Source organism: Aplidium turbinatum, chromosome 11, assembly GCF_918807975.1.
Source record: "Aplidium turbinatum chromosome 11, kaAplTurb1.1, whole genome shotgun sequence".
In the NCBI taxonomy this organism is placed as follows: domain Eukaryota; kingdom Metazoa; phylum Chordata; class Ascidiacea; order Aplousobranchia; family Polyclinidae; genus Aplidium; species Aplidium turbinatum.
The window spans coordinates 7,500,597-7,614,382 of NC_137482.1; the positions used below are offsets into that span (position 1 = coordinate 7,500,597).

At 37.7% G+C, this 113,786-nt stretch overlaps 7 protein-coding genes and 1 non-coding gene across 11 annotated transcripts; 4 read left to right on the forward strand and 4 right to left on the reverse strand.

Moving 5' to 3' along the window:
• Positions 1-19,441: 19,441 nt before the first annotated feature.
• On the forward strand, positions 19,442-37,549 carry LOC145779890 (regucalcin-like). 3 transcript variants are annotated; one of them, XR_014290571.1, is made up of 7 exons: positions 19,442-19,532; positions 24,088-24,263; positions 25,070-25,252; positions 25,910-26,079; positions 28,825-29,005; positions 30,040-30,270; positions 33,008-33,138. XR_014290571.1 is itself a non-coding variant. In XM_082591562.1 (7 exons), the coding sequence occupies exons 1-7, from the start codon at positions 19,528-19,530 to the stop codon at positions 37,196-37,198; spliced, it is 924 nt and encodes a 307-aa protein (XP_082447688.1). In that variant the 5' UTR covers positions 19,442-19,527; the 3' UTR covers positions 37,199-37,549. The 3 variants fall into 3 exon arrangements, 2 of the variants coding, with proteins under 2 accessions (XP_082447688.1, XP_082447689.1); XM_082591562.1 differs by lacking the exon at positions 30,040-30,270 and adding an exon at positions 37,148-37,549 and having other exon boundaries at positions 33,008-33,165; XM_082591563.1 differs by lacking the exons at positions 19,442-19,532; positions 30,040-30,270 and adding exons at positions 22,639-22,873; positions 37,148-37,549 and having other exon boundaries at positions 33,008-33,165.
• On the reverse strand, positions 21,736-21,807 carry Trnah-gug (transfer RNA histidin (anticodon GUG)). The gene has a single exon. It is a non-coding gene; the product is annotated as a tRNA-His (tRNA).
• LOC145779584 (uncharacterized) lies at positions 33,711-35,884 on the reverse strand. Its single transcript, XM_082591210.1, has 2 exons — positions 35,811-35,884; positions 33,711-34,645 (listed from the first exon to the last, which is right to left on the reverse strand). The coding sequence occupies exon 2, from the start codon at positions 34,561-34,563 to the stop codon at positions 34,051-34,053; it is 513 nt and encodes a 170-aa protein (XP_082447336.1). The 5' UTR covers positions 34,564-34,645; positions 35,811-35,884; the 3' UTR covers positions 33,711-34,050.
• A 3,736-nt stretch (positions 37,550-41,285) lies between the features above and the next one.
• Positions 41,286-67,643, forward strand: LOC145779798 (sec1 family domain-containing protein 2-like). 2 transcript variants are annotated; one of them, XM_082591443.1, is made up of 10 exons: positions 41,286-41,327; positions 50,659-51,402; positions 52,733-52,940; positions 53,583-53,724; positions 62,862-62,989; positions 63,857-63,948; positions 64,324-64,500; positions 65,080-65,282; positions 65,948-66,079; positions 66,970-67,643. In XM_082591443.1, exons 2-10 carry the CDS (start codon positions 50,847-50,849, stop codon positions 67,063-67,065), a joined length of 1,734 nt encoding a protein of 577 aa, XP_082447569.1. In that variant the 5' UTR covers positions 41,286-41,327; positions 50,659-50,846; the 3' UTR covers positions 67,066-67,643. The 2 variants fall into 2 exon arrangements, with proteins under 2 accessions (XP_082447569.1, XP_082447568.1); XM_082591442.1 differs by lacking the exon at positions 41,286-41,327 and having other exon boundaries at positions 50,397-51,402.
• LOC145780144 (uncharacterized) lies at positions 42,201-45,637 on the forward strand. The gene is made up of 2 exons (XM_082591855.1): positions 42,201-42,913; positions 45,109-45,637. The coding sequence occupies exons 1-2, from the start codon at positions 42,736-42,738 to the stop codon at positions 45,591-45,593; spliced, it is 663 nt and encodes a 220-aa protein (XP_082447981.1). The 5' UTR covers positions 42,201-42,735; the 3' UTR covers positions 45,594-45,637.
• Positions 67,644-78,238: 10,595 nt separating the features above from the next.
• On the forward strand, positions 78,239-83,890 carry LOC145779433 (asparaginyl-tRNA synthetase-like). The gene is made up of 8 exons (XM_082591023.1): positions 78,239-78,362; positions 79,551-79,660; positions 79,941-80,058; positions 80,530-80,670; positions 80,853-81,239; positions 81,837-81,994; positions 82,652-82,853; positions 83,620-83,890. Exons 1-8 carry the CDS (start codon positions 78,252-78,254, stop codon positions 83,887-83,889), a joined length of 1,497 nt encoding a protein of 498 aa, XP_082447149.1. The 5' UTR covers positions 78,239-78,251; the 3' UTR covers position 83,890.
• A 373-nt stretch (positions 83,891-84,263) lies between these two features.
• Positions 84,264-96,681, reverse strand: LOC145779795 (BTB/POZ domain-containing protein KCTD12-like). The gene is made up of 5 exons (XM_082591440.1): positions 96,297-96,681; positions 92,829-92,951; positions 91,880-91,983; positions 91,492-91,663; positions 84,264-85,006 (listed from the first exon to the last, which is right to left on the reverse strand). Exons 1-5 carry the CDS (start codon positions 96,663-96,665, stop codon positions 84,704-84,706), a joined length of 1,071 nt encoding a protein of 356 aa, XP_082447566.1. The 5' UTR covers positions 96,666-96,681; the 3' UTR covers positions 84,264-84,703.
• A 6,614-nt stretch (positions 96,682-103,295) lies between these two features.
• LOC145779796 (sugar phosphate exchanger 3-like) lies at positions 103,296-112,330 on the reverse strand. Its single transcript, XM_082591441.1, has 12 exons — positions 112,274-112,330; positions 111,680-111,772; positions 110,087-110,118; positions 109,568-109,619; positions 109,246-109,488; positions 108,789-108,933; positions 108,431-108,570; positions 107,705-107,846; positions 105,347-105,448; positions 104,524-104,679; positions 103,782-103,891; positions 103,296-103,436 (listed from the first exon to the last, which is right to left on the reverse strand). The coding sequence occupies exons 1-12, from the start codon at positions 112,328-112,330 to the stop codon at positions 103,317-103,319; spliced, it is 1,392 nt and encodes a 463-aa protein (XP_082447567.1). The 3' UTR covers positions 103,296-103,316.
• Between the last annotated feature and the right edge of the window lie 1,456 nt (positions 112,331-113,786).

The window sequence follows — 113,786 nt, forward strand, 5'->3', positions numbered from 1 at the left end:
ACTGTCTGCTTTATCTCTCAAAAGTGGTGAAATGCACGAAAAGCTGACGTCGAATTTGTGATTTTGTATCTGTGAGGCATTGAATGCGGACCACGTTGCTTGCACCTTGTCATCATATTCTTTAGTGAGAAGTACGTGGTCTAGCCAGTTGAACTGTCTGTCAATCAGGAATAAAGATGGGCTAGGTATTTTCTGTATGTCATACGCAGGTGGAAGTGGTTGTTTAGCGTAAAAAAGATTTTTTTTCCCGTTTTTGTGAAGATTTTTAATGAGAGGTACAATCTGAAATCATAAACACAGGCTAAAAATGTCACAAAAAACATTTTCAAGATAGTAAGAGATAAAAAACACGTAAATTGCTTTCATAAAACAACTTTCCTACGTCAGTCCAGGACCGGAATGGCGTCCATTTTGAATTTTGACGTCACGGGCCGCCGCTTTGAATTTTCGTTTGGTTAATTAAACTTTTGAAATCTACATGGTCTAAGGTACATATGTGCCAATTTTCATGCTTGTGTCACCAAATGAAGTATTTTACGAGAAATCTAAAGTTATCTGCTTAACTAAAATGAAATGCTATATTTTGCACGAGGTTTAGGATGCTAGAATATCGACAGAACTTTGCTACAGCAGTGCGAGGTTAACTACTGTTACCACTGTAGCGTGAAATCTATTGCTGCATTATTATGACTAGTATAGGCTATAGCATTACGTAAGCATGGTATCACATATTTTCATACATTTTTTTTGGCAATAAGCTACACACTTTGTACACACGCAGCCAGGTCACAAACGCTGCACCAGGGTATGCGACATATGGCGGTAGACCTCAAGCTGTAGTTGCATCAAATTTTGTCATAACACTATGACCCTCCAGTTGTCCACCTTCTTTTTGAGTGAGCAATCCCCTACTTCTACCGTCTCTAATTTTTACTTTTGGACTTCAGCGAAACGTAGTTTTCCCGCCAATGAGAAGGTGTGATTTTCTGAGAGAAGTTGTGCTAAGAAATGGTTTGAATTTGTTAAAAATAAAAACTTGAAAAAAGGTAAGAATTTTTCACTAAGCCACTAGTAGCCTATCCAATTTCTTGAATTATTATGGATCCATCCCAGATGATTGTTAGGCTATGTCCTAGATCCATAATTTTTCAATTTAATTCAATTAATTTTTCTTTGTCGGAAAAGAACAGCAATGGATAGATGGATATCGTCATTTATTTTATTTTTTGAATGCGAAATGTAGGCTTAGCCTACATAAAACAAAAACGTACAGTGTGCATCCAATCAGAAAGTGCGTAAGACCGAAGCCCAAAAAAGGTCGTCGAGTTTGCACTCTCTCATTCAAACAGTTATAGGCCTACGAAAGAAAGTAGGCTATATTGCGTTTTTAAATTGCAAATCAGTGTTGTACGCGTCATTGAAATAAATTGACGGCGTCAGCGTTTATAGGTCAAAATAAAGTCAAAATTGACAATAAAGTCAAAATTTTCAATAAAGTCAAAATTTGTCAAATTATGGCTTTTGACAAACTTTTTGTGTTTTTTGAAAGTAATTTTTGTCAAAATCCTCGTGGAAGCACTGTAAATCAGGAACTGCGACACAATTAAACCATATTAACCTATAAAAGCAGGAAATATGTCACAATGCTGACGGATCAGCAGTATACCTTTTATCGCAAATTGTCCATTGTTTATTCATTGTTACGTATTTACATATTTTTATAAAAAGCTCCATCTTCACAAACGTAGTCTTTTCGAAAATCAACAGTTTGGATTTTAGGAATAGCCAAGCTAAATCGTCTTCAGCAAAAGTTAGACAGATTTGTGGAGATTTTCCTATCGCCGAAAAACACGACGCACTTTTTAGGCCTATAATCCATAAAAACCTTGACTTTTCGACAAAATATTACGTTTGGGTCTGAAATCGACAAAATATTATGTTTGGGTAACTGATATCAATTCAAGGAAGAAATGTGACCTTTACAAATAAGCAATTTCGTTAGGTCAAAATAAAGTCAAAATTTGATAAAAATAAAGTCAAAAAATTTTTTTTTAGGTCAAAATGAAAATGGCTCTAGACTAGGGTTACCATATTTGAAAAAGCAAAATTCCGGACAGTGCATGACTATTTTCATGAGACCATATATGCGCTACTGAACTATTAGCCATTACAATTAGTCAAGGATTCTATATCAAATATTCTCTAGGCTTCCTCCTCTATGACATTTCAAGTAAATCTCTGATTATATGTCATTTAAAGGTTAGCTAACCTTTAAATCTGTATCGCATGCACGTTTTTAACTTCTGTGGTTTTGCCACCTTTTCGTTCTGTTGGTTTTTGTTTCCGTTCAGTATTTGTAACTTTATCATTGTGTCCTTTGTGTCAATTTGCAATTTAAAAACGCAATATAGCCTACTTGCTTTCGTAGGCCTATAACTGAACGGTAGGCCCTACCGTAGAATCATAGATGAAAGTAAATTAAGCCCTGCCACTAAACCTAACAGTTTAAAATAGATGAATTAAATTAAAGAACCAGCTGACTCCACATACCTAAAGCAACTGGAGGTGTGCCAGTTGATGAAGCAATGTGGAGACGGTTGAACCTCACAAACAATGCAATAAAGAAAAATCAAAAACAAGCATTTAAGAATAAACGTTGGGAAAGGGTGGGACCAATCGGACAAAATTGAGTTTATTTCGTGTTTTGCAAAATCTGTTTGTCCAAATTAAAGACTTTTTGCTGCTTCTTGCACTGACATTGGTCACAAAAATTGGGCTACTAAAAAGAAAGAGCTAGGCTACAGTAGGCTACCTTCCAGAAAATTAACCTGCACTTAAAAAGAAACATTGTGAAAGTGTCCAAAACGGCCCCCATGGGTGTAGGGACCATTCGGACATAGGGCGAGGACCATCCGGACATGATCTTTGTTTGTAGCCTACAAAGTAGGTTAAAAAACTGATGATTATGTTCAAGAAAATGTCAAGATGTCCATTTTGAAAAAAAAATGGATGATGCTCACCATGATGAGTGAGCATCATGTTCGTTGTTCACCCATTTTCAAATGCGCTTTTCAAACTCACCTAAACCTCTATAACATGTGTAAAAAATACGTTTAATTCTTCACTTTTGTTTAACATATTATAGGCTATGCGTCTCTAGACAAATATGTTTCTCTTTTTTAGCATTAGCCTAATACAACTGTAAAAATCGTAACTTATACTCCGCCAAGCGTACACTATCCAGGGTTTCTGAGAGAAATTTTTACTAGGGGTACAAAGAGTCATTCCAGCCCCCCCTCTCACTCCGGGCCCCCTTTGTCTTGGGCAAAACGCGTGATGCTTGCTTGGGCATATTGCACACCATGCAACATTTTACTGCAGAATTGGACATCTGTGCGCAATAATAGTATCAGGCTGAAATAAAACTATTGTTTAGTGTTGTGCATATCATGTGATCTGTCCCTCGCCAATTTGTGTATTCTGCATTGAGTTCGTGTGTCAGTTGTTGATGGTGCTGGAGATGTCGCTTGTAGGCTACAGCTTAAATATAAAATTTTCAAATTCATTTATTTATTTCTGTTAGATGTAGCCTATAATTATTCTTGATGAGGACACTATGCGGTGTTGAAAACATTGGATTTAGTAGTTTTTTGTTTTTTTGTGTGTTTAATAAAAAATGTTAAATCCATTAGCGTTACTGAGTGTTATAGGCTATGTATCTGGAACAACAAATCAAGCTCTCTATCAAGGCTCAAACATAACATCTTGTTAAAACATAATCAAATTAATCATCTTTTTTTTAAAACCCGGGTTTTTCTCAAACTTACTTTTGCTACACTATGCCTCCCCCCCCATAGACAGGAGAATAACCAACTTTAATAAGTTTAATGATTTAATTTCCGATGCTTTTAACAAAAAATTTTTGCACGTAAAGCATTCACTCACCACTTTGGGCCTCTGATTAGCGCGCAATGCATTCAATTACCTTTCCGGGCCCTTTTTCTACATTACGGGCCCTCCCCAGGACTAAAGAATAACAACTTTTATGCTTGAATTTAGTCGTTTAGAATGATTTTAACCAAAGATTTTGTGCATAAACTACAAAATCACAATTTCGGGGCCCCCAAAAATCACAGTCCTGGGCCCTCAAGGGTACGCCGTACCCTCCGTATCCCCCTCTCATAGGCCTTGACACTATCACCATCATCCATGCTATCACAAACGTTATGCCTATTTCTATTCGTCGACACGGCAGGAGATTTGATGTCTAACGTCATTCAATGGCACAGTAATCTGAAGTACGGACAAAAATATAGTGAAGCAATAGGCTACGATAAGCTCAGTTACTCCCAGTGGTGTCGAAGTAGAGGGATGGGGGGTATATCCCCCTCAATATGTTGGCAGCACCCCCCCAATAATTTAGAAAAAATTATTTGCTATGAAGTTTTACTTCGATTTAGTTGTTTGCAGGCATCTCGAATTGCTGTTGTTTTTCTTTTATTGATGTTTGATCACAGTTTTAAATTGTCTTGGATTTGACGCTAGACTATAGTGAAGAACCTTGATTGAAGGTATTAAAGGACGAGTTGGACCAGGCCACTGGCCACAGCACTGCAGTAATGAAGAAACTGCAGAAACATATTAGGAACTTGTGCTTATTTTGAAGCGTTGAGCAATTTAGTATCACGTTGCAAGGAGAAAAGCTTGACATTAACTCTTGTGAAGAGCTATTTCAGACCTCGCAAATCACTCTAGTGAAATATTGTGGTTTGGAGTTTGAGAACAATTACAAAAATGCAGTTTCACTTCCGGAAAAATTTGCTGCTAATTTTATCACGCCTTTGCAAGCACCACGGCAAAGAAGAGTCCCTGAAAGATTGGGTGAAGACTCGATGGCAGCTGCTGTAGGCACTCAACTGCATGGTAAAATACTTTACAATCAGTTCATGGACAGAGTTATCTCTGAACTGACGGAACGGTTTGAAAGTAGCCTGAGTTCCGATTCGGCAAAGTATAAAGAACTTGCACGAATTTTCAAGACCGACTTAGTTCCTGAAATGGTCATAAATTATCTAGAGCTGAATAGACAAGCGATGAGTTATCAAATTGATTCATTCAGAAAGCCAACAAGAGCAAAATCTCTGTACGATGCTAAAAGAGCTTACCAGGTATTGTCCGAGTTGGAAAAACCTCTCTATTCTGATTCTCAAATACTCCAGCTGATTAAGATCCTCTTAGATTGCCCGGTAAGCTCTGCTGTTTGTGAGAGGTCGTTTTCCAATCTTTGTAGATTGAAAACCTGGCTAAAAAATACTTTGGGACAGAAAAGGTTGAATGCTAGCATTATTTGCAACATTCACCAAAATATTCTTAATGATATCAGCATAAATGACATTGCAAATGAGTTTTCAATGCGCACTACTGTAAGACGCAATATGTTCGGTTGTAACAAGTTCTTGTGATGTGTTTGAAAGTTATTATTTTGTCATCAGTTTGCAGATGTTCTTGTGTAGCTTCGGTTGTTTTCAGTCTCCTGACTAGTGACTTTGTCTTATCAGAGCCACTGTGGCTCTGGTCCTATAGTGCACTAAGTGTAGTGATTCTAGTGACTAGAATAAGCACTTACAATATAATTTTTTGTAGATAGCAGAAAAAGAGATGTCATCATTGCGATTCATTGCATGAGGCTTTTGATTGATAAACCAACTTTCAGAAAACATTCACTTTTTATAATCAATTTCCAACTTTTAGAATTTTAAAATTCCAAATGTTCTGATGTTCAGTTCTTTCAGAAAGAAATCAAGAAATTGAAAAACACGTTTTATTTAAATGGATATTCTCATTTTTTCAATAAAGTTTTAGACACCTTCATGGCTGATAAACCAAAGGACACGCCTGAAGAAGTAGATTTTAGTTATTTTATTAGTATAGGCTGAGAGGCGCCGGAACGATTTTTGACTGGGGGGGCAAGATTACGAAAAAAGGGCACTTTTGTTTACTAAAAGGCCAATTTTTTTTCAAGTTTTAAGATAAGACATAGCGATAATGCTAATCTATCAGCTCACTATGAGTAATGATAGCCTACAAGTGTCCGGTATACAAAGAAGGGCATCATGCTATTTTATAATGATGTAACTTACTGTCAAGCCTTAAAGCAGCCTGCGGCCATGTAGGCCAACCTGCGGCTAAGTAGTGCTTGAATGAACCGCCGGTGCTACCTCCTCAATCGGCCAAGTTTGGCTGCCGGTCTCTCCTAGCCAATTATTTAATTTCGCAATACAATGATCGTGGATTAACTGTCGAAAACATGCAGTATCAAAGAGTGACGCAAAGTTAGGTCAGCGCGTCATAATCGCCACTGTTGCATTGTGTGGGGAATATTTGTTATTGATGGAATATCCATCTGCGATCGCCAGCGCTGTAAGTCTTGTTTGTAATTCCCGACGTTTATTTTAACAAAGTCTTAATCCGAAGTGCTAATTTACATCGGCTGGCAATATTGTCGTTTTTATGTCGATTCGATGTTGTCGGACAACCGTTGTTAAAAAGAACCGTTGTTAAAAAGGAGAACAAAGTTAGTTGACATCAATGGGGAAAACATTTTTTGATCATATTTTGCAAAAATTATGCTTCTTTTAGTAATGTACATCATTGAAATAGCTAAAACCTCAATTGCTAAGGCAACAGGATCAGATGTCAGTAGATGTAACAGAAAAAATATTTCGCACTTGCTAGTGCATCGTCAGTTCTGATAAAGGGCAGTTAAAGCCTACAAGTAATGTTTTAATCATTGAAATACTTATTTTATTACCTTGTCGTCATCGTCAACACATGTCGAACGTTGTTTTTCGTTGCTAAAAAGAATTCTAGAGGAGTAGCGAACTTTTATAAAATCAGCCACATTGGAGACACTCGTGCGAGTGTCGTTTGAATAGTACTGGATTACAATCCCGATAAAGCAGTTATTGCGTGGTGCAGCGATTCTATTGTAGGACGTCGCCCAGGCCCAGACTTCAACAACGCTAAGTGATCATTTTAGCATTGTTGCAAGTTTAATTCTATTTACTTGTGCTATCGTTATTTTTACTTTGTATTTTGGCCTCCAAGCACGCAGATTTGGCCGCCGAGAAGGAGCTCCCGGTAGGCCACGATGGCTGTCGAAAAAAAAACGAGTTTTAAGGCCTGTACTGTGTTGCAAAATTTTGTGCCGTAAATATTATTTTGAGGCAAAAATGAAAGATTATAATTAGGCTAAAAGCGAATAGCAGAAATTGTTATATTGCAAAATGTGCAGTAGCTTACATGACTTTAAAAGGGCACCATTGCCCCCCTGCCCCTCCATCTGCAGAAAATTTGAGGGCAGGGGGGGCATTTGCCCCCCTGCCCCCCCCCCGCTTCCGGCGCCCGTGTATAGGCTACCCTTGTCAGGAAAAGATTCAAAAGGTTTTACAAAAAACCTAGCTAAACTTATAAAAAAGAAATTTTCATGTGACATTCATTCTGTAGGCCTATATAAAACATTTAAAGTGCGCCAATATTTTCAACTGAAGTCGTCTACCCCTTTTGCTCTTTCTTCGAATGTTGTGTAGCCTATAATAAATGTAGTTGTTTGCGTGACGCAAACCAGACATGCATTGCCATGGTATGTCAACCAGATTACCAGACAGTTGTTGACAAGGACCGGGAAGCACTTAAACCCAAATTTGTGTTATGCTTATGAATGGATGAAGCATTTGTAAATAAATCACAATACGTTGACAGAGGAATAGGCAAACCAGACATGATTTGTATGAACTTTGTAGGGGAGACTGGGGTTTGTTGGAACATTTTCTAGAAAAGTCCACGTAACAAAAGAACCCTTTGCAATTCAAAGTAAAATTTTCTCAATAACCTTGACTAACCTGTTGTCTAACACTGTAATAAAGAAAAATTCACCACACATTAAAACATTTCTCATAAATTTAATTTTACCAACAGCAGTCAAATGTTCCAACAAACCCCGGTGCTGGGGTTTGTTGGAACATCACACAGGGTTTGTTGGAACATTACTTTTTCTTTACAAATACTTCACAAAAAGCAGTATATTAGTGTATTTTGAATAAAAAATGTGGAAAGGTTTATTATGTTTTCAATTAAGGTAGAAAATTATATGTAAAATGATGGATTACCATGGCTTTTGCAAACAAACAATTTTTTTTAATCCAAACTGTTTGAAATGAAAAAAATAATATTGCTTGTTTATGATGATGGTCTAAGAAAATGATATCACAAGCATTAGTACACAACCACAAACAACACTGAATTTAACAAATTTATTGGAGATTATATCTAGCTAAATCCACAGAAAACACAAATTTTTCTTGGCGACGCTTAGTGCCTTTCAGATTGGAAGGTTTCAGTAACTTAAAGACAATGTCACAAAGGTGATGAGTGAAATCAGAATTGTCACTATTTTTGGAACAAATGTAGGACATTCATCAAGCATTTCGGATTGCCCACAGCATCGTAAGAATCGAATAGTCACATCACTATCATCAAAAACATCAATAATTTTCCCAACAAAGTGCTGTAAACGCTTCGAAGTGTTGAATTTGACAAGAACAAATTCTCCTTCTTGAATGACAGATAGTTTACTCTTGGAAAGATAAACATAAGTGGAATTGAATTTCCAATTGCACTTATTGCACAACACAATGTGACAAGCTTTCCTCGTTCTGCAGAAACAATAGCGCCTACTTGTTTTACACCAGATGGAGCCACAACCTTACAGGGCTTTTGCACAGTAGTGCAACCTGTTTCATCCAGGTTCCATATTTTGTAAGGTGTGAAAGAATCCCTGTCTATTACAGAGGAGAGGTTATTAAAAAATGTTGGCACATTGTGTAGATTAAAGCTGGTTGCACGGCTTAAATGATGTACTATCTGGTGTTCGCAACGATAGATTTGGATGCCTCTTCATAAATCCTTGCAACCAGTCACATCCAGCTGACTTGCCTTGGTCCCAAGAGCCTGGAAACTTCAGGCCAAGCTCCTTGGCATAATCATATGCCAGCTTTTTAACTTCTTTAGTTGACAAGCCATAATATAAAGCTGATGCTTTTAAAAGATAATTCGGTGCTCTTCCACAAGACGCCCTGTTGGTCAACCAGACAAAATGATGACGTCACACATTGGAATGGACTATTATGAAGGAGGAAGTGCGGGGTGGAAATGGAACGAAATACACCAGAAGGAAATTGTCTCCCATTCATTCATTTCTTGTTCAATTTCAACAAATTTGCTATTGTTGGAAAGCACAAGCATAGATCTAACCAACTAAATTAGTACCAAGTCCCAAAATACTACTAGCTCCATCTGGTGGCCACCTAAACTTGACCAAATTCAAACCATCACCAAAACTTCATTTTAAATGATAAACAATCTAAATCAAATCTAATTAAAAGAACATGTTACTGTTTGTTGAAGTGCTAACTTTCATTGTTATATCTTATTCAATATGCGCGCAATCGTGGCCACCTAAACTTGACCAAATTCAAACCATTATCAAAAGTTTATTTGGAATGATCAGAACATTAAACGACAGCCAATTAAAAGAACATGTTACTGTTTATTGAAGTGCTAACTTTCATTGTTATATCTTATTCAATATGCGCGCAATCGTTGTTCGAAGACAGCCCCCCAACGAAGCTTTTGCCCAATGCATTTCAATGGCGAATCGATCGTCTTCCAGTTCACGCCCTGCATGTTCACGATAATTAATTGTCTCCCATTTATTCATTTCTTGCTCAATTTAAACAGATTTGCTATCGTTGAAAAGCACAAGCATAGATCTAACCAACTAAATTAATACCAAGTCCCAAAATACTACTAGCTCCATCTGGTGGCCACCTAAACTTGACCAAATTCAAACCATCACCAAAACTTCATTTTAAATGATAAACAATCTAAATCAAATCCAATTAAAAGAACATGTTACTGTTTATTGAAGTGCTAACTTTCATTGTTCTATCTTATTCAATATGCGCGCAATCGTTGTTCGAAGACAGCCCCCTAACGAAGCTTTTGCCCAATGCATTTCAATGGCGAATCGATCGTCTTCCAGTTCACGCCCTGCGTGATCACGATAATTAATTGTCTCCCATTTATTCATTTCTAGCTCAATTTTAACAGATTTGCTATCGTTAAAAAGCACAAGCATAGATTTAACCAACTAAATTAATACCAAGTCCCAAAATACTACTAGCTCCATCTGGTGGCCACCTAAACTTGACCAAATTCAAACCATTATCAAAAGTTTATTTGGAACGATAAGAACATTAAACGACAGCCAATTAAAAGAACATGTTACTGTTTATTGAAGTGCTAACTTTCATTGTTATATCTTATTCAATATGCGCGCAATCGTTGTTCGAAGACAGCCCCCCAACGAAGCTTTTGCCCAATGCATTTCAATGGCGAATCGATCCTCTTCCAGTTCACGCCCTGCATGTTCACGATAATTAATTGTCTCCCATTTATTCATTTCTTGCTCAATTTAAACAGATTTGCTATCGTTGAAAAGCACAAGCATAGATCTAACCAACTAAATTAATACCAAGTCCCAAAATACTACTAGCTCCATCTGGTGGCCACCTAAACTTGACCAAATTCAAACCATCACCAAAACTTCATTTTAAATGATAAACAATCTAAATCAAATCCAATTAAAAGAACATGTTACTGTTTATTAAAGTGGTAACTTTCATTGTTATATCTCATTCAATATGCGCGCAATCGTTGTTCGAAGACAGCTCCCCAACGAAGCTTTTGCCCAATGCATTTCAATGGCGAATCGATCGTCTTCCAGTTCACGCCCTGCATGTTCACGATAATTAATTGTCTCCCATTTATTCATTTCTTGCTCAATTTCAACAGATTTGCTATCGTTGAAAAGAACAAGCATAGATCTAACCAACTAAATTAATACCAAGTCCCAAAATACTACTAGCTCCATCTGGTGGCTACCTAAACTTGACCAAATTCAAACCATTATCAAAAGTTTATTTGGAAGGATAGGAACATTAAACGACAGCCATTTAAAAGAACATGTTACTGTTTATTGAAGTGCTAACTTTCATTTTTGTATCTTATTCAATATGCGCGCAATCGTTGTTCGAAGACAGCCCCCCAACGAAGCTTTTGCACAATGCATTTCAATTACGAATCGATCGTCTTTCTGGATTCACATTGCGTGATCGCGATAATTAATTGTGTCCCATTTATATTGAAAAAATGCTAAAGTCATAGAAAGTATTAGGATCAGGCACACAAATAGCCTAGTTGGTGGTGTGATGGCTTGTCCGAATCAAGTAATGTAACAAACACTGATCAATAGGAAAGCGATGTGTGCTCTAGAGCGGTGTAGAACTTTGATCCTTTGGGAGGTCGTGGAAGAATTCTTGTCACTCGGCCCTCAGTCGACATCTATTGGAAAAGCTCGGTTGAGGAAGCAAGTGATGTCAGCTCCAAGTGCAGGAGCCAGAAAATTGTTCCTATTTGGATGGAGAAACCTCTGCAAATAATAAAAAGCAACAACAACCAGCGAGACAGTGGGTGCGGATACTTATGTTTTGTTCAATGCTTAGCCAAGAAATTTTTTCGCAACACATAGGCTAAGCCTAATAAACCTAGGCTTAAATATGGATCAAAGGTAAGTAACGAAACCGTAATGAAATGACTTGGGCTTGCATTCTCGTGTTCTTTCATTACCACACGAAGTCTTTTTCCCAAAGGCATCCGTGTGTGTAAACAAAATGATTCATAGGTCCAAACCTTAAACGTTAACACACAAAAATCATGTTACAAACGTAAGTTATAAAAATTATTTTGTTTCATGTGACATTGCACTTTTTTTAGCCTAGTTTGTTTGTTATAGAATAAATATCACAAAGTAGGCTATGTGGGCAGCAACTCTTTTTTATCATTAGGTAGCCCTGAAAAGGGCTGTTTTTTTTTTTTTTGGCAAATGGACGATGTGGCGGCTACAGTAAGGGGTAGGACTCCCTTATGGCGCGGAGAACTTCCGGAAAATGTCGTCCCCGTGGAAACTGATGTCGCCACATAAATTCATCAAGATACCCAGGTATCATGGGCCTTGTGGTGCCACCCATTCTTTTAAATTTCCGTTTACAATTCAGCCACAGGTTTTCAATGTGGTTCGTATGAACCCCTGTGGCCGAAACATAATGATGGTGATGGTTGACCGTTTGGTGGCGATATCCAAGATCTAAAAAATACGAAAGCAACTTTAAATAAATTTCAGCCTAAAATGCTTGCTGCAACGGTTTCCAAATAGAAATAACAAAAACATGTTAAATTGTTAAATTTATTTTTAATGGATGCATAATTGTTTTGGCATGAGCCATCGTGCTTTTTGAAAAGGAGCTGTGCAGTTAAGTGGCGAGGTCAGTTGATTTTTTTTTCTGCTCCCAAAGTAACTTTAAATGGTTAATTGTTGTTAACAGTTTCTACACTATGAATAAGTTGTATCAAGTGGGACCTGGCATGACAGTTTAAGCCAAATGGTTGGGTCTGATGCTATCACAACAGAAAAGTACACATTGTACTGTGATATGTCTTCAGACAAGCTAAACACAAACTGGTGGTTGAATGACCAATGGGACTGTGCAAGCAATCACTTTTGGGACATATTCCTACGTTATTTTAAGGCTGAAAGAAATTTTTTTCACTTAAAAAGTATTTTTCACTAGGGATGTAAATAAGAGCTACTGCTTTATTTTGTACAATCTTGAAAAGCCTTATTACACTACACTTTGCTATAGATCATAGCAAAAGTATATACCTTTTTAGATTTCAATTCATTGAACCTTTAAAGTGTCTTATTTTATCATGTCTGAAAAGAAAAGCGGGTCTATTTATTGATGAAAACCAAGAAAACAAGTTCTGCTTCTTTTCTCTTGAGTCTCTTTCATTCCATCATACCCTTGACAATCAATTGATGTATCTAGAAAAGTGTCTCCTGGGACATAACCCCTTGTCCCATTGATCATGTATGTAAGCAACCTATGGGACAGTTGTCTGACACTTTTTAATGATGAAAAAAAAACAATAAAGAATATTAGCCTACAGTCATCACTGTTTTGATTTCATGTTAAGAAACAATGACTAAACTTTGCAATAAAATTGCTTTAGTTCATGATTTGCTTTAAAATAACGTTTTTTTAGAAATAATGTCATATTCGTCCCATAGGTGCCACATCTCCCCTACACATTTTTACTCTCAGTACACCTAGTCTACACAAATGTTTAATCTACATGCATTTTATGTACTTCATCCAATCCATTTAATGTTTAACATAATCTACGTTAAGTGTTTACATGTTAGTGTAGCCTATGTCATTTTAAAATAGAACTACAAGAAACACTCACTAGACAAGTTAGAGTATGCACCCCATTCATCGGAATGAATCTCTGTTCCTGGTGCGATGTGGCGTAGAATTTCTGCCTCCAGTGTAGCCCTGTCCCGCCGCGGTACCATTACAATGAAGCATTCTCTAATAGCACACTTTTACTAGGGATATCTACAGGCATTGAGGTGCAAAAGAACGTGCCCTAAGGAGGGTAGGTTAAATAAAAGTGTTGTCAAATATTCCTTCAAATCCCAAGCCCAAGTGATATTGCTCACCTGCTCGAACGTAGTTGACTAGGCGTAGGCCTAGTTGTAGGGGGTAAACATGCACATAATATATAACTTACTTTGTTGTGGTGTCAATCCCGCCGAAGATCCACTGCTGTGGCGCTGGGCGCCCTTGTGAATTTCCTGGTTTTCGTCTGGCCACCAAGGACTCATCGATAGCGACGATGTGGCCAGGTCCACCGATTTGATGCTGATTCCTCAACAAATCCTCCGAACAGACCTGTACGTTATCAACAAATGGCAAATATTCGTGTTCATCAATAGTGATGGTGTGGCATGAAGCCACATAGTAGCCTATGCTTTTCGTACAAGCACGAATGTTTGTAGTTCCAAAACCGTTTGTGTTTGAATGTTTTGCTTGGAGACCCAGGGCCTATGAGAGGGGGATACTGAGGGTACGGCGTACCCTTGAGGGCCCAGGCCTGTGATTGTTGGGAGGCCCAAAATTGTGATTTTATACTTTACGCGAAAACATGATGGTTAAAACCACCCTAAACGACTAAATTCAAGCATAAAAGTTGTTATCATTTAGTCCTGGGGGGCCCGTAATGTAGCAAAAAGGCCCGGAGAAGTAATTGAGTGCATTGCGCGCAAATTAGGGGCCCAAAGTGGTGATTTAATGCTTTACGTGCAAAAATGTTCCATTTTAAAGCACCCAAAATTAAATCGTAAAAGTTGGTTTTTCTCCTGTTCGGTTAGGACATAGGGAAGCAAAAGCAGGGTTGAGAAAAACTCGGGCTTTTCTTAAAAAGCTCGGGTGTTTTTGGGCTTTTTTGTGTTTTTTTAAAATTATTTGAAAAAGGTAGTTTCACGCTTATTTCACTTCAAAATGAATTTAGAAGTTGGAGCAAGAGCCGAAGTGAATACTTTCGGAGCAGGAACGGAACCGAGTCAAAAAAAAGTAACTTCGTTCACCTCTGCTAGGCATGTGGTGAATACAAAAGTTAATGAAGAAAGCTTATTGGTCAGACGATTAATTTGATGATGTTTTGACAAGATGTTACGTTTGAGCCTTGGTAGAGAGCTTGACTTGTTGTACCGCAGATACATATAACACTCAGTAACGTTAGTGGATTTAACATTTTTTATTAAACACACAAAAAAACAAGAAAAAACTACTAAATCCAACGTTTTCGACACCAAATCATAGTGTCCTCATCAGGACTAATTATAGGCTACATCTAAGAGAAATAAATGAATGAATTTGAAAATTTTGCATTAAAGCTGTAAGCTACAAGCGACACCTCTCAACAGCACCGGCATCAACAACTGACACACGAATTCAATGCAGGATAGCTTACGCAATTGGCGAGGAATAATTGGCGAGGAACAGATCACATGATAGGCTATGTACAACACAAAACACTAAATAATAGTTTTATTGCAGCCTGATGCTATTATTGCGCACAGATGACCAATTTTGCAGTAAAATGTTGTATGGTGTGTAATACGCCTAAGCAAAATCACGCGCTTTGCCAAAGACAAAGGGGGCCCGGAATGACTCTTCGTACCCCTACAGAAAATTTCCAGGATTCTTTGCGATTTCGAAAATCTTTTATGAATATCTTTGCGAACCCCGTGAAATGACCTTTGCGACCCCCAGGTTGAGAAACGCTGCTTTACACACAGGGGCACCGGAACGATGACATGAAAAGAAAAACTGTTGATATCAACAGAAAGATTAATCAAGCTGTTTACCTTGTTCGATCTTTAACAACGATCATGCTGCTAAAAGCGAAACTCAATCTATTGCAAGTTGCTTTACCATCAAAATGTGTTTTTAAAATTAGATGTTCTCTCAATTTCCCCACACAAAAAAGCAAACCTAGAATTGGTCCTACAACGAGCATTGAAATGCATTGGGCAAAAGCTTCGTTGGGGGGCTGTCTACGAACAACGATTGCGCGCATATTAAATAAGGTATAAAAATGAAAGTTAGCCCTTCAATAAACAGTAACATGTTCTTTTAATTGGCTGTCGTTTAATGTTTCTATCATTGCAAATAAACTTTTGATAATGGTTTGAATTTGGTCAAGTTTAGGTGGCCACCAGATGGAGCTAGTAGTATTTTGGGACTTGGTATTAATTTAGTTGGTTAGATCTATGCTTGTGCTTTTTAACGATAGCAAATCTGTTGAAATTGAGCAAAAAATGAATAAATGGGAGACAATTAATTATCGTGAACATGCAGGGCGTGAACTGGAAGAGGATCGATTCGCTATTGAAATGCATTGGGCAAAAGCTTTGTTGGGGGGCTGTCTTCGAACAACGATTGCGCGCATATTGAATAAGATACAAAAATGAAAGTTATCACTTCAATAAACAGTAACATGTTCTTTTAAATGGCTGTCGTTTAATGTTCCTATCCTTCCAAATAAACTTTTGATAATGGTTTGAATTTGGTCAAGTTTAGGTGGCCACCAGATGGAGCTAGTAGTATTTTGGGACTTGGTATTAATTTAGTTGGTTAGATCTATGCTTGTGCTTTTTAACGATAGCAAATCTGTTGAAATTGAGCAAAAAATGAATAAATGGGAGACAATTAATTATCGTGAACATGCAGGGCGTGAACTGGAAGAGGATCGATTCGCCATTGAAATGCATTGGGCAAAAGCTTCGTTGGGGGGCTGTCTTCGAACAACGATTGCGCGCATATTGAATAAGATACAAAAATGAAAGTTAGCACTTCAATAAACAGTAACATGTTCTTTTAATTGGATTTAATTTAGATTGTTTATCATTTAAAATGAAGTTTTGGTGATGGTTTGCATGTGGTCAAGTTTAGGTGGCCACTAGATGGAGCTAGTAGTATTTTGGGACTTGGTTATAACTTAGTTGGTTAGATCCCTGCTTGTGCTTTTCAACGATAGCAAATCTGTTGAAATTGAGCAAGAAATGAATAAATGGGAGACAATTAATTATCGTGAACATGCAGGGCGTGAACTGGAAGACGATCGATTCACCATTGATCACGCAGGGCGTGAACTGGAAGAGGATCGATTCGCCATTGAAATGCATTGGGCAAAAGCTTCGTTGGGGGGCTGTCTTCGAACAACGATTGCTCATATATTAAATAAGGTATAAAAATGAAAGTTATCACTTCAATAAACAGTAACATGTTCTTTTAATTGTTTGTCGTTTAATGTTTTTATCATTGCAAATAAACTTTTGATAATGGTTTGAATTTGGTCAAGTTTAGGTGGCCACCAGATGGAGCTAGTAGTATTTTGGGACTTAGTATTAATTTAGTTGGTTAGATCTATGCTTGTGCTTTTCAACGATAGCAAATCTGTTGAAATTGAGCAAGAAATGAATAAGTGGGAGACAATTAATTATCGTGAACACGCAGGGCGTGAACTGGAAGAGGATCGATTCGCGATTGAAATGCATTGGGCAAAATCTTCGTTGGGGGGCTGTCTTCGAACAACGATTGCGCGCATATTAAATAAGATATAACAATGAAAGTTAGCACTTCAATCAACAGTAACATGTTCTTTTAATTGGATTTAATTTAGATTGTTTATCATTTAAAATGAAGTTTTGGTGATGGTTTGAATTTGGTCAAGTTTAGGTGGCCACCAGATGGAGCTAGTAGTATTTTGGGACTTGGTATTAATTTAGTTGGTTAGATCTATGCTTGTGCTTTTTAACGATAGCAAATCTGTTGAAATTGAGCAAAAAATGAATAAATGGGAGACAATTAATTATCGTGAACATGCAGGGCGTGAACTGGAAGAGGATCGATTCGCTATTGAAATGCATTGGGCAAAAGCTTCGTTGGGGGGCTGTCTTCGAACAACGATTGCGCGCATATTGAATAAGATACAAAAATGAAAGTTAGCACTTCAATAAACAGTAACATGTTCTTTTAAATGGCTGTCGTTTAATGTTTCTATCCTTCCAAATAAACTTTTGATAATGGTTTGAATTTGGTCAAGTTTAGGTGGCCACCAGATGGAGCTAGTAGTATTTTGGGACTTGGTATTAATTTAGTTGGTTAGATCTATGCTTGTGCTTTTTAACGATAGCAAATCTGTTGAAATTGAGCAAAAAATGAATAAATGGGAGACAATTAATTATCGTGAACATGCAGGGCGTGAACTGGAAGACGATCGATTCGCCATTGAAATGCATTGGGCAAAAGCTTCGTTGGGGGGCTGTCTTCGAACAACGATTGCGCGCATATTGAATAAGATACAAAAATGAAAGTTAGCACTTCAATAAACAGTAACATGTTCTTTTAATTGGATTTAATTTAGATTGTTTATCATTTAAAATGAAGTTTTGGTGATGGTTTGCATGTGGTCAAGTTTAGGTGGCCACTAGATGGAGCTATTAGCATTTTGGGACTTGGTATTAACTTAGTTGGTTAGATCTATGCTTGTGCTTTTCAACGATAGCAAATCTGTTGAAATTGAGCAAGAAATGAATGAATGGGAGACAATTAATTATCGTGAACATGCAGGGCTTGAACTGGAAGACGATCGATTCGCTATTGATCACGCAGGGCGTGAACTGGAAGACGAACGATTCGCCATTGAAATGCATTGGGCAAAAGCTTCGTTGGGGGACTGTCTTCGAACAACGATTGCTCATATATTAATTAAGGTATAAAAATGAAAGTTAGCACTTCAATAAACAGTAACATGTTCTTTTAATTGGTTGTCGTTTAATGTTTTTATCATTGCAAATAAACTTTTGATAATGGTTTGATTTTGGTCAAGTTTAGGTGGCCACCAGATGGAGCTAGTAGTATTTTGGGACTTGGTTATAACTTAGTTGGTTAGATCCCTGCTTGTGCTTTTCAACGATAGCAAATCTGTTGAAATTGAGCAAGAAATGAATAAATGGGAGACAATTAATTATCGTGAACATGCAGGGCGTGAACTGGAAGACGATCGATTCACCATTGATCACGCAGGGCGTGAACTGGAAGAGGATCGATTCGCCATTGAAATGCATTGGGCAAAAGCTTCGTTGGGGGGCTGTCTTCGAACAACGATTGCTCATATATTAAATAAGGTATAAAAATGAAAGTTATCACTTCAATAAACAGTAACAAGTTTTTTTAATTGGTTGTCGTTTAATGTTTTTATCATTGCAAATAAACTTTTGATAATGGTTTGAATTTGGTCAAGTTTAGGTGGCCACCAGATGGAGCTAGTAGTATTTTGGGACTTGGTATTAATTTAGTTGGTTAGATCTATGCTTGTGCTTTTCAACGATAGCAAATCTGTTAAAATTGAGCAAGAAATGAATAAATGGGAGACAATTAATTATCGTGATCATGCAGGGCGTGAATTGGAAGACGATCGATTCGCCATTGAAATGCATTGGGCAAAAGCTTCGTTAGGGGGCTGTCTTCGAACAACGATTGCGCGCATATTGAATAAGATATAACAATGAAAGTTAGCACTTCAATAAACAGTAACATGTTCTTTTAATTAGATTTGATTTAGATTGTTTATCATTTAAAATGAAGTTTTGGTGATGGTTTGAATTTGGTCAAGTTTAGGTGGCCACCAGATGGAGCTAGTAGTATTTTGGGACTTGGTATTAATTTAGTTGGTTAGATCTATGCTTGTGCTTTCCAACAATAGCAAATTTGTTGAAATTGAACCAGAAATGAATGAATGGGAGACAATTTCCTTCTGGTGTATTTCGTTCCATTTCCACCCCGCACTTCCTCCTTCATAATAGTCCATTCCAATGTGTGACGTCATCATTTTGTCTGGTTGACCAACAGGGCGTCTTGTGGAAGAGCACCGATAATTCATTAACTCAGCTTCTTGAACAGCAGTAAAAACATTTCTGTTATTGAAACATCCATAATGAGGTAAATTTACTTCATCCGGATTACTATTTGCAGATGGTAATTTCTGTCGATGCTTTAAGCAATACCTCCTTAATGTCACATGAGGAATATCATATACTGTTTTGCAACAGTTTGACAGTCTTTTTTGGATTAATGCTTTCATCATCGCCCTTTCCATAACATCTGTTGGCATTGTAGCACATTGTGTTTTTCGCTTATAAGTACGCATACTGATTATCAATTTAAGAAAGAAATTTTCTATAATTGTTGACAACTAAAAAGTATAATATTGTAATAAATAAGTTGTTAGATATGTATTATTAAAATCATTGGTAATTGAAAAAGATAAGTTTATGCACAAACACAAATTTCACTTAATTGAGGTTATTAGAACATGTTCTAACTAACCCCATGAGAGATGTTCTAACAAACCCCATAAGCTAAACTGAAATAAATAAGTTAAATTTGCAAATCTGGTCACAATTAAGCAAACTTTTTTTGTACTTTGCAACAGCTCTACCTTTGTAGGTAACACAAACAAAAACTTTTTTTTATTATCTTCCTTTTTCCTTCAGGTAGGCAAACTTTTTGGGCGGTACCCAAATTTACTTTTAGCCATCAAAAACAAACAAACACTTTTCCAGTGAGAACTCCTGGAAGGTTTGGTCAAAGAAAATCACAGCAGCAGCATTTCAGTGTTTCCAGTCGTAAAATAAAAAAAAATTTCTGTAAAATATTTTCGGGGTGCAAAAAAAAGCAATGTTCTAACAAACCCCATGTTCCAACAAACCCCAGTCTCCCCTACATATGTTTTTTTTTTATTTAAATGTTAGGCTATATATATCATATAGGCTAATTGATGCTCGTTTTGAAAAATACAGACTATGTGTGAGCATAATAATTTTATTTTGTAGTTATTCTTATAAGTACCCTGAACCTAGCCAACCATCCTTCCAATGTCCATCCTGCAGTAGAAGCTTCACTGCACAGATAGGCCTCATCAGCCATCTCCTCATTCATGTAGCCTACCCTACACTGACCAAAGCCCACACTAAAAAAAAGCTTGATCCAAGTCTCATTGGCCATCTTCGGAAACGAAGGGCGAACATCATCATATAGATTAGTAGAAAGGACGTTCCCAGATCACACTGGAGAAGAGCATCATCAGTCGTTATCTCCGCCTGCGGCAGATTGCGCATCAACATGGCTTATTTGCTTTCAAGAGTGGCGATTTTGAGCCAACTCGTCCAGTGTCTTCAAGTTGAGTCCGGTCCATGATTGAATGTTGTCTTGCCATCGTTTTGGTTGTCTGCCACGTTTTCTTTTTCCTTCTACTTTGCCTTCTGTGCAAACTTTGCTGATTCCGAATTGTGATCTTTTAGTGTGGCCGAACAGTTTTAAAACTTTTGATTTTATTATTGCTGCAATTGGATATAGTTTTGTCATAGTTAGAAGATCTTCTATTTTCGTGTGATCAAGTAACCTTTTGTTGGTCATGCTTCTCATGATGTGATTTTGGAAGGTAGTGAGTTAGGAGAAGAGCAATTGCCCCACAAAAATTTTATCATGCTCCCATCACCCAAAAAAAAGTATGTTTTTAATATTATGAGGCCTTTGATGACTATAATTGCATGTTAGCCTATTTGATGATCAATGTGCCAAAATTTTAGGACACATAATTTAGGACACACAATTTAGGACACATAGCAAGAAGCAACTCGTTGGAAAATTCAATGTTGACTGGGATGGTGCAAGGCAAACGAACAAAAGGACGACAAAAAATGAAATATTTTGACAATATCAAGCAAATTACAGGAATAAAAAGCATACCGGAAACACTAATAAAAACAAAGGACAGAACAAAATGGAGGCAGTTCATAAGGGAGATCACAGCTGATCAAACATGATCAATCTGTTGAAGAAGAAGTGCCAAAATTGCTTTTGTTGGCTTATGAAATTTGGGTGAAGAAGCCATTCAGGCAGATTTGTCGCGTATGTTGATTTTTCTTCTTTCGAAGGAAAAATTGTTTTTGACCAGACTAGCCTACATTTCATCGGGTTATGCGCACTCGTAACTGAAAAAACAAAGAAAAATACGAAAATTTGATTTTGAAATAAAAAAAAGCGTGCTGTGACCTGGATTCGAACCAGGGTTGTCACGCCACAACGTGAAGTTAAACAAACAAAACTACGAAAATTTGACTTTGAAATAACAAAAAAAGCGTGCTGTGACCTGGATTCGAACCAGGGTTGTCACGGCCACAACGTGAAGTACTAACCACTATACGATCACAGCGTATGTAGCAGAGGATGGTTTCGATCCATCGACCTCTGGGTTATGGGCCCAGCACGCTTCCGCTGCGCCACTCTGCTGAAGCTCGGTTGGTGTCAAAAGTTATATATAAAGTGGGTATGCAGTATGAATTTGTAGAGTGTGTACACAGGATGAATCTATTAATACTATCTATGTTTGTATTAAACAGTATTTTACAAAAGATTATAATATGCGAGCAGTGACAGTCCGATTATACCGTAATTAATAAACTCAATTCTTCCCCAACTAGCAAAAGTGATATTTTTCAATGATTCGCCTACAGATGTTAATTAAACTAATGTAAAATACACTAATTTTGGTAGCTAGTTAGCGCTAAATTAAACACTACACTTTCGCAAGTGCTGTAGCCTATTCTAGCACACAATCACATATTGGTCGTTGGTTTGAGTCTTCTTGGTCGTTAATTCTTGGTCGCTGGTTTGAGTCTTCAGCATTTCTCAGTCTGAGAATGGAGATTCAAACCAACAGCAGTTGTTTTTCAATCTCAGTGGCGAACCCTTTTTATTCATTGAAGTAGTGTGCCTGCCTCTGCAGTCTGCACACTAGTGTGTATGAATGTCTAGTTAGATTTACTGTGATGGGGTGGTGGCTGACTAGATGACTGCTTATGGTCTTTCGCTACCATCCTGATTGCGCCATGCATAATCTAACCAACAGTTGTACAATGCATTGTTTTGACAATTACATTTACTCTGCTTGTTTGTTAATATATGGCGCTGTTAAAACAAAATAAATTGACTTGACTACAGCTTGTCAAGTCATGCATTCAGTTTTGTAACATTGAAAATATAGTTGTAGTAATCATAGTTCTGGTTGCCAACTGCCATAACTATAGGCCTACATAGCCTACTGTTGAAAAATAAGTTTGCAAGTTGAATTGCGGATGTAGCCTACTTGACCAGTAGAGCTCGCAAGTTTCTCAAAATCGAAAAGAAATTGCTTCATCCGAATACTCGCAAAAGTAGGTAAACCACTTGCAGTTGATAGCATCGCAATGGAAGATCACGGCCAATCGGAGGGCAAGCAGGTATATAGACTTCAATAAAGTAGTTTAGCTTAGTCTTAAACTGATGAAAGTCAAAACATTTTAATTTGAAAAATTGCGTTTCTTGTTGATCAACGTTTCCTCAATCAACTTCATTTTGCTTGTCTCAGTTGCATAGGCGTAGCCAGGGGGGGGCGAAAGGGGCCATGGCCCCCCCAAATTTTTAAATTTTGGATTCCGAAGGTGAGCCTTTTGTTGAAAATATAATAAAATTTGTAGAAATTTATAACGTTTTCCAAGACATCTGGCTATTAACACCCCCAAGGACTTGTTTTAGACACACAGAAAGACACCAATAAATTTTGAAAATTGTAAATCGCGCAAAATTTACGCGATTTACGTTTCTTTTATCTAATTTGTGGAGCAATTTCAGAATGGCTTACTCTGTTGGGTTTTTGTGTAGTTATTGAGTTTTTGTTTAGCTGAGTTTTTGGTGTTCTCTAATTTTAGGCGCAGTTTTTGCCCGTTTGTGTGTAAGAGCTACCTTTAATAAGTTAATAGCTGTTTATCTGCTAATAAATTTCATACAAATATTACTCTAAAAGTGTTTCCAGAAAGCGCTATAATCCATTATTTGAGTGTAAATTTGCAAAAATTGTTCGGGGGAGCATGCCCCCGGTCCCCCCTAGAATACGCGTGCCTTCGGCACGTTCTAACCTCCCACTACTGCACATCAGGTGGCGATGGCTTAATCAAACACTTTGTCGTTCCCATCATTTCACCAAATATTTGGCCCCCCCCCCCATTTTTTTTCTGGCTACGCCACTGTCTCAGTGCGTCTTGGGACAGTGCGTCACATGCGAGCGCACACACGCGTACTGCAAACAGACATTGGCGACTGCAGCGACCAATGATTTAATTCTAGTGCTTCTCAACATACTTTCAACTTGAATTCATGCTCAAAACGCAGTCTTTTAGTTTGGTGGTTTGATTAAGCAAACAGTCATTCACGAAATAAAAATCTGTCTTCACTGTTCATTCGTAATAGCCTAGGCTACTGACCTAGCAAATTTATCATGTTAATTTGTTGTTTTTTTAGATCTCTTGCAGCAATTGAAAAGGGCTACATGTAAATTATATTGCACTAGTGCACTTAATCTGGAGTTGTTTGCTAATTTATAGTACAATAGGGTGCAGGCAGTGCTTTGCAGCTCGTAAGCTTAACAAGTCACCAGAAAGAGATGTTTATTTTGTAGGTGTCAACATATGTCTCAAGCAAAAGTTGAGGTGGTTGAAAAGTTTGAATGTTTGTTAGGGGAAGGTCCACACTGGGATGATATCACACAAACACTCCTGTTTGTAGATATTTCTGGTTCTAAGGTCCATCGTTGGAATCCTACAACAAATCAGCTGAAGACGATTGTTGTCAACGGTAAGCTTTGCAAGACCAACTAATTCATCTACTTGTTCGAAATATTAGGTGGCGCCAGGGCCGGATTTAGCTGATGGGGGCCCGGGGCACTTTTAGATCGGGGGGCCCCCGTGCAACATTTTTTTTCGCGCTTTACGCGCGAAAAGCCACCTCTACGTCTACAGTAGCATTAATCCAGCACTGCACAGCATTTTGCAAAAACTTTAAAGGCTGAAAGAAAAAAAAACAACAACACAAAATCACATTTTTTTCCACGTGGGGGGCCCTTTCAAAGTCGGGGGGCCCGGGGCACCTGCACCTTTTGCCCCCCCCCTAAATCCGGGCCTGGGTGGCGCGTGCCTCCTTATATTCATCGATACAAAAGATCTTCATGCGGCTACCATTTGGCTCACTGCTTTGTCATCTTTTCGTTTAATTGGTTTTGTTTTGAATAGACTACCGGTTCCGGTAGCCTACTTTGAAAAAGTTACCAGATAGAAAAATCTGCCATTTTCAATGTAAATGTAAAATCAATCTAAAAATGACTGATTTTGTTTTGATATGAGTCTGGGTTGTACTTAAAAGCTAGTAGGCTATTATCAAATTCCTGGAAACACATCTTCCTGTTTAAGTCTTGTTCATTTTGAAACTGCTCGAAGCAGTAAAAAAAGTTGCTCTGATATCACCCCTTTATCAAGCTTCACCAGTTTCCATCGTAGGCCTAATAGAATGAAAGCTTTGCACTGAATGAAAGCTCCGGCAAGATCAATTTACTTGGAAGTCATTTAATGGACCATGATTGAGATACAGATCAAATATTGTTTCAGAACCTTCAGTTGGATGTGTCGTTCCGAGAAAAAGGGGCGGTCTTTTGGTGGGGGCTGGACATCGATTTTCATTTCTTGACGAAACGTCCGGAGAGCTAGAAGCGATTGCTGAAATAAACCCAGATCGCCCCTTAAGCAGATTCAACGACGGAAAGTGTGATGCTGCAGGCCGATTTTTTGCTGGTGCTACAATTGCATTCAATTGTTTTTATAAATCTCGGTTTAGCTTTAGATACTGAATTCAGTGATCTGATATAGTTGTTAGAAACTAAGTTAGTGATCTGATGTATATGTATGTTGTTAGAAACTAAGAAAGAATTTTTTTTAAGGTGTAACCATGTCATACTGCATATTTTTAGCAGCATAATTGTAACTTATTCCACAAATATTGATGAAGCAATCTGTTTCTGGCTAAAATATAAAAATGTTTATTTTTCATGCATCACTGGCGTATTAGACGTATTGTCCCTCTTCCATCCAGGAAAAAGTCTTATGTCAGAGCAGCATTTCCCACATGCTAGTGGAAACGCTTGCTTTTTAGTTCTGAAAATAATATTAGCTACACAGAGTTGCACCATAAGTAGACTGGATTGACCATTGTATTGACCGGGGAATGCGCTTTAGCAACGCATTCTAAGGACTGCTTTCCATTCAGCGGCACCTAATGAATGGAACACTTCAATAATTGGAAACTTTACTCTGCCAATCTGGGTGACCGGCCCTGCGTCAAAATTCTCTACAAGTATGCGAAGTTATCAGGAATAACTTATCAAGGCTTTGTCAGTCCTAGGCTAAAGATTCAAAGCCAACCAACAATCTTAAGATATTACGATGTTTTAGGAACAATGGGACATACAATATCACCTGGAAAACCACATAGAAATTTAGGTTCGTTTTTTTGTTTGGAAAAAAACTTATCAGTTGTTACAAAAATTCCTGTTTTGGATTTATCCAATGGATTGTCTTGGACGTCGGACAACAAAATAATGTATTATTGCGACTCATTGAAGGTGAGTGACCCAAACCGCAAATCAACCATTTTTTTAAAAAAGCGGTTGGTTTGTCTTGAAAGCTACGTCTGCAAACTGTATGGGGTATGAGTTTACATAAAAAAGTTCTTCAACAAAAATTTAAAGGTTCACGATATAGTGATCTGGTGTGAGATTTAGGCTAATATTAGGCTATGTATAATTTGAAACTTTATGAATAATTTGGTTAAAACTTTGCTTCACTTTAAAATAGCGGTAAACATGTGAAACCAAATAAGCCCTCAAGGGCCCTCAAGGGTATGGCGTACCCTTGAGGGCCCAGGACTGTGATTGTTGGGGGGCCCAAAATTGTGATTTTATAGTTTATGCGCAAAATCGTTTGGTTAAAACCATCCTAAACGAATAAATTCAAGCATAAAAGTTGTAATTCTTTAGTCTTGGGGGGGCCCGTAATTTAGAAAAAGGGCCCGGAAAGGTAACTAAATTAATTGCGCGCAAATTAGGGGCCCAAAGTGGTGATTTAATGCTTTACGTGCAAAAATGTTTTGTTAAAAGCACCCTAAATTAGATCATAAAAGTTGGTTATTCTCTTGTCCGGAGGGGGGGCATAGTGTAGCAAAAGCAGAGTTGAGAAAAAGCCGGGCTTTTTTAAAAAGCCCAACCCGCTAGGTTTTTTAAAAATCCCGGGTATTTTTGGGCTTTTTTGTTTTTTTAAAAACTATTTGAAAACGGTAGTTTCACGCTTATTTCACTTCAAAATTAAGTTTGGAGCCGGAGTGAATACTGTCAAAGCAGGAGCACAGCCGGAGTAAAAAAAAAGTGACTTCGTTCACCTCTGCTAGGCATGTGCTGAATGCAAAAGTTAATGAAGAAACTTTAGTGGTCAGATGATTAATTTGATTATGTTTTAACAAGATGTTATGTTTGAGCCTTGGTAGAGAGCTTGACTTGTTGTAGCCTACCAGATACCGTACGCATAACACTCAGTAACGTTAACGGATTTAACATTTTCTAATAAAACACACAAAAATAAGAAAAAAACTGCTAAACCCAACGTTTTCGACACCACATAGTGTCCTCATCAGGAATAACTGTAGGCTACATCTAAGAGAAAAAAATAAATGAATTTGAAAATTTTACATTAAAGCTGTATAAGCGACACCTCTCAACAGCACCATCAACAACTGACACACGAATTCAATGCAGGATGCACAAATTGGCGAGGGACAGATCACATGATATGCACAACACTAAACAATAGTTTTATTGCAGCCTGATACTATTATTGTGCACAGATGTCAAATTCTGCAGTAAAATGTTGTGTGGTGTGCAATACGTCTAAGCAAACATCACGCGTTTTGCCCAAGACAAAGAGGGTCCGAAGTGAGAGGGGGGCCCGGAATGACTCTTCGTACCCCTAGTAAAAATTTCTCTCAGAGGCCCTGACCCCCCTCTCATAGGCCCTGGGTCTGAGAGCAGAAGCAGGACGTTGGAGCAGATCAGCAGAACGTGAAAGCCGATCAAAAACACTGATTGGTCCTGCTCTGACTTTTATGAGAATATAAAATCGAACAATGTCTTTTTGAACAAGGTGTTATCTACAGAAAAGTATGATTGGGCAAATAAGTAAATTTGCAAATGCTTGTACGCAGTGTTGGGTAAATTCAGTGCAATTGGGAGTTACTTATCGACTTGAAAACCGCAGGCTATTTTATTATTCTTTCTTCCTTTTGCTTTACAGAAAAAATCTCAATTCGAATTATTTTGTATCGTTAACATCAATTCCTTTCCATTTTTCGAACTGAAACCGATATTTAGACAGAGAATATGCGCATGAACTCTCGATGACAATACGGTCAAGGAAGACAGCCGGGATGACTTTAAATGTAGGCCTATGCAATAATATCGGAAAATGTAAAGTTAAAAAATCACAGCTAAGTGGTCTGGGTCTTTGGAGGGGTCCCGTTTTGAAGTCACAAAAATATGATAAGCCTAAACATAGCCTACAGTTAAATTGCCCGCAGTAACAAATATTGCTCGATCAGATGATTGCTAGTCTGTAGTGACGTAGACTGTGCAGTCGCACGCTTCGCTGCTCACGCCCATTCCCGTTTTGAAAGCTCTGACAAAACACGCGCGGAATGCTGATCAGACCGCAATGGGGCAAAATTTTATTGAAAATCGTTTTATGGTAGCATGTTGAACACAAAGAACGTGTACAATCGCCAAGTCAGGTTTTTCCTTTAGTATCCCTTTAATAAAGAACTAAAAATATTTAGGAAAAGCTGAATGATCACAAGTTTGCTCATCATCAAATAAAATAATGTGTGGCATAAGCTACACAACAATCAATCATGATAGATTGAACCTGACTGATTATTATGTTTAATCATTTGGTTGCATCTTCAATGAAGGGTCCTTGTATAATTTTTCATCTTCAATAACATAGAGGAACCAGATCAGATGCTGAGAGACATCAGCGTCTATTTCATTAGGCTACTAAAGACAGAAGTTCTTGGATTCTTGTGTTTGAAGCACAATTTCAATGTTATTTTAATATTTAAAATCCCTTTATCAATTAAATTGTTTTGGTAAGTGGAAGCATGGTGAAAGTTATTCCAAATCTTTGAGGTACCGTACCGTAAGTTATTTAAGTTATTTTGAAAACATATTTCTACAATACGTTACAGTAAGCTTATTTCAAACGACATATTGCTACACTAGAAGTAAAACGAATGCCAAAAAGTTTCAGTTGTTGTTCAATAGTTCTGCATCGATGCTTATGATTATGATTTGACGACTGGAGAGATGAGCAATATGCGGGAAGTAGTTAAGTTTGACTGTGAAACTGAAGGCATGCCAGATGGACACACCATTGATACTGAAGGAAATTTATGGATTGCGATGTTTTTTACTGGGCAAATCATAAAAGTTGATCCTAAAACAGGTAAGCTTTCAAGCCCATTTTAATTAGCTAGAAAAAAATGTTGTGGAGGTGAAACCATTATTGGTAAGTAAAGTTTTAAAATTGAACTCTTTCATTGCGTCGGCTACAGGTTAATTGCGTCAAAAATATACGGTAGCCTATAGAAAGATAATGCAATAAAGTGTGTCACTGGCATAGCCGTACGAGCCAGGGGGCAGGGGGGCAGCTGCCCCCCTGTTGTTTCAAAACATCGCAAATTCAGGCAAAATCTTGCAATTATTAGGGCAAAAATTGCTATATGAAAAGCTGCAAAATTGCATGAATTAAGAAAAACTATAAAGTAATATATTTTACCTATCAAACTAAGTACAACCTCTTATTTGCACAAGAAATGTGCCGCAAAAACTGTAGTACTGTAGTAACTGTCGTACAAAAACTGTCGAACTGTAGTACGAAATGCATTTAACCAACTGCATCATGCCAATTTGGGCAGCCACCAAAATATGTCTCTAATACTTTTGTGAAACTGCCTAAATCAAAACGCAAAATTTGCTATAGGCCTATAGCTAATTTTATTAATTTTCACAAATACATCGTGTTGATTTGGGCAGCTGAAAACATGAAATTATCTGATGAAACTAATTAGTCTGTTTATGCAACTGCCCAAATTAGCGTGAGACAGTTTGATTTGGGCAACTACAAAATATGAATTTATATAAATGTGGTGAATACTTTTATAAAATAGTTCTGGTGGAGACGAGGTTACAGTACTTTTTCAACCATAAACGGACGTAGCTATAAGCAACACCACAACATTTAACAAAATTTTTTTATACCTGTTAAATGTTAATGTTGTGGTGTTGCTTAGCTTTGTTTGGTTACTTTTATAAAACTACCCAAATTAAAATGATGCAGTTGCGCCCCACAAAAAAAAATATTTAGTTTGTTTATGCAACTGTGTCATGTTAGTTTCACCAACATTTAAAATGCTACTGCTGAAATTAGAGTGAAACATATAATCTCAAACCAATCATAATATATTCATTTATTTCAAGCTTTCCAAACTCAAAACCTGCCATGCAAGCTGACAAAACATTTGCTTGCAAGATTTTGTGTGAAACATGGCAGCTCCACTTATTTTCATTAATATCTTGACTTCTGTTCTGTGGAGACAGATCCAGTTGTTTGCAGTAACTTGACCTGCTTTTTCTGGTTGCAAAAAAGTGTTGGCAAGCTGCATGCGTATCTTCAAAGATGAATTCATTTGTTCTATCTTGATTACTTTGGTAAGAAATTCTAGCTAGCTGGTGATCTTGTTATGTTAGTTTTTCACTGTTATCATGCACCGCATACATTATATTTGGCAATTCTATAAAAGCGTGCAGATTTGGGCAAATTTATGTTCTGCCCCCCCCCAAAATGGTTTGGTCTCGTACGGCTATGGTCACTGGAGCGGAGTTGCATGAACTACATAGTTTTAAGTTCTATTACTTTACATTTACATCATTACAATTTGTAATTACATTACAATGCATTAATTGCAATTAGCTTACATTGTTCTGAAATGTTCAAATTACAATTAAGCAAGTGCACACGCCGAGAGTCAACCAGCACCGCTTGATTTTAAAGCTTCTTCGTTCTAGAAGTCACGCGCTAACCAACTGAGCTATCGGGGTGGACGTTTGTAGGAATAAACATCAAGCCTAACGGTGTAAATAACTAAACCAATGTCACCAAGATTTTTTCAAACTGCCCAAACCTGAACGAACAAGCTATATATACAATGTGACGCATAGACTAAGTTGTTAGTGCACTGATGCACTCGTATTATTATGTTATTGAGGGGACTTGGACTGTTTGAAACATTTCAAACACAAACCCTCTTTAACTTAATTTGGCTTCATTTCGTTTCGAATTTATCTTATTTGCTAAGAATTTCGTTTTCTTTGGCCTCAAGTTATTATTACGAGATTGATGGATTGATTTGATCTTTATTCTCGGGCTGAAAAAACTTTCTAAAAAAGCTTATTTCTTGCAGTTTCCCATAGCCTACTTGTGGAGGCTTTGAACTACAGCTAACGCAGACCTGGCCACCGAGATCGACACAGTGAAGTTTCCGCTTGTGTTGTGTTGTTAAAAGAGAATTATTCCATTCATTCGGTGCCGCTAAATGGAAAGCGATCCTAAAATGCGTTGCTCAAGCGCACACCCCTAGAGCCAAACCAGCGCCGCTTGATCTTGATTCATGCGCGTAACTACTGAGCTAACAGGGCCAGGGGCGCCGGAACGATTTTTGACTGGGGGGGCAAGATTACGAAAAAAGGGCACTTTTGTTTACTAAATGGCCAATTTTTTTTCAAGTTTTAAGATAAAATATAGCGATAATGATAATCCGGTATACAAAGAAGGGCGCCATGCTATGTTATAATGATGTAACCTACTGTCAAGCCTTAAAGCAGCCTGCGGCCATGGCCGCTAAGTACTGCTTGAATAAACCGCCGGTGCTACCTCCTCAATCGGCTAAGCTTGGCCGCCGGTCTCTTCTAGCCAATTATTTAATTTCGCAATAGAATGATCGTGGATTAACTGAAGAGTGATGCAAAATTAGGTCAGCGGGTCATAATCGCCACTGTTGCATTGTGCGGGGAATACTTGTTATTGATGGAATATATCCACTTTATCCAGCTGCGATCGCCAGCGCTGTAAGTCTTGTTTGTAATTCCCGACGTTTATTTTAACAAAGTGTTAATCCGAAGTGCTAATTTACATCGGCTGGCAATAGTGTCGTTTTTATGTCGACTCGATGTTGTCGGACATTGAACCGTTGTTAAAAAGGAGAACTAAGTTAGTTGACATCAATGGGGAAAACATTTTTTGATCATATTTTGCAAAAATTATGCTTCTTTTAGTAATGTACAACAATGAAATAGCTAAAACCTCAATTGCTAAGGCAACAGGGATCAGATGTCAGTAGATGTAACATAAAAAATATTTCACACTTGCTAGTGCATCGTCAGTTCTGATAAAGGGTAGTTAAAGCACAGTTTAAGCCTACAAGTAATGTTTTAATCATTGAAATACTTAGGGAACGTTCAAATATTACGTAACGCTTTTTTTCCGAATTTTTGACCCCCCCTCCCCCATGTAACGCCAACGTAACGCTTTTTTCAATCCCCCCCCTCCCCCATGTAACGCTTTTTCACTACAAATTCAGCACAAAAAACTACCATTCCGTACTCGAAAGCGTTACGTAACGTTTTGCTTGAAGCCCCTCCCCCCCCGATGTGACGCTAACGCAACGCTTTGCATAAACCCCCCCTCCCCCTCGAAGGCGTTACGTAATATTTGAACGTTCCCTTACAGTATTTTATTACCTTGCAGTCATCGTCAACACAATCATGTCGAACGTTGTTTTTCGTTGCTAAAAAGAATTCTAGGGGAGTGGCGAACTTCTATAAAATCAGCCACATTGAAGACACTCGTGCGAGTGTCGTTTGAATAGTACTGGATTACAATCCCGATAAAGCAGTTATTGCGTGGTGCAACGATTCTATTGTAGGACGTCGCCCAGGCCCAGACTTCAACAACGCTAAGTGATCATTTTAGCATTGTTGCAAGTTTAATTCTATTTACTTGTGCTATCGTTATTTTGTATTTTGGCCTCCAAGCACGCAGATTTGGCTGCCGAAAAGGAGCTCCCGGTAGGCCACGATGGCTGCCGAAAAAAAACCGAGTTTTAAGGCCTGTGTTGCAAAATTTTGTGCCGTAAATATTATTTTGAGGCAAAAATGAAAGATTTTAATTAAGCTAAAAGCGAATAACAGAAATTGTTATATTGCAAAATGTGCAGTAGCTTACATAACTTTAAAAGGGCACCATTGCCCCCCCTGCCCCTCCATCTGCAGAAAATTTGAGGGCAGGGGGGCATTCGCCCCCCCTGCCCCCCCGCTTCCGGCGCCCCTGAACAGGGCGGACACTTGTCTTATTAAGATCAGCTACTTATGGTAATCGTATTTACATTAGGTAAAAAACTTCAATATGTAAAGATCAGCGATACTGCACTGAAGACAACGTCGGTATGTTTTGGCGGCCCGAACCTGGATGAAATTTATGTGACTTCTTCACGAAACCAAACTCTCCTGAAAAATGGTTACGATGATTATTCTGGATCTTTATTCAAGGTTCCTGTTTTTTGTAGGCTACCGTAGCCTATTTGTCTCAGGTTTGCGTAGCGTATTGTGTGTTTTGTGTTAACTGTTAAGTGTGCGTATGCTATTAGGCCTATGTGTTTGTGTCAAGTCAAGTGTGTGTATTAGGCCTATGTGTTTGGTGTGTGTATTATTCACCGTGTTTGTGTCAATGTGTCATAATCTAGTGAAACCAGACTTTTTTCGGTCGATTTTAAGTTTTATACAAAAATTTGGGCCATCTTTTTGCGTGAATTCACATTACAATTTTATCATATTCCTGTCAAAATTCCGTTTCTACCTCGCAAATGTAACCTTTACGCCGGTAGGCTATAGCCTAGTTTACGCCGGTAGGCTCTAGCCTAGTTAGCGAATCGCAATTGCTCGCTGTTCTAGTGAGTGAACCTACTTAGTTTTGTACTAACTGCCAGGTATAAGCTACAGTCTGATTGCTTCTTTTACATAGCCTACCTGTCCACATAGCATATATAGTAGGGTGTTTCATTTTTTCACCACTTTTGAAATTCAAAATGCCTGGGGTCCCATCTGGTGGTATTTGGGGAAAAAAGTTTACACCCCAATTTTTTTTCAATTATGACGTCATATTGAGGTGGTCCACGAGGTTTGAAATTTTTGGGCCTCAAAATCTCGAAATTTGGGCGTATCTCCGGAACCACACATCATAGATCGACAAAATTAGTATCAAAATGCGCAGAAGGGTCGGTTTCCTATACCTGATGTAGAGAATATTAAGGTCTATCTGCTTGAGAAAAAAAGTTATTTCAAAAAATCTGATTTTCGGTCTATTTTCTCCTGATGAACAGAGATCAGGTGATCAAGATAATAAGTTTTTCTGTATTTTTCCACTCTTGGAAGCTGTTATTGCGTAGTAATAGTTGGTGTTAAGGTTTCAGTACTGGGCTTGTCTAGTCTTGCTATCTGGTTAAGCAAAGCCCCATCTTGCATTGCTCCGGGTCCCTTCTTGGCGCCGTCCACAAAAGAAATGACGTGGGAAAGATATATTTCGTTTATGTGGGACATACATTTAAGGGTATGAATATCATGACCAACTTCATCATTATAATAATTGACCAGTCGAGTATTGACTCCGGACTTTTTTCCTGTATTGAGAGCAGTCGTATCAGCCATGACTGAATATACTTGGGATAGGTGAACTCTGCAAGCCTCCTGGATGATGGTGTCAAAAATCAGTGCTGCAGTGACCGACACAATTTTGGGAAAATATTTAACAGCAAGCACACTTTCGTGCTTCATGCCATTATCATCAACAAGTTGACCCAAGAAAACGTATCGATCTATTTTATCGACAACGCGCCCATCATAACATAACTGCATGGCAGAAGCTGAGTTGAGAAGGTTCTCACTTTCCATCAGAGATTTTTCTCTTGTTTTTTGTCGTTGGCGGTATACTGTCGAAGGTGCTGCAGCTATTTGATCTTTTCCAAGAACCGACCTCATAAGATCTGACTGTTGGCGTACCGAAGTCATCCTACGATCAGCAAGTAAACAACTTCTATCATTTATTGAAAAAGAATGTACTTTCTTGTACACTTTTCCCCCAATAGCTGGTTTCAGAGGCTCGTATTCCCTATCATCTTCCTAATTCATATCCCCATCAGAGTCGCTTTCGCTACTGTGTAGACATCTAACTGCTTCATTTCTTTTTCTTTGTTTCGAACATAGTAATGCCGATGCTTTGGCAGATTGTATGCCAGAAGTGCTCGGTTGTTCAACTTCACTGCTCGTTTCCCACCTCCTTTTATGATTTTCCCGTTCTAAAGCCTTTTCTACATGGTTGACATCTACGCCACTGATAAGCATTTTTCAATCTTTTTGCTGCTCTTTCAAGAAAGCGATTTCTTTCTCCTGGACTCGGTTTTCGAGTTCACAGGTGCAAGAGAGTTTCTTTTGAAAAACAACCAGATTTTCGGAGATCGAACACTTCACTTACATGCACATATATCGAACAAGTTCTGTAACCATTCTTGATTAACCTCATTACCTCTGCGTTTCATTTCTTTTTTTCTTGCTGCATTGTACTTCTCTATCACGTCTTTTAACTTGGCTTCAATTCTCTGTTTGCTAAGCACTGGAAGACCAGTTTTGTTCCATATGCCAACTACATCTTTCAGCAGTTCATCTTTCAAATCTTTGAAATAGAGTACCGTATTTTCTTCAAAAACTTGGGATTAGTTTCGGCTACCGTACTCTCTTCCTCAAGTAAAAATAGTGATGATTATATCTGAATTAAGGGGAAGCACATTTTTCTCCGATTCCTTGAAGTTTTGCATCGACTTACTAATACTTGGCCTTAATGCCATAATGACACTTAATCAAAATCTAAAGCAGGTGAGCATACATACCTCTTCCTCAACGGTTACATTATAATATCCTCGACGAGGAATAGCCATCATCATCATTATAATAGCATTACCTTCAATTATTACCCTTTCGTCTCTTGCAAAACGAACAAGGACTATTATTACGCAATAGCAGCTTCCAAGAGTGGAAAAATACAGAAAAACTTATTATCTTGATCACCTGATCTCTGTTCATCAGGAGAAAATAGACCGAAAATCAAATTTTTTGAAATAACTTTTTTTCTCAAGCAGATAGACCTTAATATTCTCTACATCAGGTATAGGAAACCGACCCTTCTGCGCATTTTGATACTAATTTTGTCGATCTATGATGTGTGGTTCCGGAGATACGCCCAAATTTCGAGATTTTGAGGCCCAAAAATTTCAAACCTCGTGGACCACCTCAATATGACGTCATAATTGAAAAAAATTTGGGGTGTAAACTTTTTTCCCCAAATACCACCAGATGGGACCCCAGGCATTTTGAATTTCAAAAATGGTGAAAAAATGAAACACCCTAATATATAGCCTACCAATGAACAACCATTGAAAATAGATAGCGTTAAGAAATAGTGTAAAGTTTTGTTTGCTCAATAAAATCAATCTTTGAGCACGAAATAAATATTCGAGTTTGAGCTGAAAATATCAAGCCCGATTGTAGGTGACGTGTTATTGCTTTGAGTTGCATTGTAATTTACGTTGTTGCTGATTGCTTCGTTGCTGATTGCTTTGTTACGTTGCCTTAAGTTCCTTTGTCGTTTTTACTGGTGTTTATTTTCAGTCTCAATTCAGTTTGCAGTTTATGTCGTCAGAACAACCTAGTTGCATTTTAGCGTAATAAACTTCTTAATAGAGGAATTGTAGATGGTTTCACTACAGTAGGTATGGACGATATGGTCCCTGCTTCTGTTTCTCTACGTAGGAAGATTATTTTCTATGTTTGATCGAATGTTGGAATCTTTAAATTCTTACTGAAAAATTCTTTTACGCAGGCCCGGTCACCGTGAATCCGAGATTGACACAATGATTTAAGTTTACTCGTGTTGGCTGTAAATTAATTTATTCACTAGGTGTCGCTAAATGGAGAACTGTTTTTGAATTGTGTTGCACAGCTCACCAGAGGTGTATGGAGTCAGGTTTTCTGGACTCCTACTTCACTCCGATTCCGAAGCCTGTGAATCCAAATGTACTCCTGGTCCTAATATTTTGGGAACATTATTTTCAAACTCCACTTCGACTCCAACATATAGTTCGGCTATAGGCCTACTTATATTTATTAACTATGACTCCAAACGCAAACCACAGTTCAGATTTTGTTATAGCCTACCTTCCCTACTCCATGTCATGAAAAGAAAAGCATGGATTGAAATGAAAACATTGACTGCTTGGAAAATGAAACCATGGAAATACACAAAAATAACAACTGCCCCATGTATGCCTAATTGTCTACAGCATACACCTCGAAGTTGACCAATCGTTAGTCAAGTGCTTGGGTAAAATGCAATTCGGGTAGTAGCCTACTACTTACCTGAAAAAGTTTAGCCTAAGCATACAGTATTTATACGCTCTTGTTTATTATGCAATTATTTTTTTAGATAAGTGGTCATGGAGCCAAAGGTTTTCACGCAAATGTTTTCGAGGGTTGAGACTTGAGACAACATACGTCACCAAAACAGCTGACTGCTTGAACTTGTGTAGTGTTGCCACTTCAAAAATACGGAAGTTTTCCATCGACACGAAAAAGATGGTCATCCCGCATTAGTTCAATTCAATTTGTATACGGCACTGCTAGTGTTTTTTTGGTTTGTGATATCTTTCAAAGATTCGGTATAGTTTACAGAAGATTGAAAATTTATGAAAAAAACTTATTTGTTAGAAAAGTTGCAATTTTTGACATTACTATTTCTGATAAAAATGTGTCTTTTTTACGATTAATTGCTGTAACCTATGCTATGTTGCAATAATTAATATCTCAATGTTAAACAAAATAAAATGAATTTACAATAGTTTGTGCCAATCACTTCTTGTGTTTGAGGAGTTAGAACTCACGTTATTCCATGCAGACCTTGCAGCCATCCATCTGTGTTGCCAATAGGGTTGCCAGATTGGGCGCTTTTACGCCCAATTGGGCTACTTTTGATTTCTCCAGGCGCCAGAAATTCGCGTTGGGCGCGCTTTTTTGTTTGGCGCCCAATTGGGCTACTTTTTTTTTAATATAATATAACTTTTTATGTAAAATTTGTATCATGTTTAAGATTTTTACCCAATTTGTCGTTTTTTCATTGAGGAGCAGCGTTTTTGGAGGCCTCGGTCAGGCAGGGTTCCAATTTGGTATAAAGATGCCGATTTTCAAAAATATGCATATTTAAGCTTTAATATCTGGCAATCCTGGCAACTTAAGTGATCCAGGTTTTCATGAAAATGCGTGGACATCAGTTCAGTTTGTTTTTAGGCTGTGGCTATATTTACACTATATAGTGTAAGAATAGCCTCAACAGTGTTGCCAGACAAGGAATTCTGCCCTAATTTGAGAAAAGTTTAAACCTGTTGAAAACAAAAACTTGTATTTTGGAAATTTTTTAGTCCTGGGCAAAAATCAAAACCCTAAACTTATTCCTAACTCTAGCCCTTACCTTAACCCTTCCTAACTTTAATCCTGACTCTGGCAACACCTCATTGTGTAAAAATAGCCACTTCCTTGTTTTATTTCTGACCATCACAACGAAAAACTATATATGTCAAACATAGCAGGGGTCTAGAAAAAGGTAGAAGCGACAAAACACGGACGCTATAACGTGCATAATGCCAGAGCAGGACAATCAGTTATGGCATGGTCGCAACACCTTAATAAAGTTTTTACAAATGTAGAAAGATGAGAAAAAAATGGCTAGTGAATTTTTTTTAACAGTTTACGGTATAAGTTATGAGTAAAAAAAAGACAAAAAGATACGGTAGTTTCTACGTTGATCAACCTTGGTGGGTTATCAAAACTGTTGATGGTCTTGAGGGGAACACTCTTGATGCGTAAGCTCATCACGAAAAGCAATTAAACCATTTTTTGTGTTACTTGGTGTCGTGCCGGTACTTGTTTGTAGTTATTTTAACGAACAGTTGAGTGAATGCCAATCTGTCTGAAAGATGTGAAGAACAGGAAAAACACTTATAATTTGGGACTGATGATCTAGCGCTCTGGAAGAGTTTTGTATAATACCGTAGCCTATCTCTTTGCTTGGGCTCCAATTTGGGCTCCATTTTAGAACCCCAAAAAAAATTGGGCTCCTTTTGGGCTACTTTTTGCATAAGCTTGGGCTCTTTTTTATATTTTTTCGACAAGATGCGATCAATCTACTGTTCTGCCAACAAATTAAAATCCAAATTTTACAAGTGCTCCAGTGATATTAAAAATGTTCTATTCCGTTCTTATTGTACTCCAATGTATGCATGTCATCTGTGGGAAAATTATCATCAACGTGACATTAATCGTCTGCGTGTTGCCTTCAATAATGCGTTTAGAATTATACATAATTTGCCTAAACACTATAGCGTACGTGAACATCAAGTCTTGTGTAACATCATAACATTTGATGCATTACTTCGTAAATATGTTTTTTCTTTTGTTGGAAGATGCGAAGTATCGTCTAACTCTATTGTTGCCTCCCTGATGAGGTCTGATTACCATCGTATATCAAATTACCGTCTTCATTATAATAATTCTATGTATGCTATTAACTAGTTTTGATGGCTGCCATGTCATCTGATTGTTTTTATCGTTCTCAATACTTTCAGTTCTTCTAACTTGTAACGCTACCGTACCATTGTCTGTAAACTTGTAACAGTAGATAGCCTATTTATTGAGATTTTGTGCATTTGCAGTTTGTGTATTATTTTGTTATTTTTTGATATTTCGTTGTTGTTGTTCGTTATTTGTGCATTTGCAGTTTGTGTATTATTTTGTTGTTTTGTTTTGGATATGGACAGCTTTGTCTGATGCAAATAAATTATTATTATTATTATATTAACCTCTGGCAACCCTAGTTGCCAATGCCATAAGAGTGAGACCAGCATCTCGATTCTCGAGGTCGGGAGAAAGAGAGAGTGAAAACTTGCTCCATGCGGTTTTTATTTTACTAAAGTTAGTGTATCTTTCGGTCTCAATTTATCATGAATCCAGATTTAAGATTTGGACCTGAAAAGTGAAAACCTTGCTGCTTAACTTAACTTAGCTTGAGACAAGGCATTGATAGATGATAATGTGTGCAGTTTGTAATCTATCAGTCCTTGATCATCTGTTTACTTCTTGGCAACCATATGCTAAAAAACTTGACTCACAAAATATGTAGGATAGGCTACATTGCAGACCATAAGGTAGACTGAAAACCAGAGTAAACTGCAGCCCACAGAAAGCTGCAGCTCAAGACAAGACACATACTTTGAGCCCAGACCAGAGTTGGATCATAATACAATTTGGGTAGAGAGTTTCCTTTTTTTTAAACATTAACAGACATAACTGGGCAATAAAACAATATAAAACTGAAACAGCTAACATTTTTCGGCTGTGCATATAGCTCTTATTAGTTTTCCACCAGAGCCTTCTTTCTATCTCTTACCGTACATAATCTACTTGGACACTTCTTTGAACAATCAATTTGTCCTCTTTTCAAATACTTGACCTGTTGTGCTACGTGTGGTCATCTTTCAATTATCATTTTGTATGTGGATCAATATAAGCAGTCTCTCAAATGTTTAGATGACACCATATTTTGTTGTTATATTTCTCTCTGTTTATGTCTTTTTATGTAGCCTATACGTCTCTTTATATTTCTCAATGTTTATATTTTTATCTATTGTTATATGTTTGTCTAGTATTTCTTATAACCTACACATGGCCTTACCATATTTTTCTTTTGAGGGCTTGATAAGGGCGATATGCATAGTCAAAAACGTTTCCTATTTTGTTTGTACAATTATTAAATGTGTTGTTGCTCAGTTAAGTCTGTTTAGAGTTGGATCAATTACACAGTTTTCAGTTTAATTACATTACAATCACACCATCAAAATTTTTCATTATTGCTACTTTAGAATTATATTGTTCTGAGAATTTTTATTATTTGAAATGGGAGCTGGTATGCAAGTCCTCCCCCCACCCCTTGGTAACTCATGATAAAGAGGAATTAACCAAAACATGTGGATTGAAGTGTGTGAACAGTAAAGCAAAGGTAAAGTAGTTTCACCCTACATGTTTGGTCAAGTCCTGTCTTTGTCATGAGTTACCGGGGGGGGGGGGAACTTGTATACCAGCTCCTTGAAATGTACGGTAATAAATTACATGTTTCAATTACAAAAGTTAAATGTTTCAATATTTATGTTCATCAATGATTTTTTACAGTTTGATTTTATCAGACAAGTAAAATTGCATTTGATAAAAGAAGCTGTTTTCTAGGTATTAAGGCAATTCAAAAATCAAATTTCAAAATTTCATCTATCGCTCATGGATTGTAGCAATATGTAGAGCATTCCTGTAAAATATTTTGTAATAAAACGCTCTAACTTTAAACATTAAAGCGTTTAAAGATTAGGTATTTACAACTTTTTGATAAGGCGATTCACCAAACTAGATTGTGTAACGCCTGAATCACGTGATCTAGATAGCGCTCTGTGATTGCGCAGTTCCATGGAAACGACGACACAATGAGTGATTTAACAATTGGGAGTAAGCTCCAGAAAATAGACAAGAAGCAGTTTCCAGCTGAAATGTTTGCTACAGTGCAATTCTAGGTTGGTGAATAACATTAAGGCTAATATGTGTTTAAAACTTAGTTGTTATGTAGCCTAGCTTTCCCGAGAAACTCGAAGCGGTTGTCGTTCAAAAATATTAAGGTTTCTGCAGGTGATTGCTTTGATGTAGCCTAATTTCTGCTCGGTGCTAAAACATTACTGAATCACAATGACAAATTGTATAAAATGTAGAGTTTGTTACAGATGAACGAAGTACAAGGCCTAGGAATTTCAATATTTGAAATTAAATCAGTGTTAGAAGAAAAAGTTCTGTGTTCTATTGAGTTCCAGTCTACTTCACAGTTTGTATGTACTGCAGTCATAAGATCACAAAACTATAACGGTACCATAGTCTTCAACTATATTTTCAGTAAACAACGCTTAAATACTTGTAGACTGTTGTATCAGTAAGATAATGCCTAAAACTAGTACGAATACTGTTAGAAGCGCTGAAAGCTCTGTCATTGGACCCTCGAAAGAACTCCTGACTGCAGACCTACCAATGCTACGAGGTGTCCTCGCATTCTGCGGCTTGTTGAAGGTAATATTGAAATTTAATAGATTTTGTTTTGTCTTTGGGGTGTCACGATTCATGACTGAATTGACTACTTTTATATGTAGGCCTACTTAGTACTGACACTGTAATTAGTTTGTTAAAACAAGAATTTAAACAAGTCAAGAACCGAAAACAGGTCTAGCAAACAACCAAACTTTTTTCCAAAACCTAGGCTGTAGGTTTATTAAACTTTTTTTAAAGAAGCAATGATTAGAATTAGTCACTTCTTTTCAGAGATATGGCAATCCTAATCAAATATTTTTTCAGGAATCTGGAAACAGAGTTAATTTTTCACTCTTCACGAAGATCGCCAATGATGTCATTATCATCTACCATCGTGTGAATTCATCCCTTTCCCTTGCTCCAAAATCTTCGATTGCCAGTAAAATAAAAAAATCTTATAATCAGCAACTGTATTTTCAACAAAGTAAATCTCATGGTCCAAAATGAAACACCTTTGATGAGAAACTGGATAAAGTTTTCGAAATTCTAAAATGCCGTTGCTTGATATCTGTTTGTGATAAATCCATTTGTGGAGATTCGTGTGAATGGGGAGCTCATATCACGTGCAGTTGTCCTAAAGAAGACCACATTCCGAAGGCAGAACTGAAATTTTTCCTCTCCCAACATAATCGTGGAGCAACAGCACCTCAATACCAAATTGGAGCACTTGACAAAAAGACGACAAAAACTCTTCAAAAGATTGCTCACAAAAAAGGCATGATAGGACATGCATTTTAGAACTCTTTGCTGCTGCATTAAACTTCTTTCTTTCAACTTGGCTATTAATTAGCATTAGTTGTTGGACTATTTTAATGATATTTTTTACAATAATTATTTTCAATCAAGAGTATGGAACAGTACCGTCTGGATGAGTTTGCTGCTGCTAAGAAGTCCCAAAAGATGGAAGAAACTTACTGGAGGAAAGAGCAATTTGCTGCAACAATTCTGGAAGCAAGTGATTCTTCACTGGAAGAACCTGTGCCTGGCTCATCTGAAGATAACAATGTAACGTACAAAGCGACCACAGGTGGGGGTACTTACATACTATTGCAAACGCTTTTGATGTGTTTATCTTTTAAAGCTTAGCAAGGAACTGATTTCAGACAAGTACAACATCCAGTAAAAATCCTGTTGCTCTTAATAATTCATAAAAGACCCACATTCCTTTTAAGAAAATAAATTGTTTGTTTTATGATTGAGTTTTCAATCAAGTTTTATTCAAATTGCGGATGCTAGTTTTGGTTTATCTTTTAGAAGTACGGTAACATAATTTATGTAGGGTCCACGTCTTTTAGGCGCTGACAGTTAGGCGCTGGTCTAATAGGCGCGCACACTGTGGCGTCTGGATATTTAGGTGCGGAGCACTGTGGCGCCCGTTCATTTAGGTGCTATTCCTAGTAAAGTCTGTAGATTGTATCAGCTTGGCAGGTAGGGGCGTAGGGCAATGCTTTTCACACAAAATATTATATTGAACAGGAAAATATATTGTTTTGTTAATGCGTGTGCGTTGTTGGTCATGGCTTCAGTGAGTGAAGTTGCTTAAACTAGCAATGCTTTTTCACACAAAATGTTATATTACACAGAAAAATATGTTATGGCTTCCGTGAGTGAAGCTGCTTAAACCGGCAATGATTTTCACATAAAATGTTATATTGAACAGAAAAATATGTTGCTTTTTTAATGCGCGTGTTCAGCATTTATTTGTTGTTAGTCCAGGTTTGCGCCGGCAAAAGCTTTATCAATAAATTATTCAAGTTTCCGAACATGTATGAGTTCACTTTTAGTTAGGTCAAATAATAACTAAACATCAGTAAAAAATGTACCGTAGGCTGTACTCAAGCGGGCGGTAGGCTTGAGTGAAGAGTAACTTAGTTTTCCGTCAAAACCCGGACTAGGTTTAATAACGAGCGAAGTCTCACCATTATGCTTGCAACTTGTAGCCAAAGTGTAGCCTATATGCCCTGTAGAAATGTATTCATGTGAACAGTAGTAGAGCGTCTTATGCGTTCTCATCACATGGTCAATCCATCCCGAACAGAAGTAATTTATATTTAATCTAAATTACCAGACATTTTTCACACAAAACTGTTGTATTTACGCGGTAAAAACATGTCATGTGATCGACGTAGACGCACAATCTTGACATCAAATGAAAGCATACATCTTCAGCTATCCGAAGATGCAAAGCTTTGCAATAAAATTTAAAACGTTCTATGTACAACTAGCAACTCCAAACGGTATTTTTTTCTAATTTCTAAAAAAATTAAAAATTGGCAGAAAAGTGTACTTCATTATAATTTTTACTACCCAAGCATGATACAATAATATGAAAACATATGTAGTTTAATCGAATGCCAAAACAATTCTGCACATGGGAAAAAATTTACTTCGTTTCTGCGCGCAATGCTTTAGGAGGTACAGCAGAATGATTATGGAGAAATTTGGAAAATTTTACGCAAAAAGTTTACGTAATTTAGCCTACAGTCTTTTTGATCGAGAAATTCCAAAGTAAGGGGTTGCCTAGCCAGTTTTGACTGCCAATTCCAATGAGTGAAAGAAAAAAAATCCACTGTGTCCCCATCTTTAAGAAGTCCTCATCTGATAACTGCACCGCCAAAATATTTTTTTTAATTAGCCAAAAAAGGACAGGCAAAGACTATGGATCTGCCATCATTTACATTATTTTTTTGCTTGAAATAGGCTACCTTTTAACCTTGGACGTAGGGATACTTCTTTGGTCATCATGGCAAAAATCCCAAGACGTGTGTATACGTCCGTGGTCGCGAAAGATTTAACTAAAAATGAACTCAATAATGTTCGGAAGCTTCAATAATTTATTGATAAAGCTTTCACCAACGCAAACCTGGACTAACAACAAATAAAACAATAATAAATCAATAAAACAACAATATATTTTTCTGTTCAATGTAACATTTTGTGTGAAAAGCATTGCCGGTTTTAGCAGCTTCACTCACTGAAGCCATGATATAATTTTCTGCAAGCTGCCAAGCTGATACAATCTACAGACTTTACTAGGAATAGCACCTAAATGACCGGGCGCCACAGTGCTCCGCACCTAAATATCCAGACGCCACAGTGTGCGCGCCTATTAGACCAGCGCCTAACTGTCAGCGCCTAAAAGACTTGCTCCCTTTATGTACATCATATACCACAAACAGATTCCTCCTTATTACAATATTTAATAAACCACATTTTTTCCAGGACATCAAATGCGATTACCACTTCCAACAGTCGCAAGGGAAGTAATGCGATGGGGTACAAGTCAAAGAGAAGCTGCTGCTTTGGTAAATGCTACACTTATTGATGTCGGATTTATTTCACCAGACGACCCTTCAATGATAGTAGACCAAAGCAAGATCCGGAGGGAAGTGGAAGAGGTTCGCAAGAGAGAAACAGAAATAGATCGAGAGAAAAGAGGAGAGGAAAAGTTACAGGGGATCTTCTTCGATGGGAAGGAGATTGAAACTATTACTGTAGAAGAAGAGGATGGGGTTTTTAGGCAGAAGCAAATAAAGCAAGAGCTTAGAGCACATAGTTTTAGATGGAGAACCGGGAGGCCAATACATTGGACATGTCACACCTTTTGGAAAGCTACAGAGCCCACAGCTGTTGAAATAACAAAATTTTTAAAGGAGGAATACCATCGACAACTGGTTGGTTGTAGGAGCAGACACCACTGCTGTTAATACTGGGAAAAATAATGGAATAATTGCCAGGTGTGAACGACACATTGGCCCGGTACACGACAACTGGGCGAGACAAAGTGGGCGATGCCACCCTGGGCGAGACCAGGTGGGCGACGAGTCAAGTGGGCGACGAGTCAAGTGGGCGACGAGTCAAGTGGGCGACGGCCAAGGTGGGCGACGAGACAAGTGGGCGACGGCCAAACTGGGCGACGTGCCAAGTGGACGACGGCAGCGAAAGTTTAGCCGGTCGAAACGGTGGTGACATATATAATTTATGTAGTTGCTTTGTGGCGTCACGGTTTATCGTGAAGCTTAAGAGAATAAAGTCATATTTTCTGTTTTAGATCATAAAATATGACTTTTTATTTTTACTTTGTGTTTTAGATCATAAAATATGACTTTTCATTTTTACTTTAAAATACAATGATTGAACCCTAGTAACTTCGTAAATGCAATTTAAACAGCTCCTGTAGACATTGAAATTTAATAATTTGTGGAAGAGAGGCAATGGAAGTTTCACGAAGCATGCTGTAATAGCGCTTGCTGTTTGATGTTAATTTGCATTGTGACATCATCTCGACACATCATTTTGCAACACACAAACTAGTCTCTGAGGAGTTTTTTGTTAGTTGTTCGAGTGTGTTATTGCTCAAAATACTCCCTAACCGTTATCGAAAGATGTAAGTAAAAGTCTTTAAAGTCATATTTTTAAGTGGTGAAGAAAGTTGTCAAACCGATAACAGTGAAACAACGACGTTGCTACGGGGTCAATTTAAGAAGTTATAAAGTCATATTTTCTGTTTTAGTTCATAAAATATGACTTCTCATTTTAAATTTAAAATACAATGATTGAACCCTAGTAACTTCGTAAATGTAGTTCAAACAGCTCCTGTAGACATTGAACTTTGATAATTTGTGGGAGGCAATGAGAGTTCTCACGCTGAAGCTGAGTTTCACGAAGCATTGGAAGCAACATTTTCATTATTTTTTGTAGCCTAGTAATAGGGCTTGCTGTTTGATGTTAATTTGCATTGTGACATCATCTTGACACATTATTTTTCAACACACAAACCAGTCTCTAAATATTATAAACACTTGCGTTAGGTCACTAGGTCAGCCAGTGCTGAGATCTTAACTACTAAGTAGCTGGTTACGTGCATTTGACATTTGAATTTTGGCAGTGATTTTCAAGCGAAACCGAAGTTTTTTGTTAGTTGTTCGAGTGTGTTATTGTTCAAAATAGGCCTACATGTAAAAACTTACATACGATTCATTAACTACGGAGATTAGCATACATTTGATGCTCTAAAAATAAAGTCATATTTTTCAATTTTTAGGTCATAAAAAAATTGCCCTAGTGAATAGTAATGATTTATTAACTTAACAATGACTGTTGACTTAACAAAGCAGACCAACAAACAATTTTTCAAAAGTTGTTGAGATTTTTCATTGCATTATTTTATATTGATTCAACGTCTTTGTTTGCAGTTTGGTCTGGGATTACAGACATTTGTCTTTGTTTTGATCACATGCGTCTGTCCCACAATCATTCGATTGGTGACCTATATATATGTAGGCCACGACATTCTGAAGAAGGTGCTCACAAATTGAAATACTTCGTATAAAACATGCCAGACAAGTCGTAGTTGTCATCACAATCGAAAGCGTCTTTCGAGTTTCGAACGATACTCAGCTACCGGTTACTTTAACAAACAAGTCAGAAAAATACTTCGGTACGAACTGTCAACTGATATTTTTTAATCCTTATGTTCTAGTCTAGACGCTGCGTAGCCGCATCAGCAGTTTACGGAACACATTGTGACTGACAGTTCTTACTAGGGCCATTTTTTATGACCTAAAAATTGAAAAATATGACTTTATCTTTAGAGCATCAAGTTTATGCTAATCTCCGCAGTTAATGAATCGTATGTAAGTTTTTACATGTAGGCCTATTTTGAACAATAACACACTCGAACAACTAACAAAAAACTTCGGTTTCGCTTGAAAATCACTACAAAAATTGAAATGTCTAATCGATTGTGATGACAACTACGACTTGCCTTGCATGTTTTATACGAAGCATTTAGGTCATTTCAATTTGTGAGCACGCTTCTCCAGAATGTCGTGGTCTACATATATATAGGTCACCAATCGAATGATTGTGGGACAGACGCATGCGATCAAAACAAAGACAAATGTCTGTAATCCCAGACCATAATCTTATGTTTAAACGTTGTACTGCAAACAAAGACGTTGAATCAATATAAAATAATGCAATGAAAAATCTCAACAACTTTTGAAAAATTGTTTGTTGGTCTGCTTTGTTAAGTCAACAGTCATTGTTAAGTTAATAAGTGATTACTATTCACTAGGGCAATTTTTTTATGACCTAAAAATCGAAAAATATGACTTTATTTTTAGAGCATCAAATTTATGCTAATCTCCGTAGTTAATGATTCGTATGTAAGTTTTTACATGTAGGCCTATTTTGAACAATAACACACTCCAACAACTAACAAAAAACTTCGGTTTCGCTTGAAAATCACTGCCAAAATTCAAATGTCTAATGCACGTAACCAGCTACTTAGTAGTTAAGATCTCAGCACTGGCTGACCTAGTGACCTAACGCAAGTGTTTATAATATTCAGAGACTGGTTTGTGTGTTGAAAAATAATGTGTCAAGATGATGTCACAATGCAAATTAACATCGTGAAACTCCCATCGCCTCTCTTCCACAAATTATCAAATTTCAATGTCTACAGGAGCTGTTTGAACTGCATTTAGGAAGTTACTAGGGTTCAATCATTGCATTTTAAAGTAAAAATAAAAAGTCATATTTTATGATCTAAAACAGAAAATATGACTTTATTCTCTGCTTCACGATAAACCGTGACGCCACAAAGCAACTACATAAATTATATATGTCACCACCGTTCCGACCGGCTAAACTTTCGCTGCCGTCGCCCACTTTGGCCGTCGTCCACTTGACACGTCGCCCAGTTTGGCCGTCGCCCAGTTTGGCCGTCGCCCACTTGGCTCGTCGCCCACCTTGGCCGTCGCCCACTTGACTCATCGCCCACCTGGTCTCGCCCAAGGTGGCATCGCCCACTTTGTCTCGCCCAGTTGTCGTGTACCGAAATTACAAGTACCACATGAGATTATCTCTGATCTTTCCACAGATCAAAGATATCTTCTTCTTTCTGTAACATCAATTCAAGGTGGAAACATTTTAGACAGCTTGAAGCATTTGAAGCCCGGTCCAATTTCTCATTCACGATGGCTTAATCTCGCATGTCGATTATGTCGTCTTTACATGTCAAAGCATGCTCTGCAGGGGACGATTGTTGATGCTCTCCAGAAGTTGGTAGCATTTAATGCCACTAATTATGCTCTACTGTGGTTTGACATAAAAAGCAAGCCACACATTCACCATGCCCCATTTCATGTTCTCCGTCAGGTCCAGCTGCTACATCTTCTTCCTGCGGATACTCGGGAAGTAGTTGCTCCTTATGTAAAGTCGTGGCATGCTCACAGTGAGAGCCTCCTTCTAGCGATGGTAAGCAATGATGACCCTGCTGTTCGATCTTTCGCTGTGAGAATTTTGGAAGACATTCGTAAGGGCAACAACACTGGTGATGTTTCCATCCGCACATTCATACCTCCAAAATTAAACTGGAATGCCGACTCACTGTGCTCGTTAATTAATTGGGAGGATACCGCACCTACAGAGTCCGTATTAACTTCTCACTTGACCTTGGACGAATTAAAGAATTTAAAGAATACGAAGTTTGAATGCGCTCATTTCCCTTATCATACTCAGGCTGTGGAGCGCCTTATCCGGGAAGTGACCAACGCCTGTGGAAGTGTGGCTGGCTACCAACGACGGGATGGCTTTATTCGAGCTAGACTTGCTTCAAGGAGAGTCACTCCAAAAGCAAATACAAAATCCGACTTTGTTGCTATGACCACGATTTAATATTTGCTAGTGAGCACAGTTATATCGTTCTGATCGCTTTTTCTGTCGATGTGGTTCAATATTGCAATTTTCTTGGCACATATTTTATAGGTAAACGTTAAAGTCGTGCATTTCCATGTGATTTTTAATTTGTAGTTGTTAGCCTACTACGTCCAGTCGTCCATATGCATGAGGTTGTTGACGTTAGTGTATTATTTATACTGCGTATTATGTTGTTATGTTTACTGCAGTCCTACAACAAAGCAGATGATTGACGATTTAAGACGATCGAGATTATACTCTTGATATAGTGTAGAATATTGAATAAGCCACGTTTATTGCTGATTGAACAACAGCAGGGTTGCCAGAGTGATCGTGAAAGATTGCGCAGAAGACGCTGAACCTTCTTTTGAACAAAAAGTAGCCATTACACTGGTTATTATTGTAATTTAGCTCTTTAGGGTTGCAAAATTTTTCTGTTTTTAGAATTTTGCACATTTAAATTATTAGAACAATTAGTTTCTGGCAACTCTGTCCTTGTTACAAACGCCTGATCATAAAATCGCCTCAATGTTTGAAGTTATACAAAACACAAAAAAATCTGCCTTGAATTAGTGTTAGGAAAGGTTGTATGATTGATAGGTGAAATTTTGATTCTTCATACTTTTTCAAATTTTGAATCGCCTTACTAGGTATATATGGAAAAAGGAGTTGCCAATTGTAAGTGAACAACATAGAATAAATGTAAGTGATTGAAGAGTTAGCCCACCCATCATTGTAGGTAAGAAATCAAAGCAATACAGAGAGAAATATATCCATCCATGTAGCCTATCATGTATTTTTCTGGGCTTTGTTGCATTTATTTATTCTATATGTTGCAGAAAATCAACCTGTATGCAAAAATATTATTTTTTAGGCTACTAGTTTTTTCCATTTGGCCATCCAGTTCAGCTGATGGTTTATGAAAAACTATGGAAAAATCTTGGATAAAACAAGCTAGTCACAATGTTTGGAAAAAAGTAACAGAAAAAGTGAAGCATGCCGTGGTGTTTATGGATTATTCTTGTGCAGAGTGCTTATTTTGGAACGGAGGTCCTATGTTGTTAATAGGTGCTGGAGCAGTGGATATAAAAGACTTTTCATCATTTGAAAATGGAAGCAAACAACAAAGAAAAGCGGTATTTGTTATAAGTGGTTCTTTGAAAGGAAATGCACTTTCTATTCTTGAAGACATCATCAAGGCAAGCAATTTTGATTATTGTGTAATTTTTACTTCAGTTGATGTTGATATTCACAGAATGTCAAAAGGTTCAGATCGTACTGATGGAATTGCAGTGTTTGAAGAAATTGAAGAGAAAGCATGTTTATGGATGGGAAATTTAAATTACACATGTGAAGTTCTCCATGCTCCTATTTTCATGTCTCCGTATACTCATTTTCTGTATCTCACTCCTTCTTTGAATAACCTTTTCCCTTTATTAAAACAAGACTTGCTAGCCATTGACAGTGTGCGGAAATCTAAAGGTGAAAAACATGCTATTAAAAGGTTATCGGATGTTCATTTTTTCTCATTACCAGCTCATTATCAGCTGCAAATCAAACGGTTGGTGTCATACTTCAACAACTTATTTGAGATTCTCAGTTGTAAAGAAGAGCTTTTTGCTGTGGGCCATACCAGTCGACTGATTGCTACTCAACTTGCCAATCACCCTGCAGCTCGACAACGACGGAAGGTTGCCATGACAAACACATCTTTGCTTCTGGTAGATCGAAGTTTGGATTTAGTTGCTTCTGCCCACCATTCTGACACATCACTTGTTGATAAAGTTCTTGGAATTCTTCCAGAGTTACCAGGTAAAATAAGATGTTCAATTGGACATATTTACTAAAATTTCTAATAGCATACTCTATTTAATTTCACTTTTTGAATTACTAGCACAGGATAAAGTTTTTACTGTTTATAATATACATCGCTTGCCTTTGTATTTAAAGGGCGGGGAAACCCAAATTAACTTTTGCGAGTTTTTTGTTTCAGCGTGATGTCATTATGTACAACATGCGTTTTAGAAAAAAAAATCCAAATTTTGTTGCCCTTGTCTCGCTAAGGCCGCTTTTGTTTGATCCCCGTTTGCAAGGTCTCGCGCGCATCCACCCGTGACGCTGTACGCTGTGACATCACAAGGTACATACAGTTTGCAGTGTTGTTCGAATTAATTGAAACTGTCAAGAAAACAGGCTGAATTTGTGTATATTTGGTTTATTGCGATAATTTAACAGATGTGTATAGTTTAATACCTAATGTGGCCTCCACCTTCTTTCAAGATTGCACGAACACGGTTTGGAACAATTTTTAGGTGTTACAAGGTCAAAGCCTGCAACACAGAACAGCAGTGTAAAAAAAATCAACTGTTTTTTTCGGTAGAAAACCCTGACATTGCAGCATCTGAAAGATTAGGCCGCGAAAAGTCAGAACACAAATGCCCTGGAACAGAAATAGCTTCCCAGTTTCTTTGGTTGGTGGACAACATCTTCAGCCTGTTTTCTTGACAATTTCAATTAATTCGAACAGTACTGTATCTGTATGTACCTTGTAATGTCACAGCGTACAGCGTCACGGCTGGATGCGCGCGAGACCTTGCAAACGGGGATCAAACAAAAGCGGCCTTAGCGAGACAAGGGCAACAAAATTTGGATTTTTTTTTCTAAAACGCATGTTGTACATAATGACAACACGCTGAAACAAAAAACTCGCAAAAAGTTAATTTGGGTTTCCCCGCCCTTTAAGACAGAAGAAATCACTGTTGCATTGTGTTCATTTGAAAAGCACATTTGTCTACAATTCCATTTGCAATATAATAGTGCAAAAACACATAAGTTATCAGCATGTTAACAGCAGACAAGCAGCAATTAATACTGTATTAATATTTTTATTAGTGAAAATAACAACACACAAGATTTTTGCTTGTTATGTATAGATAATTTTTTTTAAATATATCATGATCAAAGCTATTGCATTGGTGAACAATGTATTGCTAGAATGCTTCTATATGCTAATACATTAATCATCTCTAATCAACTTGGTTGAAATAAAATCGATGGTACTGATACACTTATAAGAAAATAATTATAATAAATGTCTGATTTTTAAGTTGGTGTCAGCAGGGCTTAATACAAAGTTTTTTAGGTCATTGCAACAATGTTTCTGTGGACATGCTGACCCTTACAACCGCTAAGTCATTGCTTAATAAACACATTGACGATGTTGAAATTGCATCAATTAACAATGTTGTATCCTGTCCCGGATGCTTGTGTCCTCCTGATGATGCATGTCCACAACTACTTGAAGACATGATTACTTTACCTCAAGCTGAAGCTTTCAAATTAATCAAAAGGTATTCTGAGATATTTTTTAAGAAATATGTAGCGTACGGTATATATATACTATTATACTTGAATGCTTGACTAGGTTGTGAAGCAAAAATTCAAACTGTTACGCTTTTCCCAAAACCTTTTTAAAGAGATGGTATGTTTTTGTATTTATGTGCTTTATGATAAAGGTTAAGTTGGTTTTGAATCTTTATCCTCGGACTTACAAAGCCTTTATAGGTTATTCCTGGTAGTTCCGCAATCCGCATACTTGTAGAGGCTTTTAACCCAGGGCCGGTTACAGAGATAGACAGAGTTAAGTTTTTCGATTGTTGAAGTGTTGTTGCGAGGAATTATTACATCCATTAGGTGCCGCCGAATGGAGAGCAGCCCTTAGAATGCATTGCTCAAGCGCACACCCCAAGAATCAAACCAGCGCTGCTTGATTTTATAGCTCTTGGTTTACGGAGTCACATGCTAACCAACTGAGCTTTCGGAACAGACAATTGTAATAGTTTAACTCACCAAACCTTTTGTATCGAAAGGATTTTAATTGTGCTTGATGAGTTCAATGTGACATTCTGACAGTCTTTAACTCTAAATAGATCAGTAAACTTTTTAAAATGGTAACCCATTTTTTACTCTATTTTCTGTGTTTATTGCAATAGAAACCTATTTGAAGCTTGTGTTGAAGAAGGTATAGATGTTCCTGATGAAACGGAAAAAGACATTTCAGCTCAAATATTTAGACTTGTGGAAAATTTTCATGGAAATTCTGGTGCCATCATGTACCACAATAACTTACTGCAGGTACATTGATACTGTTATAGAAACGGTGATCTAGCCATTGTAGTGTAGCCTACGCAAGTACGCAATTTTGAGGGTGTTGGAAAGAATGTACAAAAGCGATTTATAGTTGTCTACACTTCTTATACTTGAGTTGCAAGCTTCAGTTATAGGAATATTCTTAAAAATATCTTAGATGCATATTTTGCTTATGCTTTAGGTCAGGGGTCACCAACCTTTGTTGCATGCGGGCCACTTTGGCACTTAAGAGAGCTGTGGCTGGCTGCACTAATAAAATTTTAGGTAGGTTGACTCTTATGCTAGAAAAGAACGCATTTCGTACCTAGTATCCAGGAATCCAGCGTTAGGCCTACAAGCCCTACATGTTGTTAATATTTATCTTAGAATACCGCAGCAACAAAATTAGTCGAACAACGCTACTGCCAAGCTCCTTTAACAACACTTTTGACTTCTTTAACATTGCCTAATAAACGAGGCCACTTGTTTTGCGCACTTATAGTGAGGCGAGTGGTTTCATCAGAATATTCATCGCTAAGCAAGAGTGGTGTCGTCACTTCGCTTCACAAAAGATATCTTGCCATTAACAGTTTCAGTAAACATGGAAATGTTTGACACAACGCAATACGGGTCTGCTACTATTCGGCGAGTCCGATTCGGCGAGTCCGATTCGACTAGTCCGATTCGGCGAGTTCCCTATTCGGCGAGAGCCCTTTTCGGCGAGTTTTTGAAATTTTTGAAAGGAAATTATCGGGTACCGTAGCCTAATTATAATTGCCGTTTTTACATCGTTTTAACGTCGCTAAACGTTGAAATCGTGCAGAAAGGAATAAAAAGAAAATGTTTGAACTATTAAATTAAAATTCTTCATGTCAGTTTAGTTGTTTTTATTTTTGACCATCATATCAAAAACAATACACGTCAACATAGCAAAGGTAGAAGCGACAAAACGCGAACGTTTAAACGTGCTTGAATTCGTCATGTCAGTTCAGTTGTTTTTATTTCTGATCATGATATCAAAAACAATACACGTCAACATAGCAAAGGTGTAGAAAAAGGTAGAAGCAACAAAACGCGAACGTTAAAACGTGCTTGTGACCGAAGTAAGTTATTGAGTTGAAAGAAATTTGGCACGGTCGCAACACTTTCAGAAAAATTTAAGATATGAAGGGAAAATAAAACAAAGAAAATGTTAAAAAAAAAAAAAATAGATCATGTTTATGTCTATAAGTTAGTACTTTTGAATAGTTAAAATGATTAGTTTGGACCAACAAATGTGTGGCCTACAGCTTGGATTGAAAGGAAGTTTTCGGATACCGTAGCCTAGTTATCCCGACCAGCAAAAATTTGTTCCAAGAACACAGTTCATTTTTACATTGTAGTAACAGAATGAAAAGGCTAAACAAATGTGTAGCCTATCGTGTTAACGCCGCTTAACGTTGAAATCGTGTAGAAAAGGGAGCTTTTGCTGACTAGGATACTTTGAAACTGAGAAACATTCACAGAAGCCCTACGATTTGTTCCAAGAACCCATTTAGCATAACATTTCATTTGTACATTGATTCAACGTCTGAATACATTATCTTAAAAATGCAACGTATCGTAGGGCTTCTGTGAATGTTTCTCAGTTTCAACGTATCCTAAGCACCCTTTTCTACACGATTTCAACGTTTAGCGACGTTAAAACGATAGGCCACACACTTGGTTAGCCTTTTCATTCTGTTACTACAATGTAAAAATGAACTGTTAGGCTAACTGGGTTCTTGGAACAAATTTTTGCTGGTCGGGATAACTAGGCTACGGTAGCCCGGAATGGCCCGTTTCGGCGAGTCCGATTCGACGAGTCCGATTCGACTAGTCCGATTCGGCGAGTTCCCTATTCGGCGAGAGCCTTTTTCGGCGAGTGCCCTATTCGGCGAGTTTTTGAAATTTTTAAAAGGAAATTATCGGGTACCCTAGCCTCATAGGCGCCGACTTTTCATAAAACCTTAGGGCGAGAAAGGTGATGACGTCATAACCGTAACGCTATTTTACTCAATTAAAATAGTCTTTGATTAAGCTTAGTGTCTTGTTTATATTGACAAATAGGTCGCAAACCGAGTTTATTAGAACCGCTGCTTGAAAGGATTAGTTTTACGTATAGTCGTAAAAATGTTGATATTGTTAGCTCATAATTGGAACTGTTGGAAAACAAGCCGATTCATTTCCTTTTCGTGCGAGTGAACAACAACGATCAAGACAGTGAAGTTATCGAAATAAAACGCAAAAAATCATGATCTCAAGCAGAGTGGAAACCCGCTATCAGTTTTATTAACTTCGTTTCGCTAATTACTTACTTTCAAAGTGTTAACAACGGCGAAGTGTTTTCTCTTCTGTTTTTTATCAAAAGTCTTTGTAGTCTTTTATTGAATACAGTAGGGCAGTAGGATATATATTCGAGTAAAGGTCTAGATGTTCGCAAGTGATTTTCACCTCAAAAAGGCAAGTTCAACTAACACAGGACATGCTGTTGTCTCCAGCTCGGCAGTTTTCAAAATGAACGCACTAAAAATCATTGTCGACGTAGATTACGGATTGTGAAATCGCGTCGGCCTAAGTAAAAGTTTTGAATACGTTTATTTGCAGTGATTCAAACTTAATTTTCAAATTCAATGATTTTTTGTCAATTCTAAACTTTATGCACTTGTTGAGCTATATGCAAAGCTCACGAAACAAAACAGAAAGAGCTGTTTTAAGAAATCATTTTTTTATTTTTGCGTGTAGGATATAATCGTTCTTATTATTACGTAACATTCCATGATCGTTAAAGTCGATGTCAAACCTTAGCGGCCGCATAAAACAATGTCAGGTTGGCTAGGTGATAATAGCGGTAAGAGACGTCGTTAATGCAGGCAATATCTGCGACCAAGACCATTAAACACCTTTTCTTTTTATCGGTTTTCGATTTAATTCTCACACATTGCGAAGAAAACAATGCGTTCTGTTGAATCATAATTGTCTCACAGCGGAAAGACCTCGTTGAAAATAGCGCGTCTAATTTAGCTGGTTTACTGAATATTGCCGTGAATAGTTACGTGACTATTCCAGCAGCGTAAGTTACTCTACCATCTGCTTTTAATTTCCATACCGTGTGAGAAAGCCATGCGATCAGCTGCTGTTTTGCGGGCAAGAGCAACGCAGGCTTTTCTTGCTTTCGGCATTCTTTAAGTCCGTTTAAATTATCTAAATCTCTTTCGCGAAGTGTTTTAACTTTAAAACACCACTTGTAATCACCATTTTTGTTGCCCCTCAACCATAAATTTACGGGGGGCGCCGGCCCCCCGGCCCCCCCGGAAGTCGGCGCGTATGCCTAGCCTAATTACAACTGCCGTTTTTACATAGTTTTAACGTCGCTAAACGTTGAAATCGTGCAGAAAGGAATAAAAATAAAATGTTTGAACTATTAAATTAAAATTCGTCATGTCAGTTCAGTTGTTTTTATTTTTGACCATCATATCAAAAACAATACACGTCGACATAGCAAAGGTGTAGAAAAAGGTAGAAGCGACAAAACGCGAACGTTAAAACGTGCTTGTGACCGAAGTATCATAATTATTGAGTTGAAAGAAATTTGGCACGGTCGCAACACCTTCAGAAAAATTTAAGATATGAAGGGAAAATAAAACAAAGAAAATGTTACAAAAAAAATCATGCTTATGTGTATAAGTTAGTACTTTTGAATAGTTAAAATGATTAGTTTGGATCAACAAATGAGAACCCATTGTAGTAACAGAATGAAAAGGCTAACCAAATGTGTGGCCTATCGTTTTAACGTCGCTAAACGTTGAAATCCTGTAGAAAAGAGAACTTTGCTGACTAGGATACGTTGAAACTGAAAAACATTCACAGAAGCCCTACGATACGTTGCATTTTTAAGATAATGTATTCAGACGTTGAATCAATGTACAAATAAAATGTTATGCTAAATGGGTTCTTGGAACAATTCGAAGGGCTTCTGTGAATGTTTCTCAGCTTCAACGTATCCTAGTCAGCAAAGTTCTCTTTTCTACACGATTTCAACAGTTAGCGACGTTAAAACGATGTAAAAACGGAAATTTTTGCTGGTTGGGATAACTGGGCTACGGTACCCGATAATTTCTTTTAAATCCAAGCTGTAGGCCACACATTTGTTGATCCAAACTAATCATTTTAACTATTCAAAAGTGCTAACTTACAGACATAAACATGATTTATTTATTTATTTTTTTGTAACATTTTCTTTGTTTTATTTTCCCTTCATATCTTAAATTTTTCTGAAGGTGTTGCGACCGTGCCAAATTTCTTTCCATAGGCGCCGACTTTTCAAAAAACCTTGGGGGGCGAGAAAGGTGATAACGTCATAACCATAGCGCTATTTACTCGGTTAAAATAGTCTTTGATTAAGCTTAGTGTCGTGTTTATATTAACAAATAGGTCGCAAACCGAATTTATTAGAACCGCTGCTTGAAAGGATTAGTTTTACGCACGCAGTACGCCTAGTCATAAAAATTTTGATATTGTTAGCTCATAATTGGAACTGTTGGAAAACAAGCCGATTCATGTCCTTTTCGTGCGAGTGAACAACAACGATCAAGACAGTGAAGTTATCGAAATAAAACGCAAAAAATCATGATCTCAAGCAGAGTGAAAACCCGGTATCAGTTTTATTAACCTCGTTTCGCTAATTACTTACTTTCAAAGCGTTGACAACGGCGAAGTGTTTTCTCTTCTGTTTTTTATCGAAAGTCTTTATAGTCTTTTATTGAATACAGTAGGCTATACTCGAGTAAAGATCGAGATGTTCGCAAGTGATTTTCACCTCAAAAAGACAAGTTCAACTAACACGGGACAAGCTGTTGTCTCCAGCTCAGCAATTTTCAAAATGAACGCACTAAAAATCATTGTCGACGTAGATTACGGATTGTGAAATCGCGTCGGCTTAAGTGAAAGTTTTGAATACGTTTATTTGCAGTGATTCAAACTTAATTTTCAAATTCAATGATTTCTTGTCAATTCTAAACTTTGTGCACTTGTTGAGCAATATGCAAAGCTCACGAGACAAAACAGAAAGAGATCATTTTTTTATTTTTGCGTGTAGGATATAATCGTTCTTATTATTACGTAACATTCCATGATCGTTAAAGTCGATGTCAAACCTTAGCGGCCGCATAAAACAATGATGTCAGGTTAGCTAGGTGATAATAGCGGTAAGAGACGTCGTTAATGCAGGCAATATCTGCGACCAAGACCATTAAACACCTTTTCTTTTATCGGTTTTCGATTTAATTCTCACACATTGCAAAAACAATGCGTTCTGTTGAATCATAATTGATCTCACAGAGGGAAGATCTCGTTGAAAATAGCGCGTCAAGCCGTCTAATTTAGCTGGTTTACTTAATATTGCAGTGAATAGTTACGTGACTATTCCAGCAGTACTCTACCATCTACTTTGAAATTTCCATACCGTATGAGATAGCCATGCGAGCTGCTGTTTTGCGGGCAAGAGCAACGTAGGCTTTTCTTGCTTTCCGCATTTTTTAAGTCCGTTTAAATTATCTAAATCTCCTTCGCGAAGTGTTTTATCTTTGAAACACCACTTGTCATCACCATTTTTGTTGCCCCTCAACCATAAATTTACGGGGGGCGCCGGCCCCCCCTGAAGTCGGCGCGTATGTTTCTTTCAACTCAATAACTTACTCCGGTCACAAGCACGTTTTAACGTTCGCGTTTTGTCGCTTCTACCTTTTTTACACCTTTGCTATGTTGACGTGTATTGTTTTTCATATGATGGTCAGAAATAAAAACAACTGAACTGACATGACGAATTTTAATTTAATAGTTCAAACATTTTATTTTTATTCCTTTCTGCACAATTTCAACGTTTAGCGACGTTAAAACTATGTAAAAACGGCAATTATAATTAGGCTACGGTACCCGATAATTTCCTTTCAAAAATTTCAAAAACTCGCCGAATAGGGCACTCGCCGAAAAAGGCTCTCGCCGAATAGGGAACTCGCCGAATCGGACTAGTCGAATCGGACTCGCCGAATCGGACTCGCCGAATAGTAGCAGTAGCCTAACCGATAATTTCCTTTCAATCTAAGCTGTAGGAGTGTAGGTCACACATTTGTTGGTCCACACTAATCATTTTAACCATAGGCGCCTAAGCCGTGGGGACCAGGCCCCCACGCATATTTCCGCGTGGGAGCAACTTTTTATGCGGCATTGATACATAAAACAATAGATGAACTAGCGATCGGCAGCAGGAAAACATTTTTAAATGCAAACCGCAACAGCTTCGCAGTAAATAATCACTAGAACGAGTAGCGATGCTACAATCCCACCCCAGACAAAAAAATCTGTCATTTTTACGTTGATTTAACGTCTGCAGACGTTGAATCAATGTAAAAATGACTGATTTTGCTGCCTGTGACATAGCAAAAATCTACCATTTTGCATCGATTCCATGTCATCAGATGTTGAATGCACCCAAAAACAACATAATTTGCTACGTTGACGCAGCGTGCGTTTAACTTAATGCGCTTGCAAACAGCCTCGCTGTCGCTTTCGAAAGTCGAAACCTCTGCAGAGAATTGTCGCGGCAGTGAATCGCTTGCTGTGAAAATGAACTTGAAGTCTCGACCCGAGGTTACCACTAACCAACGTAACAAGGGCTGGTACAAACCGCATTGCGCACAGTCGCACAAGCGGCATAATCAACACAACAACGGACTCGCGCAAACTGCATGGCGCACACACGACCGTTGCCATAGAAACCCGATCAAAGGCGGGGAATATGCGCATCTTTTGTTTCATCTGCAACACGAAAACGGGCGTATTACAGCGAATTGAAACTTGAAAGCTGGTCAGCCATAAGTTGCGATATTGTAGTGAAAAGGGAGCAATGTCAAGTCGAAAACTTAATCAAACGTCTCTCTGTAACTATTTTTCAAGGGCTGTTTACGGATGTCAGCAACTTTTAAATTTATTAAAGGTGACGTGCTGTTGAATTGATGTAAACATGAATGATTTTGCTTTCAACAGGTATATTTTCAAGCATATGATCAAGTTAGTATTTTCATTCCATTTACAGTATACTTTTTAGTAAACCTTTTCGTCTCTTGTTTCATGCTAATAAATCTAGTTCGTTGCTAAACTTTATTTTGTGCTTAGCTTAAAGATCAACCGCTAGCCAACGCAGACGCATAGCATGTGTTTTGGTCGAGCTTTGTTTATAATAATTAACGGCAGGTCGAACGTAGCGATAACTCCGAGTGTGGCAATAAAAGCAATCCTAGTGTGACGACATAATTACGTCATCCATCTGCGTGACATTTCGCTGAATTTACGTTGCTGCTGATGAAACACGCTTTCGCCCCCACGGCCAATAAAATAGTTAGGCGCCTATGATTTTAACTATTCAAAAGTACTAACTTATAGACATAAACATTATTTTTTTTCTAACATTTTCTTTGTTTTATTTTTCCTTCATATCTTAAATTTTTCTGAAGGTGATGCAACCTTGCCAAATTTTTTTCAACTCAATAACTTACTTCGGTCACAAGCACGTTTTAACGTTCGCGTTTTGTCGCTTCTACCTTTTTCTACACCTTTGTTGTGTTGACGTGAATTGTTTTTGATATCATGATCAGAAATAAAAACAACTGAACTGACATGACGAATTCAAGCACGTTTTAACGTTCGCGTTTTGTCGCTTCTACCTTTGCTATGTTGACGTGTATTGTTTTTGATATGATGGTCAAAAATAAAAATAACTGAACTGACATGACGAATTCAAGCACGTTTTAACGTTCGCGTTTTGTCGCTTCTACCTTTGCTATGTTGACGTGTATTGTTTTTGATATGATGGTCATAAATAAAAATAACTGAACTGACATGACGAATTTTAATTTAATAGTTCAAACATTTTATTTTTATTCCTTTCTGCACGATTTCAACGTTTAGCGACGTTAAAACGATGTAAAAACGGCAATTGTAATTAGGCTACGGTACCCGATAATTTCCTTTTAAAAATTTCAAAAACTCGCCGAATAGGGCACTCGCCGAAAAAGGCTCTCGCCGAATAGGGAACTCGCCGAATCGGACTAGTCGAATCGGACTCGCCGAATCGGACTCGCCGAAACGGGCCATTCCGACGCAATACAGGCAACAATAGTGACCTGCAAACATATCAGCAAAAAATAGGCTCCAATAACAGGGAGAAAGAAACCAGGCACCATGAAACAAACGCTTGTGGAAATCACTAAAAAACGTTTCTATCGTAACTCATGAACAGTGTTCCCTCTAAAAAAGCAATGAGTTGGTTTTTCATCCTTTTTGTGAGAGTCTATAAAACCGTTTTTTCTTGATTATTAGACAAATGTCACTTGCGTTGCTTATTAGCATGGCAAGAATAATTGTTGATTAACAACATTTTGCAGTACTAAGCTGAATATTTTTATAATACCAGAAAAAGTCTTTAAATTTATATATAATATTTTTCCAATTTATAATAAATTGAGTTGGCACACCGACCTATTTTGCCAACAAAAACTTGTATAAAAGAACCCAATAATGGTGATACGCACACTGGTGTTTACATGACATTTACCAACTTAAAATAAGCAACCCTATGCTCACAGACATTTTCGAAATTCGAAAACAGACGTTTTAATCAACCACTGGGACAGTGTGGCTGGACATTGCATTGGAATAACTTTAAACGACCCCTACCTAGAACTACAATATGATTGGTCGGTCGGTGGAATCGTACGCAAAGCAAAAATATGCTTCCCAGAAAGTATTTTTTGCCTTCATGCTGTTGAACTCCTCAAGAAAAGTATTTTTGGTTATACTTGTACGCTGATACCTTCCGTGGGCTGCACATAACAGCGTGGCGGGCCGCATGCGGATCGCGTGCCGCCAGTTAGTGATCCCTGCTTTAGGTTGATTTTTACTGTTTTATCTGAAAGTTTTGTTCATACAGCAACAATCTATATTCAACTTCCAAAGTTCTTGATATATGCTCCTTTTTATACCATTAGTTTTACTCTTGTATTAAGGGGAGTACGGTAATTTTGATTAGATTGCACCATGCTATGTTGCATACTGAATTTGTGTTGTAGCTTTCTTTAGCTGCTGCTCAAGCAACGTCCGACACGTTTCATAAAAAATGGTCCAGTTTGGCTGCTATGGAAAAACTTCTGGTTCTTGAAGAATATCCGATTGCCAAGATTGTGGAACTAATTAATGAGTAGGTTTATAGTTGTTTCGAAGTGCTGTTCGATTAACATAATGCTGTACATAAAACGTATGCTTTCATTTAACTTTTGTATCTTTGCTTAATGCTTATAACTAAATGTTAACATTATGCAAAAATTTTTATTAAAATTTCGTGCTAACTATTTGTTGTGCAGTAGTAGGCCACTGTATTAATAACAATTTTTCTTGGGTTGGGTATCAATACTAAAAAAAGGTTTGTGGGATTATTTAGTTATCACGTTTTTTCTTTTCATATTTTCTTGTATACTTTTTGATCTACACTAGTGTTAGCTAGAAGCTGGGATGTGGGATGTGCAGCGGATAAGACGCTTGCTTCCCAATCATGTAATCCTGGTTCGGCTCCCGGCTTAAGCTGGTTGTTGAAAGACACCACTCACCTCTACCCACTACCCAGGGTGTTATAAATTGGGTGGGCGTAGTTGCTGAAAGAAAGGCGGCCGAGAAAAAGGAACTGGCCAGGCCACCCCACTTTCGCTAGTGCTAAAGGCTTAGTATAATGCGAATTTTATCTTCTCATCCCCCAATGCATAGATCAAGCATGGGACTCACCTTTTCCTTATGTGTTAGTGCACTATAAGATTTGTATTATTTTATGGTAAAGTGTAGCGTGGACTCGTTATTGTATTCATGGATCATGATTTAGTTTGATAGAGTTTTTTTGTTTTAGTTTGATTTAGTTTTGATATAGTTTCAAGGGAAGTTTTACGCGGTTGTGCTACCCAACATATGTTTATGGCACAGTATAACTAATTTTCCATCAGAAATGTGTTTAAATATTTTAATTGGATTTCCTTGTGTGGTGATTTTAATTGGCTGATCATGCTTTTGTTTGCATCAGAGAAAACAACGAAGGGACCAAAGAATGGTCGACTGAAGACATACTTGGATTACTAGTATTCATTTGTTCTTTGAAAGACGTGTCCTCCACAAGTACGTTAACCTGCTGAGAGACGTACTTCGGTGACTTACTTGGTCACCACTGTATTTTTGTGTCAGGTTGTTGAGTATCATATGATGCCCTACCCTTTGGGTTTATCTTGTCAAAACCGTCATTGTGGTTTATATGGATTGGCAAAGAAGTCATTTTTGGCTTTATATGGGGGGGGGGTGACAAAAAGTAGCCCACTAGCGTCATTTAATATTTGAACAAGCTTTAACGAATAATTTTTATCACTTTTTTATGAATCAAAAAACTTTTGATAGACTACACAATTCTATTTTCGGGATCATTTTTTTAGTTTGAAACGGTTCTAGGTATGATTCATTGTCTCTGTGTATTTTACACTGTTCTGTTTCATTCCTTAGGTGACGACACATGGGACGATCTGTCAAGCTCATTATCGTTGGCGGTATCTGACAACATGGCCGATGAGCTTCCTGAGGGAATGCGTGAGATACTCGGCATTGTGGGGAGCGACGACGATCAAGCTGATCTTGACCAAATACAGGATGTTGTAGAAGACACAGTTAATAAACTGAAAGGTGTGTTAGAATCAGATGCAGATTTAAACAAAGTAACGAGTGAAAGGCACCGCGACATTTTCCTAAATAAGGATCGCAGGAAAGAATAAAGGAGGCATAGAGTCTGAAAAGAACTAAAATCTAGCTCAGGGAATCTGTAGCGTGCCCCCAAAAGGTTTACATTTCTGCTTGTTTAGCAACAAAATGTTGCGTGTTTTTTATATGGTTCTTGTGTTTGAGCAAATGTCTTCCCTAGATCCTTGACTGGCTGGAATTGAATCTCTATCTTTGCCCGAAAATCTTCACATTATGTGAAATTATTTCCCTATCCCGATACAGTTAGTGAAGCATAAAGTGTAGAACGTTTGCACAAGTTCAGACTTCTGGGAGGTAAATTTGCCTGTAGAAAGTTGGCTTGGATATACGAGAGCGAAATAACTTGAGGACATCTTTTCTAACGACTGCATCGGCAAAGCTGTCGACTTGTTACGTATAAATTGCTGTGCATAAAATTGTTGTTGAGCAGTTGCAGTAAAGATGTATTTTTAGCCACTTTGACGATGCGCTGCCCCTATCATACCATTGCCTTTATCGTTGCAGGTTTATTTTCACTGCGAGAAAATTTGACTAGTTTCAAAGACTTGTGCAAGGACTCCTTTGGTCCACCGAAGTACGAGTCCTTATTGAACCAGTTGATGGCCAAGGTACTTGATCCTTCTAAACCCGATCTTCAACCTGACGTGGAGCACATTTCAACAGGTCTTATGGACTTGCTGAAGTCTGGATTCAGCATGTTCAAAAAGGTAACCACCAATTTTGACATTGTTTTGCAAGCTTATCAGAAACTCTTTGTGTTTTACCTTGTGCTCGTCTTTTACGCTCCACTGCTATTTCTAACATTCGTTGCTTTAACTTTTGACAAATTTATTTGACTAATGGCGAATGCTAAACTTAAGCGGACTAAAAAAGTCGGACTGAAGGAGGAAGATGCAAGGGACAGGGTGAAATGGAGAAAAGGGATTAAGACAATTGCTGCGCGGAAACAATCGGCCACCCCCACTAGTGGGGAACAAACCGACGATGGATTATGATGATGATGATGATGAAGCGATTCATTTTATATTGATAAATTAAGACCGAGGAGGCCTTGTTTAAAATTAATGCTGGTAATTTTGCGCAGGCTAATTGTAGTGACAATGGAACCAATGACGCAGATGATCTCTATAATTTACACTTTGTTTTACATGCTTTCCCATTCCTGACATTTCTTCATTTACTGAGCCACGTGTTTATCGAAATATCGTTGCAGACAATAATAACGAGAAGTAGTGTAGAACAAAATAGTACCAAGTCGCCTACTTGGTTCAGTTAGTGTTTCAAAGCTCTCGTGAAAAAGACAAAATCAGCAGTAAGCCTACCAATTACCGATTCAGTATTCCCAAATGAATGAAGTCTTCTCTTGCCGCAGGTGAGCCAACCGCGACCGAGCGATGCTCGTGTTTTGTTCTTGTTTGTTGTCGGCGGAATTACTTTCGAGGAGACGTCGTCGGTGTACAAGATAGTGCAAGAGTACAACGCCCGTAGTCAACAAAAATTGGAGGTGAGATTCTTGTCAAACGTTAGTCACTTGCCATCAATGGCGTAGCGTGATTATTTTTTGGGTGTTTACTTTTTTTCAGCAGACTGTAGTCTACTTGTATTCTAACAAGTGGGTGCGTTTCAACTGAGTCATCTCTGTTGTTAATTTTATTTTACGTGTAAGGATGGTTTTATTGAGATTTTAAATGTTAATTGACTGTCTAATGAAATTCTGTCTGCCTGATGAATATTCTAGCTAATTTGGCTATCTGACTCCACGAAACCTTTTCCACATAATTGTTGTTCATATTATGTTGTCATTATTATGTTGTCGTTGTCAGAAGGTGTTCCCATAATTTTGTAGGTCTAATGAAAATAAAATTAAACGTTACGGAATAATGAAACAAATTTATAATTGAAAACATTTTAGAAGTCGTCCAAGTTGTGCAAAAACTATACTTGGTATAGGCTAGCCTACACTCTAAAAGTGTTTTTTCTCTCTGGCCTCATGAGGCCAAATGCAAACTGTTTTTATTGTATGCTCCCTTTTTTTGATTTAACACTGAAGCAACTTAGATGGAAAAATACAAAATCTTTAGAAAATAATGGATTGCTACACCTCCACTGTTTTTTTAACAGGCGTACAAGGTACAAATGGACTAACTTATATGCTTAAAGTTTGCAGAAAAAAGTGAACACGAAAAAAAAGATCATTCTACGCCACTGCTTGCCATATCAGTGGTTTAATTGTTCGATCTTTAGAAAAGTAACGCTTCATGCGGGAATATAGAACGCGTGCGTTTTCTCAAGCTGCCACCCACGCAGTAGGCTTACAAACAGACATACCGTAAGTTATTGCACACCATCTCCTGTCATCACGAAATCCATAAGTTCGATGTATTTTACTTTCAGGTGATTATTGGTTCAACCAGGATTATGTCGCCAGTCGACGCTGTGGACAAATTTTTATTTGCAAATAATTTGTCTCCCAATCCTGACTCCCCTTGAAACTGAACGATGAAGCCACAATGTTCACTATGGTGTATGAGTTGAACAGTTGGGTTGCAGGGAAATGTCGTAGTATGGGAAAGCAAAGCAGTTTGTACGAAAGTGGTGGAACTGTACGTGGCAAGGCATTTTTTCCTCACTGAAGTTTGTTATATCACAAGCTATCTTTAAGTTCAATATACATACGGGTCTGAGGTCAAAAGGAATTGCCTTTAGTTGATTTGTAGTTTGTTGGTTGGATTTCCCGTTGCATGTTAACAAAAATTAAGCACTTTTGTAATTTTGAAATCAACTACTGTACCTGAAATGATTTAGCTGCTACGATTGGCTTACCGATATTTCATCTAGATTTTAATAGATTTCATAGCCTACTGGTACGTAATTATTTCTTGGCCTACCGTGCCTGAATGGCGTGAGTTAGTGGCTGGTAGCCTACCTTCATCACTGCGCTTAATTTATTTCAAAATAGAGAAGCTTTGCTTGCTTTGTGTTATCTTCGGATCATTCAAATAGAATTTATACTTTACTGATGTCTTGTTCTCATTGTGGTGTTTGTGAAAACGTCAAATAAATTTCAAAAAGACAAATTGGCGTGGTAATCAATCAAGCAGCTACGTTTGAATCGTCACAGTTAGATCACACAAGGGAGAACTTCCAAGTTGTTGTGCAGGTTGTTGTGCAAGGGAGAACTTAACAATTTCAGCGGTGTTGAAAAATCCTACCGTAATCGATTTTAAAAGCACCCAAGATTCAGCGTTACCTAGGTTGTCCGGAAATTAAGCCATCGTAAGATGATAGACTAAGCTATTTTCTATTCGAGCACTTCGAAAGTGTAACTGTTATTTAATCTCACAACTCAATATCCATTGCACAGCAAGTCTACGACGAAATGTTATAGCCTACGCTCACACAGCTGTTGAGTTTTCATTTCGATATTTTAAATGATCAATGCATTGTACAGCCTGAAACAAAAATACTTTTGAACTACAGAAACTAAGAACATGGAAAATAGGTAGGCTATGACGCTGTGCTGTCAATAATAATAAAAAAAAATTGGTATGAATGTAAAATACTTCAACATAACAAGGCAGCTTCCAAAAATTCGGTCCAACAGCAGATCCCCTAAAAAGATTTTAATGCAATGAAATCATTTTGGATCCAAAAGTATAAGCTCGGCAACCATGAACAATCTTTGTCAACGCTGCTGGCTGCCAATATATCAGAGATGTATATAACTTATACGTCGCAAATTCTACGCCGTAGACTTGCGGCGTAAACTTTTTGTTTGCGCTAACGCTTGCGGCAACATTTTTTTGGATAGTTGTCGCTTGAGGCTACGCCGTAAAGTTTTTGCGGTTTTTTAGCGCATAGCGTCAACGCATACTTTTTAAAGGGGTACTAAAGGAAAAACCTGACTTGGCGATTTTCCACGTTCTTTGTGTTTAACATGCTACCATAAAACGATTTTCAATAAAATTTTGCCCCATTGCGGTCTGACCACCATTGTGGGCGTGCTTTTGTCAGGGCTTTCAAAATGAGATTGAGCCTGAGCAACGAAGCGTGCGACTGTACAGTCTACGTCATAAAGGCTAGCAATCAACCGATCACGCAATAATTGTTACTGCGGGCGATTTGACTGTAGGCTATGTATGTATTTACATCAAAACAGCACATTTTAACATCAAAACAGCAGACAGTTTGCTCAAAACATCAGATTGGTAACGTGGCTTTTGTTATTGCTGGCCTTTATGACGTATTCTCGAGCAGTGTTTGCACGTTTTGGTCATTTTGAAAAAAATGAAAATAAATGAAACTCTGGACTTTGGGCCTTGCCAGCGCCATTGAAAACAAATTTTTTTCGGTAATTGTTTTTAAAATGTATTCTTGAATGTTCAGTTTACTCATTTTAATGCTTAATTCCGGTTTGAAATTTTCCTTTAGTATGCCTTTAATGTATTTTTTTCGCTACAACACGCCAATACCTTTCAGCGCTGCAGATGAAAGAATGTTTTCAATGGGCAAAGACATATTGAAACCAAAACGCAGCAAAATGTCAGATGAACACTTTCAGATGCTTGTGTTTCTTTGTGAAAATTCAAAATAAAACTTGTTTGTTTCGAGTAGATTATACCGTGTGAATGTTTGGCACCTAGCAAACAAAATGAGTTTACGCTAGTGTATGCGCTGACGCCGCCAACATTTTTTACAAGTTACGTTGACGCATACGGCGTATGGTTTTTCCAACGTTTGCGTTTGCGCTGACGGCGTCAATATTTTTGTATGCGCGTATATCACTGCAATAACTTATAGCTTATCCAGCACCTTTGCCAAAACAAAATGATTTCCTACCACTGCAGATAGGCTCAGGGGCGCCGGAACGATTTTTGACTGGGGGGGCAAGATTACGAAAAAAGGGCACTTTTGTTTACTAAAAGGCCAATTTTTTTTCAAGTTTTAAGATAAGATATAGCGATAATGCTAATCTATCAGCTCACTATGTGTTGAATAATGATAGCATACAAGTGTCCGGTATGCAAAGAAGGGCATCATGCTATGTTATTATAGGCTTGCCATACGTCCCGGTTTAGCCGGGACAGTCCCGATTTTAAGGCCTTGTCCAGTTGTCTCGCCCGGTTAACCAATTTGTCCCGGAGTTTTCAATTTGAGATTTGCAAAAAAAAATTTTTGAGCTAGTGATCTTAAGCAATTCTTTCTCAAGTGGGTCTGCGGAAAATATCAACAAAATGTTTCAGAAGCAAATGATCAACATCGACTTCTTTTTCGATGAGCACGTTTTGGTAAAGAAATAGATGTCTAAGAGTGAGAGGAAAGAATCATGGCAAAATGCAACGACATCTCTTGAACAAAAGTAAACTTTTAACAAAAACATAACCATTCCAAACTTTCAAAACCTTGTCGAGTTTGTGTTTTGTTTGCCTGGGACATCAGCACCAGTTGAACAAATTTTTTCAATTATGAACAATATGTGGTCTGATGACAGAGGCCAAATGCTAGAACAGATGTCAAAGCTCTCCTCACTTGCAAAATTAATGTTGATTTGACATGTAGTGAATTTTATGAAAAGATAAAATCTAACACTGTAGCCTACTTTCGAAAAAGGTACTTAGCACAGAAAAATATTATTAGGCCTGATTCATGTGCTCATAAATATTGTTAAGTTCCCTTGCTTTCGTTAGAGAAATAGGCTTAAATATATTGGTAATTTTCCCATATTAAATAATTATAGTTGCATTAATTATTTTGTATTAGGCCTACATTAAGATTATTTGCAGTTTTATATGCGTCCCGGATTTGCATTTCTAAAAAATGGCAAGCCTATGTTATAATGATGTAACCTACTGTCAAGCCTTAAAGCAGCCTGCGGCCATGGCCGCTAAGTAGTGCTTGAATGACCGCCGGTGCTACCTCCTCAATCGGCCAAGTTTGGCCGCCAGTCTCTTCTAGCCAATTATTTAATTTCGCAATAGAATGATCGTGGATTAACTGTCGAAAATATGTAGTGTCAGTAGCGTAGCCAGGAATTTTGAAAGGGGGGGGTTTTAACGACCCAGCGGCGGGGAGTCTGGGGGGCCTCCCTCAGGAAATTTTGAAAAATTACTTTGAATTTGGTGCATTCTGAGAGCATTTTCAACAAAAATGTGGGTATGAATATTCCTGTAAAATGGTGTTGTCAGGTGGCATAGCAAAAGGATAAGATCATGTTTTCTTCGGCATTTTTCGGAAATAAAGCTAAATCTCTGTTTTCTTTTTGCTTAATTCCTGGCTGAGATGTTTAAATGTTTGGTATTGGCAAAAGTCGCTCTTTTAATGCAATTTTGTTCAAAATTAGGCAATTTTTTTTTGACTGAAAGCATCATTCTCAATATCGTGACGTCACACGCGTGCCAAAGGGGGGGGGGGGGTTGTAACCCCCAAAACCCCTCCCTTGGCTACGCTACTGTGTAGTGTCAAAGAGTGACGCAAAATTAGATTAGCGCGTCATAATCGCCACTGTTGCATTGTGCGGGAATATTTGTTATTGCTGGAATATATCTATCTGCGATCAGCCGATCAACAGCGCTGTAAGTCTTGTTTGTAATTTCCGATGTATATTTGAATAAAGTCTTATTCGAAAGTGCTAATTTACATCGGCTGGCAATATTGTCATTTTTATGTCGAATCGATGTTGTCGGACATTGAATCGTTGTTAAAAAGGAGAACTAGGTTAGTTGACATCCGAGGGGAAAACATTTTATCATCCTATTTTGCAAAAATTAAGCTTCTTTTAGTAATGTCCTTCACATCATTGAAATACTTATTTTATTACCTTGCCGTCATTGTCAACACATGTCGAACGTTGCTTTTCGTTGCTAAAAATAATTCTAGATGAGTGGCGAACTTCTTTAAAATCAGCCACATTGGAGACACTCGTGCGAGTGTCGTTACATGGTCTCGCAGTACTGGATTACAATCCCGATGAAGCAGTTATTGCGTGGTGCAACGATTCTATTGTAGGACGTCGCCCAGACCCAGACTTCAACAAAGCTAAGTGATGATTTTAGCATTGTTGCAAGTTTAATTCTATTTACTTGTGCTATCGTTATTTTGTATTTTGGCCTCCAAGCACGCAGATTTGGCCGCCGAGAAGGAGCTCCCGGTAGGCCACGATGGCTGCCGAAAAAACAACGAGTTTTAAGGCGAAAAGCAGAAATTGTTATATTGTAGAATGTGCAGTAGCTTACATGACTTTAAAAGGGCACCATTGCCCCCCTGCCCCTCCATCTGCAGAAAAATTGAGGGCAGGGGGGGCATTCGCCCCCCCCTGCCCCCCCGCTTCCGGCGCCCCTGGATAGGCTAATGAAAAATTCGTAAAACTAAACATGTTCAAGGTGCTATAAAAAAACAACTCTTCAGAAAATGATTGATTGTGGTCATGTTTAAGAATGCTTTCCAGCTTTTGCTATCTAAATCGTGTAGGAAAAAAGTACTGCAACGAATTTCATGCTTTTTTGTAAGGTTTTCGAACAAAAATGAAAAAACTATGCTGATGCAGCGGAATATCAATAAATAAGTTTTATGTTTTATCGCAAGATCGCAGAGTTCTTTCCACAAAATATAAAGTTTCATATCAAGTAAATAAAAAAAATACTGGAATTCTCTACAACGAGAATAAAAGAATTACGGGAATTCCCTAGAACGAGACATCTAGACAATTTTTTTATCAAATGTGAAATTAAAATTTGTCTTAAAAGTCTTAGCAAGTGATTCAATTAAAAAAGTTAAACTGTGTATGTAGATACCAGAGTTGAGCATGGAGTAGATTCGGAGTTTTATTTTTCACAAAAGTTTCGGAGTGAAGTGGATTCTGAGTTTGTTGCAGCAACTTTTCATTTCAGTTTACCAAATCAAATAAGTTCTGTATACAGAAAAAAAATGTTCCCACAACGTTTGACCTGGTGGTAAAATGCTTATAAAAGTGCGCCACTGAAAACATTGACATGCTGCTGAAGTTGAGTAAATATTTTTGCACCCCTGAGTTATTTTGTGATCTTACCTATCTTGCTATGCATTGGCTATATCACATTGCATTATCACAAGGTCTGCGCGTCATGGATGATGAAACTAAAGACTGGCTGCTCTCTAGCAGCCTTCCAGTGTAGTCCGGGAACATCGTGAATCTGGGGTGGTAAAAGGATAGACCCTCGCATAGGCGCCGACTTTTCAAAAAACCTTGGGGGGCGAGAAAGGTGATGACGTCATAACCATAACGCTATTTTACTCAATTAAAATGTTCTTTGATTAAGCTTAGTGTCTTCCCAGCCAGCAAGCCCATATGGGCCCCATATACTATTTTAATGGGCTTGTGGGCATGTGGGTTTTATGTGGGTTTTTTTGTTTTTGCCATATGCGCCCAATATGGGCTTTCTTGCAGAATGTGTTGCTAAATGACAAGGTGGAATATAAAACTTCCAATCTTCAAATGCGTGATCATATAAATGCATTTTAAGAAATTTAGCCACATAAAATTATTGATCATGGGCTAAGCATGAAATATTGATGGGCTTCCCACTTTGTTTATGGGCAGACCATGGGCTGCCCACTTTGTTTATGGGCAGACCATGGGCTGCCCACATTTTTTATGGGCAGAACATGGGCAGCCCACATTTTTTATGGGCAGATCATGGGCTGCCCACATTTTTCATGGGCAGGCCATGGGCTGCCCACATTTTTTATGGGCAGACGATGGGCTGCCCACATTTTTTATGGGCAGACCATGGGCTACCCACATTTTTCATGGGCAGGCCATGGGCTGCCCACATTTTTTATGCGCAGACCATGGACTGCCCACATTTTTTATGGGCAGACCATGGGCTACCCACACAGTGATTCAAAGGTTTGTGGGCAACCCATACTAATATGATATACACCTCGATCAGCATTTGTCTAGACTTTGAGATTTTTTAGTTGTCTCAAACGACTTTTATTGATCTTTTAAACAAACACAAAATGAAATTGAACAAGCAAAATTACTGGAGGCACCTTGCTATGCATTGCGCAAAGCTCACTGCTTGCAGTTGGAGCACTTCGGCAAGGTTGGCAGTAGTACTATTTTTTGTGCTTACGTACCACAAATAGGAAAATGTCACATGGAGCTATATACCTACTCGTGCGTTGTTGATCAAAATAAAACAGATCATCATCGTGTGCACTGTCTGCAAAAAAAAAAAAAAAAAAAAAAAAAAAAAAAAAAAAAAAAAAAGACGCTCTTGACTTACGCCGATTGAGCACTTTACTGGGGGCACCTTGCTATGCATTGCGCAAAGTTCACTGCTTGCACTTTGGCATCTGTCTGCAGTTATATACCTGATATACATATGGGCAGCCTGTATTAGATTTATGGGTTTCATATGGGCAGCCCATATTAGATTTGTGGTTTGAGTGTGAGCAACCCATAAATGAATATGGGCAGCCTATATGGGGGCAATGTGATGCCCGCGGACACAATGTGTATGGGCCCCATATGGGCATCTCACATGGGGCCCGTACATCAGCTCATATGGGTCCCCATGTGGGGCCCATATAGGCTTGCTGGCTGGGTTGTTTATATTGACACCTAAGTCGCTAACCGAATTTATTAGAACCGCTGCTTGAAACGATTAGTTTTACGCATGCAGTACGCCCAGTCATAAAAATTTTGATATTGTTAGCTCATAATTCGAACAGTTGGAAAACAAGCCGATTCATTTCCTTTTCGTGCGAGCGAATAACAACGATCAAGACAGCGAAGTTATCGAAATAAAACGCTAAAAATCATGATTTTAAGCAGAGTGGAAACCCGCTATCAGTTTTATTAACCTCGTTTTGCTAATTACTTACCTTCAAAACGCTAACAAAGACGAAGTGTTTTCTCTTCTGTTTTTTATCGAAAGTCTTTATAGTCTTTTATCGAATACCGTATACTCGAACTCGAGTATAGGTCGAGATGTTCGCAAGTGATTTTCACCTCAAAAAGACAGGTTCAACTTACACACGGGACAAGCTGTTGTCTCCAGCTCGGCAGTTTTCAAAACGAACGCATTTTACTCCTGCAAAATCATTGCCGACGTAGATTACGGAGTTTGAAATGGTGTCGGCCGAATTAAAAGTTTTGAATACGTTTATTTGCAGTGATTCGAACTTAATTTTCAAATTTAATGATTTCTTGTCAATTCTAAACTTTGTGCACTTGTTGAGCAATATGCAAAGCTCACGAGACAAAACAGCGGAAAGAAAATTTATTTTTGCGTGTAAGATATAATCGTTCTTATTACGTAACATTCCATGATCGTTGAAGTCGATGTCAAACCTTAGCGCCGCATAAAACAATGATGTCAGGTTAGCTAGGTGATAATAGCGGTAAGAGACGTCGTTAATGCAGACAATATCTGCGACCAAGACCATTAAACACCTTTTCTTTTATCGGTTTTCGATTTAATTCTCACACATTGCGAAGTGCGAACAAAACAATGTGTTCTGTTGAATCATAATTGATCTCACAGCGGGAAGACCTCGTTGAAATTAGTGCGTCTAGTTTAGCTGGTTTACTTAATATTGCTGTGAATAGTTACGTGACTATTCCAGCAGCGCAATCGTCTACTTTGAAATTTCAATACCGTATGAGAAACTCATGCGATCAGCTGCTGTTTTGCGGGGAAGAGCAACGTAGGCTATTTTTCGCTTTCGGCATTCTTTAAGTCCGTTTAAATAATCTAAATCTCTTTCGCGAAGTGTTTTATCTTTGAAACACCATTTATAATAACCATTTTTGTTGCCCCTCAGCCATAAGTTTACGGGGGGCGCCGCCCCCCGGCCCCCCCGGAAGTCGGCGCGTATGGACCCTCGGCCCCAGAAGCTCAGACGACGACGATTTACTCAAAAGTATAATTTGGAGTGGATTCAGAGTCAAAAAATGATGAGATTTTGTGGAGTTGAATTGGTGTGGAGTTTGATTTCATGGAGTAGGAATAGAGTCTCAAAAATCACACTCCGCTCAACACTGACAGATTAGATATGTACAGCAGCTACCTAGGCTATATCATAAAATTGTGCAACTATAAGCCCAAGCTCGGATCTTGGCCTAATCCGTGGATGAGTAAGTCTGTGAAAGTTTACGTCATAAATCATCTGTGAAAGAATACGTTCAGTAGGGGTTTATTGCTTCAGGACCCGAAGATAACCAACAACCTTTCTGCATTATCTGCAATAAAGCCTTATCTAATGAGTCGCTTGTTCCCAGTAAGCTTAGCGGACATTTGGAGAAAAATCATCCAACATTGCAGGATAAATCAAAAGGATATTTTGCGAACCTGAAGTCCCAAACAAACAAGCAAGCAAAGATCATGAATAGCTTACCTTAAGCCGCCGGAAAAAGGATTGATCGCAAGTTACAAAGTGGCTCACTTGTTGGCGAAACACAAAAAAGCACACACGGATGCAGAAACAGTAATTGGACCGGTATTAGCCGTTGTTGTTGTTGTTGAAGAAATGTTTGGTAATGCTTCTCCTGAAAAAGTTAGAGTTCCGTTGTCAAATAACATAATTTCACAAAGGATAGAAGAGCTATCTTCAGATTTAATGGTTCAAGTTCGCGAACACTGTTGCTACAGACAATGAGCTGTCTGTACTACTACTACTATGATCTTTACAAGTTAACGGAATTACTGACAGAACTGGGAAATCTCATTCGCTGGCTTTTATTCTCTTCATTAACACTGAAACATTGTTAAATAAATGTTTGTTTTGTAAAGAATTGAAGGACACAACGAAAGGAGAAGACATAGCCTATTCAAATTGGCAGATGAAAATATTTTGCTTTCTGAGTTGAAATGCAGTAGCTGCGTGAGCGTTTGTACTGATGGTTGTCCTACAATGGGGGGGGGGGGGGGGGAATAAAAGTCTCGGAGAAAGCCTTTGTTTCGTTTCCCGCTCTTTATGAATCAACTCATATGCAAAAAATCCTTCCGCAAATCGTGAGCGCATTGTCTGGACTTCAGCTTGCAATTGCACTGCAACATTACTTCCCACCATCTGGAAGCAATGAAGCATTCTTTCTGCAGAAGCAGAAGAACAGCCATTGATTTACAAAACGACCCGTTTTTACAAACGCTGTTTCCACAAAAAACTTAGATGAGATTTGGCTGTCTACTTCCAAATCCTATTCCATGATCGGTGCAAAATCTATCCAAATTATATTGCCATTTCATCTTCATGGCTATGTGAACATGGCTTTTCTGTTTTGACTGAAATTAAAAGCTGCAAATGAGAGAGACTGCTTAGAATTGACGATGAAATGCGGATATATTTGTCAACAATGCAACCTCATTTCAGTCGTATATGTTAGTATAAAACTATAAACAAGCACATCCATTGCACAAGTGAAAATATTTTTTTTAAACCAACTTTTCTTCTCTTGCAAGTGTGCCGCAAGCGTTTCATAATTTTTCTAGTGTGCCACAAGCTGAAAAAGTTTGGGAACCACTGTTGTAGAGGCTTTGAACCACAGACGCAGGCCCAGCTGTTGAGATTGCAGGCCTTAAAACTCGTGTTTTTTTCTGGCAGCCATCATGGCCTACCGAGAGCTCCTTCTCGGCGGCCAAATTTGCGCGCTTGGAGGCCAAAATACAAATAACGATAGCACAAGTAAATAGAATTAAACTTGCAACAATGCTAAAATGATCACTTAACGTTGTTGAAGTTTGGGCGATGTTTTGCAATAGAATCGTTGTACCACGCAATAACTACTTTATCGAGATTGTAATCCAGTATTGCAGGACCATCTAACGACACTAAATTGTTTCAACTGCATACCGCCTTTCATAAAACCTGACCATTTATACCGATATGATGTCACCATTGAGGGTGTGAAGTCACTAGCCCATAGCGTGAACATTTCTCAACTATGAAGACACGTGTTTTCTCTTGGGATGTCAACTAACCTAGTTCTCCTTTTTACCAACGAATCAATGTCCGACAACATTGAATCGACATAAAAACGACAATATTGCCAGCCGATGTAAATTAGCACTTCGGATTAAGACTTTGTTAAAATAAACGTCGGGAATTACAAACAAGACGTACAGCGCTGGTGATCACAGCTGGATATTCCATACAATTCTGGATATTATTCTATTGCGAAATTAAATAATTGGCTAAAAGAAACCGGCGGCCAAACTTGGCCGACCGTGGAGGTAGTACTGGCGGTCATTCAAGCACTACTTAGCGGCCATGGCCGCCGGCTGCTTTAAGGCTTGGATTGACAGAGGGGAGTTTTTTATTATTATTGAAGTGTTGTTGTGTGTAACATCTACCTGGTGTTACAAAATAGAGAGCAATCCTCCACATGTGATGCTTAAGTGCACTCCTCAGCAACCAACCAGTATTGCTTGATCTAGCAATTTCATTGTGCACAAACTCAGGCACTTAATCTACGGAGCTACTAGGGCAAATTCTGCTGGTTTACTAGGTTTTAATGACTGCTCACTCTTTAGTAAGAATGATTGGCTCATACAGTATCAATGCAGGGCAGATAAATGTTGAAATTTTAGGGTGGTGAAAGAATAAACTCCTCAACTACGGTACTTTGATGTCTTACAAGTTATTTGACTAGCCTATATTGTTGTGTTACAAGATTTAATAAACAATATAATATGTTTGCTCGTGTATGCAAACGATTTTATGGAATTACATCAGTAGATAAAGTGCGGATAAAAGATATTTTAAATGATAAAGCCAACTTCCCAAGACATAGTCAAGTTCAGGTAATGTCTTACACATGATATCATATATGTACCAGTACTTAAACAAAACAAAAAAAAGTTTTTTGGTTAATTTATATAAATAATATTTACAAAGCAAAATGGTTACTAGAGATTCATGTGTCTTTATGGATTAGTTGGTTAACATCATTTATATATGTGTTAGAAAACATGATTTAGTTCTTATTAAAGGCCACCTGTAGATGTAAACCCATTGAAATTTACCTTGGAATCATTTTATGACCTATTATATTAAATTATAGTATTATTGTGCTATTATGTATTTTTCATATATATATTACAGTTTTTTTGCATGTTGTGCTACCGTTATTATCTCTTATGAAGGTTTATTATGGTATGTTATCAGATATTATTAATTGTTTTTAGTTATGAAAGTGGAAATGTTAACCTAATTTGACAGCAACTGCATTATGTAAATCACAAAGATGAAAAAGCATCTCGGTGCTTACAACATCTAATACAATATTATTGTTACTACTTGTAAAACATTTTTGAAAAGTGTCAGATTTATAATATCTGTAACAACAATAATAAGAGCTGAGATATATTTTGTGCAGCATATTACAACAGCATACAGTGCATTGCTGTCACAGATACATCACAACAGACAACTGGAAGCAGCAAAGAAACATATGCTCATCGAGTTGGCTGGTCCCATTATTTTAAAATGTCACTGTCATTTAATGTCTTGATAAGATGGGTCTGCTACTATTCGGTGAGTCCGATTCGGTGAGTCCAATTCGGTGAGTCTGATTCGGTGAGTTACTAACTTCTAACCCCTAACCTAAACCCCTAACCCCTAACCCTAAAACGGCAATGATAGTTAGGCTATGGTACCCGATAATTTAAAAAAAAAATTGAAAAAATCCCCCGTTAAGGGATCGGACTCACCGAATCGGACTAACCGAATCGGACTCACCGAATCGGACTCACCGAAACGGGCCATTCCGTGATAAGATAGCTACCATCCCTGGAGCAGTGTGAAACCAACAGCCTTTTGAACATCTTGCACACATTCTTGCTACTTGACCACACAGTTTCTAAATATCTCACAATGCCAGAATTTTTTGTACTTGTGTAAAGTTGATATTTCTGACAATGTCTTTTATGATTACAGTAGAATTATTCCACAAAAAAACAGGTTGATTGATTGTATGTTTATTTTCACAGGGATGGGTTCGTTCTGTGCGTAAGCACAAAAAAGCAATTTTTCTTGATATCAATGATGGCTCCACCCTAAAATGCCTGCAGGTTGTTGTGGATCCAGAAAAGTTTAAAAGGTATATAATTTGCATCCTGCAGTGTGTGGCTAAGGTGTGTTTACTGTTTTCAATACGGTATATGTCTGCAGTTTTTTATATAAGTATGACTCAGAAATGAAAAAATAAATTGTCTGGCACATTGAAATCTGACAAGCACTAACCTTGTGATGAACTTAATGGTAAGCGTAAGTGTTTGACAATTGTTTGGCAATGATGTCATACTAGTCAGGTAAAACATCCTCGTTTCTAGTAATTCTTGACCGTGATTTTACCCTCTACTGAACAATACTATTTTTAGCGGAATAAGTTATGGAGCATCCATTCAAGCGACAGGAAATTTTGTAAACACAAAATTACATAAAGATGGAATTGAGTTTGCCTGCCAAGAGATTGATGTTCTTGGAGCATATGATGAGGTAGTGAATCTTCACTGGCATTTGGGTGTATTGCCCGTTTTGATTAATCATTCATGTGCATCGTAAAATACTTGATTATGTTGTAGTGCATTGTCTCTAAAACCATAATCAAGAATTTAATTCAATTTTTTGAGTTTGTGAGTATGGTGTAAGTCTAAGTGTTTATTATTCCGAATGTACCATAGTATGAATTGCAACTACTTTGCAGTAATTGTTCTGATGTAAGTAACAGTCTTTTGTGTCACTTAAAACGCAGTGCTGTAGACAACAACAATATCCAACTATGGCCCATGTTTTTTAATGATCGACTTGTAATGGCTCTAAATGCCCCAATCTCGATTCCACAACGTCACGATTAAACTGCTGCAACTTTTTCTAGTGCAAAGACAATGTGTTTTATTTGAAATTTTACAACGCTATCTTGTTTCTATTTCTTTACCATGTATTTCCTTCAGACATTCTTTTCAATAGAATTATCCTTTCTTAAAACATGCCAATCATGACATGCAATATCAACGTACACTGCCTCATCTTCGTGCTAAGGAAACTGCAATGGCCAGCGTGCTGCGTACGAGAAACACTTTGGAAATGGAAATCCATAATTACTTTCAAGTACGGTAAAGATGAATTTTCTGCTTTATGTGTTGGTGAAAATGTACTATAGGTGTTGAACTGTTGATGACTGGGTCGCCACAGTAATTGCTATTCTGATAAAGCGGATAATTGATTACTTCACTATCCCTTCTGCAGTCGATTACCATTATACACTGTGTATGACATTGTTTTATTTTCAGAAACAAGGTTTTCTTCATGTTCACACTCCCCTGTTAACATCAAGCGATTGCGAAGGCGCAGGTGCAATGTTTGAAGTAAATTCGGAGACAGTTGAAGACAACAATGATGAAGACATTCCCACACAACTTGACACTGAAAATACTGAAAATCAGTTTGGCGATAACGAAAACAATGTACTTGACCACCATGACCCTGCTTCTCAAAACGGTAGTTTTTTTGGTACTCCTGCATATTTGACTGTCTCTGGTCAGTTGCATTTGGAAGCTTGTGCTTTGGGAGTAGGAGATGTTTACACGTTAAGTCCAGCTTTTCGAGCGGAAAGGGGCATCACACGGAAACACTTAAGTGAATTCCGCATGCTCGAAGTTGAAGTTCCTTTTACTCAGGTATACGGTAAAACGCTTTTCAGTTTTTGCATGTATATGAATTATTATAACACAGTTTTGCATTCATCTACCGTAATACTGTATTTCTTTGTCCATTTTATGATAGTTCATTCGATAAACGAATGTCTAAAAATACGGCAATAATATCTGTTAGTCAATAGATTTTCCTACTCTTAGATACAAGTCAGCAAGAAAATTAGTTCTTCATTCAGTGTCACCAGTAAACGTAAGCTAAGTAAAATAACCTACAAAGAACAATTTGTCATCTTTAATATCTGATTTTACGTCAGTGGTTGAAAGCCTCTACTGGATACGTGAAAATGCCATGAAGGGGAAGGCTTCAAAAAATACTTTTTCATACTGATAATAACTATTACCTCAAGGGGTTTGTTTTTCGCGAAACAAGAAATTATCCCTTTACGAGGGGATTCAATCACTGGAATATCTCATCATGATCAGCTATCAGACCACAAAGTTTTCATTTTTAAAGTTTGCACAATATTTTTTAGATGACTAAAGGTGCCTGCATAGCGGTTGTTTTTCATCTGAACTGAGAAAATAATGTAAGCGTTGCCTGGATCGTTCTTTATTCTGCAGTGTTTAGAAGATATTATGGATCTAATGGAAGACAACCTAAAAGTAATTCTTCGTGAAACTTATGAGAAATGCTGGCTGGAACAAAATCACTTTTTCAAAGATTTAACTGGACAGCATAAACAGACTGTCGAAGCATCTGCTGTCAAGAAATACAGAAGGTATACAATCTACTCTTTTCGTCTGGCTTCATACGAAAATACATATTCCTCATTTTGAATAGCCTAGATGTTTATAGGGTTTTTGAAGTCTTATGAATGTTTCGGAGCCTTTCAAAAACAACTACATTTTGAGGTTAAATGTTATCATCATGTTAAAGGGATACTGGCAGTTGTGTGAGTCTTTCTCCTCGGACTGAGTCCTGGCAAATTTGCATGCTTGGAGAGGGTGTCAACTGGTGACACGAGCCCAACCACCAAGGTTAACTGAGTGAAGTTTCTGCAGTATCAGTTATGGTATTAAAATTTTGTTTCCTACAGTAGTAGCCTACCTTTTGGGTTGATGGCTTACTTTTTTGGGTCTGCTACTATTCGGCTAGTCCGATTCGGCTGGTCCGATTCGGCTAGTCCGATTCGGCTGCAGTCTTTTTCGGCTGGTTTGTTGGATTTACTTAAGGATTTTGTTGGATTACAGAAGGATTATGGTTGGATTTTCAAAAATTTGCCGAATAGGGAACTAGCCGAATCGAACTAGCCGAATCGGACTAGCCTAATCGGATCAGCCGAATCGGACTAGCCGAAACGGGCCATTCCGTACTTTTTTTTACTACTTTGTTGTCTTGTTATAAAATACGAACGTTACTTTACATCTTTTTGCAGGTTGACTTACACCGAGGCTGTCAGCATTTTACAAAACAACCGGAAACAGTTTGTTACACCAGCGCCATCTTGGGGTGACGATATTAACACTGAACAGGAAAACTTTCTGGTGAAACACTGCGATAATGTGCCGGTTTTCATCACCGACTTTCCCTCTATTTCCAAGCCATTCTATATGTTTGCTAACCCTGATGGAAAGACAGTAAGTAGAGGTTGATTGCATCCAAAGTTGTAGAAATTTGATACTGAACCTTACGAAGCTGCTTGCATCAACAAACCAAGCAACGTGCACCGCAGTAGCCTATTACAGCGTATCAACATTAACAAGCGTATCAACAACATTATCAACCAACGGCCAGGGTTCAGCTGCTGAAGAAACCTTTTGCATCAGTCCGATTGACTAATAAAACTTTCTCTTTTTGTGAACCAACCAAGCAAACTGTCCACTTGAAGCGGTTGACTGTCTCGCATCATTAGTATAGTCCTGCTACTCAACGCAACAAACGGTTTACCAGCCTCATTTTTTAATCATAAATTGATTTCGCTATCACAGCATCCTCAGTATGATCATCCATGTCAAGAGCATGATATGATCATACTGAGGATGCTGTGATAGCGAAATCGATTTATGATTAAAAAATGAGGCTGTTAAACCGTTTGTTGCGTTGAGTAACAGGACTATGCATCAGTCCAAGGGGAAGTTCTTACGGAAAATCCAATTGCACTATTTTTTTAAACGGAATCATCCATCATGGCCATGAATCCTCTAAGCTCAAACTGGGCTGAGGAATTTTTCAGACAAGTTGTTTTGCTTATTTTTCGATGTTACACTTTAAAGTGTTTTTGACCTAAAATGTTTATTGATTCGCTGGACATAATTTATTCAATTTCACTACCGACTGAAAAATGTTGACTTGTCTATCGTTGCTTAAACTCTTCAACGCAATTTACACACTTCGTCTGTTTAGGTTTCTGCTGTGGATTTATTATTTCCGTATTGTGGGGAATTGTGCGGCGGAAGCGTCCGCGAACACAGACTACATATCTTGCGAGAGAAACTAGACAATCTTGGCATGCGAGAAAAATATGAGTGGTACTTGGACTTGCGACGATATGGCAACGTTCCCCATTCTGGATATGGAATGGGTTTTGATAGGCTTGTGGGATTTATTTTGGGAATACACAACATAAGAGACGCAGTACCGTTTCCAAGAGCACGAAAATCATGCTTATTATGAATTCATATTTATTTTTATCGTGTTCCCGTTTTTTAAAAGACCTACTTCAAAAATATCATTGAAATTGAAGATTTTGAATACACTTTCACTGAATGATGAAATGCTCACCTGGCACGTTAAGTTGTTTATCAGATCAAATCGATGCAGTTTAAATTAATGGATGAATGTCACATTTAAATACAATTTCTGGTAATATGTCTGCTGCATAAATCAGTGCTTAATTTCTACTTCTCTGAATGATGGAACGCTTATCAGCATCAGATCTGGCATGTTTGGTTGATTTAGCAACATTTGTATAGCCTACATCCTTGTGTGGATATCTGCAATGAACTGGACAAAACCACGATATCTCAGTACACAGTTTTAGCCTACTTGAAACAGTGATAATAATTAGAAACAATAAAACCACTCTTTTTAATTGGTCGTCGGAAATGTCCTGCTAGAATTAATCCCCTCGTGAAGCCGTTACGTGATGAACACTCAGCAGTCTAGGTATCTGAGGCTAGGGCGCATCTGTCTGAAACACCATATTGTGAAAGTTTTCAGTAAAGCATGCTTTGTCATGAGGCGCGCAAAAAGTGTCGCATTGTTCCCCGTTGCTGGATACCTTAGCTACACCACTGCGAATAGTGTAAGCAATACAGCAGGGGAATAGTGTAGCCCGCTCGACTAAGTCTTTTCGGTATACGTGGTCACGTAGGCATCAGTAAGCGCAAAACTCTACTGAAGACAACACAAGTAACAGCAAGTTAACAGATGACCGAGTCAGGCATAAAACAGGTTTTAATCTGGAATCCGTTTTCTGGCTTGAAACTTAAATGTTTTCGAAAACGTCTACGTGATCGTCAGGCTGTAAACCCGAAGCTGTTTCTTTGTACTTTGGTCTTCGAAAAAACAAGTACTCCACAAAAGTGGACCACTGTTTAAAGTCTTCTTTATTGTTTGTCGGAAGAGTTTGATTTCCTGTTGAGCATGACGTCACAAGTTCAAAACCCTTTTTCACCAAAGTCTCGAATGCGCACTCCAAGTAGGTGTGGGTCAGATAGTAACGGCAAGTGTATCCTTCAGGTGGAAAACGCTCCGGGTCTCTGCTTTCGTTTAATTCTTCCGAAAAAACCTGTTTAAACAAACAATGCATCAAATAAAAATCCGTTGAAGATTTTAAAACAAATGGGTGGTAGAAGATTTTTTTATGCCGTGAGCTAAGCACTTTCAAAAACAGTAGTGAATAATGAGAGGAAGATTTTTCTTTTCACAGGTGAAAAGCAAAAAAACTGTACAATAGTAGCCTACGTCAGTAATAGGGTAGCCTAACATGTTCAAAGTATAGGTAGGCTATATAGGGTATCATTATGGACATAGCTAAATAAAAATTTTGTCCTATCTAAGCACGCTTATGCCGGTGGTAAACCATTTCAATAAGGCTAAGCGTTCGGAAAAGAAAAGAAACCAGTCTCTTCGAAAAAGAAAGCCTCGATAAAAACATATGAGACCAGTTAATGGGACAAGCGCAATTGCACTTCAGATAGGTATAACAGAGCGCCGTGCTTCGAAAGCCGTTAAATCCCATTCATATTCCATGGTGCTTTGCCATTTGATGTCCAGTGTACGTAGCTCACTCTTGAAAGAATGTTTTATTGTGTAAGTGGGAAAATTAAAAATTAACATTTAATTCAATCATAATGTTACTTCTAAGCCAGTGCTTCCCAACCGGTGGGTAGCGACTAGCGACCCATTGGTGGGTCGCAAAGCTATTTTAGGTGGGTCGCGAAGCATTTCTAAATGTAACTGAATGGTAAAATTTTGCCAAAAAATACCGACATTACTATGGACCTCGAAGCCGCAGTTTGGTCTTGAACAGTACTGCGCCTTCACCATCGCTACTCTTATCTTGACTTCATTTGTTGACTTTCCATTTTCATGAATTGTGCACCCTCTTTTCTAGTAGATCGGGAAATTATTGTATTATCATTACGTAACAATTATGCAACAATGCACCAAATGTGTAACAATTAAATGTGTTGCGTCGCATTACGCCAGTGCCCAGTAGTAAAGATGCCATGGCATATCTCATTGTGGGTCGCACAATAAAACTTGCATTAAAAGTGAGTCGCGAACTGAAAAAGGTTGGGAAGCACTGTTCTAAGCTGTGGTAGGCTACGGTCAGTGTTGTACGCGTCAATGAATTAAATTGACGGCGTCAGCGTCAGCGCGAATTGCCGAAAAACTTCACAGCGTAAAGTACTGCGTCAGCTCTTAAAGAAATTGACGGCGTCAGCGCTAATTTCTAGCGCTATTTTAGCCAGGGTCTCACAAAACAGAAGTATTTCAACCAAGTTTAGGCTAACAATAGCTATAAGTAAAGAGCAGGTATTATGTTTTGAGACTGTACTGTAATTGGCTGCTTAGCCTATTAGTTATCTTATCTGCTTGTAGAAACACAAGCATTTTAAAATGTTTGTCTGACAATCTGCTGCGTTTGGGACGCATAATGTCCTTTCCAAGTGAAAACATGCGTTCCACAGCAGCGCTGGATGGTATTGGTGTATTGTAGGCCTATTTCAAAAACAAGCCTTGAAAACGTTTACTCGGAAACGATGGAAAGGTATCATTGTTCCAAGCGTGCTGTGATGGTGTAGCATATATAAATCTTTTAACGAGGTCCACTGCACCAACATCGCTCTTTTCAGGGGCATAGAGCTCTTAAAATAAAGAATCTTCAACCTCCGACATTCATTGATTATTCGCTTTCTCTCTCTGATCCATCGTTCTCGATACTGCTCACGATATGAGCGATCACCATTTGGCGAACTTCTTCCGCTTGTATTCCAGGGAGCCATTCTAACCAACGCGAAAGGCCATAATTCGGATGAGTCGCGCTGGCCAGAATACATTGTGAAACGAGATTTTCCATGAACACAAAAAATGATGCATAGCGCGTGAAGCTTAAAATCGGCAAAATAGTTGACGGCGCTATTACTTCCGTCAACTAAAATATAAATTGACGGCTCTAGCCTCAGCGTCAACAAAAAGTTGACGCCGTCAAATGACGGCGTCAACGTACAACACTGGCTTCGGTGCATTTAAAGGCGCTGCATATACCAATTCAAACTGACAAACAGTTATGAAGCAGCATATAACCAAATGCCTATACTACATAGGCCTGATATGATAAATGTTGTACGCATGTTGTACACAATGACATCACGCTGAAACAAAAAACTCGCAAAAAGTTAATTTGGGTTTCCCCGCCCTTTAAATGAAATCTAAACTTTTACATACCTTCCACAAGTTCTATTTCTTGCTATGATAGGCCTACATTAATTTACATTTTGAGTTGCATTTGCATAATAGCTTAATGACAAGAGCTTGACGTAGCCAGCCATCTGTTTAAAAGTTTAAAAAATAATTTTGAATAGGACTCTTCAATTTTTCATTACTTAATTGTTTAACATCACATAGTCCAGCCTACTTTTTCAAAGTTTTGTTGGGCAATCATTCAGGCAGAACATTCTTTCATAGACCTATTTTTTGAATTGGTTTTTCGCTGATGTGACGAATACTTTATCAGATTATAATAGCGTCGTTGACAAATAATGCTATGAGTTTCACAGAAAAACGCTCTATAAAACCGAGAAAATTCATTGAAGGTCTTAAAATTGCGCATTCTGATTTCACTTTCAGCCCAAATTAATAGTAGGCTAATACCTTGTCAAATGTTGTTTAACCTACACTGCAAAAGTGGCACAAATCTCTATAGCCTACTGGCAGGGAGACAACATAACGACTGTAAAGATTTTGTAAAATATTAGGCTACTGTTAAATAGGAAATGTTATAGTCAAAGAAAATAATTAACTAACATCGTTCGTTAAAAATTAGCAGGTAATTTTCTCAATAACTATTTACAACCAAGCCATGTTCAAAGAAACAGTGAAAAATGTAACTTTAAACCTGTGTCATATTTCCTTTCTGTAAAAAATACACCAAAAACTTAATTTGTATTACGACCTGTTTATGAATACTTACTTTACTATTAAAACTGGTTGCCAGAAAATTTTATGTGATTACCAGATGAAAGTTTTTTCAAATATGTAGGCCATGCTTAAACGTTTTTATATAAGTTATACGTGGTACCGGTACATCTTTAATTTTGAGGCCCCTAAATCATGAAACCTTAGGCTTCAGCCTTTCTAGTTTAACGGACCGATAAATTCGGCACTGGCTAAATGAAATTACTAGCCTACATGATCACATTAGCCTATCGGGATTTTTTAATCCTAAAAATGAGATCCCCAAAAGTTCAGATAAAATTAATTTATTTAAATAGGATGAAATTTTGAAGAGCCCATTTTACTCCTCAAAGTTTCACTTTTTTCCTGTTGTGTTAGGCTATTCAGAGGTGGGTAAACTACGGCCCGCGGGCCGCATGCGGCCCGTGACTACTTTCTGTGCGGCCCGCGAAAGCCTGAAGCAAATATACAACAAAATAATTCTAAAATTGCTTGAAAATTTTAATCACTACAATGACTTAATTAAACTTTTACTTCGTATATTTCATCTTGATAGAGACAAATTATAGTCTTTTTGTCGCATTGTAGTAGTTTGTTTTCCCAGCCACATTGTGATCTTGCATGAGTGCATGGCTAATATTACTGTAGTGTCAAAAACAGCCGGTTACGTCACAATCGAAATTTCTGACTTTGGCCTGTCCCATCATGAAACTTTCTTTTTCGTTTTAGTTTTTCTGATTATGTTAATTCGCTCACAGATGTATTCTGTTGAATTTGCTCAAAGTGCGTCTGGCAAAGTGTTATCTTGATGTGGGTTGTATTCAAATAAATAATTGAAACATACCTTTTTTATATCTTTTATGTAATACATGTAGGCTACTGTATGTAAAATCTCCGATTCTTTCGTCATATTAAAAAAGAAATAAAAGCTTGTGTTTTGACTATTTTAGATTTGACGTTTTGGTTTATAATCTTAATTATACTAACTTATACTGCGGCCCTCGAACAAATTCAGATTCTGAATGCGGCCCTCGAGATAAAAAGTTTGCCCACCTCGCTATAGGGTAGTTATCTGACTTTTGTCTTCGACTATCTAATTTAACAAACATAGGCCTATTGTATAAATTATGTACCTATGTAAGTTGTAACCTAATATCACCCAGGGATAGGTTAGTCTACATATGGTAAAAAAACTTTACGAGTTGGCAATTGATTTATTTTCTTGTAACTTACTTGTTTAATTTGCAAAATAGAAATACTGTGGAAATGCTTAGGCTATGATATAGCCATTTTAATTGATCTAAGAAAATAAATAATTCAATTTAGTTGTAATAATGCGGTTGTATCTTGGGCTACGTGAAACATCAAATTTATAGTTTAGCCTAATGGATTTAACTACAAGTCTACACGTAGATCCAATAGAGTGTAATCTCATTAGATGTGAAAGAGGCGCCGCTCTTTTCTGCGGCCGAGCAATTGTGTTGTCAATAATATTCTTTAATGAGATTTTCCTTGTCACTAATTGCATTTTTACTTTTGGAAAGTATCCGGGGGCCATCGTGTCGCCTTATTAACTCATTTCAAAAGTTATAACTGAGCACTAATTGGTTTTAATATCAAGAATGTTGATCCTCACTGTTGAAATGGTTTGATTTAGAATCTAATGTAGCAATTATTGTAGAAGTTCGAATTTTCACCAACATTATATAACTTATATATTTTTTTGACAGGATTAATTTTATGAGGTGTTGAGACCACCACAACGTGCTAGTGAATATAGTGTTATCAAAGTGTAGTATTAACCGCAGTAGGATAGCAGCCTAACACTTGATTATCGAGTTTGTATTAGAAAAAAAAGTTTAAGAAAAAGAGACCCACTGATCACATTAGTGATGAAGAGCCACATTTTTGATTCAAAATAGGTAACAATGTAGGCTACATTTTCTAAATTTTGTTTGCTTGTGGTAAATGAGTTTTCTTTTCCAGCTACACTTCTGAATGACAGCAACTTGAACTCATAGATAAAGCATAGATCTACGTCGCATATAAGGGTCGACTACGTCTAGCACATCAAATATTAATTTGATTACCAACTTTACAACCTTGACCTAATAATTTATGACATTTTCAACTACGTCAGAGCCTACTAACAAATTGAAAACGGTATAATAAAAATAAACATTTGCAGTTTTACAGTCGTAATGCAGCTGTTAAGTTTACGATTTATATGGGACACAAATTTTCCTTTGAACTCCTGTCGCTCAAAACATATTAGTACCGTACTATGTTAGTTATTCCTTCTTTCTATCTTAAGTAGGCTAGGCTAATTAGAACTAAATCAATAATTAAACTAACAATGCAGAAGGCAAGGTTAAATCAGGCCGAAAAATTACTATTCATGTTCTCTGGGGATATTAACGAAGTAGCTCAGTGTTTCGGTATCGAAGTTTTCCAATTCATTTCTGTAAATTCAGCATTTGGAAATATTTTTTTTTAACATAGCTGTTGATCAATTTAATGATGAAAGGTAATGTGTCTTCATGTGTAATTTATGACTTTGTAATTTAGTAAAACAATACGGTACCTCAGTTTATAAATACTACGGCAGGCCCCTTTGTGATTTGAGCCTGTGCGCATGTTTTATGACTTTGTGCTAATCTAACCTTCAGTTAGAACTCTAGTCAATTTTTACAATAAAAAAAAAAACTGTTGTTTCTAAGTAAAAGCACGACTAGCAAGAAACGAAAACGTCAGTCGAAGTAGCTACATCACTTGATAAATGCAAAATAGTGATGGTTAAAGCAATGCTTAAATGTTCAAACGATAGAGCATTTCTGAATACAGTCAGTCTGAAGGCTTTTAGAACTCATCAACATTTTGAAGAACATAGAAATTCAAATAATATATAACTTCCCAGAAATGAAAAAAAAAAACAAGACATTTTTCTTACTGCAACAGTTCCTGGTCGTGATTTAGTAGATTGCAATGTCGATATTGCTTGTTTGAAAAGTAATGCAGGCTAGGCTACTGCATTTCTGAACAAACATTTCCCAACGTTTAAAGGGAATATCTTCAACAATGACAATAAACCTATAGCCGAAGTCGACGTAAGCAAAAATAAGTACAAGCAAAATTGAACACCAAACGACGTGAATGCATGACAAGACAACCAAAAATCAATATATTCGTCAAATTGTAAGTTACTTAAAAATAAGCAGCAATAACATTAAGACGACATGTCGCGAAGTTTGCAATGCTATCATCAATCAATTACTTCCAAAAGTGTAATTTTTATGTGGACTTAGACTCGCTTGGCTATAACAGCCTACAAACAACCGTCTTAATGTCACCTTTAATAACGGATTAATGATTGTAAAAACTTAATGATGTAATGGTATCATGGTCCCCTCTTTATCACAGACATTATAAGTAGCCACGTTGCCGATCTTATACCCTTTTTTCGGTCTTTAAGTAAAACCTTTTGTTGATGCTAAATTTGTATGTTTACGTTTAGGAATTCATTTTCTGCACGTTTGTGCCAGCTATGCAAAGTAACATTACATTGAATTGGCAGAAACATTGAACACTTACTTCTTTTGCAACGTCCGATCTTCCTGACACCGTAATTCTTGTTATCTTTCTAAACTTAGCCAAGTCATTTGCCGGGCTATCTCTGTCTGCAGTGTAATAACCTCGATATCCGATACTGATGAAGTAAGGGTTGTCTCTTGAAAGAGGGCCAATGGTGGGTTGTCTTGTAAGTCTGAATCACAACAATTTTTTATTTAGTTTGTTATCGTGAAGAAAGGAACGTTTTGTAAAACTTCAAAGCAAACTAAAATTAATTTTAGACAAGAAAGTTACATGTGTGCCGTAGATGATTGATTAATTACGTTCATCACCCAAAAAAGCTTAGAAGTGCAAATGTTACAAACTTTGCATAAAATAATCCTTCTAGTGCAAAGACATCTTGTGTTACCCGGTACAGCTTTTTGAAGCTAGGCTTGTCAAGCAAGTTTTTGCTTCTTTGATCACAGTGGAGTTTCTTCGAAGCATAACTGATCCAGATTCTTTTCCATCAATCTGTTTATTTAATAAAGTTTTGTTTAAAGGCACTCAGCAGTTGATGGTGAGAAAAATTTAGAGAACGTTAGTTAAAGTAGAGTCTACGTACAATAATAACATTGTCACGATTTCTTTCTATTTCTTACCAGAAAAAAGACTTGGAAAGATTCAATGACGTAGTTTAATGGGTCAACCGAAAAGCAGTCAATTAAATGTCGAATAATTCTACTAGCGAAATGATAATCTGACTTCTTGAAGAACTTTAACGAACGGCTTCTCAAATAACTCTAATTTCTGCATCAACTATACCAATTCACAACTCATAGCACAACTCTCATAATCAACTCGTAACAATCACCATAATAATAATCTCAGAATAATCTCGGAATCTCAGAATAAACATTACACAAACTACACCACTATTTATAGTTGGCTGTTCAGTCCAGTAACTTCGAGAAGGTTACATCATAAAGAACCATCGTTCGGTCACGTAGCATTTAAATGTAAACAACAGAAGTCTATAGAAGGTCACGTAGGGAAAATGATTCCAGAAAACACGTTACATAATACAGATTTTGTCATCAGACGTTACTTCAGGTCATAACCGATAATAACACAACGCACCAGAATTCCATAATGAAAATAGCACATTCGTTGAAGATACAAAGCAAGCCATCGCGAGGCCTTTGCACCTTGATTGTGACATACGCCCCCCCTTAGGATATTGTTGCAAACAATATAACAACACAATCAATACAAAACACACCACAAAACAATTAATTACTCAATAAATCAATTCTCATAAGTCCATCGTTGCATGATCTACCAACGATAACTTTTCTCAAAACAATAGTCACGTTTACTGTGAAAGTTTCCAACGTCCGCAATGTTTTCAATGCACCGGCGAGCAAGATGACCCATCTTCTTACATCGGAAACACCTCCTCTCCCGACAGTCCTTGGCGAGATGACCTTCTCTGTGACAGTTGTAGCAAGCCTTTTCATCAAAAGAGCAGCTCCTGGCTATGTGTCCAATCTCCCCACATCGGTAGCAGTGGTTGTCACGGCAACGTCTATTTTCCGAATGTCCGCCGTCAGCAACGCACTCCCTGGCGAAGTGTCCGCGTCTACCGCATCTATAGCAAACTCCAAATGGTCGTTGCCTGCCTCTTCTCCTCGGTTCTTCGCGCTTGTAATATCCGTCATCGTGAGATCGTTGCTGATTATCTGCAGAACAATCTCGAGCAAAGTGACCATTCTTGCCACAAGAATAACAAGTAACTTCAGAATCTCTCTCAAAAACATTTCCGATTATCAGATCAACTAAAGAGTTTTGTAAACATAACGCTTTCACAGTCCCACTACAATACGGAGTTTCGATAGATATCATCGCTAACGGTCCTTGGATTGAAGTGGTATCTATTTTTGTCACATGGCCAGTTTTTCCCGTTAATTGACTGTCTTTAACCAAATCTCTCCTCACTATTATACCAGTAGAACCAGAATCACGTAAAACTTTTACCTTTTTGTCTCCAACTTTTCCATCCACTACTGGCAGGTGATCTTCAGGTATTATTTTTCCGCAAACATCCTCATCCGGATTCTCCTCGTCAAGCGTGGGTTCAGGAATCATTAACGCACAACCGCATCGATAAACGTCCGTGTCTTTATCTTTTCCAGACTGATTAGGTAAGGAAAACGACTTGTCCTTGCATTCCTTCGCTTCGTGTCCTTGCCTATTGCAACGATTGCACCACTTCCTCGATTCCTGATGATTTCTGTTAGTCTTCCTCCGGCAGTTAACAGACTTATGACCTAAGCCATTACAATTAAAACAACGTACTTCTCTTGGAACCGCACCTCCTTTAAAATTATTTGTTTGCTCTTCGTCATTATCGCATGACAACGTTCCTTCAGTCGACAACTTCTCATCATGAGCAACTAAGTACTGTTCTGCCACACTGGCTATTTCTTCTAGAGTCTTTGGACTTCTCTCCATTAGATAAACAGACAGATCTTTTGAACATGAATCTGTGAATTGTTCCTTAACTATAAGGTTTGCCAATCCGTCCAATGATTGATCGGCCCCCGAAAGCTCAAACCATTTTAACAAAAGGTTTCTTAAACGTTCAATAAATTGACCTGGGCTTTCGTGTCGTTCAGGCTTTGCCTCACGGAATCTTTGACGGTATCCATGCTCGGTAAAATTGTATCGCTTTAACAGAGCTAACTTCAATCTGTCGTAATTCATGGCTTCTTCTTGCGAAAGTCTTGAATATACATCAAGAGCTTGTCCCGATAATAACATGCTTAGCTGGGTAGCCCACGTCGACTTCTCCAATTTGGCTATTGTAGCATATCTTTCAAATCTTAACAAATAACTATCCAACTCATCTTTTTCTTCAACAAATGATGGCAAATCTGGACGTCTAACTTGCGCCACAATAACATCTCGAGCATTATCATCAGTAGAATTAGATCGCTCACCAATGTCCAGCTTTTGTCTTTCTAATTCAAGTTTTAACTTTTCCAATTCATATTGCGCTCTTCTTTCTTCAGCTTCTACTTCGCGCTGCGCTTGTTTCTCTTCAGCTTCTCGTTGAGCTTGTTTTTCTTCAGCTTCAGCTTCTCGTTGAGCTTGTTTTTCTTCAGCTTCGCGCTGAGCTTGTTTTTCTTCAGCTTCAGCTTCTCGTTGAGCTTGTTTTTCTTCAGCTTCGCGCTGCGCCCGCTTCTCCTCTGCTTCAGCTTCAAGTTCTGCTTTCCTTATTTCACGAGCAGCTCTTCTATCTTCTCTTTCGTCAGCTTCTCGCTGAGCTTTTTGGTCCATTATCTTGTGATACTCTTCTATCACAAACTGAGACTTCTCATTACCAGTCAGCCCCATTCGTTCAGCCATGCTCCCTAAGTCTTCAATCATCTCATGTTTGACAGTATCCGCCATCTTGACATTAATTTATTATTCTTTCAATAAATCTTTCGGTATTCTTCGGTTTTTCGGTTAAATTTTTTCGGTTTTTCCCGGACGAGCCCCCAGAATGTCACGATTTCTTTCTATTTCTTACCAGAAAAAAGACTTGGAAAGATTCAATGACGTAGTTTAATGGGTCAACCGAAAAGCAGTCAATTAAATGTCGAATAATTCTACTAGCGAAATGATAATCTGACTTCTTGAAGAACTTTAACGAACGGCTTCTCAAATAACTCTAATTTCTGCATCAACTATACCAATTCACAACTCATAGCACAACTCTCATAATCAACTCGTAACAATCACCATAATAATAATCTCAGAATAATCTCGGAATCTCAGAATAAACATTACACAAACTACACCACTATTTATAGTTGGCTGTTCAGTCCAGTAACTTCGAGAAGGTTACATCATAAAGAACCATCGTTCGGTCACGTAGCATTTAAATGTAAACAACAGAAGTCTATAGAAGGTCACGTAGGGAAAATGATTCCAGAAAACACGTTACATAATACAGATTTTGTCATCAGACGTTACTTCAGGTCATAACCGATAATAACACAACGCACCAGAATTCCATAATGAAAATAGCACATTCGTTGAAGATACAAAGCAAGCCATCGCGAGGCCTTTGCACCTTGATTGTGACAAACATGCTTATGTTAGTCTATATAGTTTTGTCTATTGACGCTCTACAATCGCTAATTCGCTAAGGTCTTTTAGCGACAAGAGGCTCATTTTGAATTTTGTATCATATTTAGAAAGTCATCACATTATTAGGCTACCCGACTTATCCTCACTGCGTTATGCAAGAAAGAATACAATCGGTACCGCTTTTAATGTCGTTGGTAGGACCCGATCTGGAATCGATCTCAGACCTACCTGCACTAGAGCCGGCGATAACCAATGGGCCACTGAGCTGATTCTACTTCTATGCACAACAAATGTCGAAAACCGTAATGATCCCAGAATGAAGTTTCACAAGTAGTTAAAGGCGAGGATGATATTATATCAGTAAGTAAGTTTACATCAACCTCAAGAATGTGAAAGTGGATCCGTTAAAAAGTAAACAGAGTCAGAATATGAACTCATGATGCAAATACTGTAGAAGAGTTGGCATAATATCCTTCAATTTACTAACAGTTAAAACAAACGTTGACTGGTCTGTGCAATTGCGCATATCTTCAGGGGTTACTTATGACATATATGAATATGATAGGCCGGTTATTGTTTTCTGTGACAATCAAGATAAAAAAACATGCTTTCAGAAAACAAATCTTACTAAGGTACTGAAGGTATAGCTTGCATTTCACTAGTTTAAGGGTAGAATTAAGTTTTGAAAGACTATAGTAGTAGGCTACCTCTTCAACCAAAGCATCCAGACCATAAAAAACCGCCTCTGCTCGGAATCGGTGATGATCAGAGCAAGGAACCATTTTCTCAATCCAGTCTGCTGAAGGCGAGTGTCTGCGGAGGAAATCTAGAATGTATCTGAACGTTGGACCATCTCTGTCAATGAACAGTCGACCTTGACCATCTTCCAGAACAGATATTAGTTGGTCACTTGAGCGTAATCTGGCTGATTGGTTATGTGAACTGGATCGAAAAAGTTGGATACTTCGAGCCAGTTTAGATTTGGGATGCTTTGAGGTTAGAGTTTCGATTGTTGTAGTGTAAGCAACTCCTCCGACATTTATTTCAACGACTTCGTTTTCATTATTTGCTGACATTTTTAGCACAGGTTTGTCATTCACACAAATTACTAAAATTTTACAGTTTGGTGTTACCGTTTCTTATTTTATAAGATTAGCAACGTTAAAAAGTGGTCTACTAGCTTTTGGCTAGCATTTACGATTTCATGACAAAATACCTGAAACAAACCGTACAGTAGAATACATTCAAGAAACAAAGATTGCAAGCAGATTACAAGTAGTACAAATAGTCAAATAGTAGGCTACAAATAGTTACAAATAATCTTTTCTTATAGGCTTGAAAAGGGCTGTAGCCTATGACTAATCGAAAACGTTAACTTATTGTTTTTCTTTTTTGTTTTTATAATGTTAAATGTAGTGTTGTTGCTGGGTTATGTCTGTTTATGGTTTAAAAAAGTTACCTCTCTACCCAAATTAAATCACAAATATTTCACAAGTTGTATTACCTTGTAGCGTTATCAAAGGGTTCAAGGCTACTTTGTACCTGAGCCTGGGGAAGTTCTAGGGACCTTTTCAGTTGTTCCGTGAATGAGAAAACGCTGCGTAGGCTATTCTTTTCTATGGCGGGTTTACGTTCAATCTATGTCCAATCAACACTAGGATTGTTTCAAATAAAATTTTACAAATTTCCATGTACTCAAGTCTGACCAATGTTTACTTTAAAATCAATTTAATAAAACAAAACCAAATTTTTTAGAACAAAATTAATTTGAAACGAAATGAAGACAAAAAGTTTTGAGTCCAATAAAAGAGAAATTCATTTTGTTTCGAAATATTAGTGGGCTACCAAAAGCAAATCAAACAAAAAGCCAATGGCCAATGGCGCAAGTGAAAATCACTTGTCTAATTTTTTGCTTCGTCGATGCTTTCTTCTAGAATCTAGAGAGTTTGTGCTAAGTTGCTATACAGTAGAAAAATGCTAATCAACTACGTGGTCTTTTTAATACTGCGTCAGTTTTGTCATGGCAAAAAAGTTAGTCGAAGCAGATATTTCATGATAAATTGCTGGAGGTCTTTAAAATGGAAAAAGCATTGAATGTTAGTCCAATGTTCATAAAGATGATCAATAAACACGATCAAAATCAACTTTCAGGATACTGATTTTGCCTCCCTTTTACATCTACAGCAGAGTTTAAAAAGTTGTCTGGTAGTATTAACAATAACAATACCGATATTCAATAAATCGACTTGGCTAATCGCCTACTCGATTTAATTGCCATTCAATTAAACCTAATGTAGTCTATATCGAACGAAATAAATCGGCTTAGTCGCCAAAGCTACTTCCCAACCAACATTCAAGTCACCGTTTTAGTTGTTTTTTACATTGATTTAATGTCTACGGACCTCAATGCGAAAACTACCGATTGGTAGTGCACTGTAGGCTACTGATGTGCTTCCTGGGATCTACTGTTTGGGCTAAATCTGAAAGGTCGTAAAGTATTGAAATGTTATCCCACATTGTATCGCTGAAAATGAAAAACTTTGCAACGAAACAAGCGAAATGTGATGCCGACCTAAGCTAGCAGGAGTTGCTGCTTTCACAACGTAAAACCGGAACTTTTTGCTTGTTGGAGCAAAACCGTAAATATTATTTTTCTGCATGGTTTAATTTAATAGAACTTCAACCAAAATGTTATCCCACATTGTATCGCTGAAAATGAAAAACTTTGCAACGAAACAAGCGAAATGTGATGCCGACCTAAGCTAGCAGGAGTTGCTGCTTTCACAACGTAAAACCGGAACTTTTTGCTTGTTGGAGCAAAACCGTAAATATTACTTTTCTGCATGGTTTAATTTAATAGAACTTCAACCAAAATAGCTCGTGCAAATATTTTAATCTGTATTCTAAATCTATATGCACAGAACTCATCACTGTTTGGCCTGCATAGACTGTTTGTCGATTTTTTAATAAATGCATTTTTTTCCTAGTATCTGGCCTCTGGTCACAGAATAGGATCAGGTCATAGCCATCCTCAAAGAAGGTCATGGATCAGGTCTACAAAACTGCATGCGACACAAGATATCTGGCTGAAATCACCAATTGGGAAGCCACATTATACATGTTACTGTGCAAGCATCTGCTGTTGCAAGGTAAACTAAAAAATTGTCGTGAACAATCTTTTTTTTTATTGTACCCCTATAACTGAAAATGCAGGACACTCCAAAAAGAATGTCTTTGTGAGTGTTTGCGTGGCAAGAATTGGAGATCTAAAACAATAAGTTTAGATAATGTCTTACTGAAGTAGGCTAATGTTCTTTGGTAAATTTCTTGACTGAAACCTTTCAACACACTATTACTATGCAACGTACTGCTTCTATGCTACGCACTGCTTCATGACCATAACGTAAACATACGGAAATACGTGTTGGTACAAACAGAACCTATTCCTAAAACGCATTGGAAAGCTTAACCTGTTACCACATCTCGCTTGTAAACGACGCTGACGCATCAGCGAATGCCCGACGACTTGCGTCATCAATCACGCAGATACATGAGCAAGACGCGAAGCTTCGTCCAGACTGTTTGGCTTCAATTTGAGTGAAAAAAGCACTGGAAAAAAAGCGAGTCTGTCATTTCCCAGCAGACATAAAGTCAATGTAAAAAAGGTTGATTTTCTGGCTCGGTAGTGACCAGTGAGTATCCCAAAGTTGGTCGGCCTGCAAGAACTAATTTTAACAATAAATACTTTTAAACAATTTCACCCGACTTGTCTGGCAGCTGCTGTTAATATGTCCCTGCTTTGGCAACCATTTACTCATCTCACTGGTAACAAAAACTTGTGCCTTCGAATCCAGCAAAGATCGTTAAGGCCACACATCGCACAATGTATTGTTTCTCTCAACTGAAACTATACCATAATAAAAATACAAACCAGGTCAGTGTTTATTTATGACTACGGCTGTTGGAAACAAAAATATTTCAAAATGCACGAAAATTTCAAAAATGCAGAAAGCATCAAAAGTTCACACTTCGAAGTAATTTAGCTCCAGTGCACTGTTGTTCAAAAGTTTAATAATGCTTGAAGTCACAGAATGATGAAATAACAGGATTCGTCTATCCGAAATATTCGAAAAAAAAATCTGTTTTGTAATTTCGAAATGTTTTGTTCGTTTCGATGCAAAATTACTAGTTTTGATTTCGTTTCGAATTAAATTTATTTGTGAGGGATTTTCGTTTTGTTTCGGTCAACAAAAAATGTTCGTTTCGTGTTTGCATCAGTCTTGCTCATTACCCAAACAACAGAGGTTAGGAATGTAAAAAAGACTGATCTTGCAGCCGTGCAATGCCTCATTACTATTGCTTCTGGTGAAACTCGACTTGATCACTGCTTCCTAAATAGCTTACTGAATAGTGTCGCTTGAGTTCACGCCGGAAGCATTATAAGAACATTAAGAACAAGTCGGCTTTGCAATGGTGGTAAAGCAAACGTCATTGATATGGCCAATAACATAAAACTATCGGTATAGCGACAAGTTTAGCTATTATAGACCGGTAGTAATTAACAACCCTTGAACTAACTAAATCAAGTAGGTTTAGGCTACGCACGGCTTAGGCTACATTTTTTCTTCCTTGCTTGTTTCAAACTATTCTTTCTAAAAGGCCTATGACAAATCCTTTGAAAAGTCAAATAGCAAGTCAGAAGTTTGAAATAATTTCATACTCAACTGTTCGTTTAAAAGAACCGGAAAGTGTTTGCACGAAATGATTGGTAAACGTCATCCAACATAAAATGATGATATCACACAACTACAAACTGAACCTTCTGAATGATTGAGTGCATGCAAACATACGTCTGTTACAGGTGTAGACTAACGGCAGCCTCAATTCAAGCATTCGATGTTGCTCCTGTCGAAGACAATCATACTTTTCTCGAAATAAGTAGGCTATTGAAGAACCTGGACTGCCTGATAAAAAAGAAAATGAGATTCCACACGTGTTTGCAACGGATTTTATGTCTGTTCAGAATTACACACCATAAAGACACTAAATATTCACATATGGCTTATTTCTCAAACTTTTGGCACACCAAGAAATTAAGAATGTTTTGAATTGCATAGATCACAACAATCGCCCTAGTCGTGAAAGTTTCTTTCCCGCAAATTTTATATAAGTCTATATTACTGCAGTGTCTTCGTACTTCGAAGAAAATTACGCTGCTTATAAATAACCTTTGCTTCAAAGCAGTCAGTGGCAGTCTTCATTGCATTTGCATATAAACGCAACTGAGCACATTTATCAAAAGAAAGTTGAGCAAACTATTCTAGATTTGAAGTCACAGCACATCAACAACAAATTTTGAATTTAAGCCGATTAAAAGGGTGAAAAGTAGCTGCAGCATGGTGAAGTGAATGGTTTCAAATATTGCAAGCTTCGCTGAAAACTTTGCTGAACGTGGTGCTGGTAATCACCACTCCCCTCCGCCCATTGCGTAGGCTACGAAGTCGGTTAAAAATAGTTAGTACCGTAAAGGAAAAGCGGTCAAGAAAAGAACTGGCTGCATGATGAAGAATGATGGTTGGATGGATGAATGATCGCAAGGATGGAGAACATCACATGGTCCAATATAATAATCAAAAAGTCCCAAAAAATATACAAGAAAATAACATTCACTGGAAGACCAAAAAGAAGATGGCGGGGTAGGCTAAGTGTTCCCGACAATTTTCACCAAATCAAACGTCATATAAAAACCGTTCAAGTCTACTGAATATTACGTCATGGAAATTCTTAAAACATGAGCCAAAGTTGCACCAGCGTTCATAAGAATTGTGTCAAATCTGTTTGGGCCTGTTTGGGCCTGTTTAAACAGGAAATATTACATCAGCTTTAAACACCTGTTGGAATGACTTCATAATTGTCTTTCATTATTGCGTCACAGTACTGCATACGTGAATTTGAGATATTGCTATCTATTCTGGTCATTCGTAAAATGATTGTTTGAAAGTTGGCCGCACATTTAACTGTTGGCTTAGTGCTTGCTAGCTGGACAAAGGTTCCGTCTTTTATCCAAGTAATCTGTTCTGTAGTGACAGTTTTTCAGTGGTGTAAGGCGTTGCACCCCCTCGTTTTCGGTAGCCGTGGGCTAATTTTACAGAAATACACTGTTTGAAAAGAAGTTCAAGTGTGTGTTTCTTCGGTCATTATATACAGACGAACGGATTCGGGAACTTTATGTTAAAATTTTCCCAAGAAGAGATTATGGTTTACCGCTGTGACCACTAAGATTGAAGAAGAGGTTGATGACATTTGTACGTAAACAGCACAAGATGGACACAGCATGTAAAAATTTAAAATAATTTAACAGTTACAGTGGCATGACCAGTTGATGGCGTGATATATTTCATAACAGATGATATACCAATGTTAAGTAGGCTATACTACGTACTAGCTATATTTAGCTGTGAAAATTACCCACAAGCAATCGAATCAGACTATAGATATAGCTCAACTGCTGCATGTGTTGAGCTGAAAATAACATCAGTGGTCCAAGAAGCGAAGATGTCAGACATTGGTATCTCCGTATCAATTTCTGGTATCATCAGGGCCGGATTTATCAGTAGACAGAGTAGGCAGTTGCCTAGGGCGACAAAATATACGAATATGTTACATTGCTAATAGCCTACTGTACGTGAATATAACAATTCACAACAGATATATTCAGATATATAGCAATTAATAAATATGTTATCACATCACACACATTTATAAACAGTGCGGCAAGTCATGTATGGCAAATCATCGCCCCTAGAGTACTTCACGCTTGATTGGTTTTCAACAATATGTGCTGCTTAGCGCTTCTTTTAGTTATCTGTCTCGCTTAGTATGGAGGACTATAGGCTTTGTCTGTGCAATTTTTATTAATCTTTGTTCGGTTTGTTTCACTGTTAGTAGATTTAAAGGAGCCTAGAAAAAATGTTTTTAGTCAATGTTAGGTTGATGGAAAAGTTCCAGGCTATTTTGTGTACTTGCCTTGATGCTTAAAGTATGTAAACCAATTTCAGTGCAGAGCGATCATTCTCTATTTTAAAGCTGATCAAGAATGCACGGCGGTCTACGTTGAAGCATGATCACATGAATGATCTCACATTTTTGAACATTTAACTCAACTTTACTTATTTCTACAGACTTTGAAGAAATTATTGATTTGTTTGCAAGAGAAAAAGCCAGCCGTGAGCGATTTTAAACAATTAGTTCATTATACAATGACATTCATTGATGTATTCAAATAAACAGTGCAAATAACTTTTTTGTAAGGAATTGAAAATATAAATCGTAGCGCACTATCGAAAATTTTTTTTGTGGGGGCAGCACTTTTCTTATCTGCCTAGGGCAGCACTTAGGCTAAATCCGGCCCTGGGTATCATGGATTGACGTGTATTCAATTGTGTATGGTCTGCTTATACTTGTGTCTTATTTTAGATTAAGTCTTTATCTAAAACCATTAGAGTTTACGTCGGCCACGGCGTAGACTAACCCAGGGCTTCCACAACTCTGAGTCGCGACCCCAATTTAATTTTAGGGTCGTTAAACAAATTGAAAATGGGCCTACAGCGGACCAAGGAGTAGCATAAAAAAATATTTTCTGAAATAGAATCGCACAAAATAAAAATTTGAGAATCCCTGTAACCTATTACATTATAAAGGTTGGCTATTTTTGCAGCAGGTTTACATCAGTCTCCATTGCGTTTATTAAGCAGTTTATCAAATGATTTGCTCATTCTGCGCAGTAAACTTGAAGAGCGAATTTCCTTCAGGAAAATGGGAAACAAAAAAGTGATAGCAATTCCAATCTGAAAAATAATAAAAATAATAAAGCTGTTTATCATAACACAGCTCTCCAATACTGCCAGCTTCGAATGAACCAGGTCTCAAAATAAAAGTTCTCGATTAAATTCCGGTTTGTTCCGGATCAAACCAAGCCCTGATTTAAAGTTCTTCTTTAAAGAAAGAACGTATTTTATAAAATATTAAAAATGTCACAAAAATGTTTTAAAAAAACAGCTATAGACAGACAAAGATGACGTAAAACAAAATATCTGGAACCTTGTCATTACGTGCGATTTAAAAGCTACGCATTTTCCAGAATAAAGGAATTTGATTGAGCTAACCTATTAAAAAAAATAAAGCGATCTTACCGCTATCATCCATGATAAAAACACCCAACTCCACCCAGCATTGACATGGATGATGGGCACTAGCAACTGCCCAATTCCTCCTCCTATGTTACTTACGCCATCGATTATACCTGTCAATACGAGAAAGAGAAGTCACTTTACATGGGAAGCACAAGCAGATATATAACATAATGGTACTTAAACATTTTCACCACAAGAATATTTACATTGGTGTAGGAACACTTTGTATCACCATCAAACAATCTTACTAACAATCTTATTAAGCAAGGAGCAACAAAGCACCATTAAGGAAACAAACTCTGTAAAAGTGTTTGTCAGACACCACAGCGGGTGTCAACTACCATTACGGTAGGCTACCAATATAGACAAGTTTACACGTTTTGAAGACTTTTATCAGATGGAAAGACAAAGATATTAAGAAGTTGAAGGAAAACACCGGGCTGGTATATTCGTGTATTATTTCTGGTCAGTTTATTTGTTTTTGTTGGCGAGAAAACAAATTGCAACTTACAAACACAAACGGCAAATAGTTTGCACAACAAAGATGGCAGCGAATGACCAAAAAGTCAACAAAGTCAGCTGCCGCCCAAGCGTTCAAATAAATAATACCAAAAATTCAGTAGGAAAAGTAATTTCACAAAGTAAATGTCGAGCAGCGCATCATGAAAAAAACATTTTTTTTTCCAAAAAAAAAACATTTTTTTTCCAAAAAAAACGTGACTGTAAAAAGTGTAAATATTACCTGCTACTGTAGCTAGAGCATCAGTGTGATCTCCGACAGCTTTTTGTTTTCCAACTTCTGCTGTCACTGCTGTTCCTATGATATTGGACACACCTCCGAGGAATGCACCAACAGTCGCCATTAAAACGCTATTAATTACCATATTGTTGGGAGATTCTGAAAAATATTTTAAAACGTTGCATAAGTTATGCTGAGCACTTAGTGATAACAAAAGCATCTTTCTCTACAAAACATTGCCTGGTGCTGGATTAATGAAATCATGTTTCAATTGGAAGTATGAACTACCATCTTCCTCTTTGTCGTTTTTCAAAAATGTAGTTATCACCTGCATAGTCTGCAGCCAGCTTTTTGCCAGCTTGAAGTTCAAGCGTTAAAGTCTTTTCCACTGCTTCTGCTAACTCTAGGTTTAATTTATAGTCAGGCTTAGAGGCTATGTTAAAAACTTTAAAATCTTTCCGAACGTATACGTTCTTGAGCAAACCATTAGCCAATAAGGATAGATTTGAACAACAATATGCAGCAAGCACTTCTTCGTAAAATATGATCTAGAATTGAAAAAGAGCAGTAGCCCAAAAACCTTTGAGGTTGCATAGCAACAATATATAAACTAGATACGAGAAAACTGCGGCTAACTGGTCAGATCGACCTGTCTTCACGAATTTAATATTGGCTATTCAAACAATTTTGCTGAAATTGTAAATTGTTAATGCTTACTCAAAGCTTAATAAACTAAAACCTCAAGCATTCCTGAATACACAAAAACTGTTTAATGAATAAAATACCATTCGTCTTTTTTGAAAGCAATTAAGTCTACTGTACTGACCATGATAACCCCAGAGAGCAAACGGTGTTAAAACCAGCATCAGCATTAAAGTTGTGGCTCTCTTTTCTATCCAATCGCTTAAAAACGAAAATACAATGCTACCTGAAAAAATGTAGGTTTTAATAAAAAGCAGGCTTGGTCAACGTTTCCAGCCAACACATTAACCACCTTTTACATTGATTCGATGTCTGTAGACGCTAAATCAAAACATTTCCTTGATCAATGTTAAAGTAGTGGTTCGCTAGAGCAAGCTTCCAAGAAATTAATACGCCCAACAGAAAGTTATGGCCAAACAGTTTCAGAAAAGGTACCTAATAAAGTTTGTGCTTATACTGTAGTTAAAAAAAAATAAGCCTTTGTGCCATCAAACCAACTGTATAGTGTATTACAGTATCTTAATTGACTATGCGAAGTCAGGAATATCTAGAGAAGGGGATATGAAGGCTCGCAGCCATTGCCTTATTCTCATGACACTACCAGGGCGGTAGTTTGTAGTGCTTTAAACATGTGGTGGTTATTTTTAAAATCGTAGAAAGTTTTGTAGTGCAGCTGGTACAATGAGCTACAGAAGACAGTTAGCAAATGTTACGTAGAGCATATTTAAAGAATACTTGTTTACAAAGACAGTTGAAAAGTTACCAGTAAGCTGTTTTTTTAACAAAGTCTTTGCAGTAGGCTAGATGTAAAGCAAGTATATGGGTAGTTGAATTAACAAGCAACCATGAGCATGCTGTGAATATCCAGGCCTGATTCTAATAGCGCAATGCAAGTTATCATAACAAGATTTATTAAACTACTATCGGTACCAATTGTCATTTTACGATAAACACAGATATTTACGATAAACAAAAGCCCTTCTATTGCAGTGTTTCCCAACCTGGGGGTAAATTACTCCCGGGGGTAATTTGCCTGTTTTCGGCGGGTAACGAGACCGGAGGTTGTAAACTTTATAAAAGCGAAGGAATGGAACAGTCGTCTTTACAAGGAACTGTGCAAGAAGATGGGAGAAATATACGAAGTATTACTGTACCACACAGAAGTACGATGGCTGTCTCATGGCAAAGGATAACCCGTCTGGTCGAACTTCGTGAGGCTGTCCATGTTATTCTGATAGAAAAGAAGTCCGACTTGACTGAATACTTCTCTAACCAACAGTGGATTTCCCAGCTGTGCTACCTGGCTGATATCTTTGGTGAATCGAACAAAGGCAATCTTTTAATTCAAGGCAAGAATGTAACTGTGATCGACACCAAAGTAGCCGGAGCAGCATTTATCGCAAAGGTTAAATTGTGGAACAAGCGAGTTGGAAGAAGCACAGTTTTAGACGTTTGACATGTATCTCGGAGGCAATGGACTTGAGTTGACAGCGGCGTTGAAGAAGGACATAGCTAACCACTTAGGCCAGCTAGCCTAGAAGATGGACAACTACTTTCCGAATTTGAACACGGCTAGTTTTCAATGGTGCACTGAGCCCTTCACATGTGATGACAGCCAGGTGGATGATGACGACTTTTCGGCCAAAGAAGAATTTATCACTCTCCGAATGAACAAAGCGTTGAAACTTGATTTCAATGGGAAAGGCTTAGAAACCTTCTGGTTTAGCAGACTCCAGGACGCACCAACATTAGCGACACGGGCATTAAATATCCTGACATCTTTTTCAACAACGTATCGCTGTGAACAAGGATTTTTAACTGTCTTGGGAAGGAAGACAAAGAAGCGCAATCGCCAGGATGTCGAAAGCGACACAAGAATTGTCCTCAGTAGCCTACCACAAAGCCCAGGATCACAAAGCTGGCGCCTGAAGTCCAGGCCTGACCTTCGCATTGAATGTTTACCACGCGTTGTTATCTTGTATTCAGTATTGTATTGCATTTTGATTGTCATAGTTAGCCCTTTGAAATACATAGCAATAAACATTTTTGTTTTTGAAAATTGATTGTGGGGGTAATTGGCTCACTTCAGGGTGGAGATTAGGGTAACAGCCAAAAAAAGGTTGGGAACCTTTTTTATTCAACTAAAACCTGAGTTAATTTCTTATCAAATGCAATAAAACCGTGTCTTAGTTTAGCCTACTTCTGTAGCCTACCATCGGTTTGGGTCAAATTAATTTTTAACTTATAGTTAACTGAAAACACTTGTTTGAAATTAAGCGTAACAAACTTTTCCTTTTTTTAAATCTGCCATTGAACTGAAACATGGATTTTTTACGTAAGAATTCATAACTTTGTGTTTTTCGGCAGTCGAGTGTAGCAAGAACTCAGCAATAGACACGTGTTTCGCCCATGAGGCTGGGTTCATCAATACCGCACCACTAGACCAATTCATAACTTAATTAGCATAATGTACTTAGCCTACCTATAATTGCTCCGACGTCATACCAGATTGACAGTTGTACTGCAGTTGACACTGTCCACCCATAATTGTTTCTGAGATAGTAAGGTAGCCAGTATACCATGGAATTGTTGACAAACTTTGCAGCGCCATTTACGAGAGAATACTGCATAAAAAGTTGAATTTCTTCCAACAAACAAATCGTGAACTCTCTGTACACATCTGTTGACTTTACCGTAAAGTAAGCAATTAAACGTGGTCTATATGTGCGACTTAATGAAAAAATTAATTTGTGCCACGTCCATTCCAATCGAAATTGTATACAATTTTGGTAAAGAGGTGACTTTCTTCAACCATAGACAGATACAACCAAGCAACCACAAGGTCTTTAACATAATACATCAAAGTGAACATAAACTATAAACTACGAACGTGTATGGCCGAAAATGTTCGTAGTTTATAGTTTGTGTTTAGTTTAATAATGTATTATGTTAAATGCAGTGTGGTTGCTTAGTTTTATCATCATAAATAATGCATTATATCTTACTGTAGTTATATTTATATCGTAGTCTAAACTTTACTGAGTTGTAGGCCGATTAATATTCTATTTTTGCGTATGTGTTTACAGAAAACTATAAAAGTTTTGTATCTAATATTATTTGTTTCTCAAACTAAAACCTTGTTGATATTTATTGCAGTCAATCAATTAAAGAACTGGCTAAATCTAAAACCGCTAGTTGGCCTACTCACCAATATTACGTCAGGCAATAAAAAGGCCTGAAAAAAGTTGATTGGTTTCGACGCAACTTCAGCTTGAATCAAGGGTTTAGTTTCGCTGCTTCCATCCAGCTGACTACTTTGCGCAATGGAGGCTAAAGATTGTGAAGAGCCTGAAAAAAAAAAGATTTTTGATTTCGCCTACCCCACATTCAGTTACTTTTTAAATCAGAAATTGCAAATTTTCCTTGACTGTTGCTGCATAATCCTAAAAAGTACTAAGCAAATGGAATTTTCATACCCATTAAAGTAAACCTACTACAGCAACAATGCATCTCGCATAATGCAACTATGCAACAATACTACATCAATGCATCACGCAGTCACTAACCACGAATGTGACGTGCACGATCTGTCGAACTGTTTGATACAGGGCCAGAAACATCGAGACCAATCTCAGTGGGCGAACTAAGAAGCCCAAAAAATATCACGAAACCGCCACAAATCTGCATGATTGATGTGCACAGAAATAATACCTGTGAAAAGTTATTACATACATTAGAAAGTAGGCTGAGTACTTCACACTGCAGCGTGAAAACAAGGAAACGCAGTGGATGAAACGACACCTCGCGGATGGAAAAGTGTTTAAAAACGTATTATGTCAAACAGAAGTCGTTTTAGACCAAAATGGCAAAACACTTCATTGCGGTGACACGGTAAAAATTTATTTAAAAGGGTCCATAACGTATTGTGAAGACTTTCTTTTTGACAGAACAGATCAATCCATATTTACACTTTTTCAAATTATGAGTGCTTTATAAGACAGTTCCAAGAGTTTACAAGCCTACCTCGTATCCGTAATCTACCAATGCTGAACCGATCAGGGAGCCAACTATATTTCCAACTGAAGAGGTAGAGCTCCATATTCCAAACAATAGTCCTCGCACAGGATTGCCAAACCAATTTCCCATAACTGCAATGGTGCATGGCCACCCAACGGATTGAAATATACCGCTGAGTATCCACATGGAAATGTAAAAGGCTTTGTCGTAAAATTGCCCCAATTCTGTGAAGGTCCCGAAACATAACATCTACACATTTTTTTTTTTGAGTTACAAATAAGTCACAATAGGAGCTATACATAAAAAACATTTTTTGAGAAAGACTTACTGTCAAACCGGAAAGCCACATCCCCCCAGCAAGAAGAATTCTTAACTGAAATCTACAGAAAATATTTACTTTAACAAACTAATAAATAACATAACTACGTAATAATTAAACCATAACTTTATTGAAGAACTTTAATTGGTGTAGATTTTGCATCAATATCTTCTTCGAAAAATGAACAAAACCACAATTTCAAGAAAAAGTTTTAAATTTTTATGGTGACCAATAGAGACAAAACTTTATCTATAGTAACAAAGAGTTTGAGTGTCATGCAGCTAAAAATCTAAAGTCGCTTTCAAAAGTGCATTTCTGTTTCAACGTGCCGCAAACAATGTGAGCAAAACCAAAATTCTATTTTAAAGTTATGGCCAATCCACGTGACTGTTTGTAAACTTTATTTGTCTGTTCTTCTAATTCCATTATTGTTATTTTGATTTGTTCAAAATTATCCTAAAGTTTCATATTTACTGTCGGCAAGCCTGCTAATGAATTTATAGAGCAATGTCGCAATTAAAAACTGACCTATCGCCCAATGCTCCACTGACGAATAAACCCTGCAAATAAAGAGGAAAGAAGATAACTTAGTTGCTATACTATTCCAAAACAACCATGGCCATTGCAAGCCACCTAAGGACGGCACAATACCTCGATTAAATTTCACCAATTAGGCCTAGAAAACTTGTGTACAGTTGATATTTATGACCATTGGAATAAATATGCCTTGTTTGTTTGAAATAAGCCAACATCTGTTTGCACAAGAAAAGTGTAGACAGAATGTAATACTGAAAAATGCTAACAAATGGTTGCATTGTCGTTAATAGCTACGCAGCTGAATATGCACGGTGCACAGTGTGCACTGCACTGTGCACTGTGACAAATATGCATTGTGCAATAGCCTATATCAGGGGTGGGCAAACTACGGCCCGCGAGACCATTTTATGCGGCCCGCCGGCACTTGCAGAAACTCCTACTCATCACTTATTGTTTTAATTAAACATGTTACATGACAAAATATTATTCCCTTTACGAGTGTGTTTTTCTCTTCACTTTCAGTGCGTAAACACACACGTCAGTTGCGCATGTATTGCAACATGCTCTCACGCATTGTTTGATTCAATTGTTTGATCATAAAATACAAATACGGTAGCGGCTACCGTAGGCCTACCAGTACTTCTACTTTCCTCCAAAAATAGCTTTTTATTGTGACTTGAGACGCACAGTGTTTGAATAAATACTATTTTATCGACATTGGGAAGAAAGCAGTTTGCTTGTTGTGCCGTGAGTCCGTGGCTGTTTTCAAGGAGTACAATTTAAAAAGTTACAACCAAACCAAGCACGCAAACTTTGGACAAAATTTCAGTGAAGAAAGAAAACGGAAATGCCAAGAGCTAGTGAACAAGCTGAAGAAACAACAGAGTGTTTTCACCAAACAGTCGACCATACAAGAGGCTGCAACGGAAGCCAGTTTTATGGTTTCTTACAAACTTGTAAAAACGAACAAGCCGTTTCACACGGTGAGTTTATCAAGGAATGCATTTTTGACGTAGCTATGTGTCCAGAACAAAAAACCAAAATGGATAGCATTGCCTTATTGAGGAGAACTGTGGTTAGACGTGTTGGAAAAATAAGTGACGATATCATGAGTCATTTGTAATGAGAGTGTGCGGCCCCCGGCTGAAACATTTTTTCAAATGTGGCCCTCAGTACAAAAAGTTTGCCCACCCCTGGCCTATATGGTTTATATGCATTAGCTTTTTTGTCTTCTTGTTGTCTTCTTCTTGTCAGCACTTCTTCACGATTCAAAGTGGGCTAGCTAAAAATATTTCTGGCTACCCAACTGCAACAGATAGGCTACTCTTTCACATCAGCATCTGGAAACTTTCAATCGCAGTAAGTCCAGAAGGCAACTTTGCTGGTGAACTTGTTAACGCAGTTCACGCGGGTCAAAAGTAATGTAGCCTAACTGCAAGGACCCAATATGAATGGAACAGACAATAGATGCTCACAAAGGAACCTGTTTAGCATACATGTTCTCGAAAAATTCTACTGCAAAAAATGTTTATTTTGTTTATCTGTAACAAGAAATCCAATCATGTAGCCATGGTGTCGACGTACCATAGCATACGGGATTTGAAACGCAGTATCCAATCCACCTAAAAATTGCTCCGCTGCGTCGTCGTTTGGAAAGAAATTATGAGAATTCCATTGCTGAAAAAAATCACACACTTGTATAAAAAAGTTATATTTCAATCAGGTTATTAGATTTGTTGTAATGTGGTAACTTCCAGGAACGTAACATATCTGAATGTAATGTCGATTAGGCTACTTTAAAAAATAATGAAGCATTAATAGTAGCCTGCTCTAGGTAATAAAATCAGTCAGGTTTAGTTTCTTTTTGCATAAGATTACTGAAGAAGCCGCTTTTACTGCGACAAAAGTTCTATAAGTGATTTATAGCCCACTAGCTACCAAACCTGGCTGATTTTATTTACTGCATATTATTTTTTTGTTGTTGCACCCAATAGGCTACTAGGCTAATGGATCCTACCTTGACGACATATAATTCTCCCAACATCCAGAAAATGGTGCAGAGGTTTAAGAGCGTCAACATTACTTTATTACTAATCATAGAAGATCTTTGAAGTTTTTATAATTTTTTTTTTTGACATTGTGAGCAAGTAGCATAAAGTGGATCAAGTTTAAACCTACCTCGTAAGAAGAAGGGCAAGGCCAGGATGCATTGCAAGCAGTTGGTGTCCACTGCATTGATAGCAGGTCTTTTGAATTGCTGAACGATTTTCGCGATGTATGGAATATTGCAAAGCTTGAAAATAACAAAAATTTGGCATGATTTAATAAAATAAGATACATTGGTTTTAATGAAAGAAACAACAAGCGTGAAGCTCTCTGTTCATTTTTATCATTTCATTGAATTTATGAGTCCCCCTAATTTATGAATTAGGGAGGCCCCCCAGACTCCCCGCCGGCCCTTAAAACCCCCCCTTTCAAAATTCCTGGCTACGCTACTGGTTCAAAACATAGAATAATTCCACTTAAAGTCAATTAAAAGACTTTCATTTTCACATGCTTTTTCTTGAAGGGGCGGCAAAATCTGAATCCGCCCCGGGCGGCAAAATCTGAATCCGCCCCGGGCGGCACATTCCCTAGCTACGCCACTAGTAACGATTTAACTCAGTTCAGTTTGTTTTTATTTCTGACTATCTCAGTAAAAAAGCAACACTTGTTATTAAGCATAGCAGAGATCCAGAAAAAGGTAGAAGCGAAAGCGGTTGAAAACGTTTACTTTGAAAGGTATCACTATTTTAAGCGTGCTGTGATGGTTTAGCATATACGTCTGGGAGGCGGCACTTTCAGACAGGACGTTTTGTTTTTTTGGTTAATAATGCAAAAGTACACGAAAAATAAAAGCAAACAGAATGGCAACGTTCAAAACAGTGGCGTAGCCAAAGGGGGGTTACAATGATGCTTTCAGTCTCTATATGTCTCTAAAACAAAGTTTGCCTAATTTTATACGAAACTCTATTAAAAGAGCGAGTTTTGCCAATACCAAACATTCAAATATCTCAGCCAGGAATTAGCAACAAGAAAACATAGAGACTTAGCTTTATTAAGTTACCGAAAAATGCCCAAGAAAACATGATCTTATCCTTTTGCTATGCCACCGGACAGCACCATTTTACAGGAATATTTATACCCACATTTTTGTTGAAAATGCTCTCAGAATGCACCAAATCCAAAGTAATTTTTCAAAATTTTCTGGGGGAGGCCCCCCAGACTCCCCGCCGGCCCTTAAAACCCCCCCCCTTTCAAAATTCCTGGCTACGCTACTGGTTCAAAACATAGAATAATTCCACTTAAAGTCAATTAAAAAACTTTCATTTTCACATGCTTTTTCTTGAAGGGGCGGCAAAATCTGAATCCGCCCCGGGCGGCACATTCCCTAGCTACGCCACTAGTAACGATTTAACTCAGTTCAGTTTGTTTTTATTTCTGACTATCTCAGTAAAAAAGCAACACTTGTTATTAAGCATAGCAGATATCCAGAAAAAGGTAGAAGCGAAAAACGTGAATGTTATAACGTGCTTGAGACCAAAATAGGATAGTAAGTTGAAAATTTGGCACGGTTGCAAGGTCATCGGACCATTCGGCATGCGACAACTCAGCAAGTGCTTCAACTCAGGAATTACATTTCATCTACTGC

Bases quoted from the DNA above. Each gene is read 5' to 3' on its own strand.
- LOC145779890 (XM_082591562.1), top strand. The intron at 24,264-25,069 runs GTAAGCTTTGCA...ATATTGTTTCAG, and splicing joins GAAGACGATTGTTGTCAACG to AACCTTCAGTTGGATGTGTC. The intron at 25,253-25,909 runs GTGCTACAATTG...ACGATGTTTTAG, and splicing joins TGCAGGCCGATTTTTTGCTG to GAACAATGGGACATACAATA.
- LOC145779584 (XM_082591210.1), bottom strand. From the start codon at position 34,563: ATGGAAAGTGAGAACCTTCTCAACTCAGCTTCTGCCATGCAGTTATGT.
- LOC145780144 (XM_082591855.1), top strand. From the start codon at position 42,736: ATGGAACAGTACCGTCTGGATGAGTTTGCTGCTGCTAAGAAGTCCCAA. The intron at 42,914-45,108 runs GTGGGGGTACTT...CATTTTTTCCAG, and splicing joins AACGTACAAAGCGACCACAG to GACATCAAATGCGATTACCA.
- LOC145779798 (XM_082591442.1), top strand. From the start codon at position 50,520: ATGGAAAAATCTTGGATAAAACAAGCTAGTCACAATGTTTGGAAAAAA. The intron at 53,725-62,861 runs GTACATTGATAC...TTTGTGTTGTAG, and splicing joins ACCACAATAACTTACTGCAG to CTTTCTTTAGCTGCTGCTCA. The intron at 62,990-63,856 runs GTAGGTTTATAG...TGTTTGCATCAG, and splicing joins ATTGTGGAACTAATTAATGA to AGAAAACAACGAAGGGACCA.
- LOC145779433 (XM_082591023.1), top strand. From the start codon at position 78,252: ATGTTTGCTCGTGTATGCAAACGATTTTATGGAATTACATCAGTAGAT. The intron at 79,661-79,940 runs GTATATAATTTG...TACTATTTTTAG, and splicing joins GATCCAGAAAAGTTTAAAAG to CGGAATAAGTTATGGAGCAT. The intron at 80,059-80,529 runs GTAGTGAATCTT...TCTTTTCAATAG, and splicing joins TTCTTGGAGCATATGATGAG to AATTATCCTTTCTTAAAACA.
- LOC145779795 (XM_082591440.1), bottom strand. From the start codon at position 96,665: ATGTCAGCAAATAATGAAAACGAAGTCGTTGAAATAAATGTCGGAGGA. The intron at 92,952-96,296 runs GTAGCCTACTAC...AGGCTTGCTACA, and splicing joins TGGATGCTTTGGTTGAAGAG to ACTGTCACAGAGAAGGTCAT. The intron at 91,984-92,828 runs GTAAACGTGACT...TTAAATAAACAG, and splicing joins GGACGTTGGAAACTTTCACA to ATTGATGGAAAAGAATCTGG.
- LOC145779796 (XM_082591441.1), bottom strand. From the start codon at position 112,330: ATGCAGTGGACACCAACTGCTTGCAATGCATCCTGGCCTTGCCCTTCT. The intron at 109,489-109,567 runs GTAAGTCTTTCT...AAAAATGTGTAG, and splicing joins TGTGGCTTTCCGGTTTGACA to ATGTTATGTTTCGGGACCTT. The intron at 107,847-108,430 runs GTGAGTAGGCCA...CTTTTTATGCAG, and splicing joins TATTGCCTGACGTAATATTG to TATTCTCTCGTAAATGGCGC.